Consider the following 110,382-nt stretch of genomic DNA (forward strand, 5'->3'; position numbering starts at 1 on the left):
TATTCGGTAGAAGCGTCAGCTATATATTCAGTGGTTAAACAGTTTAGTGTCGTAGAAGGCTGTATTCGATGTTGATAATTTTTTTATAAAAATATTTCGAATTATTCATGTGAATTATTCTCAATGTTTCTCGCTTTGGAGCAAAATATGATGCATGTATATGTCTAAAAAGCTTTTCGTCAATGATAAATGAGATAATATCAACTGTGCATGGTTACTGTAATCTCTCTCTCTCTCTCTCTCTCTCTCTCTCTCTCTCTCTCTCTCTCTCTCTCATAAGTTAGAACGTGGTAATGTAAGTGAAATACTTTTAAAAACTTGCGTTAATACCTATCTCATTAATAAACTTGCATTTTCATTTCCCAGGCTTTGGAATGGGGGAAGGCAGTGGTAGAGGATGGAAGATACTCACAGGAGTATTTGTTTGTTCATCTGCCGTACTACTCTATCTGTGGATAAGAGAACTTGAACTCAACAACCGAAACGTTTTCAAGGATGGTTCTGATTCCACGGGAAATAATGGCCCCTACATTGTTGTATGTGGACAGGCTAAGAGCAGCATCGGCAGCTCCAGTGGTACCAGCAGAACCGGGAACACCGGGAACACCGGGAACATCATCAACACAACTGAAGCAGCGTATCCTGGCTTGTATGACGACTTGACCATGAGTGAGCTGAGTGCCATCCAGAGCTACATGTATGGACTAACAACTATGACGATTGTCAGACCATCCCAAGCGAGGGTGAACAACAGCTACATCTTCGTATCTGATCTCCATCCACCTAGGAAGTCAGAAGCTTTGGCCTATTTATCTGGCACGGGTCCAAGGCCAGAGAGACATGCTCGACTTGTTATCTTCAGGGGAGATGCAAGTCCTCCAGTCGTAGAGGAATACATAGTTGGACCTCTACCCAACCCAACACGACACGTACTGTATGCGAATTCACGCCGCATAAACCCTGTCCGGTACGCCTTTAGACCTCTGGGACTAGTTGAATATGAATCTATTTATAACAGCGTATTCCCCGAGATTGACAACAAGCTGGGTCTTCTTTTGAGAGAAAGCTATGGGGGAACGTTTACCTCCTGTGCGAATAGATGCCTCACCTTTTCCCCTGTCCCAATCGGAAGTGCGATCATACAGGAGTATGTCCGAAAGATGTGGATCGTTACGAGCCATTTGGTAGAATACCATATCCTCAACAACCTTGATCTCATGTTTCTTTTCAATATTGATTCTGTAGACTTATCTGTCAGCATCGAGAAAGTTCTTTACGCAGGTAGGGAATATCCAAGTGTTGATAATCTCGCCCAACAGTACAATACCACAGCCATACCTAAAACCAGGATACCGTTTCCAAAAAATGACAGGGATCTGTTCTCATCAATGAACAGAAGAGGTATACCAGTTCCCACCGAGCCTAAAAGATCTCCAAGAATGGTCGAACCAGATGGTAAACGGTATTCTGTGAGGCATCGCAGTGTCGAATACATGCAGTGGAAATTTGACTTCAGAATGTCCACCCTTTCGGGGCCACAGATTTACAACATCCGGTTCAACGATGAAAGAATTGCCTATGAAGTCGGGATGCAAGAAATAGCAGTCTTCTACGGAGCTCACAACGCAGCCATCCAGGCCAGTGACTTCATCGATAGTGGTATTTTGCTTGGTACTCACTCCCAGTCTCTTGTTCCAGGAGCCGACTGCCCTGAAACAAGCACGTTCATCAATACGGCCTACATTGGCGAAGGATACAGTGATGGACCTGTGGTTCTTGATCAGGCTTTTTGCCTGTTCGAACTGAATAGTGGTGTACCTCTCAGGCGCCATCTTTCCTATTCTAAATATGCAGGTGCTTTTTATTCAGGGATAACAGACAACGTTCTTATCCTTAGGAGTATTTTCACCATCGACAACTATGATTATATTTCTGACTTTATCTTCCATCAGAGTGGAGCGCTGGAGGTCCGAGTTATGTCAACAGGATACATTTTCGCAGCTTTCCATACACCAGGTGAAGCTCCGTATGGATTTAAACTCCAGGACAACATCTTTGGACCTATACATCACCACATGTTCCTCTTCAAGGCTGATGTTGACATTCACGGCACCAGCAACAGATATGAAACCCTGGACATCTCCAGCGAAGAAGTGAGGAATGAGCAGACCACAAATGACACCAACTCAAGGTACAACCAGATTCGGTTTGACAGACGGCTGAAGGAGACAGAGATGGCTGCTGCATACAAATTTAACTTTGATAACCCCATGTACCATGTCATACACAATCAGGGACATAACAGTACTCAGGGAGAGATGAAGGCCTACAGGTACGTTTCTGGATTAGGCAGTTTGTTAAACGCTGTACTCAGCAATAATCCAGCTATATGTTGGCGGGTCATATACTGATGTCGATCTACATAACTGGGATACGATGACATATTTCAACCAAGTCAGTGAACCCCGTTAGTTGCGTGTTCACTACAAGCATGGGTCACTAAGCACTAATTCTAACCCTATCTACATGAGAACTTGATTAGTCAGTCAAACACATCAGACCTTCTGTCAGGGTGAAGCATGCATGTTAATCATTTAAAGATTTACCAGCCACACATGCACACACGTGACGTAAATACAAGATATATGACGATGAATTGTTTTCAAATTCTTTTTGTAATGGACAGTATTCACATAGACATTTCGACATAGAATAAAAGCCACACAGCCCGTTCTACAGCCATTAAAAATCTCTGATAAAAGCAGTGTCAATTGCATAGTCCATTCATTCGGTGTGTGTTTGTTTGTTTGTTCAGTCTGTAAATAATCAAGTATGGACTAGATAATCCGGTGGTTAACATGAGATACCATGAATCCTTCATAGATAGGAAACATAGAAAATGACAGGACGTAGGTTAACGTGATAGTTAGTGTCAGGTATTATCTTGTGTGTGGACTTATCTGTTAATATCTCAGTGGAGTGGTGATGAACTTTTTTTAAAAGTTGGTTGTTTCAACTCTTGCCTGTTCCAAAAGACGGTTTGTTGTATCAGGATTCAGCTGAGTGGGATGTCCAAGCAGCTCCTGCCTGAAGATGAAGGGAATGAGATCGTCGTTTCCTGGGCTCGTCACCAGCTGCTGGTCACAAAGTTCATGGACGATGAGAGAGACGGAAGTTCTCCCTATGGTATGTTCGACAGCTTGGAACCCACTGTCAACTTCACGTCGTTTCTTGCTGACGATGAGAGTATTGTCGACCAGGTGAGAGTCTCGCATATAGATGAAGTCCATGTCATATTTTTAACGATTTCGACGATTTTGAAAGGATTTCCGTAGCTAGCTGTAAACAGTGAAAATCCACTTTGAACAGTGCAAGATAGAAGTAAAAATCGGATTACAATGATGTTTACCCTTCTAATTCGATCACACTTCTGTCATTCAAAACCCGGCGACCACTGACCAGTTTCAAAGCAATCGTCCAGCTTGGTTATTTGTGGTTCATCCGTTATGACCATGTGATTCTATTCAATGGTTACATTTGATACTGTCGATCTGTTCTTTACAGGATCTCGTGTTCTGGATCCCAATGGGTACCCACCACATTCCACACACGGAGGACCTACCTGTCACCCCTACAGCTGGCTCTCATTTGGGCTTTACCCTTCTCCCATACAATTATTTCCCAGAATGCCCCTCTTCTCAGTCACGTGATTCAATTAGAGTCGAGTATAAAGATCCAAGTCGTCCATCTGCCGGTCTTCGGGTTGAGAGATACGGTAACCAAGGAAGGACACAATGTGTTGCCAAGTCACCGGATTATGACCAGCAAGTTTCTGATCGACCATCGTCAATACTGCAATACCCTTAAGGTGTGGTGGTGCAATAAGCTTTAGGTGTAGTGGCACAATACCCTTAAGATGTGGTGGTAAATAAAAGAAACAACAGTAATGTTTTATACTGAAATTATATGAAAACAGGACTTCCTGAAAATTTTGGTTTTACTGCATCAATTAGAAATACGGCAACGCCAAGAATATGCCTTATTTTGATACTGTTTCGTAAAACACAGAGACACTCAATGTCATTTGACGGTGATATCTGTAGCACCGATATATGGAGGGATATTGTGAAACATTGGAGTGAAAGGTGTAAAGCAGTGTCATTGTGTCGTTATCATTAGGAAGTGTGGGCCAAGTTTCAAGTCACAAGTTGTCGGAATCTGCTACCAACATTAGCACAATGTGTGGAGTCCGTGTCTGACACTGCTGGAATACTGTTGAAAATTGTGTCAAACCACACGAAGCCACTCACTCATCGAGGTTTAAATGGCTTGCACTTTCCAAACCACCTCACTCCACATTCCATACAGGCTAGAATGGTTATAGATTTAAGAACAATACTATGACTTTTTTCTCGATTTGGGAGGCAATTTAAGTTTCTTATACCCAAATGTTTAGGCCAATACTTATTCACGTGATTGAATTTATTTTTTCTCACTTCCCGGAGTGAATACATGAACTATGTGTCACATTTCTCATCACGCAACAAGACAAACACATTCGTAAGGAATTTTCCATGGACAATCCTATTCATATTGACATAATACAGAAATATTGTCTGCCTTGAATCTATTTTGTATTCAAAACGAAAATGTGCGTAGTTTCTATGGGGTAAGGTGTACTCCCCCTCAAGTTACGCATTTAGCGATCGGCTATACCGACGGGTAGTACCGACTCCTCCAAGCAGACAAACATATACTGTGCCTTAGGCTGTGGCAGTCGGCGTTCGTGTTAAGTAAATATGAACAATAAAAACTTTCACATGATAAGAGACTATTTTGTTTCGTGAAGCGTTTCCTGATGTGGGACACCAAGCAGGGTTATGTCCCTTTTCAAGTTTGCACGATCGTATAAAAAGTCTGACAAATGAACGACTTGCACTATTGCGGGTTTACCCCCAACCCACCATCCCTCACTCCTATATATACTAATACGTCGTGGTATAAGATAATAAACGAGACTGTAGGGTATCCTACTGGTTACAGCCTTCGCTCGTCACCTGGAAGACCCAGGTTCGATTCCCTTCGGGGTACAATGTGTGAAGCCCATTTCAGGTGTTCCCCATGGTGTTGAGTTGAGTTGGGCTTTACGTCACACCGGCATTATTCCAGCCATGTAGTGACCAGATCAAGTCTGAATTTATACATCTTTGAGCCGTGATGTTGCTGGAATTTTGCTAAAGGCGGCATACAACCATACTCGCTCACTCAAATTAAAACAATAAACCCTTGATGTATGAATGAATTGATCAAGGTTTCTGGCACTCACTCACTGAATCATTCATTCACACTTCTACCTGATGTGCAGATGTTACTCCAACATTAGCCGATAATGAGTGAGTGAGTGAGTTAATATGTGAGTGCATTATGTGTGGCGATCATCAGACTGTTATCAGACTGTTATCGTACATGACAGCACCGGTTATCACAGTTAGAAATTTCATGTCCTTTCGTAACGTAAGTGAATTTGGTTTTTGCAATATTCTTGCAATATTACAGCTGGTGGCACAACAAATGGGCTTCACAAATTGTACCCATGTGGGAAATAGAACCGGGTCCTCGGTTTGACGAGCGAATTAACGCTTTACCGACGAGGCTATCTCACCGCCCGCCTTTCGTAACGATGGTTGCACCCTTGAGCGTAGTGTAAGCCATGCATTAAAAGAATTCCAGCAACTTCATCAGCTATATGGCGAGGGTCTTGGAATATAATACTGAATGTATTATGTGCCTTCGCCATATATCGTCAGTTCACTCACAGTCAGTCTAGGGACAAGTTGACTGTGTGATTTTAACCAAATTACACAAATACAAACAACTTTGGTTTATTTGATTTTTTATCAAGCCTCATGCACCTCAGGTGCGTAAGATACCTAGCCGCAATAGCATTTTTGATACTCAAGTTCTCTTTCTACCTGTACATAAAACAGTATGTCTTCCCCGCCGATCCGTGGCTAGAGGATAGAGTGTCTACCCTAACAACGGAATGATGGCAGTTCGATCCCCAGTCTCATCGTACCAGACCTATAAGGAGATATGGTAAACACTGGTCGGCTGATTGGGGCCTCCTTATTAAAACTGCAGAATGATATCTCAGAGGCATATATAGCACTATTACTCGAGAATTAATCATTGTTAGTATATATGACAGCCATATACACGCGTAAAAATAAACAAAGATACATAGGTAACCCCTGAAGATCTGGTTTAGAATTGTCAGTAACTCATGCTTGTTGTAAGGGGCATCTATCATACATTCTTGGGTAGTCAGGTTCGCTGACCTAGTTGACTTGTCTTCGTATCCGAAATGTGCAGATCGTTGCAGTTATGCCTGGTTCGTCTGGTCCAAAAGGTGTGTAAATGATAAAGACGTACATCCTTATCCAGTGGCTTGTATTATCCGCGCATGCGCCCGAAAGAAAATAAAATATAATGATCGGATTTTTAGCAGGGTTAAATTAATTCCTAACTCCTGAGATATCATTCCTGAAATATCATTCTGCGGTTTAATAAGGAGTTTAGTTTTACGCAGCTTTTAACATTATTACAGCAATATCACGGCGGAGACACCAGACTTGGGTTTCATACATTTTCCTCATGAATGAGGAATCGAACCCGGGTCTTCGGTGTGACGAGCTAACGCTTTAATCACAAAGCTACCTCATCGCCCCGAGTGAGGACCGAACTCCTGCTCATAGTCATGCAGTCAACCCAGCATATTCGCTGTGCTCCCCGAAGTAATCCGCCATACAGACAGGCAGGCAGTTAATTTTGAATATTTAGGCGAAAATTAAGTCTACTTATTCTTGTATAGTAGACCGCCAGATGTATCTGAACGGAAATAGGACGCGATACACATTCCGGTCAGGCGTTACGCTGGATGACTCAATGTAACTGCTAGTGCTACACGTCTTATAAGGATTTTAAATCTGACATTTAGCTTTCTCAAGTATATGCATATTAAACTATACTAAATTGTAAACGCGTAGTGCAGATATTACAATCTACCATTTACATTTATCTTTAAGTACTGCATCGTTTTAATTATTGAACATATTCCACTTAATCTAGAACATATTTTCTGAATATATTTCCACACAAATAGTTACTGCTCGGTGAGCGAAGAAACAATTGGGACTAATCAATAATTACTAGGCAGGGTTGGGTGAAATTGTTATCAAGAATGCAGTATATTTTACCACCACGCCCATTTAGGTCATATTTTATACACGTAACTGACATATTGTTACGGTGCTCGTGAGAGTTTTCCCGTAAATTCAGCCCTTGCAAATTTGAGCATTTAAACAGCTGACATTATTTCGTTTTGATCTAAATCCGATGCTAGTTTTAGAAAACTCGAAATCGCGCTTAATCACATTTACTACACAACTAGTTATATTTGTATCTTCCGTTAGGAAAGAAGTTTTGATTTATCCAGTTTATGGAGGTCAGTTATACCTTGTGCTCACAAAAATGATAAATAAATATTTGTTATGGGATCTGAGACGTCTTTATGTAGAACTTTGCTGAAAGCTGGAATATTGTCCGAAGGAAGTACATCTAATGTTATAGGTCACAGGCAAGTAGTATTATTTGGTCCATGCGTAAAATCCAGAAAGGTTGCGTGTGTGCCGGTATCTTGTCTCTGTAATCCTATTATTGGCTCTATAAGACATCAAGATGTGGTTTGATGAGGCCGGAGAAGTACTAGAAATGTTTAGGAGCAGTTTTCCGCTTTCATTTCTGTTTTTCGTTCCAATTTTAATCATTTTATCGCCTGTGAGTCCAGCGAATGCAGCACAGGAATTTTCAGTTTTCAGGATGCAGCAGTACGATCTACAAGGTGTTCCCTACGGTAATGATGTATATACTTTGTCTTTTGTAGTGATATGATAACCATCCCTGTACCGACATGCCACGTGTACAGCAGTGCATGTTTGAGGGGCAAAAATTGCATCCCGTAAGATTATTTTGTTTGTATTCTCGACAGGAATGGGTAAACATTTAAAACAAACATATCTGACAGAAGCCATGTTTGTTGTACCTTTTCAACAGCCTCGTCAACTGGCCAGACTCTGGAAAACACATTCCATAAAATCCATGCACATGAAGTCATTTTTGTGAATGTTCAGGACTCACAATGGTCAGATGAAATTGTGTACTGCCTATAAAGTTAACTTAGTAAGGCTGCCTATCTTGCCAGATACTAAGACTAATGAACATTTATGTGATTTATATGAATACCTAACACTATATCTTAATAGGATGCAATTATAGGATGTGGTCGCCACCTTATTTTGTGTCTATTTTACCATGTTTACCAATAATCCTTTCATCAAATACTCAGGGTTAGATTAGGGTTTTAGAGTAAGGGTTAGGTTTGAGTTTGGATTTGGTGTAGCCTTTTCTGACATGGCGGCGAACCTGAAAAGCAGTGATATACAACAGTGAAGTCGATGCAATCAGACTATGGGTTACTCCTGATTAGGTAAAACCAATCCAAATCCTAACTATGTCCACTCAAAACAGCAGCTGCAGCAACATTAGAATTTAACTTGTTGCCTGTTAATTCATTACAATAATTATTTTACTTTTTTTGTGTTATTTTTTTTCAGGAAGCAAAAATTCTCAGATCAACATGGAAGCCCGCCCCATTGATGCCAAAATGTTAACCAGACGCTGTGTGGTTGCTCGTTTGCGTGAAGTCACCATGCCCAAGTTCCGTGACCTGCTCACACAGAATGCTGGAGGGCTTGTAATTCTTCTACCTGAAGATTTTAACTCACTTACTGAAGAAGAAAAAGTGGTAAGTTTTCAGTGATAATTTTGATGTTGCACTCAGTGTGTCATTTAGAATCAGTGCAGAAAATGTATTCCATATGCTTTTTGGAATCATGTAATTGTAAATTGCTCTTACAATTAAAATATGACACATTAGCCTTTAGGCATTTCATCATGTTCATTTACGGTAATAATATGATTTAAATGGTGATGTAACATGCTTGTGGCAATGTGATCACCCTTCTTATGAAGCTGTTATTAATGATTATATTCAATCATAGATCTGTCTAGCCATGTCTTGGTATATTGTAAGCTTACATGTCTAATAATAGAAGACAAATCTTATAAATAAAAACTTCTTGATTCATTTTTATTTTCCACAAAGGCATTGGTGCAAACAAAATTTCTCTGGAGTAAATCAACATAAGAAGAGTCTGACATCCACAGGGATCGAGGGGTTTACCTCCCTGGCATCTGGTGCATCACCCAAAAATATAGACTCTTAAAGGTCACATGCAACCAAAAAATCAAACATAATTAAAACACATGTATCACTTATTCATGACATACAATATACATTGCTGCTTTTAAAAAAAGAAATAAACAAATTATAAGCGTACAATCGCGATTCAAAAGTGCCTTATTTTGTACTTGGGCTTACTTCCCCCGAAACGAAGCCCTCGGGAGACCGAACCCAGTCATAGCTGGTGGATATGCACTCAAGTGTAACGACGGCTTCCGATTGGCTGTTTCATTTGCTGATATGCTAAGGGTTCATTGTGTGTACAGAAAGATGATCTGTTTGATGGGCATTTTAGAAGCATAGCCGGTCACAAGAAAGTAAGATTCTGTATGGATAACAACTTCTTTTTGTGTACTTGATGCGTCGTTTCAGTATGGATTCATATACTATTGTCAAACAAAATCATATACCCTAAAAGAAGCCGTTATCCATGAAGAATGTAGAGATGTTGGGTTTGGAAAATACATGTTCTCCGAATTTGCGCTCGATCCAATCAAAAATCATTTCAGTAGAGATGATAAACTACTGGAATCTGTCATTCGTCCAAGTACAAAGCAGGACTTGAAACTGACAAGAGTTTGCACCAGTTTCCGTCAGATCCAGTCATCCGAAAAAAATGAAAGTAGTATGTTTGCAACCCACAGACATAAAAACATGACATGTGTGTCACACGTGCCTAATTACATAATGTGGCAGACACGGGACTCGGGTGCACGAGTCATAAATCAACTTATTTTCTTTATGTCGTATAGTCTGATAGGTGTTATGTTCAAATTGCACGTGGTCAATGATCGAAGCTGTGTATTGCATGTTGTCTTTAGCAGACAGGCAGGTAGACATATAGGTGTGAATAAACCAGACACTGAGCTTTCTCTGTGACAGAGACTGCTTACCACAATCAACAAGTCTTTTTACGTAACGAGTAGATTATTTACTTGTTTGTGTACACAACCAAGATTAGACTACTGCTCACAACCTCAGACGCTGGGCATACATACTGTTTCCAGCTCCGCGAACCTATTAACTGCGCATGCGTCACGGGCGCAGCGCAGCACATCTGTTGGAACCAGTTTTCCCCCCAGCGCTGGGCGGAATTTAGTGAAACGTTTGAACTCCGATTTCGCGGGCTTTTTTTTCATCGCGTTTTTTTCAACTTTATAGGCTGAATTGGCATTTTTTATGATTTGTTTCGGTAAATGCATACCGAAAGGTACAAGAATCTGCAAAGTTGTGTTTTACGTTGCATGTGACCTTTAAACTACTACGTTATGTAAAGATACCCTTCTCTTGTAAAACATACCCTGTCATTGTATTCTTCTCTTTCATCTCACCTCATTGTTTGCACCTACTGACCTGTGAAGGTCCCGGGGTAAAATAGGCCCTCAGCAACCCATGCTTGCCATAAAAGGCGACTGCTTGTCGTAAGGGGCGACTAACGGGATCGAGTGGTCAGACTCGCTGACTTGGTTGACACATGTCGTCTGTTCCCAATTGTACAGATCGATGCTCATGTTGTTGATCACTGGATTGTCTGGTCCAGACTCGATTATTTCCAAACCGCTGGAATATTGCTGATTGCGGCATAAAACTAAACTCACTCACTCACTCCCATGCACTTGTATATAGTTACTTTACAAATCTGGCTTCGTGTACATCAATATATATATACTGTACTGTTCACTGTATAATTATCCACCTGACGAAGGTACAAGAACTAGCCAAGACCTGTGAAAAAATAATAACAAAAAAAATAAATCGAGAAATTGTTATCTATAACTAAGATTTCTTGTATCACTACACCAACTTCTAAGTGCCTTTGAAGAATCTCATGTCTGATGACAGTAATACAATGTTCGGACAGGCTTGAGAAAGCCTAAGGATTGAAATTAGGACATTTTACCTTAAAAGACCTCAACTTTGTGTATTCAGCTGGTATGTGTTACATTTGTATCTGTAGTTAGTTGAAATTGTTGATTAAGCTGTGAAAAGGCGCTATAAGTTCTGAACTTTGATAATCCTTACAAATTGTGTAAAATGACAGTGATTGCAATTTTCTTAAAGGCAACAGTTTTCATGCAGTGTCTTTTAACATATTTAATGATTTACATTCCTTTTGATTCAGCATCTGAAGGGTTTAGAGAGGGACTTGTTATCAGAAGAAACAGTCCTTCCTGTGTACTTTGCATATGAGACGCCAGAACTAGGGGAGATATATGATGACATCAGACGTGGGAACTCTGGGGATCAGGCTCCAACTGCATGGGAAGGTTGGTTCCCTTTACTAAGTTTTAGTTGTAGACCAAGTTTGGTTTTATTTGCAGACTATCAGTAGTCAAGGTCATCCATTAGTTTCTATTACCTGTGAGGATCTATGTTAATGTTGCCTTCAGCAATGCTGGTGTTGGTCCCTGAATTGTATGGTTCAGGCTTTATTATTTTCAGACTGCCACCTTATAGCTGGTATATTTCTGGGTGCAACCATAAACAACAAACAAAACTAACTTTTGTGGGTGAAGATTTGACTTGCTTTGGCTGTTAGAGTGTTACTCACTTATATTGTCATTAATGTTCCTGTGTACAGATAATGGTCACACAAAACTGCTTGCCAGTTACATGCTTAGCAGCAATACATATTTATTTGCTGATGATCAAACACCCACCATTCATGTATGCACATCTGCTTCAGTAATGTCTCAATGTAGGCATCTTAAACTTCGATCGTTGGCAACACACTTCTTATTAGGAAAGTTGTATTGTGAAATATGCCTGTCCTCCGAGCACATACATTGCTCATACACTCGTATGCTGCTTGCACTGTATACTCCATAGTGAGCTGAGAATGTAAAACAACTGATCTGATGGTAGGGATAGTATTAATGTCACCCTGTACAAAAGGGAATTTGGCACATTATGGGCAGAATGTTTATTATTTTTTATATTCAAAATACTATCTTTGGTGATGCATCCTGACTATCGGTAGTGGTTTTTTCAGCACTGCTTGGAGCAGCTACTGCAAATGGCTTCCAGATGTCTGTCACTGGAGCACAGTCAAAGTCCTTGCCAGACTTCCAGATCACTAACATACAGGTATGTCACTTGGTGAATTGAGTGATTGTGTTGAATTTGTTCATAGAAAATAAGCACACTGAGGGTAATGTTTGCAAGTTTGAAAATTCTGTAAGCAGTACACTATCATGACTGTGCATCAGTTGAAAGTTAAAGATTAGATTGTCAGTATATTTACTGTGTGAGAATATAATGTCAGTATATTTTATCTACCTTTAGACCTTCTTTTTTGGGGAACAGTGCACATGATGCTGATCACTGGATTGTCTGACCCAGACTCCATTATTTACTCATCACCCTCTTACATCCAGAATATTGCTGAGTATGGTGTAAAACTAAACTCACTCACAGACACGCTTCTTGTTAGAACTGCTCCTTAGCATCCCATTGGTGTCTCAAGAGGCAATAGAATAGGTTTGTCAGGCTGAATGAATTGATTATGTTTTTTTCAATATACCATGATGGAAAGGACCATTGTCACAGTATCACTGGAATATGTGGTCCAGACTGTATCATTTACAGACTGCTGTAATTGCAGTAATATGTCTGGAATACTGCTGCATGCAGTGTTTAGCAACACATGATCAAGGTAGGAAATAAACTTAGTAATTTCCTTGTTCAAGTCTTATAGTTTGCCTTGTTATTTCCAGGGACGTTTGTCAGGGAAAGGCATTGAAGAGCAGCTTCCTACTGTTGTTATTGTTGCGCATTATGATGCAACTGGTGTGGCGCCGGTATGTGTTCTTCAGAGATTTTACAGTCCAGGTTTTTTAGCCACTGTGGCTACATTCAGACGTTTAAGCCATGGCTACAATTTGTAACATATGAAACAAATGAAACGAAAGGTCATTGTCCAAGACATAAGAAAAATATGGTTGAACCATGACACAATTAGACACTGAAATCGGTGTATATTTATGGGAATTGAATTCCATAAAATGTTGCAGTGCTGATTGAAAGTGTCTGCTCTCTTTTGTAAATAAAACTCCAGATTGGAATAAATGTTTATGTAGCTGTTATTTATACTGAAGAATTGCATATGTGATTTCTTACGGACTTGGTTGTAGGCTATCTCCTTTGGAGCAGACTCGAATGGAAGTGGAGTGATAGCATTGATGGAGCTGGCAAGACTATTTGCAAAGCTGTACACTAACTCTAGAACTCATGCCAAGTATCCTTGTCTGTTGTGATCATCACACCATGGAGTCACTTTATTGTTTAGTTGTGGAAGAATGTCATTGTTTAGAGCATTTGCTGTCACAGTAGCATGCTGTTTTCCCAATTCATGTACAAACTGCTTGACAAATGTACAAACACTTTTGCCTTTTAAAGACAATTATATTTCACTGCTAAAAATACTCATTGAGATCAGATTCTCTTTCCATATGAGAATGTTGGTGTTGTGTAGTGATTGAAGTGGTAGCTCATCATGCAGAAATTTTCCAAATGTCTGAAGCCTATTTTTAGTGTCCCCTGCTGTGGTTTGCAGGAAAATGTCTAAAAGAGACATAAAGATAGTCACTTACTCTTTCCCTCAACATCTTTCTGTGAGGAACATTATTGGGTGACTCATTTAATGGGGAGACCTAGGATATGGGGTAGGGTATCAGTGTAGCTGTAAGAACATCTGAATATAATGACGAGAGCCATGAAATGGACTGCTTTCGATTTCTGCTTGAATTTGAGCTGAATGTTGTTCCACTCATGATTGTGTCATTGTCTGGTTGTGAAGTGTGGCTAGCTCATCAGGAATGAAACATATCTGTATATCCTTTCACAAATCCTACTTCAGGAAATATTTTCAGACATCACTGTTATCTGTGAAGTTGATTTGAAACACTGCAGTATCTTGGTTTCTTGGTTGAGATGCATTTTTTTGAAGAGTCTGTTGTGTTGGTTTAGGTCAGATCTAGATGTAATGTTTATTGTTGGAAGTACATTGTAATATATTAAGATTTTAAACATTGATGAACTGACAATAATTTGCCTCTGTGTTAATATTTACAGAAGTGTAGTTTGAATTCCGCAATTGTACAGAGTTTTGTGTCCTTGACAAATAAAGATACAACCTTGTGTTTCTGATGTCTGGAGGTGGCAAGTTTAACTACCAGGGAACCAAGAAGTGGATAGAAGACAATATGGAGGCTACAGGTACACTGTCAGATTCTGATAGGTTTTCAGCGTTTTTCATTTAACAAGCCGTCAGTTTATCTTGCAGGTAGCCTTTTGGTGAAAGTGTTTGATCATTGTGCTGAAGACTCAGTTTTTACTTTGCTAATACTAGTAATAGGTACAATGTGTAAAGCCTATATCTGGTGTGCCCCACTGTGATATTGCTTATATAACGCTAAAAGTGGCATAAATTCACCATCTCATTTTGCACTCATATATCCTTACTATAATCCCATGAAGATGACCTTCATGTTTCAACTTATTTCACAAGAGCATAAAGACCAACAATATTTTTCCTTATCCTCACTCATGCTTAACTGCTTATCTCCTCTTCATGGCGAAGGTAGTGGAACAGCTGAAATCCCTTGAAGTTCCCTTCAGCGGAGGTAAAATTCACACTCACCCATGAGTTACCTCCCCTCCCACGCACATGGTCAGCTGATTGGCCTTGATACTCACTTTACCTGGTGTCTCCATTACAGCGATGAGTTTTTCAACTATTTCGGTCCTTTTGCTTTATTTATGTCCCATGCGGTATTTGGTTTATGTATATGTATCACAATCTGTTTATTTGTGATCATCGTGATTATTGGGTGTTGATATAGCACGTATTTCGTCAACCAAGACTTAGTTTCCGTTGATGAAATTGTGTTTACAGTGTACAGTGTAGATGTAAGCCCTTATGTTCTTCCACTTTTGGTGTGAAATTTGCAGAAATTTATCTGTTTCAGAATTTTTAGTATAAATTCGTTCTTTTCACAGGCGTGCAAGGGAACTGGAGAATTTCATTCCAGTTACCAGTCAGGCGTGTCTGCGGGGTTATACCTTGTCTTGACTTAGTCTCACCATCCAAGGACTCCCAACGAACCCAACACTTATAGGAGGAAGAAGGAAGGCATACGTTGACATTTCTCATTGTTCGCATTATCCCCTCTCCAGTGCTGCTACCAAAAGTCATTGAGAAAATAAAACAGACCAAGAGGCTACAACTGACTTTGGTCGCGTCTTACTGCCTAATGAGACATTGGTTTCCAACACCCATAGAGGTGTTAGGACAACCAACACTACAGCTACCAGACTGGGAAAATCTTCTCGTCCATCCCCACATGAAACAGGCACACAGCCACCCATCTGTGTTTCGACTTCACATGTGGAACACATCAAAATCTGTTTAAAACACAGAGGATACTTGACGAGAGCAGCGAAAGCAGTTACCTTAACCTTATGGTAATCCACTTGCACCCTTTGTGATAACAAGTGGAAGCGGGTTGAGATATATCCCAAGTAGAAAGGTTTCACGGCGATGAAGGCAGCTTATCCGCAGATAACAGAATATTTATGTCACCTACGACATTCCAGAGGTCTGAAAGGCTCCACATTATCTTCATGCTTGCCAGCTGTCAGCTCAGTTGTCACCATGGAAACGGGGACCAAGCTGACTAAAAGTACCCGAGTAACTTGCCTTGCTATGCTCCTTCAAGTCCGAAGATCAACAACATAGATTTAGAGCTCCAGCATGGGATCTAAACATCGTACTCCAACGTCTCACAAGAGATGCATATGAGCCACTTGATCAGACCTCATTTAAACTGCTAACCCAGAAGACGCTGTTTTTACTTGCCTTGACTACATCTGCATGAATGTCAGGAATTCATGCTCTAGACTTCAACCACACAAGCTTTGATGCTAGTCATCAGCAGTCAGCTGATCTGGGTCTACGATGGGATTTTATTTCGAAAAATCAACTGGATAGACATTTCCACATATCGGCACTATCTTCAATCCCTGGACCCCATGATACTCAAGATCTATCATGATGTCCAGTCAGAGCATTGAAGATATATATCGCAAGTACCAAGTCTAGAAGGCAAAGTTTCAAGCGCCTGTTTATCCCTATATCTACTGAGACACTTACAGAAGTATCCTGCAACACTATCTCGGTGTGGATCAGAGCTGTTATATTGAGAGCCTTTTAAAGCAGCAGGATTGGAAACCGGCGAGCCTCCACCTCACATGAAGTCAGAACCTTGATACTCACTTTCATACCCCACATGAAGTCAGAACCTTGGCCTCTACACTAGCACTGCATGGGAATTGCTCGCTATCAACTATAATGGAGGGCTGCTTTTGGAAGTCAAACACGGTGTTTGCCAACCACTACCTACGAGACATAGCCACAGAGGACGTCTCTGGCATTCATCAGTTTAGGCCTCTTGTCGTTGCTCAGCAACTAACAGTTCCCTGAAGGTGCTGAGTTCACTCGCCCGTTTTATCATGTCACTTTTGGAAGCCAGATGCTCTGTGGAGTGTAATGGTGGAAAGTCCATGTACACGTCTTAAACAGACTTAACATGAGTAATCATGACCCTGTACTTGTAATGAAGATACTTGTGCATGAAGAGGGGTTGCAACTAGTCTCGACTGCTCTATCTTGACATTTAGGTGCATGAGAAACTAGCAGGATGCTAGTTACTTTTGATGTCATCACGTGCCAGTCAACTAAGTCGTCTACAGAAGACAGTTTGGCGGTATGTGATCCCCCCCCCCAGAATCTACAATGAATATTGGAAAGGACAGGACCGGATTATTGCCGTTGCAAGTTCCCGTTAAGGGGGGAAGTTATTGGACGTAATTTGGAACAGCCAGCAGAATCCAGCATGGTCTGACCCACCACAGTTTCCGTCAGATTCTGTAAGCAATTAAGCATGAGTCAGAATAAGGAAAAATATGTAATTTTCTGAATGAAATTGATGTTTTATACTTATCCTTACTCATGATGAAAGCCCTCCCAGCCGCCCCTCACAGACACGCTGAATTGTCATGTTCTCATGTTGGATGATTATAGGAGAGAGTGAGTATCACAGCTGACCATGTGCGTGGGAGGGGAGGTAACTCATGGGTGAGTGTGAATTTTGCGTTCGCTTCTTTCAGAAGGGAACTTCGAGGGATTTCAGCTGTTCGACTACTTTCGCCATGAAGAGGAGATAAGCAATTAAGCATGAGTCTGGATAAGTATAACATATCAATCTTATTCAGAAAATTACATTTTCCTGTATAAAGCTACCACTGGAAGTTGATGTTTGATGTTTTGATTGTATGTTGAGGGCATAAATTCATAATTTGAGTGTATGGATTCATTGGAATTTGATGAAACCTAAAATACACAAACACTGAGTGAGACCAAGATTACTTACCACCAGATTTGATAAAGTGACCATCGTTTCATTATACATGTTTCTGAAGGGAATGATTTATGGTGTAAATAGAGTGGCATTGATGGAACTACTTCTGTTTATAGCATGTTATACTATGGTTTAGGTTGTGAACCAAGCCTTGTCCTTTCGAGTTTGTTACCTTTACATTACAGATGGCAACTTGCTGGTGGATGTGGCTTATGTGATGTGCCTGGATACCATTGGAAACGGAGACACACTCAATCTCCATGTGTCCAAACCTCCACGAGAAGACAGCGCAGGGGCAGCATTCTTAGAGGTACAAGAAGCTGTCGTTGGTCAAAGGCAACTTGGTTGATCTGGTAGTGACAGTATAACCAAAAGTGGTGGGGTGTGCTATTACTGGACTTTGTGACATTTTTATCATACCCCACCACTAAGTGGGAGGGGGATATTGGTTTAACCTTAGTCAGTCAGAGATGATGGGGACAGATTTTCTTTTAACTGTTATAGATAGGGAAACCAAATTTGATATGTGTTTTCAGGATATGAATATCTTGGTGCAGGTAATGAAACAGGAACCAAATAGGAACAGAACATTGTGGCGGGGAATATTGATGACCATGTCTTCTTGTTGCCAGGGAGAACATGTAGGACTTGGTTGTCAAGCTTCTGACTTGGCTCATGCCACCACGTCCCAATCATGTAGTTTAATGTTCTTGATATTAATTACTGGAATGCCTAGTCCAGAGTATATATAGACCATAGACAAGCTAGAAATCTGCTGTGTATGGCTACAGGGGCATGCTGGGTGAGCTGCCTTAAGTGCCAGACTATTGATCCAGCAAGTATGAGGTGCCAGCAATGTAGTGTGCAGACTCTTTCACTGCTGTCACAACCCCTAGTGTAGAGTACACAACCATGTCCACTCAAAATTACCCATGGATCTCTTGGTATATGACCAGATGATGGCTACATGCAAATACCAAGTTTCAAGTACAGCAAGATGCATTAAAACTTTGACCTGGTACTGTGGGTATGTGTCCCAGTCCACCCTGCTTTGAATGGGTACCTTGAAAGGATTTGAAAGCCACAATAACTCAGTGTGCCAAGTGGCTGCTAATCTCCAGGGAGTTGAGATTGATGATACAATGTGCCATTGAAACTGACATCCAATGATCGAGGGGAAAAATACAAGGGTACTAGTACTAGATGTGTGGATATGCACTAATAATAAATATCTTATAGTTTTCATTAAGCAACAGACAAATCTAGTATTAGGGCAATGAAAAACATGGAAACATGACGTTAATAATTGTCCCCCCAAATTCGGGTTAGCTACAAATGGTATTAGCAGAAGAAAAGTACTGAGCCTGTTTTGGTGTTCTTCTTTAGAACTTGGAAGAAGTGACAAAGGAACACTTCCCTGATGTTCAGTTCAAGATGGTTCATAAGAAGATCAACCTTGCTGACGAGATGTTGGCATGGGAACATGAGCGGTTCAGCATCAAACGTCTTCCAGCCTTCACCTTGTCTCGCTTGGACACATACAAAACATCTGACAGAGGAACTATCCTGGACACAAGGTGAGTGAGTGACACCCTGATGAGGCCACTTTCCTGGACACAAGGTGAGTGACACTTGATGAGACCACTATCCTGGACACAAGGTGAGTGAGCGACACCTGATCAGACCACTATTCTGGACACTTGCTGAGTTAGCAACACCTGATTAGGCAACTATCCTGGACACGAGGTGAGTGAGCAGTACCTGGTGAGCAACACTTGATGAGGTAACTATACAAGACTAGGAGTGTGTACAACATGAGGACAATGCAGGTTTACTCAATTCTGGGTTGATATCAGGCTTCAAATATGGTCAGGATATATACATGAAATATTGATAGCAGCATTCTAACAGCAGATACTCACCTTGTTTCATCTGTACAAATTTTGAGATTCTATGGCCTCTAAGCATGCTCTTCTTCATTTGTTTTGAGATGATTTCTGATTGCTTTATATTAACAATGGTAAATAATACATGTTTCTTTCAGAGGCAGTGTTGATGTTGCCCGTCTTAGTCTTAACATCCAAGTCATCGCAGAAAGTCTGGCTCGACATATCTACAACCTGTCAAGCCAAGGCAGCTTCAAGCTATTCACAGAAGGACTGGTAGGCACACAAGATACGTCGTGTATACTGTACCCAAGCATATTGCTTACATCAAGTTGAATCATGTTGAATGATATGCTACTTGTTGTTGCCCTGATTGTTGCTTTGCATTACTGAGATAAAACAAGATAAGTTTGAGTATCCATGTTAAACTGCTGCATAGCATTTCAGTAAGCTAGCTCATCAAACTAGTGTTGTAAACCAGTCTATAAACTATAAGGGCCATTGTTTTCAATTCGTTTCACCACTCCTAAGACCGGAGTGGGCTTGACAAAAGTGTTCCAAGCAAGAGTAGAGTGTGTAGATTGTGATGGACAGTGACCATATTATACAGTAATTATGGAGTATATGACAGTTACAAAGTCTGTCAAGTCATTGGTGTGTTTAGAATGTCCAGGAGAGTGTCCATACTGCATGGATGGACTTCTTGACCAACCAGTCCCGTGCTGCACAGCTTCTGTCCAAAGAAAATCCAGTCCTGGCCACCTTGGAAGAGACATTCTCCAGGTATCTGAAGGATGTCAAGAGGACCCAGGTTAAGGCTGATAAGAGGTAGGAAAAGTTGCCATCGTTGATGCCAGTTTTGATAGGGATCCACAATATATTTTTGAAGTTTTTGTGAATATAAAGAGAAATATAACATATTGCTTAATTTTCCAAGAAAATAAGCAATTCAATTTGTTACGTAAAATGGATTTGGAGAGTAGTTGTCGAAAATGTGTGTTCTTTCAGTTGAATGTTAGCAGCTATACATTTGTTTTCGTATCATGTTGATGGTTAGTGTTGTCAGTATATGTTGTCTTGCATATGTTGTTGTATTGTTGGACTTGTAAAGCATAAAAATTTACAATGTTTAGTCAGTTAAAGTTTTTAAGCGTAAATGAATAATATTGACCAGATCTCACATGGATCTTGCCAGAGTTTTTCATCAAATCAATATTTTGTGTCCTTTTGCCAGAGACCCAGAATTTCTCTTCTACAATGGTGCTGTATATACAATGAATGCTTACAAGTAAGTGTTTTAATCTTTTCAATGTTATTCCTCGCTTTATTTGGTTTAAAGCGTAAACTTGAAACAGTCCTGTAGCTGATGATACGCAATAATTAGTTCTAGAATCTAGAGATCAAAAATAAGGAAAACATCCGACCTGATTCATATCAGTTGGGGACAGGTAGCCAAGTGGTGAAAGTATTTGCTCGTCACGTCAAAGACCTGAAACTGATCCTCCATTTCTGGTGTTCTCCGCTGTATTATTGCTTCAATATTGCCAAAGCACCCTAAAACTAAAACTCCCTGACTAAACTCGTATACAGGTGTATTGCTGTGTGTTTGTTTGGCAGACAAGGTTAGCTACACTTGTTAATGCATGCCCTTTTTAATATCCATCCAGTTATGGAAATGTTCACTATTATGTTACATTTCCATCTTCAGTGTGAAACCAGCAGTATTTGACCTGTTCCTGGCTGGAGCCATTGGGTCCTACCTCGCAGTTGTCTACATCTTTGCTCAGGTCAGTACAGCTGAACCTAGACTCTGGTCTAGTGCGAGCCTGGAGATGGGAATGTCAGGGCTTTGATCCTTGCTTGTTTTATAGTATTTATACATACTGGATATTAACTGATCGTGCAGCTCTGAGTATACTGTGACTGGGTGGGTATACCATGTTAAGCTGCTTGTTGGTCTGTCTGTTCATCGTGTAATCATAAAACACTGACATAGTCCCTAAACTCTCTCACCATGTTTATTCATGCAATACACCATATGTCAGTGTTACGTTCTGTTTCCAGAACTTTTACCGTGTGTACCAGATGCTGAGACAGTATATCGGAAACTCCAAAGTAAAGGCAAGCTAAAGTGAGTATGTATGATAGTGTCTATTGATTCTGTTTGGGACAATAATGCTTGCAGTTTTTGATGTTGAAAAAAAAGCTGTATGGTTTTTGTCTGAATTTTAATGACTTTTCCTCAAATTTTGCAGTATTTCTTGTGCAGTTGTATTGATGTAGTTTCAGGCTGAAATTCATAGCAACTGCAATAAAATTGTAGAGTAACTAGGAATGGAGGCGATTCTGTTGTTGGGGACTGAGGGGATTTTGTTTTTGGGGACCTAGGGAATTTTTCGGCAGGAATGGCTGAGGCGACTATGACTGGGATGACAGACTATGGGTAGTCTGTGGCATTGGTTTGGGGAATGCATGGGGTTTTGCAGCAGGGATTATTGACTACTGAGGGCATTCTGGTCCTTGAACTTACAGAGATGATCACTCGGGGGCAGAATATGTTGTCAGGCCATCATGATATAGATGTTATGTTACTGCATCTTCAGACAATCGCCACGTTTATGAACAAGTGATATATTTCTGTGGATATGTATCATCTTTATTATACTGAACGCAGCATGTACTAACATTTAATTTGATATTGGCGTAGAAACATCACATTTATTGATTTATTTATCAGGTGGTTTTGGTTGTTATTTTTTTTGGTTTTTTTGTTTGGTTTTTTTTGCTATTTTTTTTATCTTCAAATATACTAGTATGTTTTCATAGCTTTAGGTACTACTGTGCTTATACATGTTTCAGATGATCACATCCAGAGACTTGGTCTGCCCAGTGATGAAGTCACCACCAGAACATTTCATCCTCTTGCCATCTGCATGACAGGAACATGGTGGAATATTTCACAGCTATGTTGTGAGGGAGCAATTGATGTATTTGAGTAACGCCATTTGTGTGTCCCTTCCAATGGTCATTTAAGTCTCATTGTAATCCAAGCTCAAGTATGCAGATGTAGGTGTGTTGGCTTTAGTATTGAACTGGGTGGGTCCGGAATGATTTATGATGTACAGAGGTATGCTTTAATCACTGATAAAAAAAAAACCCATTGATTTTGTATTCTCATTTCCAGTGTTAACATTCGAACAAACAATTATACCAGTGTTGTTTTCATTGTGTGTGTATGGATTGTTTTGCCCCAGAGTGTCTATGTTCATTTGTCACAGCATTCCATATCTCCAACTTCTTCATCAGTTACCTCCCCTTGCAAACTGTCCCAAAGAGTGCTTCAGTTAAAGTATGTTTCTATTGCATTATAAGATGTGTTGATCACATGGGTACCAAACGCATTGAACTTACAACCGAAGACAGGTATGCTAAAGGCTATAATTTTAGCCTATAAGTTACAAAGATGGATAACAATTTCTAGATATTGTAGAAACCACACCACATATATTCAGCTGACTGACACTTGCTTTGAGAATTTTTAATATATTCCCATATCTCTGGCTGAAGATGAATTGAACTTTCGTAATAGATTGCACCAATTACCAATTGTATTTTGGTTTGGGTAAATTCCTTTTTTTATTACTACTTTGATCAGTTGTGTAGTTCTTCAAATGAGAGGTAATATCATAAATAACTGATGTAGTGTTTTGCATAAACCTAACAAAGCAGATGGTTTCAGTGTAACAGTACTAAGGAATATACACCATTGTTTAGATGTCTACAACCAATGACAAAGGCTGACATGACGTATACTGTAATGCTGTGTAAAATTTGAATGTTGTACAGGGTAAGGACATATTTGATAATGTATCTTAGTCATGAGAAAACGGCATTATTGTGTATATGCGACATCCTGATGTGCCATACTTCGCCCTGGGTGCTGTTGTTAATCAACAACTGTTGTAAGTCAGTGTTAAGGTATGGGAGTTACCATCACTTTAGTGCCAAGCTTGCTTGGAACTTGGCCTCATAAGATACAGGGTAGATTAGACTGACAACTTTGAAAGTTTAGTGTACAGCTTGACATTGCTGATTAGGACATCTATCAAACATCCTGGGGTTAATTTATGTTGCATTTATACATATCTGTTGTTTAAGCAGAACATTAATATAATTTATGCAATTATTATTTTCTCCAGAAATCCAAAGATCGAGGTTGTATAATTTATAGAGAATTAATTAGTGTATATAGTGTAGTGATGTATGTTTATTAGTATCATTATTATTATTATCCAGATGCAATATTAGACCATGTAGAGTAATGTTTTGTATATTGAGAATGTTGATCTCTTGATACCACCATGGAGTTAACTCCACCACAGCTACCAGAGGATGTTTTCTACAGCCTGAACTATTTGTATTAAAGTTTTAGCAAAATCATAATTTGTGTGTGATGTTTATAAGCATAGATGTCATCATTAGATCCAGTAAGAGTCATTTGGAGTATGCTGGAGCAAGTCTGTACTGTTTCCAGGCTGCCAGAGGTTTGGTGCGGTAGCCTAGTGGTTAAAGCGAAAGATGCTTAGTGTTGCTTAGACAACAAACAAGTGAGGCAGGAATAATTGGTAATTTTCTGCTCTCAGCTGTGTACTGCTGTACGAAATTGTCAATAGTCCAGTGAACTTCTTGCAGTGCTGAATCATGAAGGTATTCAAGGGAGGCAAGTCACGGGTAGTATCGGGCCTGATTTTGAATGAAGTTGTCCACTGGGAGAAATATTTGTTACGCGTTGCTTCAGGTCACGGCCGGTACTCCAGTAGAGTAGCAGTGTTGGATGCGCTCACCGGGTTCGACCCCCGACACAGGTAGACCTACTGTATCTGATGCCTATTTCTTGTGCCCGCCTTATTGCTGGACTATTGTTGAAAAGCTGTGTAACACCTGACCCACGCAGTACTGTCTACTGCCTTCTTAAGTTTCGCACAGGCCACCGACTGTAATATCTGAGCACTTTTGTAACATTATACTCGCACCACTTTCTTTCACTATTTCACTTTCGGGCAGACTCACCCCTCTCCGTACTAGTATTTAAATAGGCTATTAACTGGGTATCTTCTGGCAAGCAATTCCTCATTCGTTCTGTGTAATGTCCTTGTCAAAGGATCGATGATAAAGGATTACACAACATGCAATATCACAGCTCGATGCAGCGCTACATCGAATTTATTTGACAAAATCAGTTTGCATATTGACATATATCCTTTTATGCTTCACTAAATTGTGGGAAGAAGAGGGACCATTAAGAAAGCCAGTCGCCATTGCACCGGAAACGCAAAGGTACTCAGCAACGATTTGAATACCTGAATTTGTGTAACTATTGAACTAAATGCTCACGTGGGGCACAGGCAGAATTAAACGTGGATCAGCAACTTAAAGCATTTTTTCAGTGATTTCTGAGATTTGTTTCGTAGAATTCCAGTATATCTTATACCAATTGCTGCTATAACTGTTTTTGGTTATATTTGAACAAACTTTTAAGAAATAAGAATCACAACATTGCGCATGCATTTCATGACAAACGCATTTACACTGATGCTTGATTTTTAATCAGTCTGTCTCAGATTTGAATTTTCAGACATGCAAAATGAGCATAATGATGAGGTAACGGAAATTACAGTAAACTGTCGCCACGTTTAACCCAAGTGTAAATGGTGGTCCATTTGTCTGAATACGCTGTTCGTTTTGGTCACACGGTTTTGGAACAGCCTCCCGTATTCTGCAGTTTCTTATGAACAGGCTTCACGGAACAATACTTCAACAACCCATTTGTGATCACATAGTTATACATATGCAATGCACGTACCCCAAAACAAAGCAATATTATTACTGAATGCATTTACTAGTTAACCGTGTCCCGCTATCACAGTGCAACTCTCCCTTTATCCATTACATTACATGTATATTGCTTAGGACTAGGAGAGTTCTTCACCACCTTATCCAACAATAACGGGTTCAACAAATGTTAACAAGCGAGAACGTCATGGCAGTGTGGTGTCGAGCCGATTCTGTTTCTGTAGAAATGGACCACCCTTAAATATCTTGCTGCCATGTTGGAAGATTTCCGGATCTGTCATATGTTATTTAGAATGGACCGTTCACCTTGACCAGTTCTTCACAAGAATGTCACAAATGTTCAGGTCAAAGTCCAACACAATATGAACTTGGAACTAGTTTCTTTCTTTGGATGTCCCATGCAGCAGTATACATTTAGTAAAACTGAAAATGCACATTTCACGAAATCATCGTAACCCCTGATCAAGAGAAACATCTTCAAATATGTCTAAATTTAGGGTAAAGCGATATTACAAATATATTCTCACTAATATAATCCAATTTGTTAATAGTGTTGGAAATAGTATTTTTTTACTATTTTACAAATTACAAAACGTTATTTTCCTTCATACCAATCTTAAGTATATTCGTTCGGCATCACACGAATGATTATCATCCGTGAAGTAAAATTGTGACATAAATATTCTTCCATTTTGTATCACCCGTCACCCGTTATTATGCAAATATCTTATAAAAGGAAAACATCATGTCATCTGTAAACGGAGATAAGTCATTGCATGATAAACTCTGAAAATCTGTCTTACTGTCCAGCTACCAAAACATAAAAAGCGTCCATAAATTGGTTCTTAATTGTTAATCAATACTATTCCACAACAGAAACACATTTAGAGCACTAATCAGATTTTTGACGCAACGTAACTGGTTCGTAGGTTGGTGTTACAGTATTAGGGCGACGTGGGCCGAACAGGCCTGTTTGTGCCCACGCCACGTAAACTGCAACTATTACCGAATAGTCTCCCCTTAAGGATGATTCCACCGTGAATGTGTATGCATTTCACAAAGTGTAACTTTAGTTCTCGAATGACTGCCTTGTACTTAAAAGCCTTACTTTGCTTCACCTTATTAAATGCATTATCTGCAATGATGGCGAAAGATTAGCGAAAGGTGTGCAATTAAGGTAAAAAATACGAATTATGCAATATCCCCGGGCATTCCTCCTGTGCACAGACAAGCAGATATGCACGTGCTTCTTCCTGAGAAAGTTCTGCAAGGACTGAAACACCAATAGTAAACAACAGCTAATGCCAGTAGTCATACACAAAGCCACTTTGTGCCTTCCCGAACCTCGATCCCTGCACTAATATTGGTATCCTCCATTGTTACAACATGGCAGTCTGCACGATGCAGGTGAGTGAACACTCCAGACAAGGCCACTATAACAGACAACTCCAGTCAAGCCACGGTTAGGTCCCACAACCACGTGCGAGTACAACCTCCAATTCACTTCCGGGAATAAAGCACCAATGGGATTGCAGCATGTGGTATCAGTCCCATGTGATTGGATTTCTGAATTTGGGCGGAGGTGCACTTCTACATCGTCTGCCAGGCCAAGTCGAGGATTTTTTGGTCCGCTCGTTCAAGGACAGTTTCTGGACTGTTACCGACTCTGACACCCAGTCTGGGTGTATTACAAAGAAGTCTCTCCGTGGTGTCGTTGGGGCAAACACACCACCGTCGTATTCATATGTGGTTGACGGCCGTTTCTTTTTTTCTTCAGCTTTAACCGGGGAAGTATTTAGCGATCTGCTTTTAGAAATTGTGAGTCCTGTGATAGGCTGCTGGAGGAAACTGGCCGACGGGAAACTCTGGCTGTACCAGGAATGTGAGGTTTGGTTCCGTCGTTGGTAGCTGGTCGCCTTTTTCGTTGGAACGTCCATTGTGCCTGATCCTAATGTTATTGTTCGTACGTTCAAAACCTTCCGAGGTGTGCTGGAAGAGAATGATTCTTGTGTTAGAAAGGATAGGACAATAATTTGATTAGAAAGAGGACAAAGGGACTCACCAGCTTGGCTTGCTAAACAATCACACACACATATAGAGCATTACTTGGGACCTGCTTGAGGGGTATGTAGAATGTGTCCATACAGGTTTTAACGGGGATCCGCTTACAGAGGGACCGACTCCAAACTTCAAATGAAATGCAAGCTCTGATACGTATGTGCAGACATCTTAAACCTGGTGTACCTTAAGGAAGTAGCAGAACGCATTGCTAAATCAATCACCATGTGTACCTGAAACACTCAACAGTCGTCCCCCCAGAACCAATCATCTCGAGCAACTGTTTCAGATCATCACGAACACGAACATCATTAGGCCTCTGATGGCTTTTTGTCCAACTTGGAATCTAATGCTTATACTACCGAAAAGAATCCCACCAAGATGGTTCCTAAAGTTCAATACATCAATACACAAATGACAAATTTAGGCAACAATCTGATGAAACATTGATCCATATGAGGAGCCAGTTCAGATGTGAATTCTGAAAAACAACAGGATTCTGAATTGTCTTCTCTGCCACAAATAGCACACATTAAGGGTAATTGATTTTCTATTCTGGTCAGTTTTAATGTCTGCTGTCTTGTAATAAACACCTAATGTTCCCGCCACACTACTTTGAAATCGACACGCGCGCCATCTGGCGGAGATTGACTACATGAGGTATTGAAAACATTCCTAGTTCCGTGATCAATATCACAATTACTCGGGGCTCTGGCAATTTTGATATGCCTACAGAAAGATGGTGAGTATCACCATTCGTCCTTTTTATGATTAACTCATCGCCTTCTCTGATGTTGTCAGTTAACATATTTTATTTGTTAGTAGAATGAGGGGACCTCTATGAATCCCATAGAGATATAATAGCAAGAAAGGTAATTGATGAATGCACGTTGTCAATCACGTTGAATAAAACGGTGCATTTGCACTTGCAAAAACACAGATCGCAAATATAAAAGAACGTCTTGCAGCTTTTCAAAACTACAAAATGTTTTATCTTTAGTAGATACTGTTAAGGAAAGGAAAGCTTACGTTTCGCTTCGAAAGGTAGACGCCAGGGGGAATTCCGACGCAGAAAATGCCACCAGCTGTGTGGAATGCTGGTCAGTAAATTTGAAATTAAAATTGGGTGGTTACTCTGCGTGATCAGGTTGGTTTCTCGTTATCGTATGGCATGTGGGCGTTGTTCAGCATATCATCCACCTGTTTGTGTGGTTCGTTGTTGGTGACTCGTCGTGGAGCCCCAGTGAACCACTGTCACTAATAACGGCTGGTAGTAGTTCCTCACTCACGCTGATGCTGTAATGTCCTCGTTTAAATGCCCCCTGCCCGAGTCATGCTTCCGTTGATAAGACTGGACCAAACTAGCTGGAACTGCCTTTACGTAATTTCTGTGTTAGGGGTCTTAGGGCAACTTCCACTTCAAGTCCACAACAACCTCCACATATTGGGGATCACTGATATTGAGCATTGTTTCTAGAAAGCTATTAAATTGTTACGCAAGCGATGGTCACTATTCCTTGTTGATATAAACGGACTGCCTTGAAAAGCGAGTCTGTTGCAAAGAGTCTCGTTAAGTCTATTTTCGCAGAGGCTGCACAGATTCTCGCAGATGTATAATCATAGAAGCTAATAGTATTCACATCGCGTATGGACAAAGATGGGCTGGAAAGAGAGAACCCTAGTGGGTCAGCCAAGGATGTCGGTTGGTCTAAAATCATAAAGTCTCTATAATATTACAGCATCCCAGGGAATACACAGGCCTGTGCGATAGAAATACGCGCAGTATCTGGAACTCGCGAGGCTATAGTTAGGTTAAGAAAACGCACTTACTGCCGTTTCTGGACCCATTGATCGGGCAACGGCAGCATGGTTTAGTAGCCTCCTCAAACAAATCGACATCGAACAGGGTAATGAAACAGAACCATGCAACCAGGAATGGTTGTTCATCACGAATCTAACTCCATGAAATCTGGGAATCATTATTACGTTACACATCTTGAAGGAAGCCATCGGGGACTTTGGGATGAATATGTTCGGACGTGTTCACTTATTGTTCAATGTGGACGTAAAATGAAACCACATGAACTATTTGTCCTGGTTAAAAGAGAATTTGATATTGACCTTCCGGACTTAGCTATAATGGTACTACAAAGGTGCCACGAAAACATTTTCAGGATGTTATAATGCCTCGACCGTGATCCTGTTAGCCAGCACCATGCCAGTTATCGTGTTGTTCGCTAGCATCAACGTCTAACACATGTAGTGCTTCGGGTTCTGCTCCCACATTAAGCAGACGACCAGGATGTAATTGCAGTACTGTTTAAGTCTGCTCAAAACCCAAATCACCCATTACATACAGCAAGTCCATCACGAAAGCCTGTTTCACTGTAATCGTATCATATATAGCCCAGGCAAATTGAGCCGGTCGATTAGGAACCAATTTTGACAATGTCAGGAGCAAATCAGCTTTGTATTGAACAAGCTGTCCCGTAACTGGGGCTTCAGGAGTCAGCTGTGGAGATCAATACCACATGACACACAACCATGTCCTGTTTGTAGCTACTCGTGCAAGTGACACAGTCCTTCATGTAAAGATTACAACGTTAGGCGCACCTAAGATTTGTACAGATTCGAATACTACATCTATGTGGGATCCATGGGTTGAATTTAGCGCCATCTATACAGCATGATCACAAATAGAACTTCTTAAATCTTATCTCACCCGAGATACACACATTTTTCCATGTGAGGAAAATCGGGGAAACAGTAACGTTAATGCTTGTGAAAGCAAGAAAAAGGAAACTGTATCTTTTATCTATTATCACTATCAACATGTACACATTTAAAAGAAACAAATATCCCATTGAATGCAATACTAAGTTACAGGTCCAAGGGGTTCAGCTAAAACATAGCTTCCTGTATTACTTCACAAGAACAAATGGGAGGGGAACGCGATTCAGGGTAACAGTAAAAATATCTTACCCCTCAATGCACTTGTTGAGGGAGATGGCTTCCCCGAGTTAAACTGTAACTCGCATCCTCAACAATAGAGTGTTAAATGTTCATCTTTGACCGATTATTCGGAACAAGCAGCTATTTCAAAAGGGCATTTAGTTTTTAGACGAAGTATTAGATTTTACGTAACATTTTGCTATAATGGAACAGTTTCAAGAAGTTCCCATATTGTAGGAATCGACCCCCGGACTCCACGAATGCTTTAAACAATTTGCCCGACCTCCCACCCTATAACGATGACTGCACCATCACATACCTCGAATATCGAGACCTGTACTCAGTCATCCCGTCCGAAGACAGCGACAACGAGCTGTAGCTCTTCCTCATTGTGAAGAAGTAAGTGTAGTCCTACTGTTTATGGACTGCCACAAGGATTTACCAGTACTCTGTATCGTTACCTCGTCATACCGTGTCCTGTAGGTGAGTGCACAATCGGATGTAGCAGAGGTAATTACTGAACCCTTTACATCTGACATTACACTGGGAGAATGGCGGACAGCCTGCTGCGCTATGCTGGAGAATGTGGAGCAGAGAGATGTGACATGATGACAGGATGCAACTCAGTTTGTTCTCACTTCAAACCAGTTTACATTTACCGCACGTAACCTAAATAAACAATTCGGCCATTTCAATTGTCACTGAGTGTTGTGTAGCTAACATAAATTGACAAGGGAGTTGTTTTGATGGATATGGATTTTGAGAATCCATCCTTTCTGCCGTTTCTCCTTCGACGTTCTAGTAAAGTAAGTGAGCGTTTCTCCTTCAACGTTCTAGTAAAGTAAGTGAGCGGAGTGAGTCTGGTTTAACGTCGCTAAGCAGGGCGGGGGACATGGGAAATGGGCTTCAAACGCTGTACCCATGTGGGGAGTCGAACCCAGGTCTTCAGCGTGACGAGCAGACTCTTTAACCATTACACTATGAGAACGTCATGACACTCGGAAAGAAAACTCTGGGATCGAGCCAAGACAGGCTGACGCTTTAACCTCTTGGCAAGCCGGCTGCTACTGGAGGGGATAGAAATCACTGTGTGCCACACACTGGATCCAGGTCAGTCATGATCATGAATAATATTACATGATTCCCTCATCACACATGGTAATCACATGCTTTGTCATGAGACAAATGTGTCATTTAATGAAGATGCATTGTACAGAATGTCGGATGAAAAGTTATTGTGCACTGGTGATTGTTTTAACCCTTACGTGAATGTGGCTAATTGTAAAAACAATAAATGCCACTTTTGTAGTGATACAAAAGGTACCAGGCACGGTGCCAACAAGTGCCATATTTTCACGATATACAAGCATGCTTAATCTCGGCCTGGGGTAGAACCATTTACTCCCGACAGACACTCTACCTAGTACATCTCGGAGACAGTCTTTGAGCAAGGTTGAAAATTTAGAATCAATGTCAATATTGTTACCATGGTAAAACAGGTTATCAAAGAGTATTGGTGGAGTACCCTAGTGGTCTAATTCTCCCAGCACCCAGGGTGAATCCCAGGCATGGGTATCGTGTACGATGCCACTATCTGTCTCCCCAGTTATGATAATATAGCAATATAGCTACAAGTGACATAAAACAACATCCAGTCATTATCATTTGCTTGATTACCATAACAACTAAAGAGAATTCTGATAACACGGGTGTGAATGGATTACTAACAGGAGGATGACGATCATCGTCACTCGCATTCTTTAACTGCGGCTTCTCTTTCCAGGGATATAACTTCTCCAGCATTGTAATTTTATTGAGATCTCAAAATGTATGTTAAGTCACGCTGTACAGTGTGTCACTGTAATAAAAAAGAATGACAACTTTAAGAATACACTGCGATCTAATACCTGACAGGTATGACGACAAGTACCCCCGACGGCTACAGACGTTGGAGGTTCTCGTTATGCGAAGTGTAAAACTTAAACTCTTTCGTGAGATACATGTATGTTTTTCTCAAGGCACAAATCAATTCAAGTCTGAAGCGATTGATCAAAATGTGACAAGTCACACATCACATATGTACCACATTACCAACTGGCTTCACGTCAAACGCTTTGGTTGTTGACAATAGGGATTGAAATACTGAGTTCGACATAACACGCCCGTATTCTAATAATGTCAATACAGTATCATTGAACACTGTGTATCTTGCGTCACCGACCATCAACTGAGTAAACAGAAAACCAGTTATCATGCATCCACTGATCTCGATATCAATGCGATCAATTATTAATAGTCAGGAATATGGTGTTGTGTCTGCAACGTGTTGCAATGTGATATCAACAGCGAGGGCAAGTCTCGAACCTTTGTGTAAATCCTCACATTAAACAAATCTCACTCGCATGCCTCACAAGCTATACATTAACCCTGCTTGCATGGAAATCAATATGGGTACTCCTAGTCAGATACATGTCATGGCGTCCATTTTGTTTACATTACCTGTCTCGAGACTCATTGTTCGCGAGATCGACCTCTTTGATAGCGTCAAATTTAGACGGTAGGGCGGACCAAGGGCGTGGACGACCCCCTGGAGGATGTCTGGGGGATCTCGGACCCTGGGATAGAAACATCCGCCTTTTGAAGGACGATCGGAGCTGGGACTGGCGCGCGTCTGCTTTCTCCTTCTCACAATGCTTTTTATAAGCATTGAGCGCTTTGTCCATGATGTAGTTGTATTCATTGTCCACATCTGCAAAGGAAGAGAGAGGATGAAGTATACATACCTAAACTAGACGCTGGGAATATGGATGAGCTTCACGAAACTGGCATTTCTTCGTTAATTCGTTCTCGCATCAGAGCGCCGCCATTTTGGCCAAGGATTCATGGAGGATATCGATTAGAGGGATGGCAGTGGTTCGGTATCGATTTTCATAATTAATTCGCACGTGACCTATCGTATTTTTCACTCGCGGTCGCTGTTGTAAACGTCAATCAATAAAGGGTTGATGTTTGGGGAAGTTACTGACAAATTTTCTGTATCCTGTACTTTGTCAACTGTTTGCGAGTTGAAGAGTTAAATCACACAAATGTCACATATACAATAGACAGTAGTATGCATAATTTGCCAAAACTGCAGTATTAAGTCCGGGGTGTATCTCAACCGCGTTCTAATTCATTTACAACAAAACCTTTGTTGTTGTTACTATGTGTTTTATATTATTGTTTATCGCTTTGGTGATTTTGAACATTGTATACCACCCGCAGCAACTGTCCCGATTTAAGTATATGAAGATACAATTTGCGTACTAATTCTTTGCCATGACATATCATAAGGTTATAGCGAACGCTTAGTAAAGACATTACGGTAATACCGAGAGCTGGGGTGTGCATTTAGCTGATATAGTCTTTCCTCGTATTTGAACTACGTAATTGTCCGCAACGCGAAATGAAGGCTTCATATACAACAATAGAACGCTTTGTGTGATAATTCCTGGATAGCGTGCTTGTGACATTCAGTCATTCATTTCAAGATTATGAAATATTCAATATTCTTTTTTATTACTCTTCCATATATAGTTCTATAAATGATACACGCGTTTATAATTGATGTGTTGTGTCAATTTCAATAGCAAGAGCTTTGTCAACTGACGTCCATGTGCTATTCACATGCATAAGCTAGAGTTTAAATGCTATATTCATAGTCTCTGAACACCGAAAGAATATAGAATAGCTTTGCATGAACACCAGTATTACTAAATGATAGATATAGCGGGAACCAACATAAACATATAACGGATACGTTTGTGAAAATGCGGATTCAGTGTGAAAAGGAATGGATATAAACAACAATAACACTAAAACAACAACAAAAAAACAAAACAAACAAACAAGCAACAACAACAGAATTAAATGAATAAAAATGAAAATAATAAAAAAATATAAAAATATAAAAAAATAAATAAAAAAGGTGAACAAAGAATCAAACAAAGAAACAAAAAAAACCCCAGATAAACGATATACTGAACACTAACATAACGAAAAGCTGACTACAGTGAACACCGATGTTTTGAAATGAAGGATATAATACTATTGATATAACGAAAGAAAGGACACAGCAAACGCATATATAAGAATATGACAAAATGAACATCTGTATAACCAAATAAGTCATTAGGCTAAATTAAAAACAAATGAAATGTTTCTCGGGCATCGGCGCGTCACTTATATTTCTGCGCGTGACAAGTTTTTATTGCCATTTAAAAAAAAAACCCAGTAATTTTGGCTTGGCCGCGTCCTGATCATCCATTTGGGTACTACAAGAATGAGTGTCTGTAAGAACGAGAGTCACTGAATCTACAACTCATTAACACGTGCTAAACTTTCCAAGCTGTATTTCTGAGACAACAAAAAAATAAAGTGTATTCCTTCCACGTCACTTTTTTCTATCAAAACTTAATAAAAAATCATAGAAAACTGTGCCCGAGAAACATTTATTTTATATGCAGCCTGATAAAATCGACATCAAATAAGATATAGTGAATACGAAATACGTGATATATTGAAAGTATTGGGAAAGTGTCCGCTGATTTTATATAATGACGAACACGGTGAACACTCTTGAAATGTCGGAAACAATGAACGCTGATACAAAGATGCGGCGGATAAGTGAGTGCCATCATAAAAGAGTGGTAAAGGTTTCAGTTAATCACAATGAAGACGGTGGCACATTTCATTGTGCCTGTGGTGTCATGTGCTTCTGTGGAGCCAATAATTCACAAATCAACCTTGACTGCGGAGGGTACATGGATGGTTTACCGTGTTCAGCAAACTGCATTTTCACCAAATTTTTAACTTTCGCTAGCTCAAAACGACGGAGACGTTGATTCCAGAAGTCCAACATGTTTTATATCCCTACAGTTTAGGCTTTAGTATTCGCTACAGTAAAAAGGAATATTTTATGAGCGTTTCACCATTTAGCGTTTACTGATTGTGTACTGTAGACTTTCTTATTCAGTGAAGATTTTAAGAGCACTTTCGTTGCATTAACTCTTTTAAATTATAAGAACCTGGCATTCTTCTGTGATTGATGACAATGATGCTCACATACTAACACATCCATTACGATGAGGGTGAGAGTGAGCGTGAGAGTGAGCGTGAGAGTAGGGTGAGAGTGAGGGTGTTAGTGAGAGTCAGAGTGATCGAGCTGAGGGTGAGAAAGTGTGAGAATGAGGGTAAGGGTGAGAGTGAGAGTGAGGGTGAGAGTGAGAGTAAGCGTGAGAGTAGGGTGAGAGTGAGGGTGCTTGTGAGAGTGAGGGTGATCGAGGTGAGAGTGAGAAAGGTGAGAATGAGGGTAAGGGTGAGAGTGAGGGTGAGAGTGAGAGTAAGCGTGAGAGTAGGGTGAGAGTGAGGGTGCTTGTGAGAGTGAGGGTGATCGAGGTGAGAGTGAGAAAGGTGAGAATGAGGGTGAGAGTGAGGGTGAGAGTGAGAGTAAGCGTGAGAGTAGGGTGAGAGTGAGGGTGCTTGTGAGAGTGAGGGTGATCGAGGTGAGAGTGAGAAAGGTGAGAATGAGGGTGAGAGTGAGAGTGAGGGTGAGAGTGAGGATGAGAGGGTGAGAGTGCTAGTGAGGGTGAGAGTGAGGGTGTTAGTGAGAGTGATCGAGGTGAGGTGAGGGTGAGGGTGAGAGTGAGGGTGCTTGTGAGAGTGAGAGTGATCGAGGTGAGCGTGAGAAAGGGTGAGACTGAGGGTGAGAGTAAGAGTGAGGGCGAGAGTGAGGATGAGAGGGTGAGAGTGCTAGTGAGGGTGAGAGTGAGAGAGAGAGGGTGAGAGTGAGGATGAGCGTGATATTGAGGGTGAGGGTGGATGTAAACCGTGAAGATCCGGGTTAGAATTGACCCTCAGTAACCCGTGGTTGTTGTACGAGCCGACAATCGGGATCGAGTAATTCGCTGACTTGGTTGACACGTACCATCTTATCCAAATTGCACTGATCGATGCTCATGATGTTGATCACTGGATTATCAGATCCAGACTTGGTTATTTACAGATCCCCGCGGCGTTAAACAACAAACAAACAAAAAACTGCTGTGGCACGCCCCCTTAGGATGAATTGTGTGGCTAAGATTATCACAGAAGCAAAACAACACACAACACCAAGATTTCAGACAAGCAGCACACAGAAACTGGAAGAACAACAAGTCTTCGTAAAACCTTTGTCCGCATGAACAAAGGTTGAAATATTATATAAAACCACAGTCCTGAAAAATCTACTCACCATTGTCTGCAGATGTTGACAGCCCATCGCCATCACACATCTTTCATCGCCTAGCCCTAACCGCGAAATCATTCGTCAGTTTACAGAGTGTGGTTTCACGAACTCCCAATATCCGCCCTCAACAATGACTCAACTAGGGCGATCTCCTTTCCCCGTCTTTATTACACACCACAGACCTCTCTCCTTACGTATAGTAACATAGGAACTCGAGTGCTTAAATAACGTTGGTGAATAATTCATGGTTTGGTCTCCCGTTTCCATGATAGGCGTGATATAGGTCATTCGTTGTGGGGATCATTACAACAGTGATTTGCCTAATGTATGTTTGATTTAGCGCTAATCGATGCATCGATCTCGCGGTGACAAGGATACTGAAAAGAACGCAGGGTTGTTATTACGGGATATCCGTAGCATATTTCCATGTTGTTTTCCAGCCCTTTTCATGATTGATAGTCCGACCAGAAATATCCTCCTTTGTGAATGAATGGTATTTAACTCAGAAAAATGGTTCGGTGGACACATTTGTCACAATTGGTATCTAAGCATTTCCCATGAAGTATAATTGAGTGACTGTTTACGCAATCGATCAGAGAAACTATGGATGAAATATGGATCTCTTTAACATTTTTGTACTGCCAATATTTTTGTTTTGTCATTTTTTATCTTGTGCCATAAACACAAAACGCAGTTAGATAACATAGCAATCCATGTTTAACACGGTGTACGGTAAGTTAACTTGAAGTATTAACGGTATGTTTTATCGGGTAGCCGTAGTTAAAATTGAAATATCTGTATATCAACTAATATAAGACGAATTCATGATTTACATGCAAACGGTTTAGTGCAAATCCATTGAGGCAAGGTGTCCAGGTGAGTGAGTGAGTGAATCAGTGAGTGCCACGCAGCTTCTTGGCATCGTTACAACCTCATAGCGATAAGGAACACAATGGAATGGCTTGTAGGAGTGTTCAGGAAAAGGAAACAACTGTTTTTCCTAACTGTTTCTCGATCATCTGTTCCTGTCTGAAGAACTAAGATGAATGCAACTTCCACACTTTACAATATATACGATGAACGCTGTTTGGTGATTGATTTGTGGAGTAGGGACCGAAACGATACGCACAAATTAGACCACTACCAGACCACTCCGCTGACTGCGTGGACGTACCTTACAATATCAACCACTGGCTTGTGTACTCCACACTCACCCGTCAAGATTCGGGTTATAATTGACCTTGTTTGACACATGTCATCGTATCCCAATTTCGTAAATCAATGCTTGTGGTCATGATCACTGATTGTCTGGTCCAGATTCGATTATTTACAGACGGACGCCATGTAGTTGGGATATGGCTGAGTGCGGCATAAAACTAAACTCACTCACTCCACACTCAGTTATTTCCACACCAGCGTGATGAAAGACGGGATACCGTTGCCATTCGCTACCAGGATCCGCCCATCCCCTTTCCCAATGCTGGGAAATAATAAAGCGTGTGATGCTTGAACAGCCTGTGCTAGGTGCCTACCCAGAGTGAGCCAAAGCACCTCTACCTAAACGGATCCAGAGGACATTGGGATTGGGAAGGGGGTGGAGGGGTGATCCCAGATTTTAGTGCACCCAATATGTCTGAGACAAGGTTAGTATTGTTAAATTGGGGGATTATTTTAAACAGACTTGAAAACAAATGGGAATGAGTTGAGACTCGTTCTCAAATATCTATGTAACGAGTTCGAGTTCATTACCATGTCTCATTCCTGATATATCGTTCTTTCCGAATGCTTCAGTCAACTTGCTTCCAACTAACGCTGGGTGTATTAACTTACCATAGTTGGTGGCAACAGGTAGGCGGAGCGCCATGCTCTGTTGAGGAGGTGCCTGCAGCAAACAGACAGAAGATTATTAATTATAGAGCAAGGTGATATATACAACAGGTTAAATTTGAACAAACGCTCAAGATCAAGTGATTATTGTGACAAAGCATGAGTCAAGCAAGTGAACGACCACCTGTTCCCGTTAGCCGTCTCTTAAGCAGGCATGACTTACTGATGGCCAATACTGAGACGTTGTTCTTCGAATAATGAAGACTGGATGAAATTAGTTTTACGCCGCTTAAGCAATATTCTAGCAATATCACGGCGGAGGACACCTGAATGGGCTTCACTATTTGTACCCATGTGGGGAATCGAACCCGGTTCTTCGGCGTGAAGACCGAACGTTTTCACCACTGGGCTAGCCCACCACTCAATGTACTTTGTGGCTTATTGGAGTAAGAACTGTTGCTGGACGCTTAATAAATTTGGCTTCTTATCAATGTCTGGATGTCACAAGTCAAAAGATATAAGAAATCTTCTTTTGTTTTGGTTGTTGCAGGTGTCTAACAACTAATTCAGAACTGCCCTTGTCAAAATAATTCTAAGAGTCAAAACTATGTCGCCAAGACACGTACGACTTAATTGCAATTATTTATAAAATTTATGACGCTGATCCCCGTTCTTAATCCTCATCTGTACCGCATTGTACACATGTCAGCCAAACCGTGCCACTCTGGCGCTTTCATTAATTACTGTGTATGGCATTCATACCCATATTTGGTCACAGCCTTTTGGCGTTTGTGTTCATACCGATAAGTCAAAGAAAATGACATTCTCTCTTTTCTGTCCATTCTGGTTTTTAGATATATGTATACATCAGTACAGTATTCCAGCTAACTGTATTGTATAGGGACAGCCATGAGAAACCATGTGAGCCATGTGTCGCTCTGATAATAACCGTTTATTCTGACAATCGCTTAATCCAAATATTACGTAGTTCATCACAATAGCATTAGAATGTGCTCTTTTTGAAATGTAGAAATTAGACAGAGTAATTTAGAGTAATTATGTATAACAATGTGATACAGAGGCATCAACATCAAAAAAAAAAAAAAAAAAAAAAAAAAAAAAACAGATTGGGGCGAATTAAGAACACGGAAGCAACGGGTGATTCAGTGTCATACGAAAATTCCTTCTTACTGATCGAGGTAAGCCATGTATACCCATTGTGTATTTGCGATGAGGTGCCAAGACACTGAGAGTGTTCGGATGGGTCCCATCGGGGATATTAGAACCTGTACTTTACAAAGAAAGTGTAATCCCAAATGTAACGTAATACATATGGATAGTGATATATGTCATTGTTCCTGGGCAATATAACATCTAACTTCGATTGTTGACAAACAGTTGACTAAACTACCAGGCAAACGAAACACACAACCATGTCTGATGTTGACTGAAAGTGACACAAGCTAGAATTTGTTATTCGATGGTGATTTATTTGATAAGATTACAAAAGTTGCAGAGTTTCGGTGTTTCTTTTCACCTTAGCAAAGTTTTTGCATTATATGTTTTTAAATGTTGTGAAATGTATAATGTTTTTTAGTTCGGCAGGGTCGAAAAAAATTATAAATAACACACACATTAGTTAAATGGAACCTACCTGGAAGTTGTGTTGTGATGTTTACAATTCCATTTCACTACCGCTAAACCCTACATACAGTCAAGGCCTCACGGTGACAGATACCATGTATTTGTACAAGGGAGGAGGACACAGGGGAGTTGATAAACCTATAGATCAGATGTATATAGCTTGTATTCAATTTCAAAACAGGATCAAGTCATTAAATTTACATTGCCGGGGTTTCCTCTGAGAGCAAACCACGGTCTGTAGATTTCTTTTATCGTTGTTAAATCGAACAGAGATATTGCTAAGACTGGATGCAATGTGCAATAGTTGTTGATCGCCCATGGATGTATGTCGGTATACAGTCCCAGTTGGGGATCGTGCGGGATATTTGAAATAGACACGGTAGATTGCATGTATATTTCATGTCACGCTGGGATAGGTAGGGCCACGTTTTATCGGTTTGGATTCATGCCAGGGATTTATTTATGTTTCAAATGCAATGTTTGAATCACGGAAGACAAAAAGAAATTTTAAGTTAAACTTGTAATTCGGCTGAAAGAATAACTGTTAGTCATTTAAAATAAATTCATATTGTGTCTATTTATCATAGGTTGATGAAAATGTAAATAATCTATACATATGGGGTCTGGATAAAAAGACCGTATCATCGGTTTATCATTATCCCTTTGCCTTAGGACATACACTGGTACTTCCAGTTTGAAATAAGACACATGCATTGTAAACGCCGTGCAAGAACATACACCCCTACTAACGTAGCGTTCCAAATACCCCTTTGTCCTGATGCTCGTGATATTGACCACTGGCTCTGCAGACCGTCATTGTTTAGCTGGACTGTTACTAAGGGCCAAGTTGAATTACAATACAGACCGCGTAAGGTTACGAATCTCAGATTGGTTACGCTAGGTGAGATGGCATGACTTTACCTCCCCTAAAGCAATATGTGGGCAGGTGAGATACTAAGGATGGCCGTCAGAGACTGTTTGGAATCGAACCTGATTCTCAGCATTTAAGATACAAAGCTTTACAGTTTGGCTACCTACTGATACAGGCACTGTGTGAAAACGTAGACTCGATCGAGATCAGGATGTTTACATGTTTACGCAGGAAGAACTTACATATACTGATATACCAAAGAAACTACATACTTGGTGCCATCGGGTTCTTTTTGTCTAGAGAAAAAAGAACAAACAACATATCCCCCACCCCCCTTAAACAGTGTATACTTTCTTTTTTACGTCAGTTTCATCAAAGCTGAAAAAGGTCGGATTCGAGGAGAGGTGGGTTACTCAGTTGTATCCTCAAGTTGTAGGTACACGTCACACATTACACTCAGTTGTATCCTCAGGCTGTAGGTACACGTTAGACATTACACTCAATTGTATCCTCAGGTTGTAGGTACACGTCACACATTATACCCAATTGTATCATCAGGCTGTAGGTACACGTCACACATTACACCCAATTGTAACCTCAGGTTGTAGGTACACGTCACACATTACACCCAATTGTATCCTCAGGTTGTAGGTACACGTCACACATTACACCCAATTGTATCCTCAGGTTGTAGGTACACGTCACACATTACACCCAATTGTATCCTCAGGCTGTAGGTACACGTCACACATTACACCCAATTGTATCCTCAGGTTGTAGGTACACGTCACACATTACACCCAATTGTATCCTCAGGTTGTAGGTACACGTCACACATTATACCCAATTGTATCATCAGGCTGTAGGTACACGTCACACATTACACCCAATTGTAACCTCAGGCTGTAGGTACACGTCACACATTACACCCAATTGTATCCTCAGGTTGTAGGTACACGTCACACATTACACCCAATTGTATCATCAGGTTGTAGGTACACGTCACACATTACACCCAATTGTATCCTCAGGCTGTAGGTACACGTCACACATTACACCCAATTGTATCCTCAGGTTGTAGGTACACGTCACACATTACACCCAATTGTATCCTCAGGTTGTAGGTACACGTCACACATTACACCCAATTGTAATCTCAGGTTGTAGGTACACGTCACACATTACACCCAATTGTAACCTCAGGTTGTAGGTACACGTCACACATTACACCCAATTGTATCCTCAGGTTGTAGGTACACGTCACACATTACACCCAATTGTATCCTCAGGTTGTAGGTACACGTCACACATTACACCCAATTGTATCCTCAGGTTGTAGGTACACGTCACACATTACACCCAATTGTAACCTCAGGTTGTAGATACACGTCACACATTACACCCAATTGTAACCTCAGGTTGTAGGTACACGTCACACATTACACCCAATTGTATCCTCAGGTTGTAGGTACACGTCACACATTACATCCAATTGTAACCTCAGTTTGTAGGTACACGTCACACATTACACCCAATTGTAACCTCAGGTTGTAGGTACACGTCACACATTACACCCAATTGTATCCTCAGGTTGTAGGTACACGTCACACATTACACTCAAATGCACTAGCTCACGTGTGTTCATCTGGGTGTAATATGACACTAAACCCGTTCGAATCTAACTGTTTGTTATCTAGATGTTAGTCAACAGGCCTAAGTGGACCATCAACAGCCTTTGTGGGCTGCACATTAAAGCACTTTCAACACATATCCCGCTAGCTCCATTGAAAGATCAGTTGAGATAAGTCTTATTTCAGGATTGGACACGGAACGGAATCATGTCAGATTTCTAAGATAATCCCACATGCTTTAAATCACTTAATGCTTCTTGTGACGTCAAAGATGAAAAAAGCAAAACAAATAAAACTCAACACCCAAAAACGTTATCAGATTTGGCATTTTGCGCTAACTTTTGAAATATTTCGTGTTAGACTGGTATAAAGCGTCCACAGGGAAATGTATATATGTTTGGCACGTTACGCAATGACTGATCCGCATTTCTAAACGTGATATAAAAACATTATAATCATAGCAAGCAGTCAAAATTCTCTACAGAATGGTGTCTATCAGCCCTACACCTGACCCTGATCAGTCCAGATAATGATTCATGATTTCTCTGCATCCTACCTGTAGGAAAATATTGACAATATCTGACAAACATTCATATTATGAATTCGGAGCTTCTGATACTAACTCAAGATCTCTTGATATTTCGATTCTGACTTCGAATTTTCTAATTCTGACTCTTCATTCTGCACGTTATGATTTTGTCAATAACGGAATCAAATCACAAATTAACAACCTTGATTTATAGAAATATAAAACGAAAGTGTTGCCCAATCATGAAATGGGCTTCACACGTTGTACCCATGTGAGGAATCGAACCCGGGTCTTCGGCGCGACTAGCGAACGCTTTAACAGCTAGGCTACCCCATGACCCCTACAAGACTGCCAACTGTATACAAGACTGCGAATACAGTTGTATGTCTGACGTGTTAAGGGGCTTAATTAACAAAGACAGAGATTCCATCAGTACCGATAGATCATAGTGTGTAGTCATTCATACACTGCTACAAAAAAGGTAAAATGTGTGTCCCCGGTTCTTGTTTCTAAAGTGTCATTCTTGGGAGAAGGGATTTCACCTGGTGCAACAGGAAATAAATGTATAAATATTAGTGTGGTTTTCCGCCGCTTTTGGCAATAGCAGAGTGGAGACACCAGGAATGGCCTTCTCACGTTGTACATACTGGGTCTTCGGCGTGGTTAATTAAAGTCAGCCCTAATATGTTGCTCAGTTGTGTCACGTGTGTATAACTTAGAATCGTTGACTTATGAATAGTGTATTTGTGTTTACCGCATGTAGTACCAGTGTGTGTGTGTGTGTGTGTGTGTGTGTGTGTGTGTGTGTGTGTGTGTGTGTGTGTGTGTGTGTGTGTGTGCTTGCTTCTGTGTGTGTCTGGGTACACCTTGTTTCGATTGTGCTTCTGTCTACAACGTTGTGTGATTGTATTGTGAACAAACTATTGTGGTTGTTGTCAACGCGTTGCTCTTTAAATACCTGACCCTTTCAGATGTGGCTCGAGGGTCTTTCTACAAGGACTAATAAGACTGGACCATGTACGTGTAGATTATGGGTCGTAGCGAACTGACCTAGGAATACCTGATTCCAAATACCACTCCGTTGATCAGGCCTCTGATCGACTTGTGAAAACCAGTGCTACGCATCAAAGGTTACAAACACGGAAGTTGGGGTAAAATGTTACACTTAAACAGAAAAACCCTGCTCAGACTCCGAGCCGAACACTGATTTTGCTTTGTTGGCTTGTTTGATTGTTGCTTAACGCTCACTCTGCAATATTCCAGATATATGGTGGAGGCCTGTAAATAATCCAGTCTTGATCAGACAATCTAGTGATCAACTGCCGAACATCGACCTAAACGATTACGAGACGATGACATATGTGTCACCAAGTCTGCAAGCTTGATCATCTGATTCCGATAGTCGCCTTTTACAAGAATGGGTTGCTGAAGACCAGTTCTAACCCGGATTTTGACGGGTCTGAGCACTGCTTGGTATACAACGTTAACTGCGAACCAGGTGCAACCACATGTACCATCTTTTAATGTCGTTTTTATGACTGGACCGGCCATAGAAAGATAGAAGCAAGAAGTACATGACGGAAAAACTGAGGAAGTACAGTCTCTTTATATTTCGTTTGAAATCATTATCAACAGGTATTTTCAGAGAACCTTCAGCTCGACCACTTACCCCATGTATTGCTATCGGCTCGGGGAGTTGGATAGAGAAATTCTTCATGTCTTTGCTTCTCATGCAGCACAAAAGGAATAGTGAGTGTCAGCCCTCCAGTTGATTCGGACAAACAAATGGTATCTGTTCATATCACGAAGCTGTATCCGTGGGAATATCCTGACGATATAGTCCAATATTCCTCTTTGAATGACACGAAGATTAATGTCAGGTGTAAGCAGACGACAACTCTTAAAGGCGATTTAGTGATTTGGCGGGAAACTATGACGGCGTGCGATATGGAGCCGAGTCGTTAAACCAACAATGGATAATATGTATAAGTCTCTTCCATCCATGTGGGCAAGTAATCGGAAAACAATAGCTCACCTTACAGATGTCGTCTGTCAACGGGAACGTGATACCATAGCTTAATCCTCCTTAACGCTTGCCAACAGCCTAGATAAGCATGTGGAGGTGTACATTTTACAAAATGCCAATCCAGATTAATGGAAAGTCATTTTTTGTAAAAGATGTCCTATCTCAGACTGAGTCTTGAGGACAGGTTCTGATTAGATAACACTTCATAGTCCCTCAACGGCACACAGGGAGCGCTTCTGGGAGACAGCGTTCACCGGAAGCCGTCTGCTGTCAACAAAGCCTGCTGTAATTTCCAGAATAGCTGCGTTGTCACACATAAGAAAATCCCCAGCGATATTTCCACGCTATGTGTCGCAATCGACCACCACCTAGACAAAGTGCCTGCTATCTGACTTTTTTCTTCGACTGACGGACAGACTTAAGCTGATTGTTATAAAGAATGCTACGGACTCCATAGGCTCCTGTAGACGTAGTCAGCATTCTAAGTCATCTGACTTTCTGCTTGATAAATGTTTGATGTTATCTCCCACCCTAACTGCAAGCGGCACGTAAACATTTTCTGGTAAAAGGCCAAGCACATCGGGTAAAAGACCCCTAACGGTCGTAATCCGGACAACGATCACTTCAATTGTATCCACACCAGATGGGCCGAATCGATATCGACCCAATGTCGTAATGACAACGTCACGCCGAAGTAGTCACTTTGTGATCATTTCAACAAGATAGGAGTAGTGATGGTATCATAACAGGCACTGAGGCGAGCGGTTACTTTTTTGTACAATTATAGCTTACTGTATATTTCTGTGTTGAATTGTGACATACCGATATTTAAAGAAAGAAGTAGTTCGTTTACGTTATTTAAGTAGCTTGCCATTAAGGGGGTTGTTTGGTAGCTCATTTGTGAAAAACAAACTTCCAGTGCGATGCAAAGAATCCACCAGCTTTATACTATTGCCATTTTGTTAAAAGAGAGGCGGTATGGCACTTACAAATATAGGAGCCACTAGTAATCCTACGGTAATCGGCTGGCATTGTTGCCACCGGATGCAACTCTGCACTTTAGTCATGTTTTAAAGTTTTCATGAAGTCATTTACATTCCGACTTTTATAGAAGTACGGATGTGGTGGTGACAAATCCTGACAATAACCTGGTCGAATCTCGAGCCAACGTTTCTCGGCCCCTGACACAATGAGCACATGATAGGAGAGCGATTCACGACATCTTAGACTACTCGGCCACACATCCCTTCAATAGAATCCTCCAACAACGCTGTTAATAATGCATGTGCCAGAAGAATCCCTATGCCGCCAGACTGTGTTATAATATGTACCACGTTTATATATATGCGTTTGCGGCCCAGAATCGAACCAACATCCGCCCTTCGGGCAATTACACTATCTGCTAAATCGCTGAGGTCACAGCTTTAGTTTAAGAATGATACAGTCTCGTAAGATCTCGTAAGGTTTAGGTCTCGCACGTTTTCTCATCCTCATCCTAACATAGTAGATACGAATGAAACGAGAAACGTTACGAGAGCTTTGAGAAACGGGTCCTTGTTCAGTCTTCAGATTAAACCTGATTGTTATTACAAACAGGACAACGGTATTTGTGTATTTCAAATGCTGAGTGAGCACATGAATTTCGTCTTACACTTAGTCACAAATAAACGAACAAGCGTTTCTTACTACAAAGGCTACAAACAGATCATGCAACCATGTGGTCAGATCACCAGCTAGTTTCAGTGGACGTTAGTTTCAGCTAACGTAGCGGTGATGGGACAATTTCTGCTAACATTTACATTGTGGGCATTTCAAAGCAATATTTTTCATTCTTTTGTAAATATTTGTTATCGTAAAAAATCTTAAAGACCATAAGTATTTCTTTAGAACTTGGTATAACCATGATTTGAACCAAAACCTATATTCATATACAAACGAATGAGGTAAACTAGAAGACAAAAGAAAGCATACATCTGTGTTGTATATGGTTTTGGCTACCTAAAATTGCAATACATTGTATATAAGAAATGGTTAATCAATGGTGATTTATATACGATGTCGTATAAGTGTTTTCCATCGTGTGTCAGCAGTGTTTCCGCGACTGGTTTCAGTATCGTTTTGACAACATTCTTAATTTTGTGATCAAATCCAATTTCATTTCTTTTGTCCGGCAGCTGTTGACATTCACTTCATAAATAACAATAGTTGAATTCCAAATACATTTCAGAAACATACTATATATGCAAACTAACCGAAGAATGCACTTAGTTTACACTGCACATATTGCAATAATTCAAGTTGATACTTGGACCACCCAGGGGCTTGATGGCCCTCGCTTCGATATTTTTCGATAATCGTTAACATTTGGCGAATAGATCACACCAAAGCAAATTCATTACGCAATGAAGACATACAGACAAATTGACATACTGGAAAATACATACATACAGCAGCAAATTAGGTTTCACAGACTGTTTCCCAGAACTGTGTGACTTGGTTTCTGATTTCACCATACCGTGTCCCCTTTTAGTGGATCTCATTCAAATAACACTTAGTGCGTCACGGTTTTCAAAAGAAGGAAGACAGGGTGACAGACATCACACCATTAATAACGCCAACCTATTCCATTTAATTGCTTTCTACCGGTTGACTTAATTCACCTGGTGTCAATCTTGAATAGAATAATACTCATTGCCTAAGAATCGGCATGCTTGAATGTTATTTGTACTCTTTATTATGTTTCCCTGCATTTATGCTTGAGTCTGTGTGTATAAGGCAGTGTGCACTGCTACATGAAACAAGATATATTTGCTGTTTGAGGAGAGGGAGAGGTGCGTGTCAAGGTCTAGTAAAATAGGTTGGGTGTTTTTGTATTCATTTAACGTTTGTAGAACTACAGGCTTTGCTGGGTGTATGAGAGCGGCCATTTCGGGAATGTAGATTGTAGATGAACCATATTCATGTGATGGGAGATATGCTGGGCCAGATCTCCTGCAGGAATATTGTGACATGAAAGCGTTTCAAATTAAACACCTAATATGGAAAATAACTTCAAAGGCTTACAAATGAATTTCCCGAGACTTCCACGCACTCATACACCTCCAATCCTTCCTTCTAACCATTTGTAACAATGTTAGTGTACTGCAATAAATTGCAAGCATCCTTATTAACGCTATGTGAGGGGAAGGGAGATAACCCAGGTGTCCACTCCTCACAGTGAGGATCGGAGTTCGATTCCTTTAAGCGTACAATTTTAAAGCTAATGATCCTCAAAGTGACATTGCTGTAAGTACCATGAAACTATACCCAGTCAGTATGGTATTGCTATGCATGACCAATATGTTTTATATCATCAAACTGAAAAAACAAACAAAGAATACTCCTCACCTTCAACTGTAAGTATCTACGTTCACACTTACCGACAACGGACGTAACGGGCGCTGTCTAGATTGGACTGAGCTTTTTTTGACGCGTCTGATGATTTCTGACTGCGTCTCGCTGATGTCGTTGACAACATCGTTGCTTTCATCCTCCTCGACTGAGGCAACGTCTGGGATGACCACCTTGATCTCAACGGGCATGACGGTGCATTGTGTATAACACTAACTGTCCAGAAGGTTGCTGTTTACTGCCTTACCTCATGTGTCGGTAAAGTCAGAGCTCATTGTTTGAGTTCTATTCTGGTTGATGGATGGGTCCTTTCTGATCTCAACGTAATGCTTCCCAGCGTCAACAGAATCAAACGTGTCTTCTCTGCATTTTAATCTTGAAGTGCTTAAGCCTTGAATGTCTCGTCTCGATGGTCCCAATTAATGATACTGATTATTCGAAAATGGTACTTTTTAATGAACGTAAGCACCTGTGTCCTTTTCTGTTTCTGACCTTGGATATATTCCAAAAGGATCAGCCCTGGTGCCAAAATATGTTTGTACAATTCTTCCAAGATCAAATCCACCATACCACATCCTCTTAATACAATCAGCTCAGTGGCGTATCCTTAGACAGAATTAACACTGTATATTCTCCACGGAGAGCGTAGCCAGAATTTACCACCGTGAACTCTCTTTTAAGTCTGGAACCAGAAAGTATACAATTTTAAAACAATTCATTCAAGCCGTTCACATGTTATAACGGCATGGTCCCACACAGACCTTTCAAGCCACTACGTGTTATTTAATTAACAAAGTTGATCGCATTATTTATTTCCTTGTTTATAAACACGGCCTAAATATTGATATCACTACGTGTATGGCTTCCCCCCAATACCTATATTCAGTGACAGGTCTTTGAAATGAACAACGACCAGTTTACCATCTCTGAAGCGTGACCTATACCGTTACATTGAAGTGTGATTCCTCTATATCCAGGTAGAGTGTGATATCAACAACCCTATATCTATTGATTAGTCAACTAATTCGCACACCCTTAACACCCATATTCTCTCATTACTTGTTTACCGTAAATACCGACAAGTACCCACAAGTGTTATAGTGCTTTAGACATTGTTAGAAGAAATGGATCTGGCTCTCATGCACGTATGCACGTATGCACGTATGGACGTATGTACGTATGTATGTATGTATGTATGTATGTATGTATGTATGTATGTATGTATGTATGTATGTATGTATGTATGTATGTATGTATGTATGTATGTATGTATGCATGCATGCATGCGTGTGTGTGTGTGTGTATGTATGTATGTATGTATGTATGTGTGTATGTATGTATGTAAGTGTGTATGTATGTATGTATGTATGTATGTATGTATGTATGTATGTATGTATGTATGTATGTATGTATGTATGTATGTATGTATGTATGTATGTATGTATGTATGTATGTATGTATGTATGTATGCATGCATGCATGCGTGTGTGTGTGTGTGTATGTATGTATGTATGTATGTATGTATGTATGTGTGCATGTATGCATGTAAGTGTGTATGTATGTATGTATGTATGTATGTATGTATGTATGTATGTATGTATGTATGTATGTATGTATGTATGTATGTATGTATGCATGCATGCGTGTGTGTGTGTGTGTGTGTATGTATGTATGTATGTGTGTATGTGTGTATGTATGTATGTAAGTGTGTATGTATGTATGTATGTATGTATGTATGTATGTATGTATGTATGTATGTATGTATGTATGTATGTATGTATGTATGTATGTATGTATGTATGTATGTATGTATGTATGTATGTATGCATGCATGCATGCGTGTGTGTGTGTGTGTATGTATGTATGTATGTATGTATGTATGTATGTATGTGTGCATGTATGCATGTAAGTGTGTATGTATGTATGTATGTATGTATGTATGTATGTATGTATGTATGTATGTATGTATGTATGTATGTATGTATGTATGTATGTATGTATGTATGTATGCATGCATGCGTGTGTGTGTGTGTGTGTGTATGTATGTATGTATGTGTGTATGTGTGTATGTATGTATGTAAGTGTGTATGTATGTATGTATGTATGTATGTATGTATGTATGTATGTATGTATGTATGTATGTATGTATGTATGTATGTATGTATGTATGTATGTATGTATGTATGTATGTGTGTGTGTGTGTGTGTATGTATGTATGTATGTGTGTGTGTGTGTGTGTGTGTGTGTGTGTGTATGTATGTTAGTGTTCTAACGTACTATTTGTATGCAGAGCCTTAAACAGCACTACTCTCTTCCTTATTGTTCACAAATATTACTATATGTCACCTTAGCTTCAAGTCTTAGAATATTGCAAGAAAGTGTGAAGTTCATTTCCCAGTTTAAGCGTTACGTAAGATTATTCTCGCCTGCGGTTGTTCATGCAACACAAAGGTCTTCTCTCTTCCTAAACAATCGGATGTCACCTTTTCTTAACACTCAAAAATTATAACACATTTCCTGCTTAGTTCGACATACATATATAAATACGCCCTTACGCCCTATACTTGACGTATTATATTTGTATATACGGTAGAGCCATGGCCCTGTTGTCTAGGCTGTAGATATTCTAACCCGGGTGAATCTGTCAATTACTGGACGAACACTTATATAGTACTGACAGCTGAAAGGTTACATACCCTAATAGATAGGGCTCGATATGAATACAGTTGTCATTTTGGGTGAGTTGTCTTTCTACTGACTGCAACAAGAAGTTATTACAGTGTTTAAAATCTGAAAGTTTGCGTCGACATACGCATCACACCGAGATGGGTTTTGAGGATTACTACAAATAAATCGTGTCTTGAAAGACTGTATGGGACTAGACAATTCCTTTCTAATGTTTTTCATTTGTGTCCTTATCTCATATAAAATGGGGGCACCGTTAATGATCTAAGATATGAACCTTTGAATCAAATGTGTAACAAAAAGAACAAATACCCAATAAATGTTTTACTTCAATATCTACAAAAAACAACAAAACAAACAAAAAACAAACTGATTTCCCTTACGATTGATTGATTGAAGGGATGCACCGATCCAGGGTTGGGCTATTGCGGCCATATGTACGCCATTTTGTCTCCATTAATGGGACGGAAATAGTTACTGCACTTCACGACTTTCCAATTATTCAATCGATACAAGTAATCCTGGATACAGAAATAAAAATGTTTACAATAAAAACGATTTATGAGATTGACGCAGACTAGGAGCTTTGAAAATAAACGCGATAGGATTTATCACACAAACCAATCTAGATTTCATCTGTTTATGGCATTCAGTAATGGACTCAGAATAATTGGGTAATGCTGAGACTCGGCAATTTGGACGTTTAAGGAATGAGAAGAACTTTCTGAATGGTGGTACGTTTCACCAACAGGTTTGGGAGAACACCTGAACGGGCAGGTATTTTGTGAAGTGACAGGCACTGGATCAAGCAACAACACTGCAACTAAACACGGCGGTGGTAATGGTATTGAATGACACAACCATCACCACCCACCCCCTCCCCTCCCCTCCCCCCGGGAAACGCCAAATCTGTATCATATGTTGAGATATAGTTATAAGCGTTGAAAATGCTCATTGCCTGACATCAAGTCTTTCTCCTCCGTTTTCAAGTACGTTAAAGAGGTTAATGAAGTCTGCCCCGCGTTCGACTTCATGCAGCGACTTTGCGAAAGTGTACGAGACATTGATTTGTATGGGGCAGGGGAAGGTGTTACAGGCATGAAACATTTAAGCGGGTAGTTAACACCAACTCTGCCGTCACAGCCAACATAGTATTGTGAGGACAGAATAATACTGCTAATAATACTTATGATGATGTCCCACAGACCACAGACACACAGACACATACAAGCACAGACACATACACACATACACACGCACACACATACACACAGACACAGACACACATACACCTACACACATACGCACGCACACACACAAACACAGACACACAGATACATACACACAGACACATGCACACAGACACATACACAAACACACAGACACATACACACATACACACGCACACACACATACAAACACAGACACACACAAACGCACACTAACACGTATACACTCACTCACCCACTCACACACATGTATGTCGCTTCCTCAAGCTGCCTTTAACCCCATTTATGACAATGTTAATATATAATGTGATACTGATAGTGTGAACCACGGAATACGTCATATTCGGTGTATGTCGTTCGAATCATGGGGATATATGCATACAGATCTTTGCACCCATATATACCAAGTCCCATTCATTCCAATTGACACGCATGGTCAGTTTGTGAATCAGGTTGAGCATGAGTTGCTGAAAAAATGCAGGATTATTTGGCTACCCGCTCATTACAGTCTGCTTTCAACACCAACCCCTGCAGAGACATACTCCTCGTCAAACACACACTTACACCGTATTTACATTAGCAATGCGTGGAAGTCAGGGAAGCTTTAATGCTGTGGCAGAGGTGTTGTTCTTTCAACGCATGAAAAACACGCGGTCGTTTTGAAATTTGATCGTGCTTGATAAATATAGTCAGAATCCTACAAGGGACTCTGCTTTTAGCACAACTCTAATGCATTGGACATCATTGTTTTGCCGATTTTATATGTTATTTCATGAGAATATATGTTCTCAACATATATTCACAGGTCTCTAGCACTTTAAATCAAAATGGTGTTCAGAATTATTCATGGTGATGCTAGATTTACTCACTCGCTGGGGCTGTTTACTAAATACATGTACACTCTTACCCAAATGATGTAATGATACATGATACTCCATGTGCACTGACGAGGGAGACAACGAAATGTCTTACAAGATGAAATACAGGACGACAACATATTTGATGGTCATCGCCCATGGCAGGTCATGCATTGCCTCTATCTAATCAGTACTTCACCCAGTAACTATTCGTTCTCAGAGTGCACGTACTGAAAATTAATACGGAGACAGAATACGGCGACGCATACATAAAAATGCAATAAAATGCAACTTACGGGTACTTGATGAATTTTGATGTTCAGTAAATGGCGTTAAAGAACCATGCGAGTAGTTCAACAAACATTTTGTAAAAAAAAACACAGTTTGTCGGCAAATACCTGTCTATGTTCCAGACATATATGTTTTAGAGAATATGTATTTTCCATGTGGGGATTAGTTATCACAGCCATATATCACTATCGCATTCGTGATATACATAATGAAACTGTACATTCGGTAAAGGGGCCTCCAATACCGATTAAACTCTATCTCTGTCTCTGTTTAACTTCCCAATCCAACATTTTCAAAATATCGTCAATTTGATGTCTCAAACAGAATACGTTGAACACTGTTGTGGTTTATAGTATTGCCCTACCTTATAAATATAAATAAACATGCATACATTGTCAGTAGAGCATAACTAAGTACGTTTGTTTGATAATCTGCCCGTTGACCTCTCACGTCCCGTTGCAATCCTCACCTCGTTGGCCCAAAACAAGTGTATGTCAAGCCCTTCTCTCAACTACTGGGGCGTCCCTGTGTTAACCAGCTATGTGTTCCAGACACAGGGCACACACAATACGCTACACCACCTAACATATGTATGCAGGCTTTGCGTAGGATTACCCACACTAGAGTTCGTATCTTACTACTGTAACAATTTAAACTGTTTATATAGAGGTCAACATAAGGCCATTTCTACGTTTATTGTTTCGTGGGGACAAAGGCATTGTTGAAATGGAGTAAAGTAGAGTTAGCGCTGACGGGGATATGAGGTTAGTTTTTTAATACGTACATGTCTTACTCCGAGAGTGTGCGGATTCATATTAATCCTGTCTGAATGTAACGGAGCTTGGGCTGATAAATACATAATCGTTGTCGGTCCTACAGGCTGGCCAATTCCATTAAAACATGTAAAACATATACGACAAAGCATTTCAACAATGAAGTGAAAGCTCCCATAAAAGCTCAGTCCTTTGCATAAATGGACTTTATCAAAACATCAATTTATGAACCACTATCGAATTGTGATGATTCGAGGTACTCCCACACGTGACACCTATAAAAGCACACGCAAAAACATATCAGTTGTTCACTTCAACAAACAAACAAATAAACATATAATGAAAACCAAACTAGTGAATTTCACCGGACACACCGTTTTGTAACTGTTTTTTCTGAAAATTCTCCTCACTGCAGATGCTCTTTGTTTCTGGACCCGTGAAGATCCGGGTTAGAAATGATCTTCAGCAGCTCATGCTTGATGTGAGAGGCGACTGAAACATGTCACTGTATCCCAAATGCTCATGTTGTTGATCACTGGAAAGTATGTTCCAGACACGATTATTTACAGACCATACTCTATTGCTAGGTGCAACGTAAATCTAAACTCACTCACTCACTCACCCACCCACCCAATACCAACTCACCCACCCATCCACTCACCCGCCCACTCACTCACTCACTCACTCACTCACTCACTCACTCACTCACTCACTCACTCACTCACTCAGTTGTCTAACTGCCTTGCAATATGCTTCATACGAGACGGCCGCATATCCATTACCGCAATGGGTCACTCCGTCTTTGTATGACAAGTTAACATATCAGACAGACCAACGTGGACAAAATGTGGTTCTGAATAATGCTCAAACGACGATACTCGATTATGACTACAAGCAGGCGCGGTCGATATAACTCACAGTTATCATTTACACCACCATTGAAGCTTCATGGTCTGACTTGTACTTCATTACTATATACGGCTGATTTTACGACATGTTTACATCAATGATGAATTTACAACTGTATACAGGCGCCACAGTTATGTATTTAAGCTTGGTGGGCGAATTGACACTTTGTGATCTGTTCATGAAATCACTGATTTCAGAATCACCAAACGTTATCAAAATCACTAACTGTGACATCAGAAGCAGGTTGACATTAATACTGACAGTTATTGATATCCTGGTATTATTTATAACTCAATGACTTTGCAGCGCCTTTCATTCATACTTCGGGCGACGACGTAGCCTAGTGGCTTGAGCCTTCGCTTATCCAGCAAAGACACGGATTCGACTCCCCACATGGTTATTACACGTGAAGTACATTTCTTGTGTCCCCTGTCATGATATTGCTGGAATATTGCTTAAAAGAGGCGCAAAATGGTATGCACTCACTCGTTGGTACATTACTGCAAATAAGTCAGTTGTTCTACAAGTGAGTGAGTTTAGTTTTACGCCGCACTCAGCAATATTCCAGCTATATGGCGGCGGTCTGTAAATAATCGAGTCTGGACCAGACAATCCAGTGATCAGCAACATGAGCATCGATCTGCGCAATTGGGAACCGATGACATGTGTCAACCAAGTCAGCGAGCCTGTCTGTTCTACAAAGTTATCACAGAGACAATTAGTTAATGAGATAAATGAACGAATTTGCAGAGATGTTATAGTGCGCCAACCTAATGTGGAAGGATCCGTCAATATGCCAGGTGAGACTGTTCTCAACAACTTGATGTACAGGAGGAGGTGACTTTACGGATAGGATGGTCAGAGTTCGCGATATGGTAACCCAAGACGTAGCCTGTTGCTCATAGTATCAGCCATGTAATTGTGTGTATAGGCCTCGAGTATTTACAAGTGCATCACACAGATGCAGTATTGTGGCATGAATGTGGTATGAAGGAAATACCAAACAGGCAACAACTGAAGACACCAGTATGGATTCAGAGGGCAATGGCATGCTTCTGTCAAACTAAGTGAGTGAGTTCAGTTTTACGTCGTACTTAGCAATATTCCAGCTACATGACTGCGGCCTGTAAATATTCAATCTGGACCAGACAATCCACTGATCAACAGCATGGACACGGATCTACGCAACTGGGATACGATGACATGTGTCAGGCCAGTCTGTGAACCTGACCGTTACCGGCATTGGGTATTGATGGTATATTATGAGCCAATAACATGGATACTACTCAAGTCTACCAAACATAAGTTCAAATACAAAAGGGTGTATATCCTTGTACCAAAACAAAGTCATTCTCATTCCAGTCAGTGTTTAAGGATAGGCACGCTAATTCTTCCCCAACACAAACACACTGGCAAATAGCAACCGTTCATGCAGCACTAATAACACGTAATATACTAAACCTCAGTAACACTATTATATAAAGAAACAACATGCATTGCTGCCTACTTACCACACTGTAATTATCCTTTGGGGTTGTTAACAGAAGAATATAGATACTTGATCGGTCTAGCATTGTCGCGATTAGTTCTCGTTCTGTTCAGCGACCCACACACCTCCCTCTTATACGAGAATTGATCGCAGAGATATGTCGCTAAACGGAACCCAGGCTGGTATTGAATCAAGGTAGTCGATAGTATCAACAGTACCGTATTGTATACATAGTATAAGAGGAACGGGTGTTACATTTACCTGTAGCGTCGATATTCAGTATACTGAATGCGTTGGGTTTGTGGTTCGTGAACTTCATGTTGAACATGAGTTAGGAAAGTAGGCCTATGCTACTGCAGCATGTGGATCTGGGCGATTATTATTTCCATTGACAGGCTTTATTCGTTGCATAATGAAACTTATTTAAATGGTCTTTAAAGCACGTGTTGTATAGGCGTCTCCGTTGCAGCACTTCACAATGTCATAACACGCGTTAACAGTTAATGAATTAGCTTCTCTTGTCAATGCGTGTGTTAACAGTTACGGATGTTAACTACCCTTGTCACCACTTACGTTAACACTTACGGAGTTATCTACTTTTGTCACTACTTGTGTTAACAGTTACAGATGTTAACTATACTTATCACCACTTGTGTTAACAGTTACATCGTTAACTAATCTTGTCAATACTTGTGTTAACGCCTACGAAGGTAACTACTCTGGTCACAACATATGCTAAAAGTTACGGAGGTAGCTACGTTTGTCACTCTGTGTGTTACTACGAAATTAACTACTCTTGTCATTATTTGTATTAACAGTTACTCTACCTAGGACGCCCAACACTTCTCAGCTTGAATGTCACAGGCAAAAGCCAGACACTAATCAACCATTCATGAGAATTTCCACAGTGACTGTTGTCAGGGACCTTACGGTTATGTTTTATAGGCTGTGAAATACTTCAAAGCTCCCTACCACAGAACATGTGTCATATAAAGGGGCCGTGCGGTACACAAGACAAACTTCGTGTGCGTGTTCGAAGGTCATTTGCACCCATAAACATGGCCTAAATTGCCATTACAAATGGACACCCAACAACAACCGAGAAATAACAACACAACGTCACATATTTCAGGAAAGCCGCCAGTACTGGCTAAATGTTTTTGCGACGCCGTGCACATCTCAGTGCTGGCCTACACTGATCAGATTTTATATGAAATCGTATTACATGAACTATCAAAGTGTATGAAAAAAGTCTATCACCTGATGAGTTCCTTCTAAACACAGTCAATTCTTAATTGCATGCTCGAACCAATCTTTGCTTCTCCAGAGTTTTGAGGTTAGGTGACGAAAGGCATAGTAGAAGCATTGATTTGTCATTAGCTCCAAAATCATACACTGAACAGCAAAAGAGACACAACTCGGGCTTTTTGGCAAGTTTTTAAATAGAAGACATAAGCATGGACAGTTACATTTTGTTTGTAAAATTGCGTTTCTTTTCCTGTTCAGTATATTTTGGAGCATATGTTTGTGTGATATCTGGATAATGTACAACGTCACAGATTTGCTGGAACAGATCCGTTTTTACGTTTGATTATTCACGAATGTAATAATTTCTACTGGCGCCCTAATAATGACTACCGATTAGGTATAAATGACGTAAAGATATTATAGCTTTAAGGTATTATAAAGTGATATACTGTCTGTTTTAGTTTTTAATCATTGATTGTGTTAATCGATGGTTAACATTACTGTTGCTTGTGGACTGTTACAACCCGTTTTTGTTATGTTTACATAGTTATTAATGGGACATCAATTATGAAGGAGTGTTGATTTATTACATCTGCCCAGCTATCGCATTACTACTGAGAAACAAGTTGATTCCTTCACGCAAACAGGGACGCATGACAACAGTACTACTGCGTGGAGTCACAAAACTAATGCTGACGTATTTATGAAAATGAGTGAGTAATGGATTCTCTGGCAGGGCATTTTCGTGTGTTTATTTCCAAGATATATGAACAAGTTAGCCATACCCAGCAGAACAAGTTAGCAGAACAAGTTAGCCATACCCAGCAGAACAAGTTAGCCATACCCAGCAGAACAAGTTAGCAGAACAAGTTAGCCATACCCAGCAGAACAAGTTAGCCATACCCAGCAGAACAAGTTAGCCATACCCAGCAGAACAAGTTAGCCATACCCAGCAGAATGATCTCATTACCCAGTTAAGAGGCAGTGTTGCTCTTTAAGTACAATGTGGATTGTATGTGAGTCGCAGTAGTTCGCACTGTTTAGACATGTGGTATAATTAGGCAGAGTTTTTAGAAGGTAGTGCAACCCTGTGGTCCTTTCCACCATATTCTGACCCAGTAAACATCCTGTGGCATCTGTGTCGCATGTACATAATTGTCGTTAACTCTTGAATCGCATCTCATATTTCGACTCAAGTTACAAGAAGACCAGCAACTGTGGTATCTTCCTGAGTGAGAACTTCTCCTTTGCTGCAGTATGGTGAACATCACCATCTCAGTCTGTAATGCTACATGTATATTGTTTGCTTTTATATTACACTGGCTTTAACTCTTTACTGCCACTGAAAAATCTTATGTAGTGATTTGTATTAATGTGAAAAATAGTTAATTTTAGAATACATTCTTAATTATAACATATTGCTTTGTCTGATTTAATACCGAGGCCTTTCATGCATTTCTGGTTGACTTATAGTCAACTCTGGAATCAACACGCAACAGCTGGAAAATGTCAGTTTCACGTACGTGTTGGTACAGGAATACTTGTCAATCTGAAATCGTTTTAGGGTAAAAGAGACAGCAAAGCATGAATTCCATAACCACGATAAAACAGCAGTTTCATGGTGTCCCTTTAAATTCATACAACCGAACAAAACAGACTATAGAATGATGTTTTAGAAATAGTTTTCCGCAGTGGGTGCATTTGGTACGAATATCATGTTAGTGTTTTGGAACATATTTTCAGCCGAATGATGTTAATTAAATAATGTATACATTATCTATGGGAGAGAGATTCCCAATACTCCATATTTGGCGAGAATAAAGAGAATGAGCTGGTTACAAGAGTAAACAGTCTGATTCTGTGTCATCGTTTACGCAGTCACTCATGCCGTCAACCACTCGTAGTGGTGAAACCCGATGAATTACAGACCTCGGCCACATATCTGGATTAGTGTTGACTGCAGAATAAACGAAATACACACACAATACACACACACATCACCAACCCACCAACCCATTTTATGCATGCTAACACGATCATGATGCAGAGTAGCTGAAAAGCTATTTGTGTATATGCCATTATACACGTTTTCTGAATAGGACCATGCAGTCGCTGCTTATTCTCAAGGTAAGACAGATACAAAGGTATTGTGGTATTCTTGTAACCTATTTGAAACCTGCAAACTAGGATTACCAACCAAGACAGCTAGGTACAGAAATAAACCAACTCTTAATGACCTTATCAGATAATTTCGGTCAAAAGCTTATCTGTATATATTTAGCCTTGTTTTATGTAGGAGACACAAGGAATACACAGAAACTAACAGTATGCTGTGGAAGATCGTTTGTTTGGTTGTGCTTCTGGCTGTGTACTCTTCGTAAGTACCATTGTATTCCAGTATGTCTGCTTATACATGTACCGCTTGTAAAAACAACTGTAAGTTGGTTGTGTGGATGTACTGTCATCTATAGCTTCATGTACCCCATGCCATGTAGAAGACACGCAGTTCGTAACTAGGCCTTTGATAAGTAGGGACGGTGTAGTAGCCTAGTGGTTAAAGCGTTTGATACGTGAGGTAAAGCTGTACCTTGTGAATGAATGGAAGCATTAATTTCGGGGTAGGGGTACATAATCATCGTTGCAAACTCTCTACTGCCTGACCGCCCGGGACGGTCTGTTTTGCGACCGGACGGTCAGTTTTAAAACGTTGCACGCCCGATGATCTTGGACGAATCTGACTTTGAGTATAAAGCCTCAATTTGAAAAAATTAAACAGTTTCACGCCTCTTATTTACCTTCTTGTTATTTATCTTAATCCAGGAAATTCTGGACTGGAAACCTTCCAAGTTTACAACACTGTGTAATGTATGATGCGTGATAAACATCCCATATTTCTTTCCTAACATCTATTTAAAGACTTCTTTGGAGCAAAATCTTCCTCGAATGTTTCCACACATGAGCTGAAGCAAATTTTACAATTTTAAGACTTGTTATTGCCCGTGCATGGCAATGTAGGAAGTGCTTGGTGTTGTCCAGGTGAGAGGAGGTTTGTATATTTCAATGGCCATGTGATCAGTGAAGGTTTGACATAAAAGGCGACTAGGCTTGTCGCAAGAGGCGACTAACGGGATCGGGTGCTCAGGCTCTCTGAATTGGTTGACACATGTCATCGGTTCCCAGTTGCGCAGATCGATGCTCATGTTGTTGATCACTGTTGTAGATCACTGTTGTTGATCGATTATTTACAGACCGCAGCCATATAGCTGGAATATTGCTGAGTGCAACGTCAAACCAACTCACTCACTCACCCAATGGCTATAAGCACACAGTGCCATCAGAGACTCCACTAGGTATACGGGTATTGGACCACTCTAATGTCCCATCTACTTGTCACCATGTTATGTAGGTCTCCACTCTTTTCAGTCAGTTGGAGGAACCCCATGACGAGCTGTTCCGCTTCTATGACAAAAACAATGACACGAGGCTCACCAGTTCAGAATGTCGGAGCTTCTGGTTGCATTTCGACGGCGATGGTCTGTGTACCGCTCCAAGAGACATTCAGTTGGATTATACTGTCATATACTTATGTCGCTATCAGAGATATTATTCCAGTTATCCCACAGTTACGTTAATGCCAATGTCACGCCTTTATCAATACCCTTAAATATCTATAAATGCGATTTTGTGTTAGAGTAGAAGGAAAAGCAAGTTCTATAGATAGTCAACTTTTTATTGCATTAGGTGCGACGTTTCGTGCAGGTACTAACGCCGTTATCGAGCAAGTGATACACAGAGTTGTAATATGGAGAATATAAACATAGCTACAAATGCCAAGGTTGATATGCATTGATTACAGGTGAGTGGTTTGAGCAGAGTAGGTAGATGTACAGAGTAACAGTGATTAAAACAATATGCGCCGAAACGCCGCATCCAATGCAATAAAGAAGTTGACGGTTCATGGAACTTGCTTTTCCTTTATCCGTACATTTTCTAAAATACCTTTCAAAAAAGTGTTTGAGTATATACAATTTTGTTTTGATTTCATATTAAAAATGTGTGTGTGAGTGAGTGAATGTTAACGCTGCGTTGAGAAGCGTTTTATTTATATCACGGTGTGCCAGCTTTGCATTGGGGAAAAAGACTAAAGTGATGAAAGTTCTGGACGTATGCTGCCATGAGCCAGGAGCTGAAAACTGACATATTGGTATCACTCAGGGGGACCGACAGTTTAAGTGCTTTCATTTTCCTTTATATCTCTGTATATAAGAAAGTGCGATTAATTAAATGCTTTTAATCACGTTAGCACTATCTTACCTCCCCATTTTTATTTCCTATTTGCTGAAATGTTCTCAGGATAAACGCTTGGAATCAACATTTTTTAAAAATTGTGGTTTGGGGGCGGCCATCTTGGATATAGCCTTATTAAGTGTTTGAGTTACCAAACTGACATGCCCATCATCCTTTTCTCATGTGTAGAGACCATAACCATTTCATGAAATATAAAAGTGTTTGGTCCCTCTGAGTGGCACCGAAAGATTGTCTGGCTCCTGGCCTGGTTGGTGAAACTGACGAACAGGGGAATGGTTGTGAAGAAAAAGAAACAAGAAGAAACATGATCATTAGGATAAATAGGTGTCTTGTTAACCAAATGGTACTGTAGCCAAATAGCACTGTAGTCAAATAGTACTGTATTAACAACTCACAAGCAGATATGCAAATACTTGTCCTAATATGTGTTTGAATATGGACATACATGTATGTATTTTTTGAACCGTAATGACGTCATTATTTTCCTCAATTTAGGAGACCACGTGATCAGTAAACTTGAGTTCGAGTTAAAATGGACGTTCCTGAATCTGCGTTTTGCACACCAAACTCCACTGTTCTTCCGTCACCTTGACAACAACGTCGACAGTCGGATTAGCTTAAGCGAGCTCACCAGCTTCTGTAACTACTTCGACGATGACGGTAACATTGTTTGTGCAATTCGTTCCATAAATATGATATTCCCGTATATCATAGTGTAATATGCTGAAAGAAAGCACCATGACATGTGGAGACATCCCGGCATTCGGGATAGAAGGACTGCTTGTCGAAGGGTATCTCGATCAGTCATGCACGCACTCCCACGCGCACACACAAACTGCGATGCGATGTCAAACTCCTTTCCTACCTCATCTCGACTCGACTTACCTCAAACGGCAAGTCGGATCGCAAGAAACACATACCATGCTGGGTGTTTTAAAGGTGTCACTTAAAGGTTGCATAGATATGACACAGGAAAATGTATTTGTACATTTTATATGTCGATTACTGAAAAAAATGAAATTTAAATTTCGTATAAATTTTCACAACAGCACACGGTACGAATGTTTCTTCCGACATAACAAAAATAGAAAGACAACATCTCGACCGTCGGATGTAAATATTCATTGCGTTTGAGTGACACATTCGATGAACGGTGATTGGTCACACGATGACAGTGATATGACGAGTGTTGAGGTGTGAATACGACTTGCCATATTAATGAAACTGTTCTATGTACTACTTTGTAAACAGACACAAAATATGAACATCAGGGAAATATCATGTATCATATTCTAACTGATCACATTATGCTATGATCATACGTATACGCATGTTCATATTTAAATCGTATAAAATCGTGGCATTACTCCTATGATACATAGTACTGCTGTCTTGTCGTAAGCAACCAGGGCTTGACGTAAGGGACGACAAGGTGGTCAGCTTGTCATACTTGCTGATTTGGTTGGTGTGTAACGGCAGTTGCTGAGATCGATACTCATCATGCCAATTGCAGGATTGTCCTCTCCATGCGATTATTTGTCGACACCGTCGCACAGTTTGGAAATGAAACAAACTTTTCTACAACATATTCTTTCGCATTTCTTTGGGTATTACAGTTTAGAGAATTGATGGCCGTTTGTCATACAGTAGATAAATATGATAGGTATTTAACATAACCTTAAAAACAGCATAGTATGAATGAATCAGGTAGGGTTGGTTTCAAGCCGCCTTCACCATTGTTCCAGGTACATTTCACAGTATAAAGTCAATGTGGAAGCGCAACCTGTGTCACACAGGTCACAGATTTAATCTACCTACGATCTGTGACGGTGGGGTAGCCTAGTGGTTAAGAGTCTCGGTAGTCTCGCCTACGACCCGGGTTCAATTCCTCACATGGGTACAATATACGAATAAAGGCGGCATAAAACTAACCTCACTCACTCACCTACGATTATAGGTGTCTGGTGCGCACATGGGAAGGGTCCCCTAAATACCGCAAACTAACTTTCATAATAAACATTGGAAAACATTGTTCTGAGAATGTATTATCGTATTACTACAAGAACCTACGCATTCTTCTTTTCACAGATGATGGCCACATCACTCAGACAGAATTCGACATGAACTGGACGGGGCTTTTCACCTTCCCATGTACATGTCACTAACAGTGTTACATATGACATGTTGAAATATATATCTCGACTCGTTCATCACTTGTTGCTGATACATATTTCGTTCCGGTGTCAGGGACGTTGTTGTTCCAGTCGTCCACTGACGTTTGAAGAGACGCCTTCCTTACATAACCAGGATCCGCTGATCTAGGTTTCCTACCTGGGTCCCTTTGCATTCTTCTCGTGACATGAAGACGCGCAGTGACATCTTGTAATTGCAGTATCAGCCTTTACGTTGACTGAGTCACACTTTAGAAAACTCATCAGTTTAATTGTAACTTTTAAGTTTAGACGTCTTAAAAACATGCTTATGTGGTCACTAAGAGTTACGAGTATGATGCCCTCAACCAAAAACTGTGTTTTAATGAAGTCCAAAGGACAATGGTTGTTGCGAACATCCGCAATGGTCAAAAGGATATTCATTGGACTGTTTCTAAATTGAACCTGACCCTGTAATTTGATTTGTGAACGTAACTCTGGTGTGAGTGAACTCAATGGGGTGGAAACGTAACGATAAATCACTTTCCAATAAGCAGAAAACATTTGCCGCAAGCCTAATATTTAAATATCTTCAAAACATTAATGACAGCACGAAGTGATAAACTAGGTTTTCGTGAAACCTTCAGCCTATCCTGGATTCGGTTCACGCACGAATCAAACTCTCACTGACAGGAGTGTTATAACGTAGACTTCGTGAAACTGTAGACGGTGTGTGAAAGTCCAGGCCGGTACCTCCCAGGTCAAGTTGAACAACCTGTAGTAAGTATGTTCTAGCACAGATTTTAAAAGGGATAAAAAGGGAAATACATTAATGTGTCATACATACATGTGTGTGTGTGTTGACACTGTTGTGTTCGACAATCGCAGTGCCATGAAACATTCTCAGTGATTCTTGATATGAAGGTGACAGGGAAATTTGAAACATTATAATTCACAGAAGACAAATCAACAAGTAACTCGAGAGAGTAATCAGCTTTACTCTACATTTATATAGATGCACACAATGCAATATTCAATGAGATGGAAAACTCTCTACTAGTTTATTTGACAAGAAGGATGATCTCAACATTCTTTGTACTTGGAGCGATAATTGAGTTTTGGATGAACCACCGAGTATGCTTTTTCCGTAAAGTGTCATACGATTTCCGCTCCAACATTGTTCGCTCGAGGTTAAAACATTCGAGATACCAGTAAGGCATACAACATTCGAGACACCATCTAAGCATACAAACTCGAGATACCAGTAAAGTGCACAACATTCGAGACACCAGTAAAGCGTGCAACATTCGAGACACCAGACATCCACTATTTGACCCCTAATAATATACTGCTTCCGTGTTTATATAATCATGGTGCATCTCCTATCTTGTAAAACGTTATGGCTACACGTATATTCAGGTTACGGTTAGTGGATAAATGATCGGTGTTGTGCCGGAAAACGCAGTGTACACTACACAAAGGAGCCTAAATGGTCACTGTGGATGATTCGGTGATTATCCTTAGTGTGTCCCTTACTCCTCTGACAGGATGCTTATTTAACAAGAAAATGTGATGTATCCCTATTACATTTATTGTTAAACGTTTGCTTCATGCCCACCTATATTATGTGGGAAGCTAAGCTAACGTAAAGGTTACACAAAGAAGTATCAGTCGTTCTACATTAGGGAATATATGCGTACCGATCGTAATGGACAACGGAAGACGTACCAGATTAATCATGACTCGTGTTTCTTATCAATGCTAAAGTCTTCTAATTGGATGTGGAGGACCCGATTAATTATTGAAAGACATCTGGGAACACACTGTTCATTCTGTGACTACATCAGTGTCTGTCGATATATGACCGATATTGATAGAGACTCTTCTGTCACACTTGCAGACCTCGCCATAACATTGAAATGTATTCAAACCCAAATTACCTCCCTTAATACACAATTTGACCAGTTTACCAGCGAATTTAACGAAAGGCTCCAATCAGTTCAGTCTGAAAATCTTTCACTAAAACAACGTCTTAGTGAGCTTGAACTCAGAAATGATAAGATGGAGGCCCAATCCCGGAGATGTAACTTAATATTCCATGGGCTGCCAGATAAACGCGGGGAGTCATGGGAGGAAAGCGAACGATGTCTCAGAGATTTCATGAAAAACACTTTAAAAATGGAAACATCAGATGATATTTCAATTGAAAGAGCACACAGACTTTATTCCAAGTCTGGAAGTCGACCCTTAATTGCCAAATTTTCATTCTTTAAGGACAAGGCCGCAGTGATGGAAAACGCGCGTAAAATCCTTAAGGGTATGAAAGAGTTTAGGGTCTCTGACGATTACACTGAGAGAGTGCGTCAAGTCAGATACAAGCTTTTCCCGTTCATGAAACATGCCCGAGACAGTGGTAAGATTGCTTACCTGAGTTATGACAAACTTGTTATAGATGGCAAGGTGTTTGTGCTGGACGGTGACGCTGATGGACTTCGACAAATAGGACAACGAAGAAACTGGCTCAGGAACGTTAGTGATTCACGCAATCCGCCTAATGATGATAATGAGGATTCGTATGCGCAGTCAGAGACACAGCACGCATAGGACACCGGCCATGGCCTCGATGTTAAACAACGTGAACATACGGCAAAATCAGATGCTAACACAATATGTGTCTGGAATGTAAATGGACTTGTGTCTAAAATAATTTGCCAAGACTTTGTAACATTTCTCCAAAACTTTGATATGTTCTGCTTGCTAGAAACCATGTGTTACGATTCCAGATCTGTTTTAGATAGCATTTTTACTTGTTACGATATACATGTGTGTGATGCTAAGCGGTTAACACTGCGTGGAAGGTATTCTGGGGGAATGTGTGTATGCATAAAACATCAGCTTACAACATTGCTTGAGAGAATATATTCACAATGGGACAACTGCCTGTTCTTCAGACTCAGCAAAACCCTTTCTACAGACCCTGTTATCTTGGGATTTCTCTACATCCACCCTGAAGGATCACCAATATATATGAGCAGTGAAGAAAGTGGAATTGATATACTAGAGAGTCGTTTACTGCAAATCATATATGACTATGGCGAACAAACCAAGTTTATCCTTAGTGGGGATTTTAATGCTAGGACCGGTAATGAACTGGATTACTTGATTGATGATTCTGTAGATTATCTCCCCTGCGGTGTCCAGTACAAGACTGATGATTTTACGCAGCCCCGAGCCACATGTGATACAGTTCTCAATAACTATGGTCGTTATTTGCTTGAAACCTGTAAGCAACTTAATATACATATTGTAAATGGCCGTGCTCCGAGTGATACACCTAGTAACTACACATTTCTTTCACATTCTGGCTGCAGTGTTGTTGATTATTTTGTCATCTCGAGTGAATTATTTGCCAATGTGAAAGACATGGAAGTAATATCAAGATCAGAGTCTGATCACATGCCACTAGTTGTTACACTGTGTGATATTAATACTCCCCATGCTGTAGCTCATACAACCAAATACAGTGAGGTCAGTCTTACAAAAATTCCTAAATTGAATTTAAGACAAACGGAAGTAAATGACTATATGAATTCAATGAAAAGTGTAACAGTGCAACGAATGTTAACTGATTTTGTAACTGTGTTGGGGGAAAATGTAAATATGGCGGTTAAGAAATTATCAGATGTTATTATGTTCTGTTACTTCAATGTAACTGAGAGGAATATAACAAGAGGAAACGTACAACAGGAAAGGGAGCAGTCACCATGGTTTGACTCTGAGTGCAGGAAAATGAAGAAGGAGAAATATAAAATGTTAAATCTTTTTAGAAAGTACAAGACTTATTTTAATCTTCAACAGTATGTATCTGCCAAATCAAAATTAAGGAAATGCTGTGACCAGAAGAGAACCCTAGGAGCAATCAAGGAGATATTATACCTGGCGAATGGTTTTCCTATTTTAAAGAACTATTAAATCCTGCTCTGGAACGAGAAGAAACAGAATTTGATCTCACTGTTAAACAATTTATACAAAGCCATTCTTGTGACACTTGTCCCTCTGCTCCCTGGACAAATGATCTGCTTAGTAAAAATATCACTGAGGAAGAAATAAAGGAAGAAATTAAAAATCTTAAAAAAGGAAAGTCACCTGGAGAAGATGGCATACCGGCAGAATTGTATGTGATGTCATCAGAAACCATTATTCCATATTTAACCTTACTTTTTAATGAAATATTTGACAGTGGTGTATTTCCTGAAGCATGGAATCAGGCTATTATTCTTCCCTTATATAAGACTGGATCAAGAAGCAACCCATCAAATTACAGAGGCATTTCACTATTGGACAGTATTGGGAAACTTTTTACAACGATTCTGGAGCGGCGTTTAAGGACATGGATAGATATAAATAATTTAATTTCAGAAGCACAAGCTGGATTCCGACCGAATTGTACTACCGTTGATAATATTTTTACTTTGCAAGCTTTATGCACCAAATATTTGTCTAAACCGAAAGGTCGTTTTTACTGTGCTTTTGTTGATTTCAAGAAAGCCTTTGACTATGTGGACAGGGAGAAGCTATTGTACTTGCTATTGAGTAAAGGTTGCCATGGTAAAATGTTCCGGATTTTGGAAAGTATGTACAAATCTGTTAAAGCTTCTGTCAAGATTGGAACTTGTCAAACACAGTCATTTTCTACCTCCAGTGGTGTGCGTCAAGGCTGTATCCTCAGCCCTATTCTTTTCATTTTCTTTATAAACGAATTAGTACACGAATTGTATGAAAAATGTTCCCACGGTATATTTGTATCCCAGGATATAATGGATATTATGCTGCTTCTGTTTGCTGATGATGTGGTTTTATTCTCTTTCACAGTTGTAAATTTGCAAAGGCAATTGAATGTCCTGCATTCATTCTGTTTAAAATGGGGACTCCAGTTAAATCTTGATAAGACACATATAGTCGTATTCAGAAACGGGGGAATAGTTGCAAAAACTGAAAAATGGACATTTGGTAGTGTAAAATTAAAAATTGTATCATATTATAAATATTTAGGTATCATGTTCTCATCCAGGCTGATTTGGTCCACAGCTTGTCGTACTCTTGCATTGCAGGCTTCTAAAGCTGTTTTCCCCATATACAGATTGTTTTATAAGAACAAGTTCTTGTCCTTTTCATCAGCATGTAACATTTTCGATGGTAAAGTTGCACCTATCTTATTGTATGCATTGGAAATATGGGGCCTTCAATATCACGACTCTATTGAAAATGTGCAGACATCCTATTTCAAACGTTTTCTGTGTGTTGGTAAATTCGCAGCGAATAAGTCTATACTAGGCGAAATTGGTCGTACCAATATGCTTGTTTTAAGTAGATACAGAGCTGTTAAATACTGGATTAAATTGGTTAGAATGAGTGCAAATAGGTATCCACATCAGTGTTATAACATGTTGAAAGATCTAGACGACAGAGGTAAAAGGAATTGGGTTTCAGATATTCGTCTTTTACTGTTTGCTTGTGGGTACTCTCACGTATGGGTATATCAAAATGTTGGAGACGAGAAATTGTTCCTGTATATGTTCAATCAAAGATTAATAGATATTTACATTCAAAATTGGCAAGGCAATGTACAAGCATCACATTTTTTGAGTAATTATAGTCTTGTAAAATTAGGATTTTACACGGAATCGTATATTACATACCTGTTCCATAATAAGACGTTACTGAAGGTATTTTGTAAAATTCGAATCTCCCTGCATAATTTGAATGTGAATGTAACCAGACGAAACAAAGATGCAGAAAGACAGCACACTTTGTGTAACTACTGTAACACAGGACATGTCCAGGATGAATTTCATATGTTACTGCAATGTCCAGAATTTAATGATCTGAGAATAAAGTATTTAAGATTTCTCGATGGCAAATATGTATGTAAATCTCAAATGGTAAATTTACTTAATTCACAAAATAGACATACCGTCAAAGCAATAGCAGAATTTTTGAAATGTGTACTTTCAAAAAATGCTCAAAACAGTGCCTAAATGTACCCTTTCTACTTTCTTACCACGTGACAACACACGTGTTGTAACAACAATTGTAACATGAGCCAGTTGGCCAATATTACTGAATAAAATCTGTCTGTCTGTCTGTCTGTCTGATATATGACAGTCACCGCTACTTAACAGGGATTTTACTGACACTTCATATGGTAATACACAGTCATGTCTTCGTGTTGCCAGTTTTGGTCCATTAACGTCTTAAACTCTAGGCACTACCAACATTTCATCTAGGCAATAAAATAATTTTAATTCTATCTTGCCATATTTAGATAAATCCTCCCATATAATTCATTATTTGTCTTTTTTCATTAAAACATTGTTCTGCAAGCAAACCTAAAGCGGAATTAGGCATATGGGTGAAAAACATCTGTCAGAAATGATAGTCAGATGAAAATGATAGTATGTTTGTTTAACCAGTGGTGGCCATCTTGGATTTTTGACTGGACAGCGTTAATTTCTGTACAGGGAGCCTATGGTGAGCAATCATGCCAATTTTGGTCTGTTATCCGCCCAACTACCACTACTGGTAAAAGGTGGTGTTATCAGTAACCAACCAATCTTTGAATTTTAACATCATTAGACACAGAATGAATATTTGGTTTCTAAATTTCCATTTTATGCGTTTCCTTTCATATTCTCTGATGATGAGGTATTACCGTTGATACATATCTCTAGATGATTATTGAATTAGGAGATAAATAGTTTCGTTTGTTCAATTTCCTGGATTCATTAGCATTCAACATACGCAAATTTAGTGTAAAACCAACGGCGTCACTGGTTTTTGAACAGTGAAATATTAGCTTGATATCCAATCAAAGTGCACAGTGAATGATTATTCACTCAACTGCACTCAACACACTGAACCTCATTCAATGATCTCATGGAGCGTTTGTTCTTATTATGGTAATGGAAAAAAGAATGTCGCTTTATATTCATTCGGTTTCTCGAGTGCCCTGACGAGAACTGACTTCCTTTCATCCTCATCCTCGATGTAGCAGCAAAAGCTTTGGCCAAGGTCTTGAAGAAACCAATATTTCTGAGTAAAATGCATATAGCTCTCTATCTTCATACTGTGCTCTTACACGGATATCCATACATGTTCTGTCTTAACCCACAGAATATTATAACGCCACTGCACCATGTATTCAGTGAATGTACACGTCAAGAATATGTAGATAATAATGAAAATAGACACGAATGTTGTATTCGGTATGAACTGTTGGCGTGTATGTATGTTGTATTCGGCGTGCAAGGTAGACATGAATATTGTATTCTTTATGAACTCCAGGCGTGTATGTATGTTGTATTCGGCGAGCAAGGTAGAAATGTATGTTATATTCTTTATGAACTCCAGGCGTGTACGTATGTATGTTGCATTCAGCGTGCAAGGTAGACATGAATGTTGTATTCGGTATGAACTGTAGGCTTGTATGTTTGTTGTATTCGGTATGTACTAAAGGCCTGCGTGTATGTTGCATTCGGTATGTATTGGAGGCTTGTATTCGGTATGTACTGAAGCTGTGCATGTTTGCTGTTTTCGGTGTGCAAGGTAGACATGAATGTGCAGTATAGCTATATGTCAGGTACCTGTATTTATTCGAATCGCTCCTCCCAACCCCTCCCACCCACACACCCACAAAATAATTGGATATTTGCCTATGCTTGTATACATGATGACGTGTGGACCGTATGCAATGCAGCCCAGTTAAAAAAACCAACAAAAAAAAACCACCTTAATGCACGTTTCGTTGGTGCACAGCTATTTCCAAGTGAATTTTAATTTCACTTGCGAGTGATTCAGGTCAGTAATACAACAAAAAATGCTGTTTCAAAGTACCTACTGAGTTAGGTTGGAGTTACCTCCCTTAGACTGACAAGCCGATTCCACAGTGCAAGATAGTGATGAAAGATATCTGTATGGAACACTCAAACTCAGTAATGGCACCAGGTATCCTGCTGCACTGGTAGGCACCACGACTCACACAATTTTCATTAAACCAGTGCCAGTTTGTATGTACGTGTCTATCTATACAGAGGTCATAGACTGCCTCTTGTTCACAAACAAATTATTCAGGACGTCTGACATACAATGTCCAGACTGAGCCTTTCATGTTATATGCCTTAACATGAAAGAGCAATTCACGAACAGAGAATTGAAATTATCCTGCTTAAGGCGACCCTCATTTTGAATATCTATGCAAATATTCGGATAAGATATAACATATGGTTCTCGGCTTTGGTTCGTTTCCAACTCTTGTGGACAAAACAAGTACGTATTACGCGAGGTGATTTAAGGTCAACGCTCACTTATGCAGCCCCCAACACATTCACGTCTTGGTGAACAGAACAATATTTCAAACAAAGTTACTTGTCTTGAGAAAACGCACATTCAACAGCTAGACATTGTCTGGACAAACTACGAAACCGACATAAAGTACAACGATGCTGACGACCCTAGAATCATAAAGCTTCTTTCATGGAACTTGTAAGAGGTAAGAGGTAGATTACAAAATTATTTCACATCAGCCTACCATAAGAAGTGACAGTTCTGGCCAATAAACCTTTACGAGGTACTGAAAACACTTGATGCTGTGTATTTTATATATGTAACGTCTGTGCTATTAAACGCGTTTAACCTTGACCCATTTCACACGTATACACATAAACTAATGATGTCGTAGACAACTTTCCCAGTTTTATAGAAATCTCTTGGCTTGCCAAAAGGGTTTCAAAGTTGCTAGGACTAAATGGTTTCCAGCTTCAGAGTTATTAATTTCTGAGAAGAAATGGACATCTGACGGATCCACTATCAAAGGAATAGGATCGGTACAGAAAGTCACAATCGTGAACTGAAGCGATGACACTGACTGATTTGTTTACTAGCTCATTGTCCTTCAGGAAAGGCAGACCTCTTCTCAGATAATACTAATTTCACCCCTTTCTTTCTCTGTGTTCCACACTGTGCTATCTCCTTCTGTTGTCTACCCTTTGGATGACCCCCGTGGCATCTAACGAAACACAGGTCTTAACCTTTCCTGCTGATGCCACAGTCTTTGCCATCCTTTGTGGGAGTAATGTGGAATACGTCAATTACTTTCATTTGTCGTGTGGAATCTGTCTAGCCTAGAGTGTGTGGGGAATCCTGGTTTCATCCATAGTTTAACATGGATGTAAGGACCTTTCTGAATCAGCTTCAAATATCACTTGATTATCACCAGAGCTGTTGTGTCTGGTGAGTTGTAGGTTGGGTGTCAGGCTTCGGAACCCACCGAGCTGATACGTTCTTCAAGGTTTCTGTGATCATCGAACATACTCTCTCTGAGGAATTAAATAAAAAACTATCAATTTGACGCTTAGTTATTCGTCGGACGTTCCTTGTATTGTTGTAGGTTCTCTAGGTCATTTATGGATTTACTGAGGTGATTGTCTTTCCATGACGCTGATCAGCTGCATGCTTGTCCTTAGTCTACCTCTTTATGATGCAACAGATTCATGCATCCTTCCCACTCGTTGAACACTTATATTCTGAGATGGTTGCTTCAGAGTCTCACAGAACCACTGATGTTTTTGGTTACATTGTACAGAGAAACATTTTGCCCAGCTACCTAAATTTGGGTATATGGCACTGTCGGTATTGTACTGACCACAAGAAACTCTTACACAGTTTCTACTATGTGAGGCCTTACATATCAACACTCGCAGGCATTCCACCCATATTAAAATAATGCATGCATGATATGAAGCCCACGTTGCCATTTGAATGGGTTAGGGTAAAAGGTGTGTTCCCAATGGTCCCAAGTGGTCCCTTGTGGAGGAGCAATGATTTGGTTCACACCCCTAAGGCGCTGGGGGAAATTGAAATCGTCGAAATTCTAAGCACCTTCTCAAACAGTGTGTAGGTAGACGGTATCCTGTTGGATACGAGGGTGCCACAGCGGGCCTAAACAAGTCATGCTCACCACTATAACGAAATATATGGATCAACCAATAAGTGGTTAGGTTCCTGTAGATACATATGCACTAATCCACAGCAACATCGGTCCTCTCTGTCAGAACATTCCGCTGGTAGCGCTAATCAGCACACCTCTAAATGAGGCACATCTGTGAGGTCGAGAAGACATCGACACTGAATTTGTTGTGACACCACTCTCCCATTGAATCATGCTGTTACCTTGTATTGCTTGGTCTTGACTACTGTTTGAAAACAAATTATTCATATATTTTTCTTCATACTCCGATGCATGAGGAATAAATAAAAACAATGGCGTTTAGAAAGTGGTCAAATGTAACATAAAGTATTTTGGGAATTCACCTCCTCTGCCAATCTACAGTTGTATAGATGAAGGAAAACCAAGTTCTATGGATAATCAACTTCTTTATTGCAATGGGTGCGACGTTTCAGTGTAGATACTAACACGGTACACTGTTTAGATCGCTGGCGTCGTGCACTGGGGATTAACTGCCTGCCTCTGAGTGTATTGGACAGAATTCCGGGTGGGACACACTCCTAAATACTAGTACTATATTGAATGAGTGTAATGGCAGGTGTAACAGATGTTACATGAGTAACACTGTAACAGTCATAACATGTGAATGCAATTCCCACAATCTAAAGAATGATGTCAATGAAATTACCTATTTTGACGAGTACCATACGTTCCCGAATACTGACTAGCCAGTACTTATGATTATGACGTATGTCACCGGTGGGGCAGGATACGTTTTATCATGTATTATCCCTATTTGTTACTGATTCATATCTACACGCTTTGTCGTCGTATTTCACTATGCAAATCTCTTGTGTGGTCCAGACTCTATTATTCACATACCTCTTCCCAACAGCAGTAATACCGAGGTGTTATGGCATCAAACAAACAAACATACACATGCTCATAATATACTCAGCAAAAAATAAAAACTTGACACTCATTATTTTTTTAAATAGTGTTTTGAAACTTTTTTTAGTTCTTGTCGTGATTATGGGTAAATGCATTGTCAAGAGCATTACGTCACACATTCATTCTACTGGTCGGGCCTACGTAACAAGGGGGAGAGCACTGCACGGTTTCCACGTGCCCAAGTCACGTGACCTATTGATACACGTGCAATTGATCTCACGGTAGCAGAGTAGAGTGTCATCTCAGGAAAAAAACACCGTTTTATGGATAATTATTCGTTAATTTGCAATGCCACGACTGTCAAACATTCAGCGTGAACGTGCCACTGGCATGCTGAATACGGGAACGTCCGTCACTGATGTTGCGAGGGTTATGGGATACAGACGACAGACCATCCATAATCTGCAGACACGTGTCCATCAAAATGGCACCACAGCTGACCGCCCCTGTCCTGGTCGACCACGTGTGACGCAGAGGACAGACAGATTGTCTGACGTCATTCGCGTAATCGGTTTGTCACTGCCACATCCACTGGGAATGTATTGTTTGGAGGTCGGGTGACTGCACAAACCATTCGAAATCTCCTGCGCTCTGGTCGTCGTCATGCACGGCAACCATATCGTGGACCAATTCCATCGTCGCCAACGTCTTCTCTGGGCACGACGGCACCTGAGATTGACCCAGCTTGAGCTTTTGCCATTCATGGCAGCTCATGGGCCAGGTCTGACTGTCCATCAGGATAACACGAGACCTCATACGGCCAATTTAACAACGAATTTCCTCAGGAACGCTGGCATCAATATCATGGAGTGATCCTCAAGATCTCCCGACCTCAACCCCATAGGGCATGTGTGGGATGTGTTAGGCTGGCGGCTCCGTCAAGTAAGGAACCCTCCACAGAGCTTGCAGGAGCTTGGGGCCACGTTGGTACAAATATGGCGGCGCATTCCCAGTGTTCAGTCGCATCATCCAATCCATGAGGAGACGTTGTAACGCAGTTGTGAACGCCCATGGAGGACACACCCGATATTGACATGATTTCATTAAGTTGTGACTCACAGGTTTTGATCATGGACATTGTAGTCTCATTTCCGGTAGAACCGATTCCATGACAAACATGATCTGTATGCTATAGCATCTTTAATGACAAGAGAATTGAATACAATCGTTGTTTCAAACCTATTTTCCAAAATGTTCAAATTATTGACTTTGAAACGAGCGTAAAGGTTTTATTTTTGTTGAGTTATAGTCGAAACTGTATAGTTGACTCTTTTTTCAGCAGAGGTTTCTAATGGATATGTATAGTATTTGCCACTGTACAAACTGCTGAAAGAGTGTCTGGATGTACAACTGACTCCAAGACCCCGTTCCTCAAATCGATGGCTGATCTAAGATAATCTTAACCCCCATACTGTAACATAGGCTTACGACTGTCGTACCGCGACGGTCGCTTTGAGGAACGCGTTTCAGCACCAGAACCTCTACAGCAGGTTGCCAGAATCCTCATACTGGTGGTGAATTCCGTGAGGTTCATCGAGCAACACCGCTATTGTGGACACCTTGGTGCAGCTTAGATTTCAGACATACCAATCTTCGTGTGTGCGAAACTAATGTCTGTCTTTGTCTCTTGAGGAGCCAGAATACACGGCGCAGTTGTAAAGTGAGTAAAGCATTCAATACTGCTGGATTACTGCAGTGTATCCTCACGGCAATGCTTTGGCTACGCGCGACAGCTTGAAGTAAGATAAGTACGAAGTATATATATATATATAGTGATATAAAGTAATCACTATATATATAGGGCTTGTTCTGGAAAACATATTCATATGTTTAAGAAAACGTAACTGATATGTTTTCTCTTAACACAAGTAGAATGGGGACATCTATATATCATGCACGTGTTCATGATGTGCCTACAAAATTGTGACATTTCCTCAGTATAATTAAATTTTCATGTTTTCCCGTTACAGGAGACATAAACAATGAGTTTACGGACATTTATAACACCCCTGTGTGGTTCAGAAGTAAACAATATCATCAGCAAATCCAAAGGCAATTCAATTAGTCAAAAAACATTTGTTCAACAACATCGTAAATGGAGTTCTTACGGGCGCTAAGACATGAAACAAAGTAGAAAGAAACATGTTAAGAAAACAAATTTTGGATATGTACACCTTCAAGTAAGTTACCTTAAATCAGGAAGGCATGTTCAACATTGCGCATTAGCAACTATTCACTTAGGAAACAGCAGGGTAAGTGTACATAAACATTAACAAAACATTAGGCCGATGGTTATGCATGAGGGACAATTTGTCCTCGATCCGTTAGGATGTTCTTGCCCAGTCATCAAAAATGTTAGGAATCGCGAATATTTCAGGAGATAGTTGGGGGTTAGAGCAGGATACGCTCACCGTTTCGCGAACACTTGGTGTCATCACTATGGGATAGGGATTCATAAAGACATGCTCAAAGTTTTGTCGGAATTGTACACTCGACACTAATCGATTTTATCCGGCATTTATTATGGAAATGGAAAGGAGGTTTTCGCATCTGTTAATATTATGAGCTTGTCTGTATTTAATACAATATCGCCAAATATCAATAATCCCCAGTATTTTAGTCAGTATATATGTACTATCTGTTAACCTATCCTATCCTGTAAACGTAAATCATTCTATTTAGCGTGCCAGACCGATAATCGGATTAAAGGGATAAATGTCCGTCTGGGCATCACATAAGACATATATCTTCTATATCGAGTAGAGTGCATAATTAGCCCTGGGACAGAGAAGGTCCAGTCGACCGTTAAATGGCATGTAGATATGTGTGGAAAGACGATCACATACAATCAGAAAAGCACAAATGTTTCTGTAAAATTTTGTTGCTGAATATTTGTACCGTAAGTAATCGTTCAATGTAAGTTAATATTTTATCCCTGACGAGAAATACCACGGAATGCTGCTGTGTTTGAAGAATAGATCGCATAAAGGACAAACTGATTTTCAATGAAATGAATACAAATGAAATTAATTGATGACATTGAATAACAATGGGAATCAGGATGAAAGGAATGAATTAAGATTTCCTAAGATGAATACAGAGGTCGATGCTTCATTTGTGAGTATTCTTCCAATTCCGGCGAACTGTCCGTTTCCACTACGAAATCAGGCACACTGTTGTAGGCTGCACGCATATGATGGGTTACACCTGTGTTAACAATGTTCAGCTCTGTAATGGCATACAAATATATAGCGGAACTGGGGATTGAAGCTGTAGGCAGTATACCTGTTGGTGCAGGCTGACAAGTAAATGAGCCTAATAACTAATCGTGTTTTGTCGACAACCAACAGTGAGCTGTGTGCTGGCATGTACACTATGTAAATTGCAAAGTACATTATGAACATATAACTTTGTTCTCTTTGGATCATTCAAACGGCTTTATTCATCAGCACGGCTATGATTCTGACAGATCTCGATACATGATGGTTGCCAACCGGGATTCAAACCATCCATGAAAGTTTCCTGTCGTGCCGAAGGGGCTCTACTCTGTACAGCGAATCGCGAAGCATCAAGCACCTTAGTTACCTGCCCAATTATCAAATCAAACGGAATCGAGAATCAAAACTCTCTAAAGAGGTAAATTGTCTTAAACGTGTACAAGACAATCTGAACTCAGAAGATATTAAAGAGAAACATGTATAATTTTGTGATCATATCTCACGTCGCACTGTAGTCAAAATATGATGTAATTATAAACCTGCTTAAAGTGTGTCGTGACCGATATATGGAAACTGCCCCAGGATAACGTGACGTGACATAACTTCTTTGTTGCAATTCTGTATTTTAACGGAGAAATGTCATATCATTTTACAACACATGCCTTGTAATTACTGTAGCGTGATAAGCGACATACTGGGATTGTATTAGAACGTTCAGACATCCCTTGTAATTAAGTTCAAATACCCTCTGCCCGCTCGAGAGAGGAATCCAATTCTCTGCTGGTCCGCAATTTACTGGCGGGGAATCAGGGCAAAAGACCAAATACTTTCAGGAATTTTATTCTAACATTTGGTACTTTATGTTCTTTCCTCGGAACACGTCACGATTACTTTCTCTCTCCATTTAAGTGAAGATTTTATTAATGAACTTACTAACTGTTAAATTTCAATTTAATTTAAATTGCCCGACTCTGAAAAGAATTCAATCGTTATCGAACTGCTTTCACCCTTAATAACAGGAATTTGAAAAACAAACAACTTCCATGAGAGTAATTACGTTATTATGAAGTTTAAAGGATTTAACGAAATGAAATTCAGTCTCTTCTCGATGAACAACACGAGATGGTAATGGCGTGATAAATTGAAACAGGAAAGTAATTAAGCGGATGATTGAGAGACTGCTGCATGTAGAGTGATAACAGTAACGTTTACATTTCCGGTTCCTGTATTTGTCGCTTCCATTTCCAAACTAGTCCGCCTCCTTCGTCTGGTCCATACAGCGTCCCAGAAGGTCGGTGGTTCGAGCCCCAGGAGTGTAATATCAAAATGCACTGAAACATAGTGTTTGTTGTTGCCCTGACTCGTATGCAATAGAATGAATAGTATTTAAAAGAATGCTTAGCTGTCAAACTAAACCTAAACTGAATATTTCACTTCATCTCCATTTTATTTGGTCTCGGATTTTGGTTGTATTGTTTTAGAACTGCAAAAGAATATCAGTCTATCAGTCCTTGGGGTACAGTAAAACCCACTAAAATATCAGCTGAGTACAGTCCTATACACGTAGAAGAAAACATACTGGAACATCGAAGATCTTTTTCTGGGCCCACGTGCACAAAGCAATCTTAGCACTACGATTATCTTAAGGATACGATGAAGAATGGGAGTTAAAATCATTGTAGCACTAAGGTGTCTTTGTGCAAGAAGGCCCTGGTGTTTACAGAAAGTTTCACGACAAACTAGAATTATCACAACATTGTGCCCTGCTTAGATGATTGTATACGTCGCTAAAACATACCGTCACTTTCATATTCAGTTGGTAAAGGTATAGTTAATTTCAAAAGCCCTTCTTCCCTCAAGCTGTTTATTTATGTAAATCTTGGAAACCAGGCAACTTTGTGAAATGATGTAGTTTTGAGTGACCCGAGGGTGCTCCCCATATCAGCTCAGCGTAGCGTGATGCTTGCACACGTTATCGTCGCTATCTAGGACAAATTGCATTAATTTGGGTAACACTCAAAAGCGTCTGATCGGTCTTGTTTGCTGTAAAAATCTTACGCTATTAGCGTGTATGGAATAGAAAACAAGGGTAAACATATTACCAATAATGGACTTAACGCACTTCGAGAGGTTTTGCACTTAACATGTGAAGGCTGTGAAAGCTAGTCAATAGCGATACAATAAATCTATTCACGGTAAGGATTGCTTTTTGGAGATAATGTCGTTTACCAGCACATTCCCTAATATACTGACGTCCTTACAACATGACACGTAGCTTTCTTTGGGAATTGTAAAAATACAATATTGTTGTGCATTCGTGAGTTGAAGTGCGGACGTGTCGTCCACACACCACAAGTATGGAAGGTAAGCGTATTTGCATGGTAGATCTTCAAAATAGCACTATCTGTCCGTGTGTATGTGTATGATGTGAAATGGTGAAAATACACTATTTGCAGTACAAATATTGTCCATAAGTACGATTATATATAGTATTATTACAACTTGTGTTTCAATCTATTTCAATCAAATAATTCTTTTATATCATTTAGTGGAACCTGTTTTGCTTGTAGTGTGAGATTGCCTTTTTAATTATCGTTGTGCTGACATTAGTCTGACGTTTTCATATTTCTGGAATCACAAGTCAGCATGAGGTCTCTCTTTGGAGGTGCCTTTTATTAAACGTGATCTTATGGCACATATAACCGTCATCCTTTTCAATTATGTCTCTTTAAAAACTAAACACATTACCTCAAAGTCAACCAGAAAGAAAAAAGTATAAATGCCATTAGATGTATACGAAAGTCTGTTATGCAAAAAATGTAAATACATATACAAACATAAACGTATGGAAATTAGTTTTGATCCCTCAATGAGCAAGACGTGATTTATGACGAGATCATATTTCATGTCCCGTTCCTATAATCAATCTGGACATTCACTATTATCTATTTACTGTCACTCATAATGAAGTGTCTGGTCCATATCAATGAACTAGCTTCGTCTGCTAGAAGAATAAAGATTAAATTTCTATCCCGTATTCACGTCAACAAAGAGGATCCAAATGAACAAAAGTCTCGAGAACTAACCTTTTCTTTGCCCACTGTCCCTGGTGTTTGGCGATGGATTGTCTGTCAAGACACTGTATTTGAGAAGGGCGAATTTAGCCTCCCGCGTGGTGGAATGGCAAAGTGCAGACAAGGGAATTTACATACTTCAAAAGAAGAGACGGATCATATAATTGATTGCATATCAGGATCCCATTTCAAATCTTCGGTACGTGAGTCATCATCTAATGGACAGACGCCAGGTATGTAATACCTATTCTTACATAACAACTATAGACTATTAAGGCACACAAATAAGATGAGGATTATTATGTACATAAGTAATATAGGTGTTCAAACATTGGTCAGTTTCATACATGGAATTTAAGGAATTGTGAAAGTAAAATTTAATGAGTGTGAAGCTTCTATTTTGGGTTTTTATAAATGCAAGATATATCATTGTGCTTTGTCAAATTACGGTAGATGCAAGGAAATGCTAAAGTTGTATTCTTTTTGCTGTTTATATTTGAAACGAAAGGGATAAATTACATTTACATAGATAGTTTGATCATGAAAAAAAATTTACTCCTGTCATATGGTATGCATGTAATTAGAACTAAAGAAGACGTCATTGTATGTTAAACTGGTTTGTAGAACATAAGGCAAGGAGGGACGACTTAAACCATACCGGCATCCGTGCCAGCTGATGCAAATGTTTTAAGGGCCCGCATGCCTGCCCCGCTCAACGTTTGTTCAATGGTCTGTACAGAAGTTGTTGACGTCTAGACAGACGGAAGGCGTGCATAGACCGAAATATCTCACATGATGGCCAATGAGTGACGACTTAAATTTGCTTGTCATCGATTGCGAATACATGGACATGTACTGCTAAGAGTTGGAAGAGCAAAGGAGACTGAAACATGGCACTAGTCTTTTTCAGTTCTCCATCTGACATGTCTCAGTGCTGTAAAACACTTTCGTATGTGAACATAAGTATTGACATAAATATGATCATGTTCTGGGAGAATATAAAATACCGTAATCAATAAGTTAAAAAAACCAAACAAACCTTTACAGTGACGATGATACACGAAAAAGAGTTGATCCTAAAATCTAATTTGATATAACATTTTAGCAATAATAGAATCCAGACGGAAAAAAGGGTTCAAACACTATAACCATTTGACGAATCAAACGCGGGTTTTCGGTGGAAAGAGCGAACGCTATAGCCACATGGCTGCTAAGGCCCTAAAGTCAGTAACACGGAGGTTGAAGTATGCAGTAAGCTGGTTTATACAGTTTAATAGCGAGCACACATGTGATGTGGATACTGCAAGGTAGAGACAAACAACATGGAATCCAGGCTAGTACAGCACCTAATGATAGACTTGTGGTTCGTTGTACAACCATTGGTTTGTCTTATCCAGTTTCAGTTAATTTCCAATTTTCTCTAGATACAAGCATGTGTTCATTGGAATATTGTTTATCGAAGTGTAAATTCATAACATTCACCAACGATTAGGCTCATGGTATTTTGATTGCACATGAACACAAATGTTAACGAATTAGATATCGGAATCCCTCTTCAATCCGACTTTTATCACGTTTTGTCTCTGAGGCTATTTCGGGTCTCACCAAAGTGGGCTGACACATATAACTGAAATGACTTTCTTGGCGTTGTCAAATCAAACACACTCGCTCACTGTGAATTGATACACGTCATTGTTCAGACAGTCAATCAACACAAACTCGTGCTGTCTTAACAAACATGTAATAAAGGTGAACGGTCCAGAAAAGGCTAGTGTGATTGTCCCAGCATGACTTATGATGGTCAATAAAGGCGAATGTTGCACCACACTGCGTGTGTGCAAACAAACCCAGTCAGTGTGATACATTGCCAGTTTAACTTCATCTGACTTGGGATGTTCTTTGCTCAGAAACAGAAGGTTTGAATGATACCGTGTAAATACAACGTCGCAGTTTATGTCTGAAAGTAGCAATTTATATTTTCAAAATATGAAATTTAACCTTCAGAGTATTCCAGCAACTGTTAAACACGTCTTTCGCATTACGGTAATGACGGTTTGGATGGGTGTTGAGAGAACACATTTGGCATCTGATGATTCTCCACACACTTAAGCCAGCACATAGTTTAAATTCTCCAGCCATAATATGAAAGAGACTTTGCTACATGCATTTTAAGTTCTGTATTAAATGCCACTCCATGGAAACGGCTACTCAAGGAGAGCATGAGAGGCACATGTTATCAACGAGATTTGGATAATGAGTGAAATACATGCATGCATGTTTTGGCTTTAAGGGGGAGCTAAGTATTCTTAACGAAGGGTGCCTGTAACATCAGAGTATTGTTCATGACCTGCCTAAATCCCTCTCATATTTTACCCCAGGGACACCACCAACCTTCCCCAAGTCCAAATGAATCCCAGCTAACTCGAAGTCACAATGCTTTTCGAACTAAATATTAGCTGTTTACTGTCTTTTATGTGCTTCACTTCCTGTTGACAATGAGACCATCAACCTTGACGATATACGAGAAAACAACCTGGCAAGTGGCTGCAAGGTCAGGTAAACACATATATTGTCAGCACTAATGGGAATAAGCACACATGTAGGTAACTGTATTGTGGACGAGATATAGCACGTCAGCCCACCTGTGGGCAATACAATACATGAAACAAATATATGTTTGTGGAACTGATTTGAGCACGGAAGTACACATTGTTGAAGAATGCTTGCAGTCACTGCGTAGAGAATTCTAATGCTTGTTTAACACACCAGCCTCGCTACTCCCTGACAGATATTCAATGTTCCTATCTCTGTTCACCGTTTGTAAAAGACTCTCACAGGGAACACATTCATGATATTCAGTAGCACAGCAGTGCACATATATTTACCATTACAACTGAGCATATCTTATGCCAGCCCAATTATTGACCCAGTGATGAAAAAACAGTATATGTACTGGACAAAACCGTTAGGGATATATGCAAATTTTGAAATTTCAAATAGTGATGTATTTATTCATTGGCACCCTGATAAATGTCAATCATAAAAATACCAATATCCCTAACTTATTTTGTCCAGTATTTGAATTGTTTGTATTAGTATGATCCTTAGTACAAACAGTCCTGAATTCCCGACTCGCGCATGTCCATTAAGGAAGACACAGAACTTCCCCACCCCCTTTCACTATACATGAACCTTTAATACCCCCATGTGTGTCCAATACAGTGTTGTAGGTCGGATTAGTGAGTGGTTTTGAACACCTGCGTTATCAACAACGGGGAGAGTTGTATGGGTATACATTCTTTAGATTATTAGCATGAGCGACGATGTCACTACTGACTCCGTTATCAAGCAGGAGTGTTATTCCAGACAATGTCATATCATTTCTAGTATAACCGAACTGTACTGGTCGTATGAATACAATCCTAGCGGACATAGTTTACGTACACATATATCTATATCATATGCCGTGCCAACAGTTTTGAGTAAGTGAATGAACAGGAAAAGTCAGAAAGTGTATAAAACAAGTGTTATTGTCACATACATCTAACGACACCGACGTATCACTGACGCTGTTGTAAAATGCTGCAAAAGAGCGTTGACTGACACGCATATCAGCCTAAACCATTAACAGACTGTCAGGGAGTATGGAATCATTTTTCTTGTTGTGTGTGACATTTTTGTGACATCTGACATTTTGAACTGTAGACTGATATTCTAAAGTTCTCTGAGTTTAAAAGCACTGTTTCACTGTTTGACTAATGTCTCCTTCGTACGTTGTCATACACTAAATCTATATTCTCAGAAATACACATGTTCTGTGGACATCACAAAAAATATAATGCAATATGATCAAAATGGAGCAATCGTTGATCCGATCGCAACACGCGGCTATTTCAAAGTAATTCTACTATTTTGATGTTATTTATCAAATAAAACGCTGCGACAAAAGACAAAGGGGTTTTTAACATTTCTTTTCCAATTTTTCTGTTCTCTGAATTTTGAATGCAGTTCGGGTCTTAATAATGATGAGTTATCCCTTTTCTTAAAACCGTTTTAGTATGACAGATGATACGATTATATTAATATAGAGCGTGATGCCCGTAATGCAGATTGATGTTTGCTTTCTGATTTTCAAAAATGGTCGACATAATCATCTTACATCGATCAAATGAAAAGATGTGATAATTCCAACCTTTTGATGTTTGCAAATCACAAATACGGTGCTCCAAAACACTGTCGGTGGATTACAGTTTCGTAGTGTTTAGGGGCAATACCAGAATAGACAGGAAGTGGTGTCTATAATGAGTGATGTCTGCATTGAGCTGCATTGGCATATAGCTTTATGTCGCTTTTAGCGATGTTAGAGCAACATCACGGAGAGAACACCAGAAATTCACGCATGATTGTACACGTGTGGGTATTTGACCCCTGGCATTCGTCGTGGCGAGCTTTAATCACTAAGCTACAACACCGTATCACATGCACTACGATCTGGCTGTAACATGTTACTTGACGCGCTTTAAGATTAGTAATATATTATCAGAAGTCCACGAATACACATGTGTAGTTGCTCGTGGTTTATGTAGTAGCAAACGGTATGTGAAGCTGACATTCACAAGTACCTTTAACGTTAGTAGGAGAAAAGACAAAGCTAGGAATGTGTAGTTAATACGGGACATGTAACTGCTGTCGACAAACATTTAACTGAAAGAGTTTCTCTTTTCGTTCATTCAATGCTGAATGACCCGAACGTACCGATAATAGGCATGAACCATTGTAACATATGTCATGTTATTTACACCTTCTTAGGAAAGTACAGATTCAGGTTCAGATTTTGAGTTGAGTCCCATCCGGGATTCGAACCTAACTCTGGGGGTGTGGGTCCGAATCCCGGATTGGACTCAGCTCAAGAAATACTTCAATATGTACTTTACTAAGAGAGTGTAATCCCAAATGTAACAAACAGTGTATATTACATCTGACCACTTTGTAAGTGGCATTGTGTAATCATGACTCATTGTATTTGTGAATACGAAACTAAATAATCTTACAGGATGATGGTATCCTTTAAACAAATCCCACTTCCATAAGATAAGAAAGATGTAGGTGCTACCGTCTTTACTAACGTCAAGTATTACTTTCATATTCTCAGTACACGTAATGATGACTTTAATAATATGCGACATTTCAGTCGATCTCATAGGCGTCTATGAGGGTAATTGAAACCCAGATTCGCTATTATTCACTACCATATTTCCCGAAACGGTAACCGTTGCTGCCACAACCAGCTAAACAGTGGCGATGTACAGGCATACCATATGTTGTGGGAGCTGTATTCATCCAGTCTCCTCCCCCACAAGTTTAGAAGACAATTGTCCTCAACCTACTTTGTCAGGACATATTTCAAACCTCACACCCATCCAATATAATAATTGCCTTGTCAGATTCAGTGGGTGGAACGCATTTATGTATTTCCCAAGGGAACATGTTGGTTGAAGCTGACATTTTCAGTCCTGTTGTCTCGCTGTTGGAAGTATGATTACACGTACCATTAGCGTAACAAAATATGTTAGGTACTCCGATGATTGCCCAGTAAGTCATCGTGTACATGTGTTCTGCTTACAGGTAACACTGATACCACACTGCACTTAAAGATGGTTACCATTAGCATCAAGAGATGAAGGAGGAATATAATATAGTCTTTGAATCTGGTTAGATGCTTCTTCAAGTCCAATAACAGATCCTACGACTACTTTACCAACCGTACCTCCAGTGATGCTTCAGTCAGTTGTCGTGTCCGCTCCTGAGGTCTGTACTTTGGCAGTTGTAAAGGGTAACATTGGTTAGAGGCCTTGCACTGAGTACCCCAATGATCTCAATAGGTGACGATATACGGTTTGGATTTATATAAAACCGAGTGATTCTGCATGCAGAACTCCATGACAAGCTATGACGAAAGGGGGTCCAGACAAGACTTAGCTCCTGTGGGTACTGTACCTACTGTATTTGTTTGGAGTGGGTATTATGAATGTTGAGTGGGTATTATGAATGTTGAGCGGGTATTATGAATGTTGAGCGGGTATTATGAATGTTGAGTGGGTATTATGAATGTTGAGCGGGTATTATGAATGTTGAGCGGGTATTATGAATGTTGAGCGGGTATTATGAATGTTGAATAGGTATTATGAATGTTGAGCGGGTATTATGAATGTTGAGCGGGTATTATGAATGTTGAGTGGGTATTATGAATGTTGAATGGGTATTATGAATGTTGAGCGGGTATTATGAATGTTGAGCGGGTATTATGAATGTTGAGTGGGTATTATGAATGTTGAGCGGGCATTATGAATGTTGAGCGGGTAATATGAATGTTGAGCGGGTATTATGAATGTTGAGCGGGTATTATGAATGTTGAGCGGGTATTATGAATGTTGAGCGGGTATTATGAATGTTGAGTGGGTATTATGAATGTTGAGCGGGTAATATGAATGTTGAGCGGGTATTATGAATGTTGAGCGGGTATTATGAATGTTGAGCGGGTATTATGAATGTTGAGCGGGTATTATGAATGTTGAGCGGGTATTATGAATGTTGAGCGGGTATTATGAATGTTGAGTGGGTACTATGAATGTTGAGCGGGTATTATGAATGTTGAATGGGTATTATGAATGTTGAGCGGGTATTATGAATGTTGAGCGGGTATTATGAATGTTGAGTGGGTATTATGAATGTTGAGCGGGCATTATGAATGTTGAGCGGGTAATATGAATGTTGAGCGGCTATTATGAATGTTGAGCGGGTATTATGAATGTTGAGCGGGTATTATGAATGTTGAGCGGGTATTATGAATGTTGAGTGGGTATTATGAATGTTGGGTGGGTATTATGAATGTTGGGTGGGTACTATGAATGTTGAGCGGGTATTATGAATGTTGAGCGGGTATTATGAATGTTGAGCGGGTATTATGAATGTTGAGTGGGTATTATGAATGTTGAGCGGGTATTATGAATGTTGAGTGGGTATTATGAATGTTGAGTGGGTATTATGAATGTTGAGTGGGTATTATGAATGTTGAGCGGGTATTATGAATGTTGAGCGGGTATTATGAATGTTGAGCGGGTATTATGAATGTTGAGCGGGTACTATGAATGTTGAGTGGGTATTATGAATGTTGAGTGGGTATTATGAATGTTGAGTGGGTATTATGAATGTTGAGCGGGTATTATGAATGTTGAATGGGTATTATGAATGTTGAGCGGGTATTATGAATGTTGAGCGGGTATTATGAATGTTGAGTGGGTATTATGAATGTTGAATGGGTATTATGAATGTTGAGCGGGTATTATGAATGTTGAGTGGGTATTATGAATGTTGAGTGGGTATTATGAATGTTGAATGGGTATTATGAATGTTGAGCGGGTATTATGAATGTTGAATGGGTATTATGAATGTTGGGTGGGTATTATGAATGTTGAGCGGGTATTATGAATGTTGAGCGGGTATTATGAATGTTGAGCGGGTATTATGAATGTTGAGCGGGTATTATGAATGTTGGGTGGGTATTATGAATGTTGGGTGGGTACTATGAATGTTGAGTGGGTATTATGAATGTTGAGTGGGTATTATGAATGTTGAGTGGGTATTATGAATGTTGGGTGGGTATTATGAATGTTGAGTGGGTATTATGAATGTTGAGCGGGTATTATGAATGTTGAATGGGTATTATGAATGTTGAGCGGGTATTATGAATGTTGAGCGGGTATTATGAATGTTGAGTGGGTATTATGAATGTTGAGCGGGTATTATGAATGTTGAGTGGGTATTATGAATGTTGAGCGGGTATTATGAATGTTGAGTGGGTATTATGAATGTTGAGCGGGTATTATGAATGTTGAGCGGGTAATATGAATGTTGAGTGGGTATTATGAATGTTGAGCGGGTATTATGAATGTTGAGTGGGTATTTCATTTTCCACTACCTACTGCTCTCAGATATGCAAGGATATCAGTGATTTTACTGAGTGCACATCACTGAGTAAGTTTACTAAGCAGCTAGGTACTGCCTTATGTCATACCTAAGCAAAACCAACTTACTATGGTGGAAATGAGTTCCTTGGACATAACCCATCCTGTACAGACGGCACAGCAATAGTCCTGTATTAATAGTACAACTTCATAGCAGTCGTTTTCATTAAGCAAGAGATTTTTATAAACACGTACGCATATGTTTTAAACTTTTTGCGTATCTAACATTTAAAATGCAAAACTGAAGAGCAACAATAATTTTTCAATGCGTCATTGTATATGTGTATTTTACCCGGATGCGCAGCTTATCTGAGTCTCTGTCCTACAATCTGATACATGCATGATGCCGACACATAAAGAAAGTTGTGTCAACGACCCCTGCTGCTCCCTTAGACCAAATGTATTTGCAACGGAAAACGCCATCCGGGTACGATGACCTGTATCCAAACCTGAAAATACAGGGAGCGTGGAGAAGTTGACATCCGGTTCACTCAGAATCTGCAGGAAGACTTAAATGCGTGGCCACATACATATATTTGTGCGTAAAACTGTTGCGTGTCTTATGTTGATATGATTGTTCGAATAATCACAATCATTAATTGTTTGTGTATTTCCACGAGATGCGACATGTTCAGGGCGTCATTCCACTTTTCCTTTTGCCGAGGAGCAAGGATAGAAAAATTAGCTGTTTAATTCCCTTGCATGCATTCAGGTTCACCAATTACTGGTGCTTGAACGTTTTACTTTGAACATGAATACAGCTGGACACCAGTGCTAAAGCAGCTTGTCTGTGCTTTAAACAAGCGGCCGACAAAGTACATATGGTTCACCGGAGACACATAGTATGTGTAGTTCAACTTAGCAAACATGGAACATGGAATGGGCTCAACAAAACAGCATTTATTCTCAATGCTTCTGCAGTGAATGAGTGAGTGAGTGACTCAGAGAGTGAGCTGTGTTGAACACGGGCTGCCATTCACTTAGATTACTTTCCCACCATGTTGTGCAAGCTGTGTATCCAAAACAGAAATCACAACTAATATCAACTGCTGATCATGATGACGACAAATTGGGAAACTGAGCCCGTGATAATTGGACACAGTTACTTACAGCACGTCATACAACTGGGGTAATTGCCAGTAAGGTCATTCTACTACATGTAAATTCACAGTTAATTTGTGTTATTATGTAGTGAGTGCGTTTAGTTTTACGTCGCATTCAGCAATATTCCAGCCATATTGCGGCGGTCTGTAAATAATAGAGTCCGGCCCAGACAATCCAGTGATCAATAACATGAGCATCGATCTGCGCAATTGGGAACCGATGACATGTGTCAACCAAGTCAGCGAGTCTGACCACCCGATCCCGTTAGTCGCCTCTTACGACAAGCATAGTCGCCTTTTATGGCAAGCATGGGTGGCTGAAGGCCTATTCTACCCCGGGACCTTCACGGGTCGTGTTATGATGTGATTATTATGCATAACATATACATATTTTTTCGGTTACTACATGCACATACATATCTCTAAATATCAACGTCATTCTACCGACTTGCATGACCTTTCTTACAGCACCAAGTCTATCAGAAGTACTTTTTGATATTTCAAAGTTTGCTTCAACATATTGTTTGCGTTGAAGGACCTTTGCCCGAAGCATTATGACCTATTCTAAACATACACGTTTTTGCAAAGTAAGAGACAGCACATTGTGAACATACTCGTGATGGCAGAGAGAATCAGTAGTAATGTCTACGTAGTAGGCGGGAACTGCCACGTTAATGATACATCGCGTCTGAGGATGGCGAATTAAAGTGGTTTCTGTGTAAACAGATGATTTGATTTACTTTGGGGCACATCTTCAGAGAACTGAAGGACACGCAGTGGAGTAGTATTAATAGTTCAATCATCTTGGAAACAAAATGACAAAGCCCATCTCAATGATATTTTAGAAACACTTTCTTTAAGTGCCAGTAATCATGAAAGTGTTTCGGTTATGCAAGCTTCACCCCAACAGCCGTGGCCAAAGTATGCACTGCATCCTGTAGTAAATGTTATATGTTACAAATGAGGAGGTTAATGGTTGTTTATGACGTCGATAAATGGCATTTATTAAATAGAGTATGTTATGAGTACAAATGACTTGTCATTTCAATTGCGTATGATTTTGTTTAGGTCATTTTGACCTGCAGATACGATATAGAGAGAAAGGTAGCACTGAAGCGAATTTTCCTGGACCTATAAGACCCATGGAGATCCGGGTTATAACTGATCTCTTCTAGCCCATAACGGTCGTAAGAGGCGACCATCTAGATCGGGTAGTCCAATGTAATCACATGTGAGCGTATCCCAGTTGCGTAGATCGATGCTCCTGTTGTTGATCACCGGATGGTCTTGTTCTGGCTCGATTAATTTCAGACCGCCGCCATATAGCTGGAATATTGCTGAGTGTGGCGTAAAACCAGACTCACTCACTCACTCGAGAACCTTTAAAGTATGAGATCCCTTGACATTATCGACAAATCAACTTCATGTTAGAATAATGTTTATAACACTGCTCCAGCGTCACGTGTGACTTAATCTTTATACACTTGTCATGATATTAGGAAGGGACTAATCAAGTAGCGTTTTGTTACATTTATTCATAATTGAGAAACACATAACCGGGAAGAGGTTTATGGCCGCGTGATAACCGAGTTTGTTGTGCTTGTCATTTGTTTCAGATTTCAGAACGAATTAAAATATGTATCGGCATAATTAGTGTTAATATCTTCAAGATAAATGAAATTAGAGAAGTGAGTAAATTAATTCATGTGTATACAGTGTTCAAGTTTCAAACGTTTTCAAAGGATGAGACAAACATCTATTTTGCCTGTAATGTACATTAACGTTCAGATAATGGACCATGTTAGTCACACGATGCGTTCGGCAAGTTCCATGATACGCTGGCGCCATCATCTGATCAATCCTTTGTTGCTTATTAATTCATACACATCGCTTTACGCAAATGGTGTGCATCTATTGAAGAAGATCACATTACAGATGTTCCTTTGCACAGATTATGATACACATGTACAGTGAAGCAACGAGCTCAGAACCATTGTGTTCCTGACGACCGTTGTAGGATACCTCAAGGTATCTGTACAGTGTCATCACAATTGCTTTACAGTCTCCCATAGGTATATGTTTTACATGTCCTTGTATATGATCTACATTGAGACGGTGGTGGCCTATAGCCTGTTTTTATATTACATAGTTCAAAGGATGGCATCAGTTTTAACTGCACATGCCCATTTTTATTCGAACTGTGATAGTCTAGTTGTTTTACTGTCCCTGACATGTTTTATAACATATGCATATTGTTTATAAATGTGCAGTTTGTTCTCGTCACGAACTGGCTGTACAATTGTCGATGTAACGTTAAATATTAACTCACTCATTTACCCTTTTACATGTGTTAAGTTAATGGCCTTAAGAACATATATGCACACACACATACACACACTCCACCACCACCACCACCACCACCACCAAGAATAATAATAATAATAACAACAATCTACGTTCATATTATGCACTGTTTATTTATCGTCAGGTAATGAATTCGAATACCCTACCTCGTTTGGTGATTTTGTCGTTGGCTGTTGGTTAGAATAAACATGTTTAAAACTGATTGCTTTCTAGTATGTCTGTTGTCAGGTACCAATTTAACCGTTGTGAAACGTGACGTCAATATTTCAGATAATTTCTAGTATGGCCTCACTTCAATTAAGCACGTCTATCACAGGGAATTACAAATGGTCCCCAAGACACCGTAACTATTGTTAGATGAGTGTGTGAGCCACAGTCTGATGTTCAAATCAGACTTACACTTGTTAAAGTAAAGTTCTTGTTGGCATATACACACTCCGTCCGTTCCCCTCTGCTTTGGTCACTCTCTCCTTTCTCTCTTTCACAGTGTGTATGGATATACGAACATCTTTGTTCACGTTAACCGTCGATAGGTAGGGAGAGTGATACAGATATATACACACATATATACATATACACACACACACACACACACACACACACACATATATATATATATATATATATATATATATATATATGTATGTATGTATATATATATATCTATATATATATATATAGAGAGAGAGAGAGAGAGAGTCAGGTACCTTCAATGTGATCAAGTTTTGGAATGTGTTCCTCTTGTTGAAACCCCTTCCGTACTACCAAGGAAGAAACGTGAATGTACCCTGATGTAGATGTAAGATGTTTTGTGTTCATGAGGCACTGACCAAAGAGTTAATCAATTCTCATTACAAAGTCAGTACATATCGATGCCACGCTTTATCTGAAGTAAATGTATCGTTACGTCCACATCAAGCACATATTTTACACAGATATATCATTGTATGAGTCAGATGGCCGGGTTTAAGTTTGATCGAGATGGCTCGAATCATTGCTTGCATAAACAAGCAACAATTGACAACCACTACAAACGCAAGTGCAAGCCCATCGAACAAACAGATAAAACTATATGGAATACTGTTTTGACACTTGTGCTTCTTCTTTTGGATTGTTTGATAATGGTTTGCATTCATCTTCGTCAACAATGAATACTCTCTGTGGCTTGGAGAGACCAAGACGAAGTCTTACTTATTCAGACTTTCTTGAAATGGTAATCCACTCCTTTTAGTGTATTAACACGCCATTTTCTCTGCATCTTTTAGTTAATTAGTTAATTTGTCATGCCACGCTAGATTAACCATAAACCAATGAAAACAGTAACTAGTGTTGAGTAGTGTATACTTATCTCAAGGCCTCTGTAAAGCTTTCAACAAGTTTTATAATGGAAGTCGCGGTGGCTGAGCGGGTTAGACGACTGACTTTGTGTGATGGCGATTAGGTGCCTGACTGAGGACGTGAGTTCGAATCACGGATGCGACTCAACTAACAAAATAACTAGAATTTGTACTTTTCTTAGAAGTGTAATCCCAAACACATATGTGTAAATTTCAATGGTAGACATGTGGAGGAAATTTCCAAATGTAATGCATTAGTGACCAAAATCATGTCCGATATAATTCCTTATTCTGACTTACGCCGTCCGCTCCCGAATGTTTTCAGGTGAACAAGACTTAGCATATGTATATGACTTGCGTCCAGATGGGGCTGGATACGCCTGGTATCGTCACTAGTTCATAGTGATTCATAAACACATGCCCTGCCATCGTATCGCATGCTGACAATACCTTGATTGTCTCGTTCAGACTTTTCTTTACAAACAACATCATACAGGTGTAATACTGCTGAAACAGTATCTGCTCGTGATAAAGTCACAACTGTATAATCGACTCGAGATTTCTTGTGAATGTGGAAAGGGTTCTGTCGCTTCCACTTCTAAAGGATGTAACCCTTTTGTTGCCTTTCTGAATGCATACCATAAAACCTTCCCATATCAGGTGAATCAGGAAAGCAAATTATGTAGCAATACTCAATGACAACACCTGGTGCCGTCTTGCAGGACATGTCCTCAGTCGCCTAGTCGTTGAATTAGTCTCATGGTGTATGATGGGGACTTGAAGGCCGGCTAGAAGGGAAAGTTTCGTTGTTCTATCATCAAAAACTCAGGACACACGGGGGTTCAAATATCCAAGCGTTGGATCATCAGCATTGCTATCTTGTCACATCTGACATATCTGAAAGGAATAGTGGTTGTGTAGATCTCTGGGCATTTGGTCTTCCAATACACATGATGGATAGTTTCCATTTGCATGTAACTTGCATGTAATAATCTGGTTCGCCAGTACCATCAAATGTGCAGAGATGAGGCAAAACATGCTACCACGTGATGGCAAAGGGGAGAAGTAACGAAACACTGCATTCTCATGCAAATCATGCAGAGAAGACATGCCTAAGACAATGGCGAAATGGAATGAAAGGAGGCCATGATGCAATAATTCTTTCATATGGCATCAAAAGGACCTTCGCTGACACTAAAACCTGATTCGGGTTCCAATGGATGTAATCACAAAACTCCTCCACAGCATGTACATAGCCATCAGTGCTGACTCGATAGTGCTGCATTTCTTCAGAAAAGCGTGGTTATGTCAGTCCATTTATGGCGTAATCATCCTTGGCGGTCTATATGTCTGCGCGACAAGGGCTATGTACTGTAAGGGCTATGTTTGCACATGGTTGACACGACACCAAGGGTCATGGTTACATGTGTGTGTACTTGGCCTATGTCATGTGGTGGCTAGTTTTCCATTTTACATACACACAGACACAGTAGTCACGTTTTCAAATGCATGAACAGATGTGTGGGTAGGGCGGCAGTAACCAAGGACATACTTTCTTAAAGATATCTTTTTAAGATAAAATTTCAGCTGAATTTATAAGACAAAATTTCAACAGTTTTAAGACAAAATTTCAAATGGCTTTTCAAAGCCAAAGTGTTAAAGTTTCAACTTTCAAAAGCCAAAATCCGTGATATGATCAGAACAGCAAGAGAAAGGATGGTGTGTGCGATCCTTACAGAGATATTTAATGTGCCAAGCTACATTAAACAAGTTTTACGTATTGTCCTTGCTTTTGTTGAAGTAGCATTTACATCTTAACTTTGTTAATAATTTATGCAGTTATTATATTTGCGAGATACAGAACGACATTGTAATTACAAACTGGCATGGAATGAAAATTTCTCCCTATGCGTGAATATTGTTTACATTTACATTTGTAAATGTGGACAATTTTAATAGGAAAAGTACCGTCCATTCGTTTACCTGAAATAGGATCAAACATCGTGAGTGGTTGTAAGCCAGGAATCTAATCTCTAACAGTTACTCTGTATTCACCTGATGGAGGGGAAGAAGTCTTGATTGTTGTTGTTTAACTTCGCACTCCGCGATAATCCAGCTATTTGACGACGGATTGTACATAATCAAGCCCGGGCGAGACGATCCAGTTATCACTAACATGAGCATTGTTTTACGCATTTGAGATACGATCACATGAGTCAACCAAGTGAGCGACCACCTGGTCCCTTTAGCCCTCTCTTAAGACAGGCATGACTTACTGATGACCAATACTGAGACGTTGTCCGTCGAATAATGAAGACTGGGTGAGATTAGTTTTACTCCGCTTTAAGCAATATTCCAGCAATATCACGGCGGTTGGACACCAGAAGTGGGCTTAATAAAATTGTACTCATGTGGGGAATCGAACCCGGGTCTTCGGCATGACCACTAGGCTACCTCACCGCCCCCGAACAATGAGTCAAGTGTTAATCAGATTTTCACAGATAGAAATACGATAACGCATGTATTTTTTCAGTAGGACACGGCAATGATGGTTGGGTGGTCATTGTAAAACAGAACACGTTATCCTTCGTGTCATCACAGAATGTCAGATAGTTGTTCACAACAGTTTTTTTTTGTTTACGCCAATTTTGTCAGATAATCCAAATTGATTGTCCTTTGGTGTTGGCGTTTTGTGTTATGATTATTGAAAGGTTGTGTCTCTTCTATGCTTCATTATGAAGGGCATGCATAAAATGTCAGCGCATGATAATATCCAGGTTTGATTATCCAATGAAGCGGATTCCATTTACAAGTTTTCTCCATATTTCCTCCCAAAAGCCTTTTCTTAGTCCTTTTAAAAATGATTTCATATAATAGAGCATCCTAGATCTCTTTTTCGCTTTGCTGTTTGGTGTTTTGACATTCGCAAGAGATATTAATGCACATCGCTTGGCTTCATCAAAATTGATTTGTGTTCTGTATTTCTGCTATATGTCAATATATGCCAGCATAGCAGTCGATGAACATCACATCCATATCTCCTATTAATTCCAGCAGGATCTAACGCCAATCAAGTTTATTCTCCACTGGCCGCGTTATGATATCACATGATTTCTCAGCAAGGCAGTCAAATGGAGAGTCATATCAATGCAGTCAAACTAACACCTAAATCTTTTTACAACTTTATGTCTGAAATATGTTTTCGTTTCATGTAGTTTTTCTTATTATCCTTTTGCTGTAAACTCACCACATATGTTGAAAACTCCAGACAAGTGTCACAATGACCCGGGGCCCGGCTTTGACACGAAAGACGCAAGTTGCTTTTAATGCTTTCGCTTTCATAAATATAGTAAAGAGAAGGACTAGGTATATTTCGCATCACCAGTGAATACTAAGTGGATAAATGATCGTTTTGACAGGAGAAACACAATAATGTAGTTTGTATTCTCTGGCGTTCATCCCGCTCATGCGTCGACTGCAGAACAACACAACACCTGTTATCGAACAACTTGTTGTGAAAGCTTCATGTACTGGTGTCGGTGTATCCGAGCGACAAGAGAAAATGTGAGAATCAACTCGAATAGTTGCTCCTGAGCAGCTGCTGGACAAGCAGGTGTTCATGAATACCACAAAACAGGCGTCATTAAGAAGCTTAAAAGAACATGAACGGTAAATATTACAGAAATGAGAATTTCTAATAATCCACTGAGGGCTTCTACCATGAACAGTTGGTAGGTTTTGAATAATGAAGGAAAGAGTCCCAAGGGTGAATGGTTGCATGAGGTTGTGAAATTGGGTTTAAGATCAATGCATTTCTACAACGACTTCTACAGCACGTGTGTGGCTGCACATCCGGACAACAAGGTTTACTGAGATACCATGCCACAGTTTAACTAAGATACCCGGGGTAATACACTTACTCCAATCATACAAGTATTTGTTTGATCCACATACGCTTAATGCCAGGCATGGTTACAACAACTACAATGTTTTAATGTATGGGTTCGAATCCCTAACCTCCCGCAGAGTGGGTAGTCGCCTCCCGCCATCATTCCAACGCCTTGAGCATTTACTAGTTGTTGGGATATGTGTGCTATATAAATATCCTATAATGATAATACTAACACCGAGGGAAAATGTATTTCATGACCATCATGAAGCTTAATTATATATCCCCATGCTCATAACTGTCGCCATCTCTATACGAAGACGTTTACTTCTAGGACTAATACAAATTGGCGTTTATATATAAACAGCGACGTAGATATATGTCACTTGTCCTTAAATGCTCTTGTGAATTCATTAGACCTCCAATGTGTTATATCTCGTGCTTACACTTTTCGCCTGGTGTCATCATTGAGTGATTTGTTCGCATACTTTTCAGCACCCTAAGGGTTATGTTTCAGCATCAAATGGAGAGTGATGATTCCCTGGCGCTGGTGTGTTGAATTTATCAGACCTCAGATGTATTCCTCAGATTATTACATGACACTGATAAATAGTTAATCAATTCATACGGTACACCGTATCTCTTGAAACTATTGAGTTTGACCCTGTCTGAACTACGAGTGCTATTAGTCAAATTTCAGTCAACTTGGTACCACGATATGTCATTGCACGACCCAAATGGATTTTTTGCAGACCTTTTTTGCATCAAAGATGTTGCGAGAAAAAACCTTTGGAACGATTTCCATATATGTAACAAAATCTTAATATTCTGCATGTGGATATATTGTGTTGCTATATTCTGCATGTGGATATATTGTGTTGCTGTATTCTGCATGTGGATATATTGTGTTGCTATATTCTGCATGTGGATATATTGTGTTGCTATATTCTGCATGTGGATATATTGTGTTGCTATATTCTGCATGTGGATATATTGTGTTGCTATATTCTGCATGTGGATATATTGTGTTGCTATATTCTGTTTTTCAGCAGACTATGCTGGTGATGTCTGACCACGAACCCAATATTTACACATATCGTCAGGTTGTCATGGAAACTGAAAGGAGATCCAAACAAAACAATCCCGCTTGTACTCCTGCAGCCTAAGACAGGACTCCCGTTAAAATGGATCACTAAATAAATCTTGTAGAAACTGAAATAGCTTCTATCCAGGTAGAGTTATAGGATGAGGTGAAGATATCATCGTCCACACTTTTTTCAAAGTTTCCCATTTCTGATTGCCTCATTGCTCACTGTCTACATGTATCAAAAGTGTGTAATAAATGAAAGGTAGGCATTCTCAGGTGCACACAAAGCTTGTGTCAGTCAGTGCCATTGTTTATCATGGGCTATCAGGTAGATTGTATCAGGTAAGAATGCTTTTAAGATGGTTGAACTAACTTAACTGCAAACTTGACACAAATTTTTAACTTCAGTGCATCCTGCCAAGATGACCCGATCTTGTAACGTCCTAGTTGATTCTTTTCTCCTTCTTCTGAATATGTGGAGTGTTCAACGCCTTAACGACTGCTCTCATGTCGTGTAAAATAAGACAAGACTTTAAGCAATAACGTGAAACGACAACAACAAGACCTGAATCGGGTGTATGACGTGTGTTATAATAATTAGAATATCTATTAGGCGACTTTTCCTAAAGGTAGATATTCTGTCCTGAGCGCACAATTTGACCATTATTACCCTAGGATAACCCAAACTGCATGCTAGGCGCCAGAAGGTTAATAATCCCATGGTATATTTTAACAGGTACAACCCATTTTCAGCTGGGTGAACAGAGGCAATTTTAAACAAAGTCACTTGCCTAAGGTGAGACCTATGTATCACATTTGCTTCGTAGTAGAGCAGGACTCTAAGGAGTTAAGCTGTCACCCGCCCCGGAACTCCCCGCGCCCAACGTTGCATAATTTCAACAGATTTGAACTCTACGCACAGGACCAGACACCACCAGTAGCCATAGCAGAATACCATTGTCGTACCTGGTGTCATTGCTAATTTCCAGTGGTCTATTCATGTAATTTTTGTCTTAACGTCAATGTGAATCTGTTTCGACAGGTAATGAAGACTGAATATTTGTTAGCGTTGAGATTTGTTTTTCAGCGGGAACAAAAAATATTGTAATCTTTCTTAATGCTTTCTTAAAGCCTTCATTTTGTACAGAATATAGAAATAACAGTCTCCGAGCAATCACAAAAGTTTCAAAGTGCCGTTTTGTATGATGACAAATGAGTGACCTTAAAATAAAACCTTTTCTAAAATACCATGTCAAAGAACTTGGCGAATTGTCAAATATACCGAAAGAATAAAACAGAAACAGACACATAACTTTGAAAGCTCACTTGAGACTTCATTGTGTCATTGAATCCTTGACGTATAGAGTAGACAGAAAACACACGTTACGAAGTCCATTCATTACAGCTATGTGCTTTACAAATATAGATTTATCTGCAATATGTATGTACACATGCTTATCGTAAATAAGATGGACATCGATCAAAATCTGCTTTGATTATCAACACTGATAAAGAACCAATGGTGACCGACGTTGTATCATTGCTAGAATTACACCAAAAGTGGAAATAAACGACAAGTAGAGATTTACACACATTAGCAAGGAAATGAAGGAAGCATTTGCCACGAAACACTAATTCTCATCTGATTGGTATTCTGTCTCGTTGCACATGACCATGTTGTGGGCGGTTCTCCAAAGTTAACTAGATGTTTTATACATGTTCACCCATGACGACATTACGTTTCCCGTCCCCCAATACACCCACCTAAGATCGTATTCGTTGTTCGTGGTTCAGTATTCCATGATAATTGCAGAGAACTTAAATTAATACTTCCCGTAACCATACCAGTCAATAACGGTTACGGCATTACTCCTACGTGACAGACACGCACAAAACATAATCCTAGGTGTCCATAACTATCTACCAGGCATAAGGTATATCCAAAGTGCTTCACTCGAGACATTGTTGTGAGTCGTAGTCTGATTAGTTGCATCCATCACATGTAAAGGTGAACGACGGAACATATTAATTCCAAACCAGGCAATAAATGCCACCGAAAGACGCTCACATATTACACAGTATATCGATAAACGTAATAGAATAGTTCACAAAATACATACAAGTTCTGGCAATATGTAAACATGGCACGAGGAAGTGAAGGCACGATACAATCTCATCAGAATCACGAGAAGAGGGCAAATTGACATTACCGAAACAATGGCGCACGGGAAATGAAAGGGGCGCATCATGTAATAATCTTGTTTTTTATAAGACATAAAATTGATCTTTCTTCGCATTAAAGATGATTCTTGGTCTAGGAATGGTTGTGATCACATAAAGACTCCACTGAGTACAGTCTGTAATATGTACACAACCATCAGTGTTGACTTGATGCCGCTGCTTGTGTTCAGACTACCGTTCTCGGGCCATTTATGGCTTAATCATCCTCAGCAGTGTATACGTCTATGCATCGTCTTACATGGAGCAATGTAAACATATGGTATCCTAGTGGTTGGATGTGCTAGTTTATTGCAATTAATATTTTGATAATTAGTTTTTACAAAACTTGGCACGCATATGATTTAGTAAGGGTAACGACAAGATACGCATGTATCCGGAATGGGAGGATATCTGTTTATATATATCATATGCATATGAACCATGTTTCTGTAGATTATATGCAGTCCGTTTGACTCCACAGCAGACCGATGAATTGCTGTTTAACTCGAACTGTAATAAAAATGTAATACTCAGTGAAACGCTGATCATAATCAAAACATCATACCAACTCTGTGAGCCTTTTGGCAGAATTTACAGAATTTGAGCTCTAAAATTAAAGGGACAGCCAGATGTGCAAGAAAGTATGGAGAAGGCACAGCACAAGCAAATATAATGAATCAATACCTTTGTTGGCACTTGCTGCACACCTGGCTCTCCCTTTCTCTAAACCAGTCCCTCATAATAAATAGTGAGCTGTGGCAATATTTTAATGAAAGTTTGTTTAACAGCTTTCTTATTTATAGGACTTAAATTCTACAAAAACCTCACAGAGCGTGTCTGATGTTTTGATTATGATCAGCATTTCATTGGGCATTTTATGTTTATTTGTTTTCGCACTTTCGCATTAGACGTGGGTTGAACATCATGCGTACAAAATGCAAAGGCACACGATCGCCCCTTCATGTAGTCTCCAAAATCACTTCCATCCTGTCTGTTTACATTGTTCTTGAAGATTCCCGTAAAGAAAAAATACAGTTGCCCCAAATCATCTAAATATACCAACACAATTGCTTGCATGTGATGTGATATGTGTTATATTTGAGATTAGATCAATGTGTCTTGTTTAAGGTATATTACAATTGACCACTTTTGTGGATTCAATACATAAAATGGTAGTACATTTCTGACAACTAACTATTGTCAAACAGACGTTGTGAACATCAAATGAAGCTTAACTGAAACAATGTGAAATAATTTCACTACCAATTACACTGCCGTCTAATAACATGTCTACGATGAAACGTTCTGCCGTCGTTTGATAAATATATATATATATATATATATATATATATATATATATATATATATATATATATATATATATATATATATATATATATATAATATATATATATATATATATATATATATATATATATATATATATATATATATATATATATATATATATATATTATATTCTTGAAAACAAACATTTTCATAAACGTTTCCCATGTTAAATGAGTCATTTCTCTTTCATGATTTTCAGATAGTAAATTGTTATGCATGAAAATAGTAACAACGACCTTTAAAACAGAATCACTTATACTAATTAGAGAGTGCATGACAACTGTATCGATACTACCGTCAGAAGGCATTCCGTACTGCTTTCTCTCAGCCGTTCGAATTACCCACAAAGCATCACTCGTGTTAAACCTCTGAACCAAAGGGTAGACGTCTGCAGGGGTTGTAGTGCTTCTGAGTAGGATTATTGTCTTAAATGAAAGAGTATGTCTCGGATACACAAGAAACCGCTTAGAGATAAGAGGTGGCAAGGCTCCGAGATCCTATTACTGCACTGAAGTAAAAGACATAATTAGACTTCACACGACCCTATCTGACACATGTGTCTGGCCCCAGCAATGATCGGTCAACATCGCCGGTAGATGTCTATCTTGTTGCCATTCACTGACTCAGCTTGGAGATGATCCTAATCACAATCTGTGGTAAATATTGCCAATATTGTCAATGCAGTTAGGAATTGGTGTATCTGTCCCAGTGCGTGTGTATGCGTGCGTGTGCGTGTGCGTGTGCTCGTAAGTGTGTGAGGTGTGGGAGAGAGAGAAGGAAGAAAGAGAGTATCTTAATTCTGACCAATTTTTAGATTATGTTTCAAAGGCGTATGGATGAGATAGATAGACAGATAGATAGACAGATAGATGGAGAGAGCACAAACGCACTCACACATGGATAGACACACACAGATACACTTCACCTCGTCATGCAACAATAAAAAGGTTAATCATAGCAATGTAAAGCCTGGCACCATTCATTCACAAATTGCATAAAATCACCATTATATAAGGCATGTGCTGGAACAAACATCTGCTATTGGTCATCTTCTCTGCTGCATTCATGGTCCAGCATCATGGTCGGGGGAATTATAGTCATCTAACCATGGGTGTAAAACTCGTGGAAGAAAGAGTCGTGTTAACATGTAGTCAATCCTGACCTTTATGGCGATGATATAAAGTGTCGTGGAGAATGCCAAACCTTTTATATACACCAGACAGGTCGTGTTTTGATGTCCTCGGCTGAATTATTTGACCACGAGATGTCTTCTCCTACAGAAGACCTTCGAGGAAAGATGACGCTGTCTAAATAGCTATGGTACCCTTGCTTTGATCATGAGTTAATGTGAATACATAGTACTTTCACCGCCATACTTAATGCCGTGAGGGGTGGTTGGATAGCCTAGTTGTTCAAGCGTTTGCTCGTCACGTCTAAGACCCGGGTTCGACTAAGTCGTATGGTTTTGAAGCACTATCAACAAGTGATGATACCAGATGAATCCCATAACAGACACATGCAAATGCGAGTCAGTTCTTCCCGGGAAATGCATTGGGATATATTAAGAATTTGAAAAACTAACATGTGTTTTGCTGCATCTGGTTTGGGGACAGGTCTACTACATGCCGTCACAGAGGAATTGATTGTTTGAGTAAAACACGTTTCAGAAATAGCCCTGTGAGGCTTGTTGAAGTCATTCTAGACAGAGCATGATCAATTGTTCCTACAAAGTTGTTAATTGTGGAATGAAACGATGCTGTGGCTCGGGTCGTTATTTATAAGCATAAAAAAGCTTGGCATTTACACATAACGACATGTTATCTGTCTTCTTGTGAAAAACAGCTTTCAGGACAATTAGTGTTTTATGTCAATACCTATCGGATTAAGCGTAGAAAACGTCACGTTAAATGACGAATACAAACTATTTGACAAACATTTGAAGATGTGTTAAAGTAGACAAACAGATCATGACGCCTGTGGCCTGCAACATTAGTTATAAGGATGAGTACATTTTTGTTCTCTTTAAAGGAAAATCACTTACAAAAACATTCTGTAACAGCGCAAGAATGGACAATGCTCTCAGGCAAGGAATATGTTTGCGGAGGATCGAGACACTGGGTTACACTTTCATTTTCTGAATATGGAACAAAAACAGCCATCTTCCGGGCAACTGCACGACGTATTGACCTGTGTTCGATCGCATGAGGAAGCATTCAGCAAAAACTGGATTCCAGCCGGGTGCCTCTTTACTGCCTTTTCATGACCATGAATACACTTAATTAGGTAGTGCTCAAGCATGTAGCGCCGTTAAGAAATACCCAGCATAACCTCTGTTGTATATTCTGTCAAAGTTATTTGGTGCTATTTGGGTAAGAGCTTATTCGGTCAATTTTAACTTTGTGAAGAGACCGTGAATGGGAATACTGAAATCGTTCCTCAGTTTAGTGAGTCCTTGGGTTTCGAGAGTCAGTGGAAAGGAGACTACGAGAGTTATAGAAGATGGACTACAGGAGTAGATAGCTATTCGCGTACTCAGTACGTGCCTAGAAGGTACCGGCATGTATTCATGCATGGGAATGAGGCACTTTACTGGAATGCATGAGGTCACTGCTTTGTAGCAAATATTTGAATTCTGTAGATCTTACAACTGTGCAGTTCATCAGTGACGCGCAATGTTAAATTGATCTTGAAAAGATGTGGGATAGAAAAAGGGAATCAGTAAATGCAGTGTCTTAGTACAAAGTCCATTTGTCTCTTGCTGTATGTGCAAGGTATTTTTTAAATATCGAAGTATTTCATGTATTGCGTGACGATTCAGACGACATCACATTCATGTTCATATAGGTGTACATGCATCTTAGTGATGCTTAAACAAAACTAGATACAGAACTGCTGGTTGAAAGTGGATGGTTCTGTTGGGGGGATAAAGATTGCTAATCACCTTGTAACAATAATTTTGAATTATTCAAAAGCATAATACAAGTGATGTGGTCAGTTTCACAAAATTTCAAGGCCATAGAATTATTGTGTCTTTGGAAATCTATTTCTGTTTTGATAGAGGAAAACTTCAACTTTAAGTGCGATTCAAGTTTCTATTTTAACCTGTTCTTTACTGCATTAATCAACGTAGTCGCGCTTTTCATGTGTTTGTGATGGTAAGATATTTGGCATGGCGACACAATAGCGTATCACGTCAAACTGTAATGGTATTTTAGGTATTCTGAATTCAACAGACAGTTTTCCTTGTAAAGTAAAAAGCGATTTTTTTGGGAAAGCATGGTCTTGCTGGAAGCATTTTTAATGCTGTCTGAAAATACAAATACTACATCATACTACATATCATCAGCATTGTGATCGATATATCGATATCAGTTTATCGGCCTTTGGATTTCGGAATTTGTGTTAAAGTGAAAAATGACCTTATTCCATGATGTTTTTTGGTGATGTCTTGGCACACAGGGATGTATTTCTGTGTATGCCTTTATGGTGTTCCTCCGGTGTGTTCATGACATAAACTACCGTTCTATCTTTGCACATCCACGAGAATGAATTACACTCACTGACGGGAACTATTTGTAGTGAGGTTGCAAACAAGTAGAAGGGCTAATGAAAGGCAAATAACAGTTAACGCATCTTTTGTCGAAGCCATTCATCAACGTGTAACCGTTAGGGAAAGTTTCTAAAAGTATCCTGTGATGAATTACGTGATGTAAGGGCTCTCATTTGAGATAATGACTAAAATATCACCCACGTTGATACACAGTGTAACCTTAAATTAAGCTTGAAATGAATAGTCAATAATAATACAAAATATTACCAGATATGAGAAATATAAATTCCCATTAGAGAAGACCGGGCAACAAAAATGACATCAATGTTGATTTGTCAGTTACTTGGGATTTCAGATTAAGAGGGTATCTATTTAATTCTTGTCTTGGTGAAAATGACATTACTCGTTATAACATTGGAGCGCATTCGGTCCAGTCTTTGGAATTTGTTTGACATAGCTTACGAAAAAGTTGTTTTTAGGTTTGCAATATCGTTTTACGCTCTGTGAAAAAACTAGGCATTACTGTTTTCAATTCTTCCCATAGTGTATGCACCACGGTATCAACTGATGTACCTTCTGTAAAATATCGTTGAAATGGTACTCGTTTCGTTTTATACAATAACAAAATCGATTCTGCCTTCAGCAGAGATGAGATTTGACTATAGACGGGGTTGTGCTTCTAATGCCATGTGCGTTTACATAATATATGTAACATATGCTTGACACATTAATGCACCATTTCATACAAGATTTTGCAAAGGAATACTCCTGGGCGTCTGACATGATTACGACATGTGGACATGCATGGCACAAAAATAATATAAAGGTTTCGACGTGGTTCGTCATTACAGGGGCGAGGGGTAGCCTAGTGGTAATGTGTTCGCTGAAAAACCGGGTTCGATTCCATACATGGATACAATGTGTGAATCCCGTTTCTGGTTATCCCGCTGTGATATTACTGGAATATAGCTAAAGGTGGCATAAAACTAAACCCATTCACTCATTTGTCATTACAAATCTTGGTGCCCTAACTGTGCTTATTTACGTTCTTATTACAAACTCCCAGTGGCCACTAGAGATGTTCATTCGGAGGATATTGATGTGCTATATTTACAGACGTTCCAGACTGTGTTTGTTGATCACACAAGTCAGGAAACATGTCTGGCCTCGATACGGTGCCACTTATTAACAAATATCGAGACTGACACCCTTGTCGAGGGTTGAGACCTGAAGGACTTTCACTATTTTGTCTACTGGCACAATGCATTTCCTTCTAAAATATTACCTTATTTCTCATGGAATACACAGACAAAGAAGTGTTTATGACCAGTGAAGTTGCGCTGTCAATGAGCTGTGATGGTATGCCAGGTTGACAGTATGCATAATACTGAATTACCAGTGACCTCTAGCCGCACATGTACCTGATATAGGGTAATCGTAATGCCACACGTGAGAATACATTACCCTTGTGCGCATTATTTAAATATACCATCAATGCTCCTGTAATAACTGGAAATAATATATCTTTAATCCGCCATTTAATCATTGGTACGACTGTTAACATCATGCACGGAGGTATAATCACATTATGTATCAGTCTGTCAATATCATTGAGGGAAGGGATAGCAACGTCAAAGATAAAGAAATATCAACATCAGTATCGCAGTTCTAAGGGTAAGAAGGATTAGACAGCATTATTGTTTGGAGATAAAATAACATAATTGATCAGACTATTTACTACATTCATAGAAGATATAATAACAGCCTTTATTAAAATGATAACAGCATTGCCAGAAGATATCATAATGTTATTGATCAGTCTTTTAAAGTCATTGATAGGAGATATAACGGTGTCATTGATCATGCCATTAACGTTGATGATAGGACGTGCAACAATATCATTCATCAGAATATTGACATTATTGATAGGAGGTATAATAATGCCATTGATCTGACTACTAAAGTTATTATAGGGGGATATAAATAGCGCTTATTAGACTACCGACATATTTAAATGTGAGATATTAAAATAACAATTATCAGGCTACTAACTCCTCTGATAGGAGATATAACAATATCATTTATCAGACTAATATTACCATCATTGATACGAGACATAATAATGTCATTGCTCTGGCTATAAACGTCATTGATAGGAGATATAGTATAGCATTTTAGACCATTCCCATCATTTATGAGAGATTTAATAGCAGCATTTATCAGAATATTTATTTGAAATCACTGATAGGACATATAATAATATCATTGATCTGTCTATTAACGTCATTGATAAGGAATATACTGGTAAAATAACGATTAGTAGATTACTAACCTCTTTTAATGGGGGATATAATAACATTACATTTATCAGACTATTAACTCCTCTGCTAGGAGATATGACAATCTCATTTATCAGACTAGCATTAACATCATTTATGTGACATCATAATGTCATTGTTCAGAACTGATACGTAACGTCATTGATCAGATACTAAACGTCATTTACTGATATCAATATTAACATTGCCGGCGTTAGGTGACCACTAGATGATAATTATCAGACTATATAGGTCATAATATCCAACTGCTGTCGACATTCATCGAGTATGTAACTTCACGGAACTTATATACCACAGCTGTCAGCGTTATTACTCACACTATTACAATGATAAGCCTATAAATATCCCTGAGCAGACTGTTCACAGCAGTGATCCCATTACGAGCGTCCATGACCAAGCTCCAGCTTTTAAAGCAAATGAATCCATGTTTAACATCACTTGTGAGATGTATATCATCATTGAAAACACATTACCATCATTGATCAGACTTTTCATTCTTGGGGTTTAGAGTTGAGAAGGCAATGGCCATAGTCATAGATTAGAAACACGACCACCCGGGAACTGGCAGCTGTGGAAAACATCTTGTTTTTAAAGATCAACGGCTGTGAGTTCAGATGTGTTTGCATCGTTACGTCAGATGTTAACATTCATTACACATGGTTCGCTGAATATTCGACTCTAGGTATTTTTCAGTTAGTTTCAGTTTGCATTCCATTGCAAATGGAATTATTGACCCAGTGCATCGGATATGAAACATGTCATTCGGCAGCCAGACAAAATGTTTAATTGCCAAAAAAATTAGAATATAATCACACTTTGTCTACAAGGGATTTCTTACCATAGCAATATGTTTCTCGTGAGCTAAAAAAAATATTTTGGATAAATACGGTAACGAGCTTGGATGGTGGCTGGTGGAGACGATAAAATACATTGCAATTCATTTTTAACGCTGACACTCGCTCTCTCACGCCTGATGTTATCGAACAAAAAGTGACTGAACTGGAGTTACGTATGGAGAGAGTGAATCAATTGCTGAGCCCGAGATTCGCAAATGATTTCATTTTATGGTGAGGACCTGTCACCAAGTGATGTTAACAGTCTGCTGGTAGCGATGTCTTGAAACGTCAGAAGGTATTGGCTCTTTAAACATAACTTACATAAATAACTTCTGATTCGACATGAGTTGTGTAATTAATGGTGCCCCTTTGGACAGGGTACGGT

General features: G+C 39.7%; 4 protein-coding genes across 5 annotated transcripts; 3 read left to right on the top strand and 1 right to left on the bottom strand.

Moving 5' to 3' along the window:
• Positions 1-374: 374 nt before the first annotated feature.
• LOC137279282 (putative amine oxidase [copper-containing]) lies at positions 375-6,198 on the top strand. The gene is made up of 3 exons (XM_067811799.1): positions 375-2,332; positions 3,053-3,260; positions 3,565-6,198. Exons 1-3 carry the CDS (start codon positions 375-377, stop codon positions 3,865-3,867), a joined length of 2,469 nt encoding a protein of 822 aa, XP_067667900.1. The 3' UTR covers positions 3,868-6,198.
• Positions 6,199-7,636: 1,438 nt separating this feature from the next.
• Positions 7,637-24,104, top strand: LOC137277592 (BOS complex subunit ncln-like). Its single transcript, XM_067809396.1, has 15 exons — positions 7,637-7,912; positions 8,673-8,863; positions 11,484-11,628; positions 12,354-12,448; positions 13,078-13,161; positions 13,495-13,598; positions 14,490-14,578; positions 17,967-18,091; positions 19,168-19,358; positions 19,826-19,943; positions 20,332-20,495; positions 20,902-20,955; positions 21,376-21,454; positions 21,732-21,798; positions 22,527-24,104. Exons 1-14 carry the CDS (start codon positions 7,738-7,740, stop codon positions 21,795-21,797), a joined length of 1,680 nt encoding a protein of 559 aa, XP_067665497.1. The 5' UTR covers positions 7,637-7,737; the 3' UTR covers position 21,798; positions 22,527-24,104.
• A 755-nt stretch (positions 24,105-24,859) lies between these two features.
• On the bottom strand, positions 24,860-45,271 carry LOC137277595 (uncharacterized). 2 transcript variants are annotated; one of them, XM_067809400.1, is made up of 4 exons: positions 44,967-45,271; positions 38,626-38,677; positions 33,030-33,279; positions 24,860-27,509 (listed from the first exon to the last, which is right to left on the bottom strand). In XM_067809400.1, the coding sequence occupies exons 1-4, from the start codon at positions 45,027-45,029 to the stop codon at positions 27,065-27,067; spliced, it is 810 nt and encodes a 269-aa protein (XP_067665501.1). In that variant the 5' UTR covers positions 45,030-45,271; the 3' UTR covers positions 24,860-27,064. The 2 variants fall into 2 exon arrangements, with proteins under 2 accessions (XP_067665501.1, XP_067665502.1); XM_067809401.1 differs by lacking the exons at positions 38,626-38,677; positions 44,967-45,271 and adding an exon at positions 36,802-36,947.
• Positions 45,272-60,485: 15,214 nt separating this feature from the next.
• On the top strand, positions 60,486-64,712 carry LOC137279283 (uncharacterized). The gene is made up of 4 exons (XM_067811800.1): positions 60,486-60,571; positions 61,618-61,727; positions 62,998-63,162; positions 64,591-64,712. The coding sequence occupies exons 1-4, from the start codon at positions 60,522-60,524 to the stop codon at positions 64,665-64,667; spliced, it is 402 nt and encodes a 133-aa protein (XP_067667901.1). The 5' UTR covers positions 60,486-60,521; the 3' UTR covers positions 64,668-64,712.
• The last annotated feature ends 45,670 nt before the right edge of the window (positions 64,713-110,382 follow it).

The sequence above is a fragment of the Haliotis asinina genome, chromosome 3 (genome assembly GCF_037392515.1).
Source record: "Haliotis asinina isolate JCU_RB_2024 chromosome 3, JCU_Hal_asi_v2, whole genome shotgun sequence".
NCBI classification, from domain to species: Eukaryota; Metazoa; Mollusca; class Gastropoda; order Lepetellida; family Haliotidae; genus Haliotis; species Haliotis asinina.

Coding starts and splice junctions, on each gene's coding strand:
- LOC137279282 (XM_067811799.1), top strand. CDS start 375: ATGGGGGAAGGCAGTGGTAGAGGATGGAAGATACTCACAGGAGTATTT. Junction 2,333..3,052: donor GGAGAGATGAAGGCCTACAG/GTACGTTTCTGG, acceptor TTGTTGTATCAG/GATTCAGCTGAGTGGGATGT. Junction 3,261..3,564: donor ATGAGAGTATTGTCGACCAG/GTGAGAGTCTCG, acceptor TGTTCTTTACAG/GATCTCGTGTTCTGGATCCC.
- LOC137279283 (XM_067811800.1), top strand. CDS start 60,522: ATGCTGTGGAAGATCGTTTGTTTGGTTGTGCTTCTGGCTGTGTACTCT. Junction 60,572..61,617: donor CTTCTGGCTGTGTACTCTTC/GTAAGTACCATT, acceptor CACTCTTTTCAG/TCAGTTGGAGGAACCCCATG. Junction 61,728..62,997: donor GTTGCATTTCGACGGCGATG/GTCTGTGTACCG, acceptor TCCTCAATTTAG/GAGACCACGTGATCAGTAAA.
- LOC137277595 (XM_067809400.1), bottom strand. CDS start 45,029: ATGAGAAGCAAAGACATGAAGAATTTCTCTATCCAACTCCCCGAGCCG. Junction 38,678..44,966: donor AGCCGATAGCAATACATGGG/GTAAGTGGTCGA, acceptor TGTTTGCTGCAG/GCACCTCCTCAACAGAGCAT. Junction 33,280..38,625: donor ACCTGTTGCCACCAACTATG/GTAAGTTAATAC, acceptor CTTCCTTTGCAG/ATGTGGACAATGAATACAAC.
- LOC137277592 (XM_067809396.1), top strand. CDS start 7,738: ATGTGGTTTGATGAGGCCGGAGAAGTACTAGAAATGTTTAGGAGCAGT. Junction 7,913..8,672: donor TCTACAAGGTGTTCCCTACG/GTAATGATGTAT, acceptor ATTTTTTTTCAG/GAAGCAAAAATTCTCAGATC. Junction 13,162..13,494: donor ATGCAACTGGTGTGGCGCCG/GTATGTGTTCTT, acceptor ACTTGGTTGTAG/GCTATCTCCTTTGGAGCAGA.